At 44.6% G+C, this 144,179-nt stretch overlaps 2 protein-coding genes across 3 annotated transcripts in view; both read left to right on the top strand.

Moving 5' to 3' along the window:
• Positions 1-28,701: 28,701 nt before the first annotated feature.
• rai14 (retinoic acid induced 14) lies at positions 28,702-132,508 on the top strand. Of its 2 annotated transcripts, XM_042335842.1 has the most exons (20): positions 28,702-28,993; positions 29,104-29,187; positions 81,693-81,823; positions 90,193-90,281; positions 93,595-93,659; positions 96,578-96,676; positions 98,197-98,254; positions 99,380-99,450; positions 106,027-106,133; positions 110,400-110,581; positions 116,672-116,700; positions 118,544-118,630; positions 118,744-118,839; positions 120,080-120,190; positions 120,554-120,620; positions 121,224-121,342; positions 123,252-124,847; positions 126,179-126,328; positions 127,712-127,777; positions 129,082-132,508. In XM_042335842.1, exons 2-20 carry the CDS (start codon positions 29,152-29,154, stop codon positions 129,157-129,159), a joined length of 3,237 nt encoding a protein of 1,078 aa, XP_042191776.1. In that variant the 5' UTR covers positions 28,702-28,993; positions 29,104-29,151; the 3' UTR covers positions 129,160-132,508. The 2 variants fall into 2 exon arrangements, with proteins under 2 accessions (XP_042191776.1, XP_007901302.2); XM_007903111.2 differs by lacking the exons at positions 28,702-28,993; positions 29,104-29,187; positions 96,578-96,676 and adding an exon at positions 76,466-76,765.
• A 6,106-nt stretch (positions 132,509-138,614) lies between these two features.
• tmem267 (transmembrane protein 267) overlaps positions 138,615-144,179 on the top strand; it is a 7,114-nt gene continuing 1,549 nt past the window's right edge. Inside the window, exons 1-3 of the mRNA XM_007903118.2 lie at positions 138,615-138,936; positions 139,892-140,016; positions 142,678-143,069. Of these exons, the coding sequence (XP_007901309.1) occupies positions 142,728-143,069 (342 nt within the window). The 5' untranslated portion in view covers positions 138,615-138,936; positions 139,892-140,016; positions 142,678-142,727. The remainder of the gene's footprint in view (positions 138,937-139,891; positions 140,017-142,677; positions 143,070-144,179) is intronic.

Raw genomic sequence — 144,179 nt, 5'->3', positions numbered from 1 at the left:
CCATGGCCTTGACATTTCCGACCTCAGCATAGTGGACAAGGCATCTCGGACCACTTCCTCATCTTCTTCTCCTCTCACATCCCTCTCTCCCCCACCAAGCCCTCAACCATCCTCTACGGCCCTTGGAAAAGGCTACCCCCTGAGACCCTCACATCATCAAACATCCTATCCCTCTGGCCTTCCACCCACGGAGATCCTGAAGCAGCCATCCAGCTGCTCCATGATCGCCTCTCCTCCACCTTCAACTTCCCCGTCCCCCTAAAATCCAGGACCATCTCCAAACCCACCCATTCCCCCGGTACAACAACCAACTCTGCCGCCAAAAAACCCAAACCTGTCTACTCGAACACAAATGGCGGAAAACTGGCCTGACAGTTCACCGCCAACTGTGGCTCGAGCATCTCCACAACTACCTTCATTCTTTGACATGCGCAAAAGTGGCCTTTTACTTCAACATCATCTTGGAGGCTAAACACAACCCTAAAATCCTTTTTTCCACCACCCACTACCTCCTCCGTGCGCCCCTCAGGCCTCCTCAATCTTCATATCAAATGTCAAGTACAAGGAGGTCATGGACTTCTTCTCTTCTAAAATACATAACATCCGCCAGGCAGCCTCATCCACCTGCCCCTTGTCACCCACCACCACTCCCTCTCTGTCCCCCTCACCCTCTCCATCATCTGCTCCTACCACCACCCCCGTCCTACATTCTTTCCTTCCCATCTCTCCCTCCTCCCTCTCATCCACCATCACCTCCATGAAACCCACCACCTGCTGCCTTTACCTCCTCCCCACCAACTTGCTGCTCACCCAGCTCCCCCTCCTCTGCCCACTACTGGCTGATATGATCAACCAGTCCCTCTCCTCCGGATCAGTCCCTGTCCCCCTCAAAACTGTTGTAATCACACCCCTCCTTAAAAACCTTCCCTAGATCCCGCAAAACCCAAGCCACGATTGCCCTATTTCTAACCTGCCCTTCCTCGCAGACGTCCTAGGACACATTGTTGCCAATCAACTTTGCGCACACCTCTCCTCCCATTTCCTCTTCGATCCCCTCCAGTCTGGTTTCCGCCCTGCCCACAGCACAGAGACTGCTTGTGAAAGTCACAAACAAAATCCTCTCTATCTGTGACCAGGGCTCCCTCTGCCTCCTCTCCTCCTGGACCTCTCCGCCGCGTTCAACACTGTCATTCACGCCATCCTCCTCTACCGCCTTTCCTCCGTCATCCACCTCAGTGGGACCGCACTCGCCTGGTTCGAGTCCTACCTCACAAACCGCCAGCAGTACATCTGCACAAACGGCTTCTCCTCCCGCTCTCAACCGGTTACCTGCGGGGTACCCCAAGGATCCATCCTTGGCCCACTCCTCTTTCTGATCTACATGCTCCCTCTTGGGGATGTCAACCCCAGACATGGGGTACATTTCCACATGTATGCGGACGACATTCAACTCTATTTTTCCACCTCTCTTTGCGATCCCCAGTCCCCTGATGTTCTGTCAGTATGCCTGTCAGACCTCAAGGGCTGGATGAGCGCAAATTTCCTTCAGCTGAACGTTGACAAGACGGAAGCCATACTCTTCGGCTCTCGTCAATGTCTAAAATCTCAAGATTCTCACCTCCTTCACCTACCCGACCTCCCCCTAAAACTCTCCAAACCTATATGTAACCTAAGGTTCAACCCCCAATTATCCTTCCTCCCTCACATCTGCTCCCTCACCAGCACCGCTTTCTTCCACCTCCGACGCATCGCCTGTCTCTGCCAATACCTCACTCCAAAAGCCGCTGAAACCCTGCTCCATGCCTTTGTCACCTCTCGGCTGGCTACTCTAATGCCCTCCTTGCCAGCCTCCCCTCCACTACCAACCATAAGATCCAGATTCAAAACTCTGCCGCCCACAATCTCACCCGCACCAAACTCCGCTCCCCGATTACCCCAGTCCTTGCCAGACTGCACTGACTGCCTGTCCCAGAGAGGATCCTCATCCTTGTATTCAAGTCCCTACACTCCTCTGCAACCCCCACTTCTCTGACCACCTCTCTCCTCAAAATAGTACCCTTTGCCTTTGTTCCACCGGGTCTGGCCTCCTCCTTGTCCCCCGAGTCCTCCGCTCCACCCTCGGTGGCCGTGCTTTCAGCCACTATGCCCTGAGGCTCTGGAACTGCCTTCCTCACTCCCTTTGCCTCGTCCTCTCTCTTCCTATTTTCAGGTCTCTGCTGAAGACCTTTCTTTTTGACCGTGCCTTTGGTCATCTTCCTCCCCCTCCCCCTGGCTCAGCCCCAGGATCCATCACTGCGAAGCGCTCTGAGACGCCGTCCAGCGTGGAGGGCGCAACATAAATCCAAGTTGTTGTTGTTGTGGTTGTTGAAAGTGCAAAACAAACAACCATGAAGTGAGTGACTAATTCAATTTAGGGGATTTATTGGCCAGGATACCGGGAGAAACTCCTTTTTCGAATATTACCATGGGATTTTCAACCTTCCACATGAACAGGCAGATTGGACCTCGATTTAACATTCATCTGAAGGATGGCACCTTTCATAATGCAACACTACCCCAGCACTGCATTGGAGGGTCACCTTAGACTATGTGAGTTCAATTCCCGATGTGGGACCAGACAGAAGTTTGCATAGCCTGCATATAAATGAAGCAGTTGCTCATCAGCGTATAGCCATTTCTTGCATTTGATTGGTGTTTTACAAGTTTCAGATCAAGTAAGCAAAGATTTGATGCAGCAGGTTAAAAACATCCACAAAATGGTACACGAGTGACTAACAATAGGCACTTGGACAACAACAACAAGATTTTATTTATAGAGTGCCTTTCAGATCGGGAGGGCGTCCCAAGGCGCTGGATAGTTGGGTCAGGACCCGAGCAGGGGAGAAATGATCAGGGTGAGGAGAGGAAAGGGAGGGAGTGATGAGGGGGTAGAGAGTCGAAAGAGGAGCTGAAGGCACGGTTGAAGAGAAAGATCTTGAGACCGGACTTGAAGGAGGAAAGGGAGGAGGCAAGGTGAAGGCACTGGGGGATGGAGTTCCAGAGCCTAGGGGCTGAGAGGCTGAAGGCCCGGCCACCGATGGTAGGGCGGTTGGGGCGGGGGATGTGGAGCAGATCGGAGCCAGAAGAACGGAGGGTACGGGCAGGTAGGTAGGGGCAATGGTAGGTCAGAGAGGTAGGAGGGAGAAAGGCCGTGAATGGCCTTGTAGGTGAGGATGAGGATCTTGAATTCGATCCTCTGGGGGATGGGGAGCCAGTGGAGGCGAGCGAGGGTGGGAGTGATGTGGGCGCGAAGCCTGGTGCGGGACAGTACACGAGCTGCAGAGTTCTGAATGACCTGCAGCTTGTGGAGGGAGGTGCCGGGAAGGCCGGTGAGATACCAGAGGTTAATAATAACCCTAATAATAATATTCCTTGCATTTGATAGAGTGCCTTATGCCGTCTTCATGCGTGGCAGGCTTGAGGGGCCAAATGGCCTACTCCTGCTCCTAATTCTTATGTTCTAATTCATAAGCCATCCCAAAGAGCTTCACATAATATACTGTAAAGTGAATTGACTATATATTTTGCGTCCACAATGCAGTAATCAATTGCATACAGTAGTTCCCACTAACAGTTGTGGATTGAATGACCAAATTATTATTATTTATTTAATTCGTTTTTGAAGGGATTATTACCCCCCGGAAAAGTGATCCACCAATCAACTAACAACCGGGTTCCTACTTACTGTTAGGTAAACAGAGGAATGTGTAGTGAGGAAACTTGTCTAACGTTTCGCCCTGCCGGTGAATCAAACACAGGTCCTCTCGAGTGCTGTAACCACTGAACTACAGGACTCCAAATTGAACAATACCACAGAACCTAGGTTAGCAACATAAAGGATAAAGAGGAGTCAAATGCCTGCGGGAGAGGAAGGGAAGAAAGTTGGCAAGGGATGTGAATGTTGGAATGTACAACAGATCAGAATTGGAACAATTGAGCTGAAGAAGCCCATTTATAGGATTAAAGAGAGCGAGGGAGGCCAGAGTATGAAAACAAAGGCATCAGGAATGTCAAAAATGTAAAACCACTAACTATGTACACAAGGGAGCAAATGGCTCATGTGATAATTGTTTCGAACAATGCCTTGGATCATTCCTGCTGGCCGGTGGATCGATAACAATAAAAGTTGGGAGAATGGAGAGTCAAAAGAAGCTTTCAGCCACAGAATTATAAGAACCCTCGACCCCACTCTTCACCTCACAGAGCCAATCTGAAACCTCAGTGTCCTTTTCGACCCTCAGCTATCCTTCAAACCCCACATGTGCACCGTGACCCGTTCCATCTTTCCACAACTCCGCAACATTGCCCGCCTCCTCTACTGCCTCTCACCACAGGCCTGATCCATGTTTTCATTATGTCCCGGCTTGACTTCACCAACTGCCTGCTCACTGGACTTTCCAACTCTTCCCTCCACAAACTGCAGATTATTCGAAACTCAACAGCCCGTGTCCTCTCCCGCACCAGGCTCCAGGAACCTATCACCTTTTTTCTTGCTGGGCTTCACTAGCTCCCTATTCCTCAAAGAATCAAGTACAAAACCCTTGTCAGTTCTGACGAAGGGTCGTGAACCCGAAACGTTGACTCACTTTCCTTCCTCCATAGATGCTGCCTGACCTGCTGAGTGTTCCCAGCGACTTCTGTCTTTGTTATAAAATCCTTGCTGTTACCTTCAAGCCTCTCCACAGTCTTGCTCCCCCCTAACTCTCCGACCTCATAACCCAATATCAGCCTGTCTGCTCCCTCCATTCAGTGGACACCGGCCTGCTTCAGGTACCCCAAAATTCCCGCCCCACCAGTCGGGCATTTAGCATCTCTGCCCCCACACTCTGGAAGACCTTCCTCTTCGCCTTCAGCCACCCTCCCACCCCCACCCACCCATGCCTTCTTCCCCTTCTGACCCCAGTTCCCAGCTCGGGTTCAAAATGCCTGATTGTCTAGCACCCTGGGACGTCTTTCCGATGTGAAGGGCGCTATACAAATGTAACTTGTTGTTGATCGCCTCCGAGACTGTGAGGGGCCAACATACACCTCCCCCCCTCCCCACCCTCCTTTTCCACCCCTTCTGATGGCATAATGCAGCATTGTCCAACTGTCCAAGTGGATGAAAAGCTTAGATAATCATTTTACACAGGAACTGTGGCCTGTGGCATGGTCAAGTGCTCTGGGACACTACCCTGCATGAGGGGCATTATATAAAGGCAAGGAAGGACCATGCTGAAAGCAGATTGTGTCAGCAAACTCCAGAGGGAACTTTAGATTCATAGTTGTTGGACAAGAAATCTGCGGAATATGTAAGATGGCGGGGGGAAGGGATAAAAGGCAAAGAAATGCACCAAATCCTGCAGGTATCCAGCTGTTTCACAGTTACATAGTATGTAACTCACTTTGGAGTCCTGTAGCTTATTGGTTAGAGAACTCGCCACGTAAGCGAGAGGACCCGAGTTTGATTCCCGGGCGGGGTGAAAAGTGAGACAGTGTTTCCTTACTCCACATACCTCTATGAGGAGTCCTGTAGCTCAGTGGTTAGAGCACTCGCTTTGCAAGCGAGAGACCTGAGTTCAATTCCAGGCAGGTCAGGGCGAAACCTTGGGCAAGTTTCCTTACTCCACACAGAGTCTAATAATAATCCCTCCAAAACCAAAAACAATAATAAATTGGTCATTTTCAATCTACGACTGTTTGTGGGACATTGCTGTGCGCAATTGGCTGCTGCGTTCGCCCACAAATATACAGTCAATTCACTTTACAGTGTGTTCTGTGAAGCGCTTTGGGACGTCCTCCCGACGTGAAAAGCGCTATATCAAATGCAAGGATTATTATTATTATTATTTACCGAGCAGTAAGTAGGAACCCGGTTGTTAGTCAATTGGCAGATCACTTTCTGGGATAATAATCCCTTCAAAAAAGTGAATAATGATAATTTGGTCACTGTTTGTGGGACACTGCTGTGCGCAATTGGCTATCAAGTTTCGCCCACAAAATATACAGTCAATTCACTTTACAGTATATTCTGTGAAGCACTTTGAGATGTCTCAACAACCCGATAAGGCACTATTCAAATACAAAGCTTACTATTATTACATAGAATAATATGGCATAGAAACAGGCTGAACTAATCCACGTCAGAAATGTCTAGAGCTGACCTGCGGGTGTAGAATAGCTGAAAGCTCACACATTGATGGTGGGTTGAACACGGCAGAGGATATGAAGCAGGCCGGCATTCACTGAGCAGTGGGAGCGGTCCGTGATGAAAAGCAACAGAGGTTGGGGTGTGGGCGAGGCTGAGGAAGGGTTTGAACACAAGAACCAGGATCTTGAATTGAAGCCACTGGGGGAAAAGTGGAGCCAGTGGAGCCGAATGAGGATTAAGAGGTGATAATAAAATTTTAATAATTCTTGCTTTTGGTATAGCGATTTATCACGTCGCTGAGACGTTCCCAAGTGCTTCACAGAATATACTGTTAAGTGAATTGACTGTGTATTTTATGGGCAAAACGTGGCAGTCAATTGCGACTATCAGCGCTTTACAAACAGTCGTGGATTGAGTGACCAAATTATTATTATTATTTTATTTTTTTGGATGGATTATTACCCGGGAAAGCATCGGCAATCGACTGACAACTGGGTTCCTACTTACTGCTAGATAAACAGAGAGGTAAGCTCAGTGATTGGCAAAATGAATGAAACCACTATTAATCTGTGCATCTGCAGTACTTTGTACTCAGGTTGCTGGGGAAATTGGAACCAGATTGTGTTTCAGTTTTCTATGGACTTGTTATGTGATACTTCTGGCGAAATGTACCAGCTTGCCTTAGGCAACTCTCTTGAGGCGGAGGAAAGTCTTGTAGATACAGAACAGTCCAAGGGTCTAATGTACCTTTGCTGATGTTTATACTTAATGAACTTTAGCAGATTTTACAATATAATTCTCGGGGGTGGGTGGTTGAAAATTGATTGATTCTTACATAAAGCTCTTTCTCCTCTCCTCCTTGCAGCCCCCTCTCATTTCTATTCTCTCATTTCTAAATGTCTGTCGAGTCTCCTTGGTAAAGGAAAACTTCCCCGCTGAGCAAAACAGGATCTCTTAAAAAGCACACTTGCAATGCATTAAACATTCTTGTGTGAGTGTTGTTTATAAAGCTACAGTAGTATATGCTTGCTCATCCATTTAACTGCTTCAACGCTGTATTGCTTTTACCAGGCTCTGCAAGACTTTAACCCGCTCCAACCAGCCTCGCTTAGCTCCATTAGCTCTTCCATTCCTCTAGTGGTTTTGAATTCAAAATCCTTGTCCGTGCATTCAAGAACCTGCACCCCCTCCAACCCAACAATAAAATTGGTCATTCACTTCACGACGGTATGTGGGACATTGCTGTGCGCAAATTGGCTGTCGTATTTACCCACAAATATGCAGTCACTACCCTTCACAGTAAAATCCTGTGATGCGCTTTGAGATCTCAATGACATAAGGCGCTATATTTAATGCAAGGTTTATTATAATAAAGGGTTGAAGAGCAGCTCCTGCTCTGTCTCCACAGGAGCGGCCATCAAATAGATCTCAGTGCATTTTCACCAAGGTTTGAGCAGATGGTTAGATGTCACGTGTGATCATCACACCCCAGGAGGTTGCAAGCTTTGTGTGTCAGCCTGGTGCAGTGGCAGAACTCTCACCTCTAGATCAGAAGGTTGCAGGTTCAAGCTCCACGTTCAGACTTGAATCACATGTCAAAGCTGACCCTCCAATGCAGTGCTGGAGAGGTGTTACACTCTAGCAGGTGCCATCCTTCAGATGAGAAGTTAACCCAAGGTCTCAACTGCCTGTTCAGGTGGATGTTAAAGATCCCATGGCACTATTCAAAAAGAGAAAGGAGTTTCTCCCGGTGTCCTGGCCAACAATTCCCCAAATAAAATTGGTCACCCACTCCATGGCTGTTTGTGGGACACTTCTGTGCGCAACTGGCTGCCACATTTGCCTGCAAAATACACAGTCAATCCACACTACACTATCCTGTGAAGCGCTTTGAGACGTCTCAACGATGTGATAAGGCTCCATATCAAATGCAAGGATTATGATTATTAAGATAAGTCTTGCTTGAACCAAGTGCCTATCAGGATGTGACTCAGTGAATCCAATACTCGGGATTTCTCCTGATCGCAGCCAGTGAGTCTGTTGTGCTTCAAGATTTAAGATGGTGCAGAATTTTGGAAAATACTTAAATCTGGTCTTAATTTGGTCACGACTTCACTAAAATAATTTCACCACCCTGAGGCAGAGGAGAAACAAATGGAAACAGCCTGTCTGTGTCCACCTTAGCGAATCCTTGAACACTTCTAAAAGGTCCCTCTCTCAATCATCTTGCCTCCTTTGGAGGAAAGCTACAAGCTTTCTAATCTTTCTTGGAGAGCTCACTCCACTGTTACAGCTGGTAATGTGTGCAATTTGGCTGCTGCATTTGCCTACAAAATGCACAGTCAACTCACTTCACAGTAAATCGTGTGAAGCGGTTTGGGACATCGTAGATGTATCAATGTAAATTCGTATTGTTCTGGTTTGTGAATCTAAATATTCTTGTAAATTTATGTTTCATCTTTATTCTTGAACGCATTCTGTTGCAAGCTGACTCCCAATATAATAATAATATTAATAATAATCCTTGCATTTGATATAGTTCCTTATCACATCTTCGAGACGTCTCAAAGTGCTTCACGGGATATACTGTGAAGTGAATTGACTAAATAATATGCTGGGGACGCAGTTAAATTGCACTCATCTCAATCCATCTTGAAAGGGCTGTAACAATGACACAAGACTGGTGTCTGGGAATCCCTTGGGTAAAATATCACTTTACTGCATATGTTGCCAACATGTGTTTTTCAGGCGAAAGGAAAGCTTTTATCCTTCCCAGTGAGGGCATTAGTCTCTGCGAGCCAGACAGTCCCTCAGGTGAGACATTAAGATAATAGAACCAACGACACATAAGGCAAACCTGATTAGTGCTTCCTCAATCTTTTTGTGGAAAATCTCACCAACAGTAAAGAGGAGAGCTAACCAAACCTCAGGCAACAAAACACAAAATACGGCAGATGCTGGAAATCTGAAACAAAAACAGAGAGAGCTGGGAAAACTCAGCAGGTCAGGCAGCATCTATGGAGAAAGGAAAGTGCAGGTGCAACTGACGAAGGGTCGTGGATCCAAAATGTTGACTCACTTTCCTTTCTTCATAGATGCTGCCTGACCTTCTGAGTTTTCCCAGCTCTCTCTGTTTTTGTTTCAAACCTCAGGCAAGTTTCCTTACTCCACTCGCCTCTGTTTACCTAGCAGTAAGTAGGAACCCTGTTGTTAGTTGATTAGCAGATCACTTTCTGGGCGTAATAATCCCCTAAAGCAAATAAATAATAGTAATTCGATCACTCTATCCACAACTGTTTATGGGACACTGCTGTGTCAATTGGTTGCCACATTTCGCCGACCAAGTATACTTTATAGTATATTCTGTGAAATGCTTGAGACGTCTCATCGACATGATAAGGTGCTATATCAAATGCAAGGATTATTATTAAGTCTATTAATTGTGAAGCATGTGGGTGTTTCAGGGGACTCTGATCTGCATTGAACACCGACGATTTACATGGTTTTGGTTTGTTGAGGCTTGGTGGTGGGCAGGGGGAGAGTTTGGGAGGAGACAACAGTGACAAAGTAAAAACTCATCTTAGTTTCATCCTTTCAAGAGCATTTTTGCAAATGGTTTAATTATATCTGAGTATGGCATAGATGATTTAATTAATACCTGTAATAGTAGCAAATAATAATAATTACATTACATATGAAGGTAGGACATCTCAAAGCACTTCACAGGTCATACTGTAAAGTATAGTTGATGTGTATTTTGTAAGTTGAAGTAGCAGGCAACTTGTGCACAGCAACGTCCCACAGACAGCCATGAAGTGAATGATCGATTTTATCTGGGGGATTGTTGGCCATGACACCTGGAGAAACTGCCTTCCCTTTGCAAACAGTGCCATGGACCTTTAACATCCATCCACCTAAAGAGGAACCTTATAATAATAATAATCCTTGCATTTCACATAGCACCTTATTACGTCGTCGAAACATCTCAAAGTGCTTCACAAAATATATTGTAAAGCGGATTGACTGTGTGTTTGTGGACGAAACCTTATCTCATTCGAAAGATACACCTCCAACAACGCAGCACCACCCCAGTACTGCACTGGAGTGTCAATCTACACTATACGAGTTCCAATTCCCAATGTGGGACTTGAACCCGCAACCAATCTTATTCCTAGGTAAGAGTGCTACAAACTGAGCCAGGCTGACACCAAAAAACAGCAAGTGCACCATTTAACGTGGTATTGAAGTGCCATTGAACTTAAAATCCTTTGAACAGTTTACATTCCAATTAAAATACGGAACACCCAAGCACTTTGTGTAGAGGTTTTTGGAAGCTAGTTGAGAGAACCAACTGAAGATATGTGCTGTTTAACAGCCCAATCAGAGGAAAATAATGGACTGAACTCCTGGAAATATGCCTTTATTGCTTCCAGACATTTCACTTCACACCACTGAAGTCTTGTGATCCGAATTCCAACTTCATTATTTTGGGCAGCCAGGTTCTGGCACATCATTATGCTTAAGTGGACCCAAACCCAGATGGAGAATTCCACACACGTAACGAAAATCTCCCTGTGACTTCTCTCCCTGAAGGAACGCACATGCTCACCTAATTCCAGAGAGTTTTAAGCAAGAGCTAAGGCTTGGGGACCCCAGAATCTGCTTGGGGTAACTGCTGGAGTCTAACCAGTTAAAACCGCATAGCGTGTAATGACTGTGTACTTTGCAGAAAATGTGCACACAGCCATGTCCGACAAACAGCAATGAAGTGAATGACAAATTTTATTTTGGGGGATTGTTGGCCAGGACACCAGGAGAAACTTGCTTCTCTTTTCTGGTACCTTCAATGTCCACCTGAATGGGCAGATGGCACCTCGGTTTAACTTCTCATTCGAAGGGCGGCACCTCCAACAATACAGCTCACTCTAGCACTGCACTGGAGTGTCAGCCTAGTCTGTGAATCCAAAGTCCCAACACGGCTACTTGAACCCACAACTTTCTGACTCCGAGGTGAGAGAGCTATTGATTGAGCCAGGCTGATAAGTAAGTAATAAGTGAGCTGCATTGGAGGTGCTGTCCTTACGATGAGAAGTTAGACCAAGGTGCCCTCTGCCTGTTCAGGTGGACGTTGAGGGTACCAGGAGAGAGAAGGGAGTTTCTCCTGATGTCCTGGCCAAGAAACCCCACCACCCCAAAATAAGATTTCTCATTCGCTTCATTGCTGTTTGTCGGACATTGATGTGTGCACATTGGCTGCCGTGTTTGCCTACAAAGTACATAGTCGCTAAGCATTACAATAAATCTTGTGAACTGGCTGAACACAAGTACCCGATAGGAGAATAGGCTGATAACATTGAGTTAATTGATCCATCGCTCCGTGCACAACCACAGACAAGCACACAATGCATTTAAACGCATGAGTATAGTTCTGCTCACTGGCATCTGAATGCATGCAGTGACAACTTAGTCAAATGACAAATGGACAACATTTGTCCATGCCTATAACAATAAGAACATAAGGGCAGCTTTGGGAGCATCTGACGCAACCTAGACTTTACCAGCAGTAAAATGCGCAAAACCATGTCAAATTGACACAAGATATACCAATGATAATGAGCCCTTTGAGCTGAATGATGGTTTTCTGAGGCGAGTTTAATCTATTTGAAACTTTTTTTATTGGTGTAATGTTCTATGTGTTATTTTTTCCTCTGAGTTGATGGCCCGTGTCAACGCTCGCCTCCTTGGTCAGCACAGCATGGCCCAGGTCACTAACATCTCTGGGACTCCTGCCAACGGCACCCTCTTTAAGTGGCTGAGCAGGCAAGAGGAAACACTGTGGGAATAACATAATAAAAATAATAATCCTTACATTTGATATAGTGCCTTATCATGTCGTTGAGACACCTCAAAGCACTTCACAGAATATATTGTAAATTGATCTGCCAATCGACTAACGACCGGGCTCCCACTTACTGCAAGTTAAACCGAGACATGTGGAGTAAGGAAACTTGCCTAAGGTTTTGCGACGCCTGCTAATCTAATCAACCTGCGCCTAATACTTTCGGGAATTAGGTAAACAGGATGTGTCCCTCCAGGGAGAGAGTGCGCATTCCATTCCAACAATCTATCTCTGGGAATTTCATGTGTAGGTGGGATGCCTGGAATTCTCAGCTTGGTTTGGAGACTTTTAAACAAGGTAACGGGTTTCTGCAAGTGTCAGATACTCAGCTGACCAAAAAAAAAGTTCCTCATAAACTTCCTATCAGGTCTAGCATTGACTATCTTAGACTTTTACACCCTCTAGTTTTGGATGCACCAATAAATGGAAACAGCCAGTCAACATCCATCTTATCGAATCCTTTCATAATCTTAGACAACTCTGTCAGGTCCGCTCCTCTCAATCATCTCAACGCCATTCACAGGATTAACCCAAAGCGAGTTAGGACAATATCCCTGATTTAGCTCAGTCCAGAACAAACACAATGTTCCAAATTGCCTCTGAACTGTGCTGTAACCTTTCTATCAATCTAAGGAGAGTGTTTAGTCAAAGAACCACACAAGCTTTTTGGAAGTAAATAAAAAAGGCTTGTATTTCAAATTGGATAACAGTCATATGTAGTTAACTTCACTTTAAAATAAATATTAAGTACAAGACATAAATAACATGGATTTCTATAAGTTCTGTGAAATATAGCAGCACTTATCTTCAGTACTATATAAACAAACAGAAAGTGGAAGCAAAAATAAAAGTACCTTTGAAATTGAGAAACCTTTGCGAATGGTAACATTAAGACAGACACCGGGAACACTTTGCATTGATTATAGTGCTTTGTCCTGAGTCAGGACTCTGATCTCACATAGTTAACTACGTAAAGCTAACACTCAAGCGCAATGCTGGGGGAGTCCTACATTGTTGGAGATGCCATCCTTTGGATAAGATGATAAACCGAGATCCCGTCTGCTTGTTCAAGTGGACAAATCCACAAATCTTCTAAACTCAACCAATTGGAGCCAAGCTGACACCAAAGGAACAGCTGCAAACTAACTTCCAAATCAAGACTTTTGCATAATTTTTGCATAGGTCTCAGCCTGACTCAGTAGCACTCTTGCCTTTGAGTCATAACACCAACAACAACAACAAGATTCCATTTATAGAGCGCCTTTCACGTCGGGAGGACGTCCCAAGGCGCTGGACAGTTGGGTCGGGACCTGAGCAGGGGAAATGGTCAGGGTGAGGGGAGGGAAGGGAGGGAGCGAGGAGGGGGTAGAGAGTCGAAAGGGGAGCTGAAGGCACAGTCAAAGAGAAAGGTCTTGAGACCGGCCTTGAAAGAGGAAAGGGAGGAAGCAAGGCGAAGGCACTGGGGGATGGAGTTCCAGAGACTAGGGGCTGAGAGGCTGAAGGCCCGGCCACCGATGGTAGGGCGGTTGGGGCGGGGTATGTGGAGCAGACCGGAGCCAGAGGAACGGAGGGTATGGGAAGGTAAGTAGGGGGATAGTAGGTCAGAGAGGTAGGAGGGAGCAAGGCCGTGAATGGCCTTGTAGGTGAGGATGAGGATCTTGAATTTGATCCTCTGGGGGATGGGGAGCCGGTGGAGATGAGCGAGGGTGGGAGTGATGTGGTCCCGAAGTCTGGTGCGGGACAGTACACCAGCTGCAGAGTTCTGAATGTTCTGCAGTGTGGAGGGAGGTGCCGGGAAGGCCGGCGAGGAGAGAGTTCCCATAGTCCAGCCTTGAGGTGAAAAAGGTGTGGACCAGTGTTTCAGCAGCGTGAGGGGTGAGGTAGTGCCGTAGTCTGGCGATGTTCCGGAGGCGATGGAAGGCGCTGCCAGTTGTGGCGCTGATATGAGGGAGAAAGGACAGCTCAGGGTCGAACAGAACCCCGAGGTTCCTGACGGCTTTGAGAGGTGGAGAGTGCAGCCTTGGATGCTGATGCTGTCAGCGCCTGAGGTGCGGAGGCGCTGACGTGAGCTAATTAGGTGGGCCTCAGTTTTACGCACGTTGAGCTGAAGAAAGTTGTCTCTCGTCCAGAAGGTCTACGACTGTTTGTGGGACATTGCTGTGCGCAATTGGCTGCCGCGTTCGCCCACAAATATACAGTCAATTCACTTTACAGTGTGTTCTGTGAAGCGCTTTGGGACGTCCTCCCGACGTGAAAAGCGCTATATCAAATGCAAGGATTATTATTATTATTATTATTATTGTGGGATCAAGTCCCATGTCAGGACTTTGAACATATATAATCCAGACTGACACACCAGTACAGTACTGAAGGAGGGCTACATTATTGAAGGTACCATCCTTTGGATTCACTTCATGGCTGTCTTTGGGAAACTGTTGTGTGCAGATTGCTTACCAAATACAGTCACTACTCTTTCTAGTCAATTCTATGATGAGCTTTGAGATATCCTCCTGACGCCTATATCAAATCCAACGATTACAAAATTAATTTTGTGCGGTCTTAAATTTAAAGACAAAATGGGCTTACAGCCTAAGACAAGGTGGAATTTTGTGCTGTAAGCAGCAATGTGATGTGCCCTGGTCTATTCTGTGCTCTTCTGCTTAGCACAGTGATGGTACAGTGAATAATATTACCAATAGTTATCTGCATTTAATATGAAGCCTTGGCATGTTGTTGAGACGTCTCAAATGCTTTATAGAGTATATTATAAAATGGATTGACTGTGGATTTTGTGCAGCAGCCAATTGTGCACAGCAGTGTCCCACAAACAGTTGCACATTGAGTGACCAATATCTTTTTGAGGAATTATTACCCCAGGCAAAGAGATCTGACAATCACCTACCAACCGTGTTCCTACTTACCACTGGGTAAACAGAGGCACGTGGATTAAGGAATAAGATTTTGCCCATCCGGGAATTGAACCTAGGTCTCTCGCTTACGAGATGAGCACGCTAAACACTGCACTATGGGACTCTACAATGGTACAGTAATAGCACAGTGATGGTACATTGAATGGTCCAGTGCTTTGGAGGATTCACCCTTTAATTGGGCAGGAGCTCCCTTTCACTGAGAGCTTTTGCAGTGGTCTGTGTGAGCTGGAGTTCATTCATGGTCACAGCAGTGCCTGCCTTTCAGGAACGGAACTCAGGGCTGTGTGCAGTTCAGAGACACAATCGTTCAGAAGCCGTCCAACCCGAAACATAAACAACTGCAAAGAAACCACTTTCAGCCTTCCAGACATGTGGCCTCAATATAAATTGTAAAACATAACATATAAAAGCAAGACTTATGGGGTTCATTGAATGCAGGTCTCAATTACATTCTTCCTCACTCTGCCTTCCTTTCTCTCTGTGTCTCACTGCCTAATCTCTCATTGTCATTTGTCCTTAGTATCTCTTTGCTGATCTCTCTCTCACTCTTTCTAATTCTTTGTCTATTATTGTGCTTCACTCTGACTTCGGATTTCTATCCTTCCTGCTTTTCATTTTACCTCTGTTCGCTCACCCTCTCAACCCTGTTTCTTACCCTCTCACTGATCTTCAACACAGTCCTTTTCCATTTTTTCTGATTCTATGCTTTTACAGCTCAGAAGTAGGCCATTCAGCCCATCATGTTAGCTCTCTGAAAGTTATTTTCACTCCCCCTCCTTACCCTGTTACGTTTTTCCTTTTCCAATAATAACAATAATAATGATCATAACCTTGCATTTGATATAATGCCTTATCAAGTCATCGAGACATCTCAAAGTGCTTTACAGGATATACTGTAAATTGGTTTGACTGTATATTCTATGGGTGAAAAGCGGTAGCCAGTTGTGCACAGCAGAGTCCCCCAAACATCATGGAGTAAATGATCATTTTTTTTATTTGGAGGAATGTGGCCAGGATACCGGGAGAAACCCCCTTCTCTTTTCGAATTGTGTCATGGGATCTTTAACATCCACCTGAACAGGCAGATGGGACATCGGTTTAATGTCTCATTGCCGAAGGATGGCACCTCTGGCATTGCAATAATCCCCCAGCACTGCAATTGGAGCATCAGCCGAGACTGCGTGATTCCAAATCCTGACATGGGGCTTGAACTCACAACCACCTGAGTCAGAGACGAGAATGTTTGCCTAATACCTTTTTAAAATCAGTGTCTCTTATGCTCGTAGGTGTCAACCTGGCTAAATCTGTAGCACTCTTGACTTTGAGTCAGCTGTGCTGCTCAGCATTGGAGTGCTGACGCTTGGTACCTGCTAGCCACTGAGTGAGGTAAGGAGGGTCTTTGGTTCGACCTGGTTCCAAGGTGCAATTCCAGGAATGTTGAATCGAATACTATTCTTCAAAAATAAAATCCTGTGAAGCACTTTGAGACGTCTCTACAACATGATGAGGCACGATATAAAATACACAGATTTATCAAATAATAATAAATGTACATCATTTAACAGGAGGGAGTTTTCAGCAGGAATTATATGATGGTTAGAAATATCCTAGAGGGGGCACTGTTTGAATTTTAACAAATGAGTGCTTCCACATGCTTTGAAAAGACTTTAGTATTTTGAGCATGTTTCTTTCTTACATTTGACTTATTTGCCAGCTGTTTTATATATATATATATATTCATGCCTAATGGCATTCACTGCCTGGTGTGAGCTTGACAATAATAATAAATGATAATAATAATATGTGCATTTGATATAGCACCTTATCACGTCTTCGAGATGTCTTAAAGTGCTTCACACAATATACTGTGAAGTGAATTGATTGTATATTTTGTGGGCGAAACGGCAACCAATTGTACACAGCAGTGTCCCACAAACAGTCGTGGATCGATGGTAGCACTCTTGCCTCAGCTCAGACATTGTAGGTTTAAGACACCTATTGGGACTTGATCTCACAATCTAGGCTGACACCTCTGTCAAGCACTTTGTGTTTTGGTGTGTTTGATACCTGTGGAAGCCCATCGCCATGCTTATGAATATCCAAACCAGACTGAGAGTTCCACGCATGCTACCTATGCATGGAAATGTCCATGTCCGGAATGGAATATGCACTCTCTCCCAAAGGGATGCACTCTGCTTATCCAATCCCAGAGAGTACCAGGAGCAGGTTGGTGAGAGACAAGGCTTGGCAACCCTAGAGTGTGAGTTGGGGTAACTGCTGGAGTTAACCGCTAAAACCATATAGTGCTTTGTCAGATGAGATATTAAACCAAGCCCTGTTGTACGAGTGAGTCCCATGATACTATAATAATAATAATCCTTACATTTCATACAGGGGCCTTTCATGTTGGGAGGACATCTCAGAATATCCTGTAAAGTGCAGCGATTATTTTATAGATGAAACATGACAATCAATTTGCACAGCAATGTCCCATAAACCATGAAGTGAAAGGTCATTTTTATTTGGGGGATTCCTGCAGAGGAACTTTTGGATGAAGTTATATAATAATATAGGAATAAGTAGAGGTGTTGTCGAGAGTCTCAAAGTGCTTCACAGAATATATTGTAAAGAGAATTGACTATATTTCATGTACAAAATGTGACAGCCAATTGAACATTGGTTCAGGAATATTGGGATCGATTTTTTGATTGTTTAAATTCACTGACCTTGATCAGCAAACATGGCTCATTCTCCATTCCCTGGAAAATATCTTGACCTTGAGAATGCAATACTTATAAATGGGAAGGTTGTTTTGTAAGCAACCAGCACCCAAGGTCAGTAAACGTAACCACAATTGAAGAATCACTCTGGTTTTTCTATTTCACGTTATCGGTCTGGGCTCAAAAAGAGTGCCAACAAGTGAAATTAAACAGACAACATAATCCAAATAACAACAATGATAATTCTTTCACTTGATATGGTGCCTTTCACATCGGGTGGATGTTTTGAAGTGCTTCAGCGCTTACTGTAAAGTGTAGTGACTGTGTGTATTCTAGTGTCAGCCTGGCTCAGTTGGTACCACTCTCGCATCTGAGTGAGAAGGTTGGGTTGAGTGTGGGTTCAATGCCAGGCTCCCCAGCAGTGCAGTGTCAGCTGAGACTATATGGATTCAAGTCCCATGTCAGTACTTGGAACCCATATAGTCTAGGCTGATACTCCACTGTTGGGGAGTCCAGCATTGTAGGAGGTGCATTCCTTCAGATCAGACATTAAACTGAGGTCCTGTTTCCTTGTCTTGGTGGATATTAACGATCCCATGACACTATTGGACAAGAGAAGGGAGTTTCTCCCAGTGTGCTGGCCAACAATTCTCCAAATAAAATCAGTCACTCACTCCATGGGACATTGCTGTCTGCAAATTGGCTGCTGCATTCACTCACAAAATACACACGGTTACTACGCTTTACAATATATCGTGTGAAGCACTTTGAGATATCTTGATAATGTGATAAGACACTATATCAAATGCAACAATTATTATTATATTTTGTGGGTGAACTCTATAGCCAATCTGCTCAGAGCAATATCTCATCAATGAAGTAAAGTGAAGTGATCAATTCTGTCTGGGGAAATGTTGTCCAGGATTCCAGGAGAAACGCCCTTTTCGAATTGTGCCATGGGATCTTTAATGTCCACCTGAACAGACACATTCAAGACCTTGGTTTTAATATCTCATCAGAAGGTTGGCATCTCCAACCATGCAGTGCTCTCCCAACACTGCACTGGAAAGCAGACTACAAGCTCAACGTCCTGATGTGGGGCTTGAACTCACAACTTTTAGAGGCGAGAGTCTTACCAACTGAGCAAAGCTGATGCCTCTTACGAGAATGTGTTCTTGTACGGTCACAAAATATGAACACTCAGGAAGTATCTAAGCCAGAGACTCGAAGTGGAGTCAGTTGAAACCTCATCAATTTGTCATAAACATCCCACCATTTCTTTGCCAGTATTCTTCCCTCCGTTCCTGAAGGTGATGACTCACGACGGAGTGTAATTACGTTCATAACCAAACAAGAACATACAGGAAAGATTAAGAGAATTTTGCACATGTGCACATACAGAGGACACGGAATGCCCTGCCAAAAAATAATGGTTCAAAGCAGAATCTACGATAGATTCTAAAAGGGAATTTGCGTGCGGATGTTTGAAAAGGAAAATGTAAAAGGTCGTGGGGAACAGGGGAAAAGACAGGACAGGGCAGTGGGACTAAACGGAAAGCTCTTTCGGAGAGCCTGTGTGGGCCCAATGTGCCGAATGGCCTCCTTATGTGCTGAACAATTCTGTAATCTGATGAATTTCTCAAGTGACAACCTTTCATGTATCTCGCCAAAGATAGATTGTTCTTCATGAAGCAAATCTGGTAAAATCAAATCAATTTGAGAAAATAGAATGAAAATCAATTTTCTCCTGTTTTTAATTCCAGTTTGTTTTCCTCCTGAAAGTGAGTGTTGGTGAGTCTTTGAACCATTTGGAATATTGTACATGAATTTCACTTGGTATCACAAAATATCCTTTGAATCAGAAGGCCCTTCGAATCAACTGATCTCATCCTACCAGAATACCCGCTCTATCGTTTTCTCCCATCGCAGCGTCAAACTGCTTTTTAAATGAGTCACATCATAAATTACTCGTGTCTTTTTTAAATTTGCCCTTTGCAATTCTAAACCTGTATCCTCTTGCTCTAGTGTCTTGGTGCAGCCAAGATTATTTCTGTGGGTTTTCCTTTGCAATTTCTTTTAAAGTTTTATACACACCTATAAAATCCTCTCTGAGACATCTTATTTCAAGATTGAAGAGCCCTAGCTTGTCTAATCATTGCTCGCAGCTCTAACACTGGGGATCATCTTCATTAATTATGGAATTATATGAACCATTCTATTAATCATAGAAAAGTTACAGAACACAGGAGACCAGTCAGCCCATCGTGTCTGAGCTTGTGCAAATCTGTTCCTGTTTCCTCTGCTCTTCCAGCTTTAACATTGTTTTCCTCCAATTTTTTTTGTGTAAACATTCTTACCCACTGCTGAGTCTGTGACCGCAAAGTTGCAATGAGCCCCAAGTTGACAGTACACAACAACAACAAGAAGAGTTTTGCACTCATACAGAGCCTTTCACATAGTTAAAGATCTTGTTGTATTTTAGAGATGGAATAAGAGCTCAACAGGGTGAGAGATACAGGGTAGGAGGGAGATGACCGAAGGTGCAGTCAAAGAGATGGGTTCTTAGGTGTGTTTTAAAAAATACTGCAATAATAATCTTTGCATTTGTTGCAATACCTTTCATATCGGGAGGAGGTCACTTCACAGAATTTACTGTAAAGTGTAGCGACTATATATCTTGTTGATAAACAATAATAATAATCCTTCCATTTGATATAGCACCTTATAATTTCATTGAGACATCCCAAAGTGCTTCACAGAATATGAGTAAACAGAGTAAAGTGGATTAACCTGTATTTTGTGGGCAAAACACAGCGGCTACTTTTTGGGGAGAGGAATTATTACCCCTGGAAAGCGATCGGCCAATCGACTATCAACTGGGTTCCTACTTACTGCTTGGTAAACAGAGGTGTGTGGAGTAAGGAAACTTGTCTATGGTTTTTGTCCTGTCCGGAAATAGCTTGCGAGGCAAACGCACTAATCACTACTCACGATAGAGTGAATGGTTGCCTTCTTCCCGAGTCAAAATCTTTGAACATTCCTGAAATGTGAACATTGGGTGAAATACAACAGTTACCCCCAACGCACAAGTGGTTCCACAGTCTTGGCACTCGCCTACCTATACCTAGTCCTCTCCGGAATTAGGTAAGCAGGGTGCGTCGTTCCGGGGAGAGAGAGTGCACATTCCATTCTAGACATGAGGAAATTACCATGAGTAGGTGGCATGCATCTGGTTTGGATTGAGGGCTACATTATTGGGGTACCATCCTTTGGATTCACTTCATGGCTGTCTTTGGGACATTGGCGTGTGCAGGTTTGCCAACAAAATACAGTCACCACACTTTCTAGTCAACCCTGTGAAGAGCTTTGAGACGTCCTCCCGATGTGAAAGGCGCTATACAAATGTAATTTTGTTGTTGTTGGATACTCTGAAGCACGGTGACAGGTTTCTGCAGGTTTGTGTGTCATACATCCAGTTGACCAAAGAGAACAAAAAACACGAAAAGCCAATAAAAAGAAACATTGCAGATGGTAAGATTTTTGGAAGACGTTTAATTTGCAGGAGATTCCGGTCTTGGTGAGACGCCTCAGTCTCAGCAGATCAGCTCAGCTCCAAACTAAACAGGCTCCACCTCGGGTAATTGACCAAAATTAGCAGATTTTGTGATTGTGCAAAAATATGCACTGTATATCCACGACTCCAACCAAATGTTTACTGAATCCAGATTTCCGCCCGGCGTACACTTCAAGAATTCGCTGGTGGTCATTTTTTTTTTAGAGTGGGGGTTTGGGAGAAGAGTTAAACAAAAATAATAAATGTACAACGTGGTACATTGCCCAGCTAGGAACACTCTAACTTATAGGGCTTTGGGCTAGGGGATATGTCTATACCTCCAGGTTAGACTGGCCTTGAATTAGGACAAGTGGTGCTGCTTTGTTAAATAATCTAATATTGTATCACAGCAATATTCTTAGATATAATATAACATCTTATCATGACAACGCAGGTCACTCCTGAGTAGTTATGGCACTATAAGAGGTGGTATACAGCACTACAGCATACTGACAGCATATATATTTGCCGACAGGGGTGTTACACAGGGGATTTGCAGGCAACAGCGATATTGCATTGATATAGCTCCCATCACGCAGAGTGCCAGAGACAGTGGCGGAGCACCACAGTGAGCCTGGGGGAGGCGGGAGGTGAATGTAGGTGCGGTCGTGGAGGAAGGTCTCCAGGCGCGAGCCGAAGATGGGGAAGGAGGGGTGCAAGACGGAAAAGGATTGAGGGAGAATGTTCCAGAATTTTGGGACGCACAGGGGTATTTGAGATGGGTATTTGCAGGCAAGGGTTAATTGCAGGCAGAGGTATTTACAGACAGGGATATTTGGATACAGAGGTGTTAAACAGGGCTGTTGCCCAGGATATTAGAGACAGGGCTGTTACACAGGGTATTAAACACAGGGCACTGTTACACAGGGCACTGTTACACAGGGCACTGTTACACAGGGCACTGTTACATAAGGCACTGTTACACAGGGCTGTTACACAGGGTATTAGACAGGGATGTTACACATGGCACTATTACACAGGGCTGTTACACAGGGTATTACACAGGGCTGTTACACGGGGTATTAGTCAGGGCTGTTACACAGAGTATTAGACAGGTCTATTACACATGGTACTGTTACACAGGGTATTAGACACAGGGCTGTTACACAGAGTATTACACAGGGCTGTTACACGGGGCATTAGACAGGGCTGTTACACAGAGTATTAGACAGGGCTGTTACACAGGGTGTTAGACAGGGCTGTTACACAGGGTATTACACAGGGCTGTTACACGGGGTATTAGTCAGGGCTGTTACACAGAGTATTACACAGGGCTGTTACACAGGGCATTACACATGGGTGTTACACATGGCACTATTACACAGGAGTGTTACACAGAGTATTACACAGGGTACCAGACAGAGCTGTTAAACATGGCACTGTTACACAGGGCTGTCACACAGAGTATTAGACGGGCTGTTACACAGGGCAATACACAGGGCTGTTACACGGGGCATTACACAGAGCTGTTACACGGGGCATTACACAGGGGCTGTTACACGGGGCATTACACAGGGCTGTTACACGGGGCATTACACGGGGCTGTTACCCGGGGCATTACACGGGGCTGTTACACAGGGCATTACACGGGGCTGTTACACGGGGCATTACACAGGGCTGTTACACGGGGCATTACACAGGGCTGTTACACGGGGCATTACACAGGGCTGTTACACAGAGCATTACACAGGGCTGTTACATAGATCATTGCACAGGGCTGTTACACAGAGCATTACACAGAGCATTACACAGGGCTGTTACACAGAGCATTTCACAGAGCATTACACAGGGCTGTTACACAGATCATTACACAGGGCATTACACAGGGCTGTTACACAGGGCATTACACAGGGTTGTTACACAGAGCATTACACAGAGCATTACACAGGGCTGTTACACAGATCATTACACAAGGCTGTTACACAGGGCTGTTACACAGGGCTGTTACACAGGGCATTACACAGGGCTCTTACACGGGGCTTTACACAGGGCTGTTACATGGGGCATTACACAGGGCTGTTACATGGGGTATTACACAGGGCTGTTACACGAGGCATTACACAGGGCTGTTACACAGGGCTGTTACACAGGGCATTACACAGGGCTGTTACACAGAGTATTACACAGGGTACCAGACAGAGCTGTTAAACATGGCACTGTTACACAGGGCTGTTACACAGAGTATTAGACGGGCTATTACACAGGGCTGTTACACAGGGTATTACACAGGGCTGTTACACAGAGTATTACACAGAGCTGTTACATGGGGTATTAGACAGGGCTGTTACACAGGGCATTACACAGGACTGTTACACAGGGCATTACACAGGGCTGTTACACAGGCTTTTGCACAGGGCATTACACAGAGCTGTTACACGGGGCATTACACAGGGCTGTTACACGGGGCATTACACGGGGCTGTTACACGGGGCATTACACGGGGCTGTTACACGGGGCATTACACAGGGCTGTTACACGGGGCATTACACAGGGCTGTTACACGGGGCATTACACAGGGCTGTTACATAGATCATTGCACAGGGCTGTTACACAGAGCATTACACAGAGCATTACACAGGGCTGTTACACAGGGCATTACACAGGGCTGTACACGGGGCATTACACAGGGCTGTTACACAGAGTATTACACAGGGTACCAGACAGAGCTGTTAAACATGGCACTGTTACACAGGGCTGTTACACAGAGTATTAGACGGGCTGTTACACAGGGCAATACACAGTGTATTACACAGGGCATTACACAGAGCTGTTACATGGGGTATTAGACGGGGCTGTTACACAGGGCATTACACAGGGCTGTTACATGGGGCATTACACAGGGCTGTTACACGGGGCATTACACAGGGCTGTTACACGGGGCATTACACAGGGCTGTTACACAGGGCTGTTACACAGGGCATTACACAGGGCTGTTACACAGGGCATTACACAGGGCTGTTACACAGGCTGTTGCACAGGGCATTACACAGGGCTGTTACACGGGGCATTACACAGGGCTGTTACCCGGGACATTACACAGGGCTGTTACACGGGGCATTACACAGGGCTGTTACACGGGGCATTACACAGGGGCTGTTACACGGGGCATTACACGGGGCTGTTACACGGGGCATTACACGGGGGTGTTACACGGGGCATTACACAGGGGCTGTTACACAGGGCATTACACAGGGCTGTTACACAGGACATTACACAGGGCTGTTACACAGAGCATGACACAGGGCTGTTACACAGGACATTACACCGGGCTGTTACACAGAGCATTACACAGGGCTGTTACACAGGGCATTACACAGGGCTGTTACACAGAGCATTACACGGGGCTGTTACACAGAGCATTACACAGGGCTGTTACACAGGGCATTACACAGGGCTGTTACACAGAGCATTACACAGAGCATTACACAGGGCTGTTACACAGAGCATTTCACGGGGCATTACACAGGGCTGTTACACGGGGCATTACACAGGGCTGTTACACGGGGCATTACACAGGGCTGTTACACAGGGCTGTTACATGGGGCATTACACAGGGCATTACACAGGGCTGTTACACAGGGCATTACACAGGGCTTTTACACAGGGCTGTTACACAGGGCATTACACAGGGCTGTTACACGGGGCATTACACAGGGCTGTTACACAGAGCATTTCACAGAGCATTACACAGGGCTGTTATACAGATCATTACACAGGGCTGTTACACAGGGCATTACACAGGGCTGTTACACAGGGCATTACACAGGGCTGTACACGGGGCATTACACAGGGCTGTTACACGGGGCATTACACACGGCTGTTACACAGGGCATTACACAGGGCTGTTACACAGGACATTACACCGGGCTGTTACACAGAGCATTACACGGGGCTGTTACACAGGGCATTACACAGGGCTGTTACACAGAGCATTACACGGGGCTGTTACACAGAGCATTACACAGGGCTGTTACACAGGGCATTACACAGGGCTGTTACACAGGGCATTACACAGGGCTGTTACACGGGGCATTACACAGGGCTGTTACACAGGGCTGTTACACAGGGCTGTTACACAGGGCTGTTACACAGGGCTGTTACACAGAGCATTACACAGGGCAGTACACAGGGGCTGTTACACGGGGTATTACACGGGGCTGTTACACGGGGCATTACACAGGGCTGTTACACGGGGCATTACACGGGGCTGTTACACGGGGCATTACACGGGGCTGTTACACGGGGCATTACACAGGGCTGTTACACAGGGGCTGTTACACAGAGCATTACACAGTGCATTACACGGGGCTGTTACACAGGGCATTACACGGGGCTGTTACACAGGGCATTACACGGGGCTGTTACACAGGGCATTACACGGGGCTGTTACACAGGGCATTACACGGGGCTGTTACACAGGGCATTACACGGGGCTGTTACACAGAGCATTACACAGGGCTGTTACACAGGGCTGTTACACAGGGGCTGTTACACAGGGCTGTTACACAGGGCATTACACAGGGCAGTACACAGGGGCTGTTACACAGGGCTGTTACACGGGGCATTACACAGGGCAGTACACAGGGGCTGTTACACGGGCATTACACAGGGCTGTTACACGGGGCATTACACAGGGCAGTACACAGGGCAGTACACAGGGGCTGTTACACAGATCAGGGACTGGGGGTGTGCGCGGTTTGCGGATGACGAGAGTGCGCTCCAGTGACAATAGCGGTGTGAGAGGTGCGGACTCCGCTCTCAGTCACTCACTCCACTCACTCACGCACTCACTCAGCAAAACGCACACACACTCTCGGCTCTGCTCTGCTCTGCGGGTGAGTCCCCACTGCCTCGAACGAAACTTTCTGTGCAATCATTTTGCGATGTGTAGACAACGAAAGAGAGCCGGAAAGAGAGAGAGAGAGAGAGAGAGAGATGAGAGAGTCGGGGAAGGAGTTTAATTGGTTTTTTTTTAACGTGAGACACTTTTTTTTCAAAGAAAAAGGGGGAGAGAGAGAGAGAGAAAAAAAAAGGACCAAAGTTTTGTTTCTCTCTTTTTTTTTTGGCATCGAAACCAATGGAGTTTGCGGTTTGGGATGAACGTGGGGACTGGAAGTGTCTGAGAGAGTGAATGAATGGGTTTATTGTTTGTCACAGAGGGGAAACTTACCCGATCTGTTGGTGCTGAGTGAGGGGTATCACGTTGGAAGAGGGGGGGAGAAAAGAGAGGTAGAGAGAGAGAGAGAGAGAGAGGGGGTTGGGGGGGAAGGAGAGGTAGTGGAGGGATAGAGAGAAAGAGGAAGAAAGAGAGGTAGAGGAGAAAGGGGGGGAAAGAGAGGTAGAGGAGGAAGAGGGGGAAAGAGAGGTAGAGGAGGAAGGGGGGGAAAGAGAGGTAGAGGAGAAAGAGGGGGAAAGAGAGGTAGAGGAGGAAGGGGGGGAAAGAGAGGTAGAGGAGGAAGAGGGGGAAAGAGGTAGAGGAGGAAGTGGGGGAAAGAGAGGTAGAGGAGGAAGTGGGGAGAGGTAGAGAGGGGAGAGGTAGAGGAGAAAGAGGGGGAAAGAGAGGTAGAGGAGAAAGAGGGGGAAAGAGAGGTAGAGGAGGAAGGGGGGAGAGGTAGAGGGGGGAGAGGTAGAGGAGAAAGAGGGGGAAAGAGAGGTAGATGAGGAAGGGGGTAGAGGTAGTGGAGAGAGAGAAAGAAGGAAGAAAGAGGTAGAGGAGAAAGAGGGGGAAGGAGAGGTAGTGGAGAGAGAGAAAGAAGGAAGAAAGAGGTAGAGGAGAAAGGGGGGGAGAGGTAGAGGAGAAAGAGGGGGAAAGAGAGGTAGATGAGGAAGGGGGGAGAGGTAGAGGAGAAAGAGGGGGAAAGAGGTAGAGGAGGAAGTGGGGGGTGAAGGTAGGGGAAGAGAGAGAGGTAGAGAAAGAGGGGAAAGAGGTAAAGGAAGAGAGTAGAAGAGAGAGGGGGGAAAGAGAGGGGGAGAGAGGTAAGGTAGTGGGGGGAGAGAAAGGGAAAGAGGTGGGGGGAAGAGGTAGGGAGGGGGAGAGAGGTGGGGGGGAAAGAGAGAGAGGTGGGGGGGGGAAGAGAGGGAGAGGTGAGGGGGGAAGAGAGAGAGAGGTTGGGGGGGGGGCAAGAGAGAGAGGTGGGGAGGAAGAGAGAGAGAGGTGGGGGGAAAGAGAGAGAGAGGTGGGGGGGAAAGAGAGGAGAGGTGGGGGGGGGGGGGGAAGAGAGAGAGAGAGGTGAGGGGGGAAGAGAGGAGAGGTGGGGGGGGGAAAGAGAGAGAGGTGGGGAGGAAAGAAAGAGAGAGGTGGGGGAAAGAGAGAGAGAGAGGTGGGGGGAAAGAGAGGGTGGGGAGAGAGAGAGGGGTGGGGGGAGAGAGGGGTGGGGGGAGAGAGAGGGGTGGGGGGAGAGAGAGAGGGGTGGGGGGAGAGAGAGAGGGGTGGGGGGAGAGAGAGAGGGGTGGGGGAGAGAGGGGGTGGGGGGGAGAGAGAGAGGGGTGAGGAGAGAGAGGGGTGGGGGGAGAGAGAGAGGGTGGGGGGAGAGAGAGAGGGGTGGGGGGGAGAGAGAGAGGGGTGGGGGGAGAGGTGGGAAGAAAGGGAAAGATAGAGCGAAAGAGACGTAGAGAAAGAGAGAGTGAGAGTGAGGGAAGGAAAGAAAGCGAAGGAGAGAGAGAGAGAGAGAGAATTGCGGGAGAGAGGGAGAGAAAGAACGAAATAGTAAGAGGGAAGACAGAGAGGAGGGGGGAAGGAAAAAAAAAGGGGGGACAATGGGGAGAGAGAAAAGGGGGGAGAGAGAAAAGGGGAATGGGATGGAGGAGGGGGGGATGGGAAGGGGGGGTGAGAGAAAGGGGGGATGGGGAGGGGGGGTGAGAGAAAGGGGGATGGGGAGGAGGAAGGGATGGTGAGAGAGAAAGGGGAATGGGGAGGAGGAGGGGGATGGGAAGGGGGGGCAGGGAACGAATGGGGGGTGGGAGGGGGGGGGAAAGGTTAGGACAAGAAGCCAAGAAGGAAAAGGGGGAGAGAGAGAGAGAGAAAGGGGGGAAAAGGTTAGGACAAGAAGCCAAGAAGGAGGGAGAGAGCCTCAGGTTACTGTCCCACCCCCTGAGGGATCCCTGTGACAGATACTCAGACAGAGAGCCTTGTCCTTGTGTGTTGTGTTTGTTATTATACTGTACCAACTTTTGTCTTGTAGAAAGTTATACTTTTCTTCACTATTAATTGTGTGTGTGTGTGTGTGTGTGTGTGCAATATATATATGTATATATATTTTAAAAGAAACTTAAACACAGATTTTCGGTTGTCGAAAAGCCATCTATTTAAACGAAAAAAGTTTTGAAAGTTTCAAATAAAAGTTTTGCATTTTTGGTTTCGTTGAAAAAAAAACTCCTTTAGGAAAAGAAAACCCCTTTGAACGTACTCGATTCTTTGAATAAAAATCGACGTTAACCCCCAAAAAGCTTTAAAACAACCATTTTTAAGAAAGATATTGAGGTTCCTGAGGTTGAAATGCAGTTGCAGTTTAACTTGCTGCCTGGATCGAAGTTCAATCATTGAACTGGTGTCTGAAGAGAGGGAGAGAGGGGAAAAAGCACTTTACACCCATAATTTCAGTGCGTTGTTCTCTCGGAAGCATTAATGTAAATTGTTTGTGGGTCAAGTCACTGATGATTGAAGTAATATCTTTTTTTTCATGTACCAAATATCTTTTCACCATCAAATATCGAGCAAGTTTTTTTTTTTTGGAGGGGATTAAGATTTAGTAATTTCTTTTGCCTGTTTGTAGGTGTTTATTCTTGATGTCTGCCGCTCTGTCGTAAGGAATTGAGTGAAAATGAAGAGCCTGAAAGCAAAGTTCAGGAAGAGTGATGTAAGTACGAGACGCCGGTTGGCATGACTCTGGCTGGTTGATTAAACCTTGTTGACTCTTGACTCTTATCGCTGTAGACTTTTGACGAAGTGACAGGTTAATGAGCAGCGTCAGAATTTCGGAAGATTATGGCAGAAGAGAGTTTCAGGTTACCTGGCATTTTCTCTCTGTGGTTTTAACGCCCAGTTGTTTTTGCTGGAGTTTCATTGCCTTGTTCTGCAACTTTTAGGTTTTTTAAGTGCGTCTCTGCCTTCCTCAATTATCTTCGTGCAGGAATTACAATTTCACCTTAACGTCACAGTAAAACAACTTGAGTTTATATAGCGCCATTCGTGTAGGGCTGCGTCTTGGAGAGCTTGACAATGGCGGAGCTGACGTCGAGCCGGCGGGAGGGAGGAGGTGACTGTAAGCACGGTCGAAAAAGAAGTTCTTTGGTCATGATCTAAAAGAGGGGAAGGAGGGGGAAAGGCGGAGGGATTGGGGGGCAGAGAGGTAGTGGAGTAGGGAGAAAAGAGGTCAGAAAGGTAGGAGGGTGGCAGGGCATGAAGTAATTGGAAAGCAAGAGAGTGCAGTCTTTTGTAGCACCTTATCGCAAAACATCTTGTAGGGTGGTAGGGATTAAGCGTCTGGATTGCCTCTGTTTGCACAGACGAGTTCTTGTTCTGCTCTCTTTGGAATCTCCAGGAGTTGCCTGTGCCTTCCCTCTAACCATCCCTCCTTCTTTCACCTTGCTCGGCATCCCATGCCATTCGCATGGAGCACTTCGAAGTGCCTTCGGCCACATTCCCACTTCCCTCCAATCCTTTCGACATGGCGCTATATAATTGTAGTTTGCTTGTTGTTATTGGAAGGTGCAATTTTGTGTTTTGGAAGTTTACAGGTGTAAATGTAATTTGATAATTATCGCATGTTGCATTTACACCCCTGTCCTTGGCCACCAAATTAAATCGTCATTGACTCCGTGACTGTTTTTGGGGGGAGAGAGAGGGGTGGGGGGAGAGGTGGTTACCGTGAGCAAACTGTGCCATGTTTTGCCCACGAAAAACACCATGAATCCACTTTACAGTATATCCTGTGAAGCTCTTTGAGACTCCTCAACGATGTGATCAAGCTCTAAATCAAGTGCAAGGATTATTATTATTATTATGAATATTATAATAATATGCTCTGTGTGTTATGCATAACGCAGCAGTTGTACTGGACCAAGATACAAGTTGCTGAACAATTGCAAGTCTGATGACTCCAAAAAAAAGCGCTTTGTGGTTTGTGACTTCCTCAGAACATATGTTACAGCTATTTGTAGAGTTAATATTGCTGCTTTTGAGCAATTGCCTATGAATGCACAGCTGTGGTTTCATCATAAACTCTGTTTTACCCCATCCTTGTCTCATTTCGTGGTTTTTTTTTAAAACATCGTCTGTCTGCTGGGGTGGTCAGGTCATTGTCTGAATCACCATCGGGAGTGTGCTGACGATACAAGACCTTTATACTGGGGGAGTAATGCAGAAAGCAGCTTCACTTTGTGCTTCAAAGAGTCACAAGAGGTTACAACCGGGAATGATTTTAATGGTATCGTATCAAGGGAGCGTTTAACCCACGGGAGTGGTGGATATTGAGCAAGGAAAGGGAGGAGGTTAAAGGTAGCTATTGGAGAGGTCAAAGAGAGAGTCTTTTCAGAATTGGAAGTGAAATATGTTTTTTGGAAGGGTTCTGTTTGATTCCCGGACGGGGCCAAACCTTAGGCAAGTTCCCTTACTCCACACACCTCTGTTTAACTAGCAGTAAGTAGGAACCCAGTTGTTAGCCGATTGGCGGATCACTTTTCCAAGGGTAATCATCACTTCAAAAAATAATAATAATTTGGTCAATCAATCCATGACTGTTTGTGGGACACTGCTGTGCGCAATTGGCTGCTGTGTTTTGTCCACAAAATATACTGTCCCTACAATATCCAGCGCCTTGGGACGTCCTCCCGATGTGAAAGGTGCTATACAAATATAATTTTGTATTGTATATTCTGTGAAGCCTTTTCAGACATCTCGAAGGTGTGATAAAGAGCCACATGAAATGCAAGGATTATTATTATTATTATAGGGACACAATAGGGAGAGGGAGTATGTGAGTTGGACTGAAACAAACTGTAAACAAACACAAGGATTGTTATTACAAATACAGTACATTCATATATGTTGTGCGGAGGATGTCTCAAGGCAGTTGTTATTATTATTATCATCTTATTTACTTAAATGTTAACAAGAGTCAGAAAAGTGTGGATTGGGCAGGGCTTTAGAGCTGGAGAAGATTACACCATGGCAGAGGAATCGAGAGCAAGGATCTTGAAATCGATTTGCTCAGAGATGAGGAAGTTTAGCAATGTATAGATTGTGGAAGCGTGAAAAGCGAGAAGGGCATTGGAAAAATATACTGTTAGACGTGATGAAGATCTGGGACAGGCTTTGGTGGTAATGGTGTGGCAATGCCCCCAGAGGTGAGGATAGATGATCCTGGCAATTGTTTAACTTGCACAATGTGTCCAGATGCCAGGGATTTAGTGAGACCGGAAACAGTGATCAGACTCACTTTTATTGCAATGAGAGATGCTTGGTGAAGTGTATAAAGTTGGTTTGGACCATGTCAAACTGTAGACTTCCCACAAGTATGGTGTCTTGACTTGTGACTAATTTCTTTGCAGTTCAAAGTAATCCCTGAATGTGATGTTTTTCTATTTATTCAGCCTGACTCAGGCAGTAGCAGAGACCAGCTTTGGGGGTCTGGTGGGAAAAGAAAAGAAAAGAGACTTAACTGCCCTTAAGAGATGGGAGTGACATTATAGCGACACTAATTCGCCTTCCACCTTCCTGGCGGTTGCATGCACATATGTCCCAAACTATCTATGTGCTATATCCCATAATGTTATTTCCTAAAAGAAAACTATCTAATCTGTGTTTGAAAGATTAGATCAACCCTTATGCACTCTTAGAGTTAGATCAATTCTTAGAGCACTTTTATGCAGTGCTGGGGTGTGTAACGTTGTCAGATGTGCTCTCCTTAAGATGAGACATTAAACCGAGGTCTCGCTTATCTGTTTAGGTGGATGTTAGAGATCCCATAGCACTATTGGAAAAGAGAAGGGAGTTTCCCTTTCTGATGCCTGACTAACAATCCCCCAAATAAAATTGTCACTTACTTCATGGCTGTTTATGTGACACTGCCGGGTACAAATTGGCTGCCGCTTTTCGCCCACAAAATGCACAGTCACTTCACAGTATATCCTGTGAAGCACTTTCTGAGACGCCTCGACGACGTGATGAGGCGCTATATCAAATGCAAAGATTTTTTGTTTATTTATTCTTATCCTTGTTTGGATTGTCTTAAGTTCTTGCCTCTATCTTTCCCTCCACACTCCACATGAGCTCTTTCCATTTACTGTACGCTGATATTGTTTGGGTTTTTGCAATGCATGTTTATTGTTTCAGTTTCAATTAATGTAAAAATGCTAGTCTCTTTTTTTGGTTCAAAAAATCTCCTTGAAACAAGATGCTGAAAACCAGCATTGATGACCTCGCCTGCCTCCCCCACGCCCCCACCCCTGTCTCGGCTGGCGTCTCAGCTATTACTCATCGCTGTTCTTTTAGTGGATGTTTCCCTCCAGAGACTGGCTGGAATCTCGCAGCGTTACATGAAACCTCAATAAAAAAAATGACAAAGATAAATGCACGGACATAGGTATTAGAGTAGCATTAGTGGAGTCCTGTAGCTCAGTGGTTAGAGCACTCGCCTCGCAAGCGAGAGACCTGGGTTTGATTCCTGGGCAGGGCGAAATGTTAGGCACATTTCCTTACTCCACACACTTCTGCTTACCTAGCAGAAAGTAGGAATCCGGTTGTTAGTCGATTGGCAGATCGCTTTTCCGGGAGTAATAAATCCTTCAAAAAAATTTGGTCACTCAATCCACGACTGTTTGTGGGGACGCTGCCGTGTGCAATTGGTTGCTGCGTTTCGCCCACAAGATATAGAGTCAATTCAATTTACAGTATATTTAATGAAGCGCTTTGATACGCTCGAAGACATGATAAGGCGCTATATCAAATGCAAGGATTATTATTATTGTATTAGCATTGCTTTATTCTGGCATGTTATCCAGGAAATAGCTACTTTTTTAAAAAAGAGACAAAAATACCAGGTTGGTATTCATGTTACAGCAAACTTTTTTGGATCAGCTTTAAATGCAGCTCATCTGTTATTGAGAGCTCCCTTGTTCTTGTGTCAGTCTTTGATGTAATACAAAAGAACATTTAAGCCTTTTTTTAAAAAAAATCCTCTCTCTCTTCCTTTCCTCCCCTCCTTCCCCGGTACACATTTCATCTGTGCTTTGGCCAGATCACTTTGACATTGATATAGCGCCTTTGTGTCTTTCTTAAGCAGCGCGCCAGACTTGTAAATCATAGAGGAGGGGAGAGTAGATGGTGGTGGAGGAACAGATGAATGAGAAATAAGGAAGGGTCACAGTGCCTTAGCAGTTTGCATAATTAATTGCTTGTTGGGGTAATGTCAGAGCACCAGCAGATTAGCGTACAACGTAAAGTTTACAAAATGACAGTCACCTTACAGTATATCCTGTTGAAGCGCTTTGAGACATCATCCTGATGTTAGTGTCATGGCATCAAATGCAAGGGGTGACGGTGGTTGTCATTGTTAGGATAATAATCCTTGCATTTTATATTGGACCTTATCTTTTCGTTGAGACGTCTCAAAGCACTTCACAAGATATATTGTAAAGTGGATTGACTATTTTCTGGGCAAAACATGGCAGCCAATTGCGCACAGCAGTGTCCCACAAACAATTGTGGATTAAGTAACCAAATTATTAATTTTTAAAAAAATTTGGAAGGATTATTATCTCCAGAAAGCGATCTGCCAATTGACTAACAACTGGGCTCCTACTTACTTGCTCGGTAAACAGAGGAGTGTAGGGTAAGGAAATTTGCGTAAGGTTTTGCCCCAGTCAAACTCGGGTCCTCTCGCTTGCGAGGCGAGTGCACTAACCAATGTGCTACAGGCCTCCATGTTGTCAAAGGGATAGATTATCGAAGCGGTTGAGACCTTGAGCAGGTTCATTTATTTTCTGTGGACCTCAGCTTGCTTGACTCATCCGTTGCTACAGCTGCTGCCTGGTGTGAAAGCTGAGCCGTGTAGACTGGGAAAGTCCAGGATCAGGCTCCAATGTGACTGTGTCGGCTTTCGTCAATCACCACCAAACTACAGAGGGGGGATAAGTGGCATGTGGGATGGGGCATACAGGTTGTGCCTGTGGGTACGTGAGTAATCAGATCCATCAGTAGGATAGGAACGGTGACATTGGGTATAGTATTGGGTGTATCTGCGCAGTTGGCTGCTGCGTTTCGCCCACAAAATGTACAATCAATTCACTTTACAGTATATTCTGTGAAGCGCTTTAAGACGTCTCAATGACATGATAAGGCGCCATATCAAATGCAAGGATTATTATCATCAAACACTCTGGGACACTACTACCCTGCAAGAGGGGTGCTATATAAATGCAAGTTGTTGTTGGTGGTGGTTTGTGTGGGTTGTGGTGGTCCAGGGGTTCAGGAGGTCACCAACGACTGTCTTCACTCAATGTAATCTGGTGTTTGGCACCTTCCTTTGATAGCCTCCGCACCTCGGTGTGGACATTTCTCACAGAGGGTCTGGTTGAAGTGTCCGCTGGCTTTCAGCGGCGAGCCAGGTCCCGACTTCCTGTTCAGTCGGTCGATACTGTGAGACTACACGAAAAACAGAAGGGAGTGTCTCCCAGTGTCTAGGTCAACAGGTCTCCGGATAAAAATATATGTCAGTTACTCACTTCATGGCTATTTGTGGGACATTTCTGTGTACAAACTGGCTGCTGTGTTCGCCTATAAATACACAGACTGAAGTGCTGAGAAGTTTGGATCTGCCAATTCGCTATATTAAATGGTAAGAATATTATTTAGTTTGCTTCAGCTTCTCTCTTGGGAACTTCCATCCTAATTCTCCCACTGGGCACCCTGCACTCCACTACACAAAACCCAACTTGTGTTTTTGGAGCGTTTAAAACCTGTGGAGCTTGATGCCGAGCCGGGGGAGGTGGGAATGACGATAGCCATGGTCGAAGAGGAAGGTCTGCAGGTGCAATCTGTAATGGGCAAGGATGATGCAATGCGGTGGGATTGAGGCAAAGTGATCCATAGTTTTGGGGTGTGGCGACTAAAAAGCACAGCTGCTATTTGTGGAAATACCGATAAAATAGCACCTCTGCTTTTGTCTAACTCATCAGATTTTGTGATCAACCTGACTTCTTGCAGGTGGGTGAATAATTCACCCTTTGTAAATATTTCCTACTTGTGCTCTGAAACTACACTTCTGTGTTCACCAGCAGAAGCTTATTAAATAGACCTTCAATCTGTCGCTCTGGCAAAAGATGGGAGGAGGAGGAGAGAGATACTTGGCTGCTGCTCAGATAAGGTGTTGATACAGATGCTACATGTGTTGTACAACCATTAACACCTACTTGGTGCAATGTCCTATGGTAAGAGTTGGCAATGTGTCAGCCTGGCTCAGTTGGTAGCATTTCCAACTGTGGGTCAGAGGGTTAACGGATCAAGTCAAGAGCTCACAGTCTAGGCTGATACTCCAATACAGTGCTGCAGTGAGTATCTTTCACGTGGGCTATTAAACTGAGGTCCTGTCTGCCTGTTCAGCTGGATGTTAAAGATCCTGTGGCACAATTTGAAAAGAGAAGGGAGTTTCTCCCAGGGTCCTGGCCAATAAATCCCCCCTCAGATACAATTGTCCTTCACATTAGGCTGTTTGTGAGACGGTGCTGCGCACAAATTGGCGGCCACGATAGCCAACAAATAAACAGTAACTGCACTTTGCAGGAACTCTGAAGCACTTTATCGGATATGAAAGGTATTAAGGGATCTGTGGGGCAGGGGGGGAAAAAGACAATGATATGGGTTTTAAAAGATCTGCTGTGATAAATAAAAATCTTTGTATTCCTCAAAGTGCTTTACAGGATATACTGTGAGGTGTAGTGATTGTGTAATTTTTAAAGGTTTAAGTCAGAGACGGTTGCTTTTTCAACGTTATTGGCAGGCATTATCATTAGTATTTGTTATTAAGAACAAGGAACATCCATTTAGTCGTTTTAGATGGTTATAACATTCATTTAGTGGTTGTAGCTGATTAGACTCCCAGCAGTTACCCCAACACACACTCTGGGGTCCTCAAGCTTTGGCCCCTGCGGACTTGCGCCTAATACTTTCTGGAATTATGTAAGCGGGATACATCCCTCTAGAGAGAGAGTGTGCATTCCGTTCCAACAATCTATCTCTGGGGTTTCCATGTGTTGGTGGGATTACCTTGAATACGCAGTTTGGTTTGGAGACTCTTATTAAGCATGTAGATGGGTTTCCGCATGTGGCTAACACCTGGCTAAGCAGGNAAAAAATCCATTCAACTGATAGAGGGGCAGATCTCTTAAGACTCATATCTAGCAGATCCCTTAATACTCTGACTTCCCAAGTATCCGTCTGACTATCTCCCTTTTAAGCATCCCAGTCGACCTTCTGTATCTGGGGCAGTTCTTTTCACATTCTCACATTTTCTCTCAGCTTGAAAAAAACACGTTAAGTTTTTGATCTCTCATTCTAAACTTTTCTTTTATGACTATGCTGTGACCTTCTGAGCTCAGTAATCCTGTGCTGATACAGTACAGGCAGATTGCTTTTTCTNAAAAAAAAGTTACCATATGTTACTTGGCAGAATTCCAGATATTGGTATTTGAATTTCATGAGAAAGTCCAGCTATTCCCTCAAAAAAGGTAGTTCTTGTTACAGTTCTGTTTGAACACGAGAGATTACGGGTAAGCATTGGAGCCTCTATAATGTTCAGGCTTTTAAATGCATTTTGAGTACTTTTTGGATAACTTGGACATGGATGTATCAGCTTGGCTGAGTTGATTGCACTCTCTCTCCTCTCTTGAATTTGTCGGTTGGGAGTTCAAGCCCCACTAAGGGACTCTGAACTCACAGTCTAGGCTGACACTCCCATATATTGTTGTTTGTGGCTGTGTTTAAATGACCGGTACTAGGATGTCCTTACAAATCAGTGTTGTGGCTTTAATGCAGAACAAAATGTTCATATTTTTGCAATAATAATATAATCCTGCGCTTCACAGGATTTACTCTCAATACTGTAGTGATCGTACTTGTAGGCAAACAGTATTAGTAAAAGGCAAGTTTCGAAGTGCTGTGCTTGTGTGGTCACAATGTCCCTACCAAGTCATGTCTTTGGCTTTTGGGTTGAGGACCGTCGACATCTCCAGGTCTCCTTTGATGAGAGTTGGCATTGATTGTGAAAGGATTCGATAAGCTGGAAGTTGACAGGCTGTGTCGACTTGGTGCTGAGTTCAAAACCAAAGGGCATCAATATAGGACAGCCAATCATAGATCTAATGGGGAGTTTAGGAGGAACTTCTTCTCACGGTGAGTACAGGCAACTCATTGCCAAGAAACTTTGGATGAAGCATGAATGTATTTGAGGAAACTTGGTGCGTACATGAGGGAGGTGAAATAGAGAGGTGAAATAGGAGGGGTGGCAGCCATGTGGAGTACAAACACTGGCATAGAATACTTGGGCCAAATGGCCTGTGACTGTGCCATATTGGCCCTCTTTGTAACTCTGTGTAATTTGGAGACCCTCAAGATGTAGGTTGGTGAGCCAATCTACAGTGGGTCTGCCTTACTGCTCATAGGCAGTTCAATCTGAGGTAGACCCGTGGACTTAACTCCCCTTTAACTCGAGCAGGATACTGTGTTCTTAAGTCTCGAATGCTGCCAAGAAGATAAAGTGTTCAGAAAGCTTAAATTTTCTTGGCTGGGTTGACGTTGTAGCATTTCATGGTCGCATCCAAGCTCTTGCCTCGAGTCTTTTATGACTTTATTCATCTGGCGTGCTTTGCAAGGGGTAAGCTATTGTGAAAGAGACCTAGGAATGCAAATGCATTTCAAGCTTTTTAAAAATTGTTTCTTTGTTTGGAAAATCACGAGTTTACGGGAGAGGAAAGACTCAAGTTCGGCCGATGTTGTGTCGGACTGTCATGCAGACTGAAACAAAAGCGCAGAGCATTTCTGTAACGTGAGACATTAGTGCTTATTTAAGACCTAGTTCGTGTTCTCTCTAGAGAGTCTGCTTGCAGTTGCTTGCGCTAGCGACACAGCGCAGACGGGATGTGGCCCAGTCTCTGACCTCTTCCCTTGAGGAATCAAACGGGCCCCCCATATAAAAGAAATGGAATTATCACTGAGTCAAAGAGGAAACCAAGGCATGCGTGGGCCCTTCAGTCCGTAGTAATTTATGATGTTTAATTATCATCACAATGCCATTCCATTCACTGAGTTATAATACAAGGAAGATGCATGTGTGTTTGTGTGTGTGTGTGTGTGTTTGTGTGTCTGTGCTTTGATACTTGTATTTAATATGGCCCCCAAACCGTCTCAAAGCGCTAACTGTGAAGCGTAACGATTGTGTGATTTGTAGGTGAACACGATTTGCGCGCAGCAATGGCCCACAAACAGCTGCGAAGCGAATGATTAATATTTTATCTGAGGGATTGTTGGCCAGGACACCGAGGAAAAAATCCCTTCCCTTTTCGAATAGTGCCGTGGGATCTTTGACGTCAACTTTAACAAGCAGATGGGACCTGGATTCCAACGACTCATCCGAAGGACGGCACTGCTAGTGACGCAGTGCTCCCACCAGCACTCCACTATCGTGTCAGCCTTAGATCATGAGCTCAAAGCTCCGACTTTGAGGCTTTAGTCCACAACCTTGTTTTTCCTGCGGTGAGAATGCTATCAACTCAACCAGGCTGTCGCAAAATTACACAAGCCTCCATTCCTCTTAATCCTTGTCCATTACCTCTTTATTCCCTTCTCCCTCATGTATCCAGGACTGTCGCTCTCTCTCTTTTAGCCATCCCTTTTGTCATGCATGTATGAGACAGAAAAGGGAATAGAGGGCTTGGGGAGAGGCGAGAGAGGTGAGTTATTTGACTTGGTGGAGGTTCATGTGGAGTTTAAACACTGGTGTGGACTATTTGGATTGTGCACTGTTACCTGAAGCTGTTTAGTTTAGGGGGTTTAGTTAGGAACAGACTGAATCCTTGGCAAAAGACGGTATCTGAATTTATTTCCCTTGTGTTATTCGTTGCCAGCTTTAGATTGTAACCATGCACCAGGCTTACTCATGTAATATCGCATGGATTCTTTGGCAGGCTGGTGCGTTTGCAACGTCATATGAGATTTCGACTAACTTTGATCAAGAAAATGTCTCCGCTGCTATTCAAGGTTCTTGTTTGCCAGTGAAGGTCAGAGATGACGTGAAGGGCCAAGTATGCCAGCAGCAAATACTAGGAGGGTGAAGTAACCGACTGGGTGTTCAAAGGGTTGGTATTGACATTTGTGGCGAGGGAGAAGAGTTCGCTTTGTGGAATGATTTCAATCAAAGTATTTAAAACAATGAATGGGACTGACAGGTTAGATAATTAACGACTCTTCCCTTTATTTAGAAAGGCCCATGACTTGGGTTCGATTCCCAGGTGGGGCGAACTTTTAGGCAAGTCTCCTCACTCAACACACCTCTGTTTACCTAGGAGTAAGTAGGAACCTGGTTGTTAGTTGATTGGCAAACCGCTTTCCAAAGGTAATAATCACCTCAAAAATGTTTTTAAAATTTGGTCACTCAATCCATGACTGTTTGTGGGACACTGCTGTGCGCAATTGGCTGCTGTGTTTCGCCCTCAAAATACACAGTATATTCTGTGAAGCGCTTTGAGGCATCTCAATGTTGTGATAAGGCGCTGTATCAAATAATAATAACAATAATCCTTGTATTTGATATAGTGCTTTTCACGTCGGGAGGACATCCCAAAACGCTTCACAGAACACACTGAAAAGTGAATTGACTGTATATTTGTGGGCGAACGCGGCAGCCAATTGCGCACAGCAACGTCCTACAAACAGTCGTAGATTGAAAATGACCAATTTATTATTATTTTTTTTGGTTTTGGAGGGATTATTATTAGGCGTGTGGAGTAAGGAAACTTGCCCAAGGTTTCGCCCTGTCTGGAATTGAACTCAGGTCTCTCGCTTCAAAGCGAGTGCTCTAACCACTGAGCTACAGGACAACACAAATGAGTGTTAGTACAAGCCATAGCCTAAAAGTCAGAACTAAGACTGATAGAACTGAGGTCAGGAGACTTATTATAATAATTATTAATAATAATTAATAATGCTTGCATTTGATAAAGTGCCTTATCGCGTCTGTCTCAAAGCATTTTGCAGGTTTATCCTTTAAAGTGTATTGGCTCTGTTTGTAGGGTAATTTGCACACAGTGACGTCCCACAAACGAATAAGTGAACTATCAATGTTTTAATCTGGGAGATTATTGGTCAGGACACTGGAAGGAACTCCCTTTTCCTTTCAAATAGTGCTACAGGATTTTTTGTCGACCAGAGAAGGGAAACAGGACTTCGGTTTAATGCCTCATTCAAAGGACAGCACTGTCTCCCCCAGTATTGTACTGAATTATCAGCCTGAACCAGCGGTGAATGACCTTTGTTGTTGGCCAACAAAATAAATGTTCTTGATTTATGCCACTGCATTACACTTTAAGTCTACGGAGCGATTTGAGGTGTCCTCCCAATGTGAAATGCATTGGATCAAATGTAATTGATTAATTTATTAGATCTGCATTGTTCCATCAAAAGATCATACCAAAAATATTGCAAACCATTTATACTCCTTCCATGTATTGTTATTAATAATGCTAATCATCCTAAATTTGATTGTTTAGCTGCTTATATTGTTGTAACGGCTCAAAGCATTCCACAGGATTTATTGTAAACTCTGGCGACTATTTGCAGACGAAAGCTAATTTCTGCTTATATCAGGTGCCTTTATTTGGTCGCTGAGTCTCCAATGTATCATTGTATTAAATTCCCTTCCAAAATCCATATAGCCAACATCCACTGCATTTCCATAATCGATGCTCTCGATCAGCCAGGATTATTATTTTTATTAATTATTTGCATCTCTTCTTCTCTTCTCCCTCCCCCTCCCCCCTGCTCTCTTTCTCTCTCCCCATCTCTCTATCTCTCTCTGCTCCCCCCCCAACCCTTTTCCCAACCAAGTCCGATCCCAGATGTTCTCAATTTGAGGCAACCACGCTGAGAATATTAGTAGTAGCTCAGCTCAGAGGAATCAGATTTTTTAAAATAAAAAACACACAAGAAAAATTCTTGTTGGTGATAATGTGTTTGGGAGAGACTCAGCGGGGGGAATGCTTCCTATGTAAAGTTTCCTAAAAACTTCTGCACATGGTGGTTCAGTACGGGATTACAGTATATCTAGAACTGTCTTGCTTTTTCTCTATCTCTCTCTTACCTTCCCTGTCTTGCCTTTTTCTCCCCATTAAGCACCAACTTCCACAAGGCAGAAAGTACACTGTGGGGGACTAACTGTGTGAAATTAGACACTCCCGTGCCTTAGTCATGTTCTGATCAACGGAGGCTCTCTTCCCCGGGAGGGGGTGTGGGGAGGGAGACTGCCCTGAGTGCTGATAAGATGACACTTTTTCTCCCCCGCAAGATGTTTTGATGTGCTTCACTGACCTTTTCAGTCACAACGACCGAATTTACATTTCGCATCCCAGCCAATATCTCTATTGCAGTCACTGCTCTCTAGACTGCATCTTGTAAGAATCGCTTTGCAACTTATAATAATAATATTCCCTGCACTTGATAGAGCGCCTTATCACATGTTTGAGACGTCTAAAAGTGCTTCACAGAACTTCCTCCTGACGTGAAAGGTTCTGTACCAAATTGCAAGGATTATTATTATGTATTAAAAATGCGACAAGCATTGGCGCACAGGGATGGCAGCGGAAGAGTGTGTCAAGAAATCGCTGCAAGTTCTCACAGACAGAAAGTGAGTGAATGAGAAACTCCTCATCTGAAGCACGGCCCCTCCAACAGCGCAACACACTCCAGCGCTGCATTGGAGCGTCAGCTTAGACAATGTGATTCCCCTCACATAACCTTCTTTCTGTCTTAGAGGCAAGAGGGCTACCACTGCGCCAGGCAGACACACATGAATGTGCACACTACATCCAGTATTGTTCTTGATGCACTGCTGAAGGGAGTAGTGAGTGGGTCACAGACGGGCTCTTTGTTCCGATCTGGGGGGCTGCTGTTTCAATCCTCCCCCACACTAACCCCTTCTCCTCCCCCACCCTTTCTCTCCCACCCGCTCTCCCACAAACCTTCAGCTGGAAGGTTTGGCCGTTGCTGGATATTTCCATGGTTACAGACTGTCCTGTCCTAATTTGGCTGACAAATGTCCTGCGTCTGTTTCCCTTCCTCCCCCTCCTCCCCTCCCCCTCCACACCCTGGAGATAGAGCATTGCCTCTGTGACAGGTTTAATGTAGCGTGGTGGCTGAGATACACTGGGTTTTTTCCTGCTTTGTGATGAGCGTTCATACATCAGCAGATACTTGGCTTGAGTGTTTAGATTACGTGTTTTGGGAGTTCAGATCTACTCTGTTAAAGTGTCGTTCATATAATAATAATAAAATACTCCTTGCATTTGATATGGCGCCTTAACACATCGTTGAGACATCTCAAAATGCTGGGCAGAATATACTGCAAATAATAATAATAATGCTTGCATTTCACATAGCGCCCTATTACGTCTTCTAGATGTCTCAAAGTGCTTCACTGAATATACTGTAAAGTGAATTGACTGTATGTTATGTGGGCAAAACGTGGCAGCCAATTGTGCACAGCAATGTCCCACAAACAGTCGTGGATTGAGTGACCAAATTATTATTTGTAAAAAATTTTAAGGGTTTATTATTACCTCTCCCCTCCCCCCCCCCCCCCCCCCAAGAAAAGCAATCTGCCAATCGAATAACAACCGGGTTTCTATGTTCTGATAGGTAAACAGGCATGTGGAGTAAGGAAACTTGCCTAAGGTTTCATCCTGCTCAGGATCCTACCATAACCTGCATGTCTGGAGTTTCTGTAGCTCAGTGGTTAGAGCACTCGCTTTGCAAGCGAGAGACCTGAGTTCAATCCAGACAGAGGGCGAAACCTTGGGCAAGTTTCCTTACTCCACACAGAGCCTAATAATAATCCCTCCAAAACCCAAAACAATAATAAATTGGTCATTTTCAATCTACGACTGTTTGTGGGACATTGCTGTGCGCAATTGGCTGCCGTGTTCGCCCACAAATATACAGTCAATTCACTTTACAGTGTGTTTTGTGAAGCGCTTTGGGACGTCCTCCCGACGTGAAAAGCGCTATATCAAATGCAAGGATTATTATTATTATTATTTCTTTTCCTCCTTTTCGTCGCCTCCCTCCAGGGTACAAAGTGCATTCTGGTTAAGTTCGCACTTGGAAGACTTTCCACTTTCACAGTGCATATGGTCACTTCTCTTTTTTCCCTGACTCGGCATCCAACTACGCCACTGTTAAACACTCCGAGATATTGTGTGAATGCTATATATGCATGTAAATTGTTATTGTTGTTTGCCCCTTCTCTCACCTCTTTCAAGGTCTATTTCAAGCCATTTCCTCTTTGACAGCGCCTTCCGTCGCCTTTCCCCTCCTCACCCCCAGCTCGAGTGCTCGTTGAGCACCTTGGAACAGCCTCCTGACATGGAAGGTGCTATATAAATGCAAATTTATATTGTATTGTTTAACTACCACAACCACAACCCGCACTTACAATAGAACCTTGACTTCGGCGCGTGATGGATGAACCTCAAGCCGATGAAGCGTTTCACAAGGCAAAAGGAATTCCCTGACCAGGGCACGACAGGATGGAGAGGGAGGCGTAAACGTGTTGACAAAAAGATGCGGTCAAAAAGGCAGGCAGGGAGATGAGGGTGCAGGGCAAAGAGATTTGGGGAGAGAATTACATATCCACAGTTGCTGGCAAGACTGTCAGACACTGATGGTGAAATTGAGGGAATGAGGAACGAGCAGAAATGTGGTTACCTGAATTACACACTTAGCCTTGCTCAAGATAGTTTGTTGACACAGTATGCAGCTTTGATTTCTTCTTCTTGATGATCCTTTGATTTAAATCAGTGCTTTGTCATGTTCAAATGTCTCCAAGCACTTCACATAGTCTTCGGTAAACTGCAATGATGTGAAGGAGGCGATATAAATGCAGTTGTTGTGTATTTGTAATCAAATGCACCAGCCAATTTGCGCAATGCAATGTCCCCACAAATAGCCATGAAGTGAACAACCTTTTTTTCCTGGGGGATTGACAGACAGGGCATTGGGAGAAATCTCCCTTCTCTTTTTGAATAGTTCCACGGTTTAAAGTTCCCCAGACAACAAATAATTAGTTATTCACCAGTTCACCTCATGTCTGTTTGTAGGACATGGCTATGTGCGCATTCACCGACAAATTTCACAGTTGCTCCACTTTACGGTAAATCCTATGAAAAATTATGAGACGTCCTCCTGACATGAACTGGACTGTATCTATAAGGATTATTTATTTTGTATCCAAAGGACGGTACCTCCGACAATACAGTGCTACCTCCCCACAAACCAACAATGTATTGGAATATCTGCCTAAGACATTGAGCACAAAATCCCGACGTGGGGCTTGAACCCGCGGCCTTCTGACTCGGGGGCAAGAGTACTACCAGCTGATTCAGGCGGATGTGAATCGATTGCCGACATGCCTTTCCCTGTAGCATAGTAAAGAGGGCAATTTGTCTGTCGGTCTGTAGAGTCCTCTAAGGATTTGCGTATCCCATTTCCACATTCAAGCTGCTAACTCCAGATCAATGTTGGCTTTTTTGTTGCTTTCTGTGACCGGATGCCATTTGTGTTTCCTCTAGGGGTAAGGGCGATCGATAGCAAGGCATTTTTTGTTTAAGCAAAGAAAAGTTTATTTATATAAATATGTATATATAAGGAAATCGTGAAGTTCAGTTTATTGGTTATTTTGTTTTGCCGATAAATTCCAATCCCAGGCCGTGTGACCCTGGAATGAGCTGATGTAAAACAAGTTTGGTTACGTTTCATTTTAAGAACAACAATAACTTGGGGGTGGGGGTGGTTGAAAAGAAGACCCTTCATTCTAAATACCCCCTACCCCCTTCACAAGGCAAGCATAACTGCAATGAAATGCTGATGGTCTGCACCCTAATTATCCTAGACTCATTTTTGGACACATTTTGGCTGCAAGCTGCCAGCGAGAAATAATATTTTTGCGTGCACAAAGTTGCAGTTTCTGTTGTCTCTAGCTCCATCTCACTGGGAATTCCTTCCCTACTCCTCCTCCTCCCTCCTCCTCCAAGGAATTCCTTCTCCCAGCACTGCCCTGGAAAGCATTGTGATCTCAAGGCTCCCGTATGGGGCTTGAATCCAGATTCTGCAGGTCCAAAGATGAGAATGCTACCGACTGAGCCAGGCTGACATCAATGCATTAAAGGAACTTCAAGCGTTACAGCATGGAAAGAAGTTGAAGGGTTAAAGGTGGACTTCCAACAAAACACCCAAAAAATATTGTATATAATAATCCTTAAATTTGATTTAGCACCTTATCATGGCAAATCAAAGCCCTTTGCAGAATATGTATTGGCGGTAACCAATTGTGCGCAGCAGTGTCCCACAAATAATCATGCATTCAGTGACCAAGTTATCATTTATCTTTTGAAGGGATTATTACCCCTGCAAAGTAATCTGCCAACTGACTACCAAAGCTTTCCTACTTTCTATTGAGAGTAAGGTAACTTGCCAAACATGCCTAATGTTTCGCCCTGCCCAGGAAATGAATCAGGGTTCTTTTGCTTGAAAGGCGAGACTGCTAACCACTATGCTACAGGACTCCACTCCAAACTGTATGGAGAAGGTGAGCTAACCCCCATGATTTGAAGTGGAGAGAGAAGGATCAGAAAGTACACGTAAAAGGAAATTAGTGGCAAGTCTATTTAGAACCAATGGGTTTATTATGAAGCATGTGTAAGCTATGTGCACAGAGGAAACAGCAGGTGACCTTAATTAGGTCATTAACAACCAATCTATTACCTTGGTTAATTGCATCATTAAGAGTACCTATGACTTCCTCTGCACACATGGTGCATGGTACACATCTGTTTACACATAATACACAATTTATTCCACTATCAGGAAGAGATACTTTGCTCAGAAAACTCTTCTTGCTCCGTATTTCATGCAGCAAACGTCAACATTGACCCCTCTATGTGGACTTGGCACATTTTGAAATCGATAGTGTTACTGTTTAGTTCAGCAAATGTGTAGGAGATTCTCCAATGCTTCCTAAGTGTCCTCGGCAGTAATTGATCTACAATAAGGTGGGGTCTGGCAGCAGAATTCAGAAAACTGCTGTAATGTATTTGCACAAGTCTGTGTGCTATATTGTTGTCGCCTTGCCAGTATCAGCACGGTATAGTAATCCCTAAACATCTGTTCCGTTTTAATTCACAGCCACAGTGTCTTTTGACTTACATTGAACATTTAACATGCGCCAATTTGATGTACCTCCAATCTACTTGCAAATCGAGGAACGGTTTGGTTTCTTCTTGCTTAGTTGTCGGATCGGTGCAATGGGCTGCCACCTAGTGTAGTAAACGTGGACCCCGCTGATGCATTCAAGAGTGAACGGGATTGATTCCTGATTCCGCAAGGAGTGGAAAAAAATAAGCTCAGGCCAAAAACAACATCAGATCTAGTTTAAGTCCTTTCAATTGCCTTCAGATGTCAGCCTGGCCCAGTTGATAGCACTTTCGGCTACAGGTTAGAAGGTTGTTGTTTCCAAGCCCCCCCGCATATCGGGATTTTGAGCTCATGCTGTAGGCTGACACTCCATTACAGTGCTGGAAGGAGTGTTGCAATGTCAGAGGTGCTAACAACACCATCACCAACAAAATTACATTGGTATAGCGCCTTTCATGTCGGGAGGTTGTCTCAAGGCGCATGACAGTCAGTGTTTCGAACCCAAGCTGGCAGTCGGGATCAGGGTGGGTGGATGGCAGGGGTTGGCAAGGAGGGTGATCAAAGGCACGGTCAAAGAGGAGGGTCTTGAGATGGGTCTCAAGGGAGGCAAGGGAGGGAGCGAAGCGGAGAGATTAAATGGATTGGTTGTTAATTACATAATTATATAATGGCATAATTAATGTCACCTGCTGTTTCCTCTGTACACATGGTTTGCACGTGCTTCATAATGGTTAGTTGTTAACCTGATCACTTCACAATTTTTTTTGACTTGGCTTGGGGAGCCTGGGTTATGAACCCTGACTCTGTGTTCAAGGTAGTTTTGTACATTGAATGAGTCAGAATGGGAATGATTTTTTAAAAAAAGACTGAGGTCCCATCTGTTCAGATGGACGATAAGGATCCCAAGGCACTATTCGAAAAGAGAAGGGAGTTTCTTTCAGTGTCCCGGCCAAAAATTCTCCAGAAAGATCATTCAATTCCAGCAGTATCCCCAATACACACTCTGGTATCCCCAAGCCTTGACTCTTACCTGTGCTTTATTCATTACATATTACTTAAGTGGGGTGCAGTCCTCCAGGGAGAGAGCGTGTATTTCATTTCCAGACGCACAGAAATGTTCATGTAAAGGTGGCATACCTGTGTGGAAGTCTGTCTGGTTGGAAACTCTTAAGCAAGGTGAAGGGTTTTCGCGTGTGTTTGCTGACCGTAAAAAAAATTCTCCAGATGAAATTGGTCATTTGCTTAATTGTTGGGACATTGCTCTGGGGAAATTGGTGCTGCATTCTGCCAAAAGAAAGTGGTCACTACAATCCATAGTAAAATCCTGTGAAGCAATCTGAGATATTTCAGCATTCTAAGTTTTATATCAAATTGCAAGAATCATTTTTTCCCCTGGATTCTTGCCCAAGAACTCAAGATACAATTGGTCATTCACCTCATAGCTATTTGTGGGACATTGCTGGACACAAATTGTCTGCTGCATTTGCTTATAAAAAAGTCACTCACTTCATATTAAATCTTGTGAAGCAATGTGAGACGTTCTGGATTCCATATTAAAAGCAAGGATAATTATTATTGTTTCTCTTGGAGTCTTGCCCAACAATAACCCAGATAATTCACCCAACAATAACCCAGATAAAACAGTCATTCGCCTCATGGATGTTTAGGAAGTGGCCGCTGTGTTTGCCTGCAAAGATGGTCGCAAAGGATGACGCTAATTACTTGGCTATGTGTTTGTCCCAGCAGCTTTTTTTAAAAAAAATGCAGCTTTCTTCCTCGAGTTCAGCAAAGTTCTGCTCAAACCACATGCAAAACGCTAAACCATGTCTCTTGGTCAGACAATCTTACATTACAATTTACATTTACACAGTGGCTTTCACGTCGGGAGGATGTCTCAAAAGCACTGGATGCTGCTGGCTGGGCACACGAGTTGGGGGTTGGGAGCCAAAGAGAATGGGAGGGAGGGGTAAGATGACTGATAGGAAACTCATCCTTGAGTCCCTTTATCTCGCCACTTCCTCGCCTCTTCAATGTCTGTCTCAAATGTTCCTCTTTGACCTTGCTTTCGGCTGTCATTCCTAGCCCTAACTTCGATGCAAGCTCTAGAGTGTTCAGCACCTTGGGACATCCCAGACAGACACATTGACCTGCAGTCGATGGCTGGCAATTTGGAATTTGTTTTGATGGTGGGTTTACTGTGCAATCAAATACCTTGTGAATGCATCATACCATTTCCTTCACCACATGGACTTATTCGGGCAAAATATTGCCTGGTATCAACCTTAAACTATATAACTGAAGGGAGTTATGTGTGAGCTGCTTGAGAAATGAGTGCTTAATCCCTGCGATGAGAGATCACTGGTTCTGTACTGCTGACTATTAAGGGAAGCATCTGCAACCTATTACCTTATGAATGGTGGAAGCATGACAACTGTCATAATAATAATCCCAACATTTGTTACAGCGCCTTTCACATTGGGAGGACGTCTCAAAGAGCTTCACATAATTCTCTGTAAAGTGCAGTGACTGATAGAGTAGATAGTGGGAGATTGTTTCCCCTGGTTGGAGAAACTAAAACCAGGGGTCACAACCTTAAAATCAGAGGCCAGGTTTTTCGCACTGAGTTGAGGAAGAACTTCTTCACTCAAAGGGTGGTGGATGTGTGGAACTCGCTACCCCAAAGAGCTGTTGATGCTCAGTCCTTGAACATATTCAAGACTGAGATAGATATATTTCTTATTAGAAAAGGGATTATGGGATATGGGAATAAGGCAGGGTTATGGTATTAGCTGGAGTTAGATTAGAAGATCAGCCATGATTGAATGGCGGGGTGAGCTCCAAAGGCCGAATGGCCTACTTCTGCTCCTACATGTTATGTTATGTTACTTTGTATGCGAACGTGGTACAGCCATAAAATGAATGAGCCATTTTACTTGGGGGATTGTTGACCAAGACACCGGGAGAAACTTCCTTTCCAATGTGATTCTTTAACATCCACCTGAAAAAGCACAGACTAGGTCTCCGTTTGAGTCATCTGACAATCAGCGAATCCGACAATACAGCACACATTGCACTGCATTGGAGTGTCAACCTCGTCTGTGAGTTCAAAATCTTGACGTGGATGTATTGGTGGGGGAGGGGACAGATTTTGCTTCTGTCTTGTAAGCGGCTGAAGATAAACGAGCCAGAACTTGAGGGACATCTTGTGCCAAGCTGGATTTATTTTTGGTCAGCCAGGTGTCTTGATACCCAACACCATGATTAAGAGTATTCAAACCAGAGAGAGTTCTACATATGGAATCCTGTAGCATATTAGTTAGAGACTCACCTCACAAGCAAGAGGACCCGGGTTCAATTACCGGGTGGGGCAAAACCTTAGGCAAGTTTCCTTACTTCACATGTCTCTATTTAGCCAGCGGTAAGTAGGAATCTGGTTGTTAGTTGATTGATGCATTGCTTTCTAGGGATAATAATCCCTCAAAAAAAACAAAATAATAATTTGGTAATTTGGTCACTCATTCCACAACTGTTTGTGGGACACTGCTGTGTGCAATTGACTACCATGTTTCGCCCACAAAGTGTACAATCAATTCACTTTACGGTATATTCTGTGAAGCGCTTTGAGACGTCTCAACAACGTAATCAGGCACTATATCAAAATCAAGGATTATTATGATTATTTTTCTTTCTATGCCACCTACAATTTATTTCAATGTATCTGGAATGAAACGTGCACTCTCTCGTACGCTGCTTGCCTAATTCCAGAAAGTGTTGGGCGAGAGGCAGGGCTTTGGGGACCCTGGAATGTGGGTCAGAACTGCTGAAGTTTAACTGTCTAGAATTGGAAGAGACAACTGATGCCTTCAGGGACTCTGAATGGGGAGGGAACAATTCTCCTCTGAATCTCCTCTGACCACTGTAAAATGGGATATTGATTCAATAGCACTCAGCCTCCAGGGAATTTGCTGTGTAACAGCCTGTGATCCAATCACATAAGCCATTAATAACTAATTATTCCTTGGTGTAAACCAAAATCTAAACTCTAGCCCACAGCTGATGTCTTACAGATGAGTGCACTTTTTTTTAATATGTGTTTATGTGCATGTGAGTGTGACTGTGTTTGAGAACAATAATTATACCACTTGAGATGCGATTTACCACATCGGCATTACCACATCTCAAAACGCTTGACGGGATTTACTGTTGAGTAAGTTGAATACATTTTGTATGTTGGCAAGCCAATTTGAGCACAGGAACGTCCCATGAACAGCTACAAGGTGAATGAACATTTTTTTTAGCCTGGGGGATTACTGGCCAGAACAACTCCTTTTTTCTTTCTGCACCGTACACATGTCCTGGCACCTCACAGCATCCCATCAATCATGGGAGAACACAGCAACCAATTTGAGCACAGGAAGTGACTTGAAATTATGTCGCTGGAAGCACTGACCGACATCTCTTTATCACTTGTCCTATTGTAATGCAGGTTCTGAACTCATCAACTGCAAATCGTCCTTTTATAATGTGGCTGACCTGTATTTTATCATTTGAAAACTTTAAATTAGGGTACATCATGGTCAGTAGCGATCAGAATCATCTCCATCCAATTTAGCTACAATGGAGTTGTTTTTGTACAATTCAAAATAACATTTGTATAGTGCCTTTCATGTCCAGGCACTGGACAGTCAGGGACTGTATTGCTGTAATAATACTTGCATTTTGACGCAGTGCCTTTCACGTCAGGAGAATGTCTCAAAGCACTTCGTGAGATTTTACTGTGAAGTGTAGCGATTGTGCCTACAAAATTTGTAGGCTGCAAACCCTTGCAAGTGTATTGATGAGCTTTCCTGCGACTGAGAATATAATAATAAGCCTTACATTTGATACAGCACTTTTCACGTTGGGAGGATTTACTATACAGAGGAGTGACTGTGTTTTGTAGAACAAGGCAGCAAATTTGCGCATAGAGAAGGAAGCTTTAACATGAGAAGATATTGTTTTCAAATGCTTTTCTTGAAGCTCATAAGCTTTTCAAAGGTGGTGACTTTATAAAGTGGAATAAACCTCTTGTCCTTGGTTTTCTCTGGAAGGAATGAGAGAGGGAGGGAATGCTTGCATCTGTTTCGAATGATTACTTTTTAAACTCCACGAAGGAGTTGGATTTGCCACTAATTTCCTGAACATCTTAACCTCTCGCTCGGTTTTACCTCTGTCTCATTTCCTTTGCCGAGAGCGCTCTATGAAGGAGGGAGTTTTTTACATTCTTTTGCCAAATTTCCTGCTAACCTGCAGGAAACAGATAAACAAAATGTAATTTCCACCCCACCCCCCTCTCAAATAAGCAAAAATAACAGGCTTGTATTTTTTGCAACATAGACCCAAGATAGAAAGAGAGGGAGTGCGAGAGAGAGAAAGTAATATCGGGTCACTCGTTGCACTAAATGGCACAAGTGTTAAAAGTACATTTTCTTTCCATGTTCGATCCCTGGCTCTATTTCCACTGGAACAGAGAAGGATAACGGAAAATTCAATTCAAGTCTTCCAAAGGACAGGCTAGTGACTTGCCCCTCTGGCCTGCATTGCTTATCGCCCCTTCTCGACCACACTGATCCCTTCTCTGCCTCTCTGCCCCCACACTCTGGAACTCCATCCCACAATCCCTTTGCCTCGCTTCCTCCATTGCCTCCTTCAAGGCCGGTCTCAAGACCCTCCTCTTCGACTGTGCCTTTGGTCTCCCTCCCACCTCTCTGCCTTCCCTTACCCCTACACCACCTCTCCCCCATGCTCGGGCCCCAACATCTGACTGTTCAGCGCGTTGGTACGTTCTCCCGACATGAAAGGCGCTCTATAAATATAATTTTGTTATTGTTGATATTACAAAAAACACAAGCCTGTTATTTTCACTTATTTGAGAGGGGGGAAAAAAAAGATCGAATTTTACTACATGCACAGAAACAAAACTGATGTTCATAGGAAGTGACATTGGTGGCGACCTGATGACCTGGAAATCGGGCATTTTGAGCCGAAGTGAATGGTGTCTACAAGCTTATGTGGATCACATTAAATGGGGAGGGGTTGGGAAAGAGAGCTACACTGCAGTAAGGTTTCAAGCAGGGATCGCTGTAAAAACACGAGAAAAATGAAGAACAGCACTGAGCAGGGAATCAATGTCAGCAGGCGTTTGGATCATGTGGCCAAGTTTGGGTTGGGATTTATTCTCATTTATATGATTTGGCAGATACGCTTGATGCAGATTTCGCGAGTGTGTGTGAGTGCGCGTGCGAGAGATTTGATGAGTACAATTTTCATTTCTGGGTGAAACATTCTGGACTCAATTACAGTTCGATGTAACATTTACAGCTAACAAAATGGGAAGGATGAAGGCTGCAGTGCTTTTTGTCATGTGCTGGCTGCTTTGCCGATGAAAGGTTAAGAAGTCTGTCATTACATGTAGCTCAATGAGGTTCAATTCCATTTTTGCACATTCCCAGAAACTCGGAAGATTTGTGTGAATTTTTTGGGAACTGCTGGAATGAAATGGCATTGAACGTAATGTGGTGTTGGTGATTAATAATGTCTGCTTGTGTGTCAGCTTGGCTCCGTTGTGTCAGCCTGGCACACTGTTTCTGAGTCAGAAGGTTGTAGCTTGAACTCCCACCTCCCCTTCTCCCAAACATACACATACTTTGGAACTTCCAAGATAAGGCTTACACTCCTCAGTACAGTGTTGGGGGAACAGTTTATTTCAGAGGTGCGGGGGGAGGGGGGCGACAGAAAGATCCATAGTTGCGTTCAAAGAGGTAGGATTTGAGGTGCGATTTAAAGATAGATGGGGAAGGGGTGGGAGTTTAAGCAGAGAGTGTAGGAGCTGAGCAGCAACAACAATGAAAGTAACAAACAAAATTTATATGGAGTCTTTCATGTCGGGAGGAAGTCCCAATGCGCTGGACAGTCAGGGATTTGGGCCCGAGCTGGTGGTTGGGATCAGGGGTAGGAGGGCCTTGAGACAGGCCTCAAAGGAGGCAGGGGAGGTGAATAAAGCAAGCCTGAGTTAGCTGAGCAAAGGGGGTAAGCAGAGAGATGGGAGAGATTGGAGAGATAAGAAGGAGACGGGAATGAATGGGAAACAGAGGCCTGATGAGTGGACAAAGGAAATTGGGATGGGGGCATGGGCAGGTTGTTGGGAAAGGAGAAATTGCGCTAAGGATATGATTGTATTAAGTGCATTGTGATGTCCCACATACCCCAAACTCACCAAACTGCAAGGTCTGTTTCAACTTCTGCCGACTTGAATGTATTAAGAAAAATGCGAGTTATGGTGCCAGTTTCCGTTCAGAACATGGGAATTTTTTGAAGGGATAATAAATCTCTGGGAATGATTTGTGAGAATGATTTTCTCTGTTGGTTTTGAACTCTCGTTGTAGAATCTTTGGCTATCTCGCAGATGTAGCTATGCCATGTTTTATTTTTGATGTAAGTGATGGGAGGGAAAGAGAGTGGGGAATAAACTTTGTCATTTATTAGTGAATTAACTACACAATGTAAATTCGGAGATAACTTTTATAAATGTGTGCGTGTGTTCATTTTGTTGCACTGTTTATAATGTATAATAAAGTTAAATAGGAAAGAAATATGATTTGTTAATCAACGGGCATTCCTTAGTTCGGTTATTCTAAGAATGTGAAACCTTTGAACTCCTCCATTTCAGTCTAAATTAGGGACGTGCCTGTGTATACCAATGCATTGGCATTCTCTAGCTTTTAAATCGGAAATGTTTGCGTGCTGCTTCAATTTTTTTTAAATGTGGGTTTAATTTTGGGGAAACAGCCAGCCTGGCACATCGGCAGGACTTAGAAGAGCAAATCAGTCACTGGGGTCAGGGAGTCATCCCACTCTGCTCCTGTTAACCCCACAAGCCCAAAGCCCTATTGGGCAGGATGCTTCTTGCTGGCCAAGCAGCGGGAAAGCTTGCCAGACAGCAATATCAATGGCAAATTATGCAGTTTTAGTTGGCTAGACACATTCTGAGGACCCCAAGCCCTGACTCTTACCAAACTGTGCCTAATACTTTTCGGAATTAGGTAAGCAGGATAACGTCCCTCCAGGGAGAGAGTGCGTATTCCATTCCAACAATCTATCTGTAGAATTTCCACCTAGTCGGAATAAATACTGTAAGACGTTAAGATGCTTTGACAACGTGGTAAGACTCTATATCGATGGTGAGAATTATTATTAAACATTGTCCATCGACCCTGCCATCGGCCACCCCCCTTCCCCTCCTTTCTTCCCCCGACCCCAACTCAGGTCTGAAATGCTGGACTCCGACCAGCGCCTTGGGACGTCCTCCCGACGTGAAAGGCACGAGACAAATGTAATCTTGTTGTTGTTGTCCCTAAGGTCGCGTCTGTTTTCTCTCTGCAGCGTTAACTGCAAGTAAAGTGATGAGGATTGTCTGGCACAGCAGAAGTGACCATGCTTTTTTTAAACAGTCTTGTTGCTTTTTTGGTACCGGATGTTAAAACATTATAGACGGAAAGCTTATTCATAAGATCCCTTCAACCACAAGGTCACTTGTTTTGGGTGTACCTATAAGACCAGTAACACCTGTTCTCATCACCTGGTTCAGCTGTAGATCCGTGCAGGTGCTTTGTAAAACTTCTGCACCAGTTTAACCCCTTTGAGGACAGCACCTCTGAAACACATGAATTTAAACATGTATTTTCCTTCACGTGTCCTGACTTCAAAGCACTTTTCCACAAAGCGTTTTGAGTCGTTTTGACGTTACAGGCGTTATTTGACGTTATCATAGTGTTATATAACCTGTCCAAGGCTTGATCACTCTTCTATGCTAAGTGGACGTCCTCCCACTGTGAAAGACACTTTATAAATCCAATTTGTTGTTGTCATTTTAGCAATGTGTCTCACAATGTCAGTTTAGTTCCAATTGTAGTTCCCCATTCTGGCTTTTCGACTGTAGAGGTTGTCACAGCCGCTCCTGACATCTTCTCCGCTCCAAACATGTGCACAACCAGCTGAGGGTGCTGTAGAGGGACCAGGAGCAGGAACCCTGGCTATATTTTACCTTCCTTAGCCCTGGATTGGTAGGAGCTAATTGATCTTAGTGCTGAGACCAGCCAACCTGGTAGGCGCTGTGCTAGTAAGCTCCGAGTCCAGAAGCTGCAGATCAATTAAAGTGTCAGCCTGGCTCAGTTGGTAACACCCTCGCCTCAGGAGGTTATGGGTTCAAGCCCCACATCAGAACTTTTAAACTCACCATCTAAGCTGACACTCTCGTGTATTGTCCTTCGGATGAAAGTTAAACTGAGGTCTCACCTGCCTGCTCAGGCAGGTGCTAAAGAACCCACAACACTGTTGAAAAAGATAAGTAAGTTTAACCTGGTGTCCTGACCAACAATCCTCCCTTTAAATTCATCAATCCACCTCCTGGCTGTTTGCGGGGACATTACTGTGCACATGCTCGCCTACAAAACACCCAGTCAATACATTTAACCTTAATTACCCTGAAGTCCTTTGAGAAGTTTTGCCGTGACAAAACCCTTATCAAATGCAAGGGTTATCATTACTGTGATAAACGGTCGGGGCTGGAACAACTCCAAAGCTGTTATCAAAACATGAGCCTGTAATTTCCCTGTAATTACGGAGCGGTTGTGAAGCTTGTTGATTTGTGATGTACCATTTGAGTCGTCACTCTGCAGCCTGAGGGGGTGATTGGAACCACACCGCAGTCTGACAGCAGCTTGTGTGTTCCAGTCATGGACAAGACCCTTCTAGGTAAACACACAAAAGCACTTTTGTTCTTAAACTCTTTTGTGTGCGGAGAAGCTCTCCAGACGTGAGGTGCTTCTGAAATGCAGTACTTAAAGGAACTGGAACCCAGAGTAAATTCCATGTAATTTGCTGCTCCTTTATAATTATAATAATAATCCCTGCTTATGATAGGAGGATTGGGAGGATATCGCGCTTCACAGGATTTACTTTAGAGCCTGTATTTTGTCGGTGAACACAGCAGCCAATTTGTGCACAGCAATGCCCCACAACCACCCATGAAATGAATGACCAATTTATCGGGGGGAATCTTGGCAATTTTATCTGCCAGTAGCTCCCTTTTTCTTTTCAAATAGTACCATGGGATCTTCGACATCCACCTGAACGGACAAGTAGGCTCTTGGTTTAATATATCATGCGAAGGAAAACCACTTCTGATAATGCAGCACTTCCCCTCAGCTCTGCATCGCAGTGTTAATCTAGACCGTAAGTTCAAAGGGCTAACGTGGATCTTGATCCCACAATGTTCTGATTCAGAAGTGAATGCTCTACTGACTGTGTCAGAGTGACACCTGCCCAACTAACCAGTTGGTAACATTTTGTTTCATATGCAAATTTAAGTTCTGCTGAGGTAAGCCAGATAAACTCAATTTCTGGCCTACATAGAAATTCACAAAATACACAGTCACGACACTTTACAGTGTATTCTGTGAAGCAAAGTTAAAAGGTGCTACATCAAATGCAATGATACATCCTTGGTCTTTGTCATTCCAATACTTTGGTTCCAAAACCCGTGTGGAAAAAAATATTTTATATTTTTGGATGGAAATCTAGAATTCTCATAGCATTGTTGAAGCAGAGTGCATGCATGCGCTCTTCAAAAAGAGAAGTTTGATAAATGTTTGAAGAGGAAAAATATAATAATAATCCTTGCATTTGATAGCGCCCTATCACGCTGTTTAGACGTCTCAAGGTGCTTCACAGAATATACTGTAAAATGAATTGACTGTTTATTTGTGAGCCAATATGGCACGAGGGGAGGGAGGTTGAGTTTCAGAATGGGATTAGAGTGTATTTGGGGTGGTTCACCAGGAGAAAATCCCCTGCGTAGGCCTAATAGCCTGATTGGTCATTAATGGTCATTAAAAAGCAGCAGAAAAATGATAGCCCTTTGCCTCTTCTCAGTGGGTCTGGTCCTGAAGAACACCGTCCAAACAAAAAATTGCATTATCAAGTTAAATGTGTTGGAAATGTTGAATTCTTTCCCTTGTCAACTGATCGATTACTGACTATCCTTCTTGGTGGGGAGGCAAGTAGGAGCTTTTTGTTGCTGAACTGGTTCCAATGTGACTTGTTTGGCAACAGAATGCCATTGTGGAGCCAACCCTCTGTGGCAGTCTTGGTAATCCGGTTCCTGAACAGTTGGGTCTACTGTACTGCAGGGCACTGATGACGCTGCTGATGTTAACCCTACAAGCCAAAGCCGTAACGGATGGTGCTCCTAGCTGGACAAACAGCAGGAAAGCTTGCCAGACAATGTGCTAATAATGGCAAGCTATGCTGTTTTAGCTGGTTGGACTCCAGTAGTACCCCAATCCACTCTCTGGGGTCCAAAAGCCTTGGCTCTTGCCAACCTGCAACTACTACTACTAATAATAATACTTTCCAGAATGAAGTAAGCAGGGAGAGTGACATTCTGGAATTTCCATATATAGGTGAGTTGCATGGAGCTCTATTTGGTTTGGACACTCTTAAGCATGGTGATAGATTTCCACATCCTCAGACACCCAGCTGATCTCCTCCCTCTTCTACTCCTCCACCCCCCCCTCCCAACACACACTCCTCTCCCCCGCACCCTCTCTCCTTCCCTCCTGTCCCCCCTCCTCTCCCTTCCTCTCCCTCCTCTTGTCCTCCTCCCCCTCTCCCCACATTCCTCTCTGCACCTCCTCCCCCTTCGACTCCCCACCCCTCTCCCCCCTCCCCCCTCCTCTTCCCCCCAACTCCTGCCCCAACTGTACAGATTTTTGAAAACACACAGCAATCTTAACATTTGATTTCTAACACATGTGCGTGATTCTTTTCCCTAAAGAAAATAGAGGTGCTTATTTGGATTAGATTCATGGTTACCGACCTCTTAAGTGGCAAGCAAGGCATGTAGATGATTAATAAGGTTCTGCATGCATGGAGTCGACCCAAGATTTTTCCTGTTTGGGTTTTGTACAGTGCTTTCAGCTGTGATGTGTTGTACTGTGTGCTGGTTGTGTTATTTTAGTTGAAGATTGATGATGGCAACAGCGGTTAACACCTTCCAGGGAAAACTGACCTTTAGCTGTCGCTGAGCTTAACTTGAATTTGGGTCTCCACCAGCTACAGGGTGAAAGAGCAGGATTCCAGCGCTTGTTATTCTATTATCATCAAATGTGAGAATGCCAGGCGTCAGCTTGGCTCGGTTAGTAGCATAGCACTCTCACCTTTGATTCAGAAGGTTGTGGCTTCAAGCCCACATGTCTGAGCTGGCACTCCAGTGCAAAGCTGGGGGGAGCACAGCATTGTTGGAGGTGACACCTTTTCATGTAATAGCCAACTGTGTACTATAAAGAGACAAGTTATAATGGAGGAGTAGGGCAGAAAGAGTGGGAGGGGTGGAGGGGCTGCTTCACTGCACTAACTAGTGGGATGTCTGTGCCTATTGTAAACCCTTCATAAAGCACCAGAATTATCCATGTGTTACGTGTTTGTGTTTGGCAGGTGATAGGCTATTGCCTCAAAGTACAGCTGATTCTTGTTCTGCTTGATACGTACAGTCGTATGCTCCTTGATAGTTTGAGGTTAAATATGCAGATAAAGTTCATGAAGACTCTACACTGACAAAGACATCAGGGGGCAGTGTAAAACCGCAATGCTTACAGTCTTGAGAGTGCCACAGGATGACAGTGCAGAGCTTTGCTGCACGTTAACAAGATGCTATGCATGGTTAGACCTGAGCAAGGAATAACGACAAGGGGAGGGAGATATGGGGAGGGAGGTGGTGATAAGTGTGTTCACAATCCATTATGCTAGATAAGTTATAATGTAGGATAAGTTGGACGAGTTGGACGTTATAGGCAGAACATCAAATGCAAGGAGCATTATTGTGAAATAATCATGGGAGATGTTCAGATGAGAGGAATTCCTTCGACTCAATTGATCTCAGTCTTCCAGGTTAGCTCCCCTCCTTCCATTACAGCATCGAGCTGTTTCTTGAATGTCCTTAGTACCCTGGTCAATTCGGTATTTATTCTCTTGTGAAGAAATGTACCGTTTCCACTCGTAGGGGAGTCAGTGACTAGGGGCCGTAAATAAGAAAGTCACAAGTAGAGCGAAAGGAGAGCTTAGGTGATTTTTTTTCACTCAGAGTTATTGGGATGTGGAATGCCTAGTCAAGTAAGGTGGTAGAGACAAAATCCATTGTGTTTCAAGTGGGAAGTTGATAGGTAGATGAGGTTTGAAAGGGTGATGGGATAAGGCAGGGAGTGAGATTGAACAAACACCTTGCTGTGAGAATCAGTGCAGACTCGATGGGCCGAATGACCTCCTTCCATGCTGTAATTTCTGTTATTCTTTGGTGTCTGCCCTGAAATTGGCCTTTGCAACCCTGAGAGGCAAGAGTGCAACCAACTGAGCTCCAGAGTCAGTCTCACCTCTGTAGTGCTATCAGACAGAAAGTGAATGATAGATCCCATTTATCTCGACGCTGGACTGTAGCCAACAGTAGCAACGTTGATTTCAATAGGGGGCTGAGGGACGGGGGTGGGGAGGGAGGGGTGGAGACTATTGAAAGGACGGAAAAAGCAATGAAATCCTAGTTCCTCTGCCAACATTGTTATTTAAAATTGGCCATTCACTTCAGGGTTGTTTCTGGGATATTGCTGTGTGTCATATTGGTTGCCGTGTTCATTTACAAAATACTGTGTCACTCTGCTTTAAGAGTAAATCCTTGGATGCGCCTTGAGATGTCTTCCCGACGTGATAAGGTGCTATACCAAATGCAAGGTAATTATTTCACACAATTGCACTCAAATTCACAATTATCTGTATAGACACTGCACTGTTTGCAATACATTTCTTGCAGGGTAATCATTGTGTGTATTATGATGAAGTATGTTGGCGGAATGACTGATATTTAACAGAATGCGGTGTCAATTTGTTACATGGGTTTGTACAGAAGGGTCCAACTATCGTCTTAACAGATCAGTATGTTACATTGTAAAAGATAATCATTTACAAAGCATTCAAATACAATTATAATAATAGACCTTGCATTTGAGTCTCAAAAAGTTTTACAGGCTTTTATTGTAGAGTGGAGTGACTGTGCATTACAGGATTTGAAAGCGGGGAGAGGAAGGGACAAGGCAGGGGGATTGGGGGAGAGAGTTCCAGAGCCGTATTGTAGGTCACTATACCGGGTTTCACCTGTACTCTGAAGCACTTAGAGATGTTTGGACATGAATTGCTCTGTGCAAAGTTCTCTCTTCCGATATCTGTAAAACATTGACTTACAGGGTGGAGATTGGCGACTAAAAGATGGTACTGATGCCTGGCTGCCAACCAGGAAGCATCTGTTTCCCATTTCCATTATTCACCTGGTTACCGAGATTGGTGAAACGTGCGTCCGACACAGAAATCATCTTCCATTCTGTCAAATGACTCACATGAACTATAACACAATACAAATATACATTTATCCAGTGCCTTTCACATCGGGAGGATATCCTAAGGCGCTTGACTGTCCTGAATTGGCACTCTAGCTAGAGGTGTGAGGTGAATTAGTTTGAGGTTAAAAAAAATCAAAGTTGAAATTCAACATTTCTTACAAGTTTCCCTTCTAAATTCAGCCCATAAAGCCAATACTGTACCCTTTTCTGATTAACCTTTTGAACTGGATCTTATTTTCTTTTCTTGAGTGACAATTTTGTGGGTTCTGGCACTGTCAGCGTTGCTAGACTTTGGCTGAGATGTTCAACCGACGTCCTGTCTGTCTATTCAGATAGACATTAAGGATCTGAAAGGACCAGGGTGTTTCTCTTGGTGTCCGAGCCAACAATTCTCCAGACAAAATTAGTCATTCACTTCCTAGTTATTTGCGGCACATTGCTGAATGCAAATTGGCTGCCTGTAAAATACAGTCACTCCACTTTACAGTAAATCTTGTGAAAAGCTTTGTGATGCCTTATGACAATAGTAATGAGATGCTATATCAAATGCAAGGATTATTATACATATCAAAAAGCACCCAAACGGGAGTGTATTCCACGTTTCGCTTCTACACTTTGAGAGATCTTGTTTATATAGTGCAGGCACTCAGTTGAAGGGGATGTTTGCTTATGCACTGGTTTCAGTTCATGTACACTGCACAGCACTGGATGAGTGGAGTCTGATTGACTTGAAGGAAGATCTTGTTTGCCCCAAGGCTGTTTCCCATTAAACCTTCAACCAGACTGTGGAAATTGAAGTTGCTTTTTTCCTAGATCATTTGATCAAACTGCAGTGTAATTGTGCCCCTAATAGGGCTTTGATGCGCCTTGGGTCAAAATTCCTTTGCAGCTGACTGGAAAGGAGACAAGTGCACAAATCACAGTACTGTTTTCAGAGCAACCTGTATCCCCAATTGTTCATGAGATCACAAGTTTGGTTTGAATGAAGAAATCCCTTTGGTCCATCTGATTAAATCCTTCCAGGAAATCCCCATCACAGCATCAAGCTGCTTTTTAAATGAGTCCCAGTGTCCTGGCCTTAATCACCCTTCTTGGAAACTTGTTCCAATTGTTAATTACCATCTGCGTAAAGAAAAACATCCTGGTTTCTGTCCTGAAATTGCCTTGTACAACTCTAAACCTGTGTCCTCTTTTTCAACTTACTTGGTGCACCCTAAAGAATTATTCTGGGTTTATTTTTTTTAATCCCATCTAAAATATTACATGCCTGTTATATATATAAAAATATTATATATCACAGGTCCCCTCTGAGTTGACTTCTCTCAAGACTGAAAAGCCTTAGTTTGTCCACTGGGATCATCCTCTTTGCTTTCCCTGGCACTGCCTCCCCTTTTGGTCCAGTAACCAGAACTGGATGTCTCAAAGCACTTTTCAATAATTTTTAAGTGTATTTAAATTTAAAATTTAAGCGACTGTGATGGTCCTCGGTTTCACATCTCATCCAAAGGCTGGCACTCCAACAATGCAGTGCTTGAACCCACAACTTGTTTGAGAGGTGAGAGTAGTACTTACTGACTGGGCCCATTCAATTCCAATTTTGCATTGCCAGGCATGTCACCTTATAGCCAGGTCATCTCCAAAGAGACCCACTACCCCTTTCTCCCCCTGCCCCTGTTCCACTTCCCACTCTAAGGAGGATAGTGTTTGCCAAGGGAACCTCTGGTACTCCCTACTTCAGCCCCACCCCCTTGCCAACTCTGTTTCCCATCTTTAGGTCGCACATGAATACTTTCCTCTTTGGCCGTGCCCATGGTCACCTCCTTTCTCTCCGGCTTGGTGTCAAACTATGGCATTGTTAAGTGATCCGACATGCTATCCTGGATGAGAAGGCTGCTATGTATATGTTGACGTTGACGTTGTTGGCCACACTTTCTCTATGTGTCCTGTTCACATTTCCTGATTCCAGCCTGAAGCTGGTATTGAGAAATGGGCTCCCACTAACTTAGCGCACAACGTGGATTCTCTTTCCAGTAAGTGGGGCTGCATGCCTGGCAAGTCGTGAAGCTTCCCACCTTGGATATCTCCTCATCGGTGTCGTGTTTCACCCACACTGCTCCTCGTAACTTGCACTTATTGGCAGCCGATGTAACTCACACCAGCAGACCAGGTCCCAGCCGAGTGCAGAGACACAAGATTGGGATCTCTGCAATGTGAGAGAATACCACTGAATCTAAACACAGTATTGTAAAAATAGGGAGGGTATATCTTAAAAAAAACTCTTTACATTACTCAGATTATATATAATTTTATGCATGTGAAGAAAATATGCATTTGTGCGGTGCCTTATTATGTAGAAAAGTTTCCAAGTACTTAATGTAATTACAGTCTTGCAATTTTGAGACTATTTTGTGTGCTATTTTTACTCATAAGAATGTTCCACATTGGTGAACAATCAATTTCATCTGGCGGATCCTTCACCAGGTCAGCAGGAGAAACTTATTAAATCCTTCTATTTGATACAATGTCGAGAGGACATCTCAAAACTCTTCATAGGATTTACTATAAAGTACAGTAACTGTGTATTTTGTAGGTGAACGTGGTAGCCAATTTGCACAAACCAATATCCCACAAACAACCATGAAGTTTATGACCAATTTATAATTGTTGGCCAGGACATGGTTAGAAACTCCATTCTTTTCTCCAATAGTCCCACGGGATTGTTAATGTTCACCTCAACAGGCAGGCGGGACTCTGCTTTAACATCTCACCTGGAGGAAGGCACCTCTAACAATATTTCTTGATTGATAATAATATTTAATAATCCTTGCATTTGATATAGCACTGTTCACGTCTTCTAGATGTCTCAAAGTGCTTCACATAATATACTGTAAAGTGAATTGACTGTATATTTGTGGGCGAAACACGGCAACCAATTACGCACAGCAGTGTCCCACAAACAGTCGTGGATTGAAAATGACCAATTTATTATCGTTTTGGAGGGATTATTAGGCGTGTGGAGTAAGGAAACTTGCCCAAGGTTTCGCCCTACCTTGTGTGGTGCACATCCACAGATATGAAGAGACATCAAGGGACCATGTTGTAAGGAGGCACGTGGTCAAGATGCCTGCCTTGACGTTACTTTCTGCCCAGAAAATGAAGTTAAGAACAACCATCTTTACTATGCTCCTACCTTACAATGATGCCACAAGCCAAGAAATGTTCAATCAAGAAAAAAATGGAAAGACACTATTGACTGAACTAGACTAGTGTGAATGCTTGTTGGGCCACTTTTTGATGGCTCCGTGGGCCATGGGTTGGCTACTGTTATGCTAGAATGTCAACCTAGACAGTGAGCTCAGAGCCCAAAATCCCAACATGGGATTTGAACCCACAACTTTTGTGTGAGTGTGTGACTTACTCTTTAAAATAATAATCCTTGCGTTTAACATAACGCCCGATCAAATTGATGAGACATCTCAAAGTGATGTCACCTTTGATAATGCAACACATCCCCCAGTACTGTATTGGAGCATCATCTTAGATTATATGATTCCAAGCCCCAATGTGGGGCTTGAACCCACGATCTTCTGACTCGGAGGCGAGAGTGATACGACTGCGCCAGGCTGTTCTCTTTCTCTATATCTTTCTCATGCATGTATGCACACATACAAGGACAAGTATTGACCCAATGCTGCTTCCCATTTGCTACCTGACAGGAAAGACATTGTTTTCTAACAGAAAAGTTACGAGCAAGCATTTGATATCATGCTTTTCAGGATGTCTTAAATTGCTTCACAGAATTTTAGTGATTGTAGTTTGTCGTGACTATTTTGTCTGTGATTGCCACAGCCAATTTGCACACAGCAAAGTCAACACAAGAAGGCGTGAACTGAATGACCGGGGGCTATCTGGGCGCTATTGTTGTCCAGGACAGCAGGAGAAACTCCCTTCTCTTTTTGTGTTGTGGGATGGAGTCCACATGAGGTTGGGATTCCAAGTTCCGATGTGGGGTTTGAACCCACAACCTTCTGACTCTGAGATAAGAGTGCTACCAACTGAGCCAGGCTGACACCTAAATACAAGCAGGGCATCTGGCTGTATTTCTAGTACACTGCTTTCTTACTGTGCCTTTGAGAGACAGCAATCAACCCTTCACAGCCGCGGCACGCAATATGGAGCCCGGCTCTGTTCCCAGTCCTCTTTGGAAGGCTTGAGTTATCGCTGGTTGACACGACCTTGTTTGAATTAATCCAAGATAAGTTTATTTACAGGACGGAACAATGAGCACAGTTAGATACCGCACCCAGAGCACAAAGAACCACAGACTAGGAAAACGAAAGTTTCCTGAAAGACCTTACAATGGAAAGTGTCACTGGGTTCAAAGGCAATGATTGAAAGAAAGTCTTGAAGGTGATGGATTGGTTCCTGACTCCCCCTCATCCCCACGCCAAGCATTTTGTGATTTATCTTATCTTTCTCAAGACATTGCTTTGTTTCAAAAGTTTCACGCTGGCTAAATAATGCTAGACCTTGACGAAAATAATATAATAATAATCCTTGCATTTGATATATTGCCTTATCATGTTTCAAAATGCTTCACAGGATTTTACAGTAAAATGCAGTGATTGTGAATTTGATAAGCAAATGCAGCAACCAATTTGCACCCAGCAATGTCCTTCAAATGGCCATAAAGTGAGTGACCAATTTTATTTGTGGGTTTGTTGGCCAGGACATCGAGAAAGAGTAACTCCCTTCTCTTTTTGAATAGTTTCATGGGATCTGAACAGGCAGATGAGACCTTGTCTAACATCTCCTCTGAAGGCCTCTACTACAGACAATGAAGCACATCCACATTGCAGTTCATGCAGCATAGACCTTGAAATACTTTTTAACAAGATTTTTGGAAGCGAGGAGAACGGGCAAATAGATTTTGAGAGAGTTCCAGAGAAAGGAATAGTGGTGTGGGGGAGGCAGGCGCTGGGGTGGGGATATTGGCTGAAGGCTCGGCTGCTGTTGGAGCGAATTGGTATATAAATGTCAAAGTAGAGCCAGGTTAGAGCCACGAGCGTATAAATATAATAACGAAATAAACACCTTGCTGAGAATTACAGTGACAGATAGCATAAGTCTGCTTGCTGAGCATTTTATGAGCGGTAGCATGTCTTAGCTGGAGGAGGTTGAGAAATGTTACAGACACCACATTTATCTTTGCGAGTTGACACCTAAACACTTGCTACTCAGCATTGAGAGTAACTTTATCCCTGTCTGGTTCTTTGAAGCCAGATGTGCTTCATGATCACTTTACCCTAAGGGCAATGTATGACAGCACTCCTCACCAGCTCCCGTAGATATAACTCTTTATGTTGACTTTTTGATTATGCCACATCAGAGATCTGAAATCCCACCTGGTTTTCACCTGTGAGACCATTTTGTCTCCAATAATAGAGTAGTATTAATTCTTGCTTTCGGTATAGCACCTTTCGTGTCAGGAGGATGCTCCAAAGTGCTCCAAGGGTGTAAGGCAAAAGTGTAGTGACTGTGCTTTGTGTGTGGATAATCGTTGCATTTGATATACATATGACGCACTTTGTGCACAATAGCATCTCGGAGCAGGGTTGGACAGCAAGCGAGGGAGAAGGAGGAGGTGACCAAAGGTGAAGTCGAAGAGATAATCTTAAAGAGAAATTTAAAGCTAGATAAAGAGGGGGCGAGGCAGAGCGATTGAGGCTGGGAGTTCCAGAGGTTAGGGGCCTAATGACTGAAGGCACGACCCCTGACAGTGCCATAGAGGAGTCAGATGAGGTGTATAGGACTTGTATCCCTTGTGAAGGGATTTGTAGGTGAGGGTGAGAATCTTGGAATTGATCCTTTCGGAAAAGGGGAGCCAATGGAGCCTGGCGGGATTGGGGTGGCAGAGTTTGATATGGGCGAAAATAACGTCAACACAGATTTGGGCAAGGCGGACCTTATGGATGGTGGAACTAGGAAGACGAGTGAGAAATGCTTTTGAGAAGTCAAGGCGGGAGGTACAAAGGCCTGGATGAAGGTTTCAGCTTCCTTTATTGACACCTCATTGAGATGTCTTGAAGCTCTTCACAGGATTCACTGTGAAGTACAGTCACCCATGAATTTGTAAACCAAACACAATAACCAATTTACGCACAGCAGTCTCGCACAAACAGACACTATTTGGAGGATTTTTGACCAGGATACTTGGTGGTACTTAATGTCCACCTGAACAGGCAAATGGTGCCTCAGTTTAATGTCTCATCTGAAGCACGGCACCTCCAACGTTCATCATACCCACAGCATTGCCTTTCTATCATGCTACACTACAATGCCGTTTTGACTGCTCTCAATTATATTTTCCTCTCTTAAGGCATTAAGGTGGGTGTTAGCCTGGTTCTATTAGTAGTTTCTACTAGTGTCCAGCCAACAATCCTCCAAATAAAATCGGTCATTCGTTTAATGGCTGTTTGTGGAACATTTCTGTGCACAAATTGGCTGCCGCATTTGCCTACAAGATACACAGTAAAATCCTGTGAGGCACTTTAAGTCCTCTCAACGTCTCAATCAATTTTGAGGATTTGTAATATTATCATCATATTCCATGTATGACTTTCTGGAGCTACGCATTCCAAAAAATTGAACATTCTGCATTTTTGTGTGTTGACATCTGGCCGTGTCTGTGTGTTGCCTGACATACGCTGGAGCACATTGTCCTCGAAGGGAGAAATGAATGATGACTTTGGGTGCTGAAGATGGGAGTTTGCTATAAGACAAAATAAAAAGTTCCACACTCAGTATGGTTTTAACAATTAGCCGGAGGGCAGTTGAAGTACTGATCAATTGAGTCAGTTTAAGTTATGGACATATTTGGTCTTTTGCAATAATTTGGCCAGAACAAGGAAAAAAGATAAATCCCCAGTATAAAGAAATACTTGGCAATATTATCTGCATGCAATGCTTGATATCTTGTGGTGTGTGACCACTTCCTCTGGTGATCTCCCTTCCAGAGACTGCACTCTGGTGTCAGTTTGGCTCCATTGGTGGCACTATCACTTCACAGACAGAAAAGCTGCGGTCAAGTCGTTGGTCTTGGGTTTATTGTCCAGGATGATACCCTAATACAGGATGGTTCAACTGGCGGCCCGTGGGCCACATCCGGCCCGCTGGCTGATTTTATTCGCTTTTCTCCCCGTCCATCCCCCTGTCCCCGCATTTCATCTGGCCCATCCACTCCCTCCATAACCCATAAATGTTGTGTTTCTGGAAGGGAAACACAAAATATTGCTAATGCAACCCACAGATGTTTCTCAAATAGGGTACTCGTCCCCTCAGAAACCAAATGGTTGGACCACCGTGCAATGTAGTACCGGGGGAAGGCACTGCATCTTTGGAGATATCATCCTTCGGATGAGATGTAAGACCAAGGTTGACATCAAAGACGCTTTTTGTAGATAGAAGCGAGTATTTATTGGTAACCTGGTCAATGATCCTCCAGGTAGAAATGGTCATTGGGTTCATTGCTGTTTACGGGACATTGCCGTGTGCAAATAGATTGCTGTCTATGCCTACAAATTCAGAGTAATTGCGCGTGACAACAAATCCCTGTGGAAACACTTTGAGAAATTTGATGTTGATATCAAATGTAAGAATGACTAAAATTGGCAGTGCACGTTTGATGTCTGTGATAGGTTCATTCAGGCTCAAAAGACTCCGCTGTACCAACACTGAACGGGCAACATGACATGAGGATAAAAGAGATCTGCATTGTACAGAGTTGATTGCAACTTCAGAAGTGCAGCCAGAAAGTTTTGCAATCCAGACCCATGACTGAGCTATGGGGCAATAGCTATTTCAACTATGGACTTCTCTTCAGTTCTAAGGCATAAAATTGAATGAATAGCTTTGTGTTCCGCCAAATTCTTAGCTTTATTTTTCTCCCGCACAAGGATTATTTAGACATACACTAATTTTAATTCTTGGCGCCTTTGCGCTTTTCTTGTTCCTTCAATAAATCTGGATTTGAATCCATTTAATATGGATGTTAATGCCTTTCCTGGATTGGTGTGCGCATTCCACCTCAATCATTGTTCCAGATAAGTCCACATCATAACAACCCTGTGTTTTTAAAAAAAAATACAGTCTCCTCTGTTTTGATTTTGGTAATTATTTAAAATTATGCCCTCAGGTTACTGACTCAGTAACTCAAGTAACTTGGGTTTAAGCATATACGTGGGGCAAACAATTGATGTAATTCATCAGTGAAAGAAAGAGGAACATCAACCATGACGTTCTAATGAAGTTGACTTGTTCGGATTCAGATGGCAGAACAGATTTCTGCAACTTTTGCAAAAAAGCTGGCTTCCAATTAAGACTAAATTTATAAAGAATAATAATCCTTGCATTCGATATAGCGCCTCATCACATCACTGAGACATTTCAAAGCACTTGTCAGGAAATACTGTTTAGCGGATTGACTGTATTTTGTGTGTGAAATGTGGCAGCCAGTTGCACGCAGCGAAAGAAAGTTTCCGTCACTCTGTAACTTCTTAAATTCACATTCACTTCACGGCTATTTGTGGGACATTGTTGTGCGTAGATTGGCTGCTCTATTTGCCTCCAAAATATACAGTCGTTAGACTTCTCAGAAAACTCTGAAGCGACATTTAGACATCTCAAAGTGATGAGGAAAGTGTTGAGTACAAGGAATATTATACTGGGCCAAAAATATCATTTTATTATTCTATGTGGGTTCGGATTTTGGGAAGCTGCAATTTGTTTTCAATAGGAGCTGGTTTGAGGCCCAGAAACGTTTGAAGAATTTTTGTCTGATTAGAAGATAAGTATTTTCTTCCCTACCGTTGCTTGCCTGTTTAAAAGGTCGCGTGTCTAGGCTTCTGGGTTGAAGCCTGATGTTGACAGACACTGTCAGATTCACCAGCTGTATTCATATCCAATTAATTCTCCCCTCCCACCCACATCCCAAGCTTGTCAGCGGTTTGCATGGCAGATCTGCATTGTCAAACAGTAGGGTTGGGTGAGTTGTCAATACATCCCAGTGAGCACTGTTACTCTTTATGCATCCAATACTGAAGACAGCATAGATGTCCAGTTGATATTAGAAGGTTCTTGGGTTTAACCTTTGTCCATTTTCTACATGACAACTTGCATTTAAGCTTCGCCGAGAAGCTGGCCCACGTGAAAGGCGCTCTATAAATGCAAGTCATTTTTGCTTTTATACAGAGCCCTTCGTTTAGGATAACACCTGCAAGAGCTTGACAGTAGGGTCAGAAACAGAGCAAACAAGAAGCAGCATTTTTGCTTACAAAATACACAGTCACGACACTCCTAACCTCCTACCAATCTGCTCACTCCCTCCCCTCAGTGGGCTCTGGCCTGCTTCACGTTCCCCCGCCTTGCCCGCCCCACCATTGGCTGGTGGGCCTGAGCCTTCAGCCACTCTGCCCCCACCCTATGGAACTCCATCCCACAGTCCCTCCACTTCACCCCTTCGTTTGCCTTCTTCAAGACCCATCTCAGACTCTCCTCTTCGACCGTGCCTTTGGTCGTCTGTTTCCGCCCTGACCTCCACGTTTCCCGATCCCAACCCCCACCTTGAGTCCAAAATACTGACTGTCCAGCGCCTTGGGACATCCTCACAATGTGAAAGGCACTATACAAATGTAAGTTTGTTGTTGTTTCGTACAGTATATCCTATAAAGCAGTTTAAAACGGCTGCTTGACTTGAAATGCATCAAATGGAAGGATTATTATTGATATTATAATTTACCAGAGTAAAACTTCAAAACATTTTGAGGACATGTCCTCTAAACTACTGAAATTTAAAGGAAACTCAAAGGTGAGTTGTGGGAGAGGAGGGTGATCAGCAACATTACCTCATATTACATTCAGTTAACATCCATTGTAAAAGATTCAGACATTATTACAAGTCATATGTATAGCACCCTTCACAGAGTAAGTCTCTTAAACAGTTTGACAATGCTGGATAGGCACCCAAGCTGTGGGTGTGAGGCAAAGGTGGGGAGGGGAAAGATAATAATAATTCTTGCAATTGATATAGCGCCTCATCACGTCTTTGAGACATCTCATCGTGCTTCACAGAATATACTGTAAAGTGAATTGACTGAATTTTTTGTGGGTGAAAAACGTCAGCGAATTGCACACAGTAGAGTCCCACAAACAGTCGTGAGATGATTAAAAGGGCAGTGAAAAGTATGTTTTGAGATGTGCCTTGGTGAGTGACTAAGAGTGCGGTAAATGAGGCACGTAACTTGAACAAGGTGAGGGAGCAACTGAGTTGGTGGGACTCCAACCAAGATGGAGTTCATGATATTTGGGAATTTCAACATAAGGGCATTAAATAAGTGTGAGTTATCCTTCCAGCAGTGATTTTTTTCATATGCATTTCAAAACCGAGAAGAAATTCAGTTCTTGGAATACGTGGGAATTTCTCAACATTGTCAAGTGTGTGTAAACAGAGTGAATGGGGAGCGGAGGGAGGCGGCAGTAATGTTTAGATAGTTTTGGCATTTCTTGGCACTCACTGAGGGAGTTTAGTTGTTGCTAAAGAGGGGAGGGCTAAGAAGTGGATTCATTTTCTGTAGAGAGCTGGAGGAATGGCCAGTCCTTGCTTTCTTTAATTTGATGCTTTGCTGAATGCAATGTCCTTCTGCGCGGAGAAAAAAGCCTTGGTCATCCGAATGTATTTCACCCTGTGCCCTGAAATATAATAATAATCCTTGCATTTGATATAGCGCCTTATCATGTCATCGAGACGTCAAAGAATATATGTTAAAATGGATTGACTGTGTATTTTGTGGGGCAAACACGGCAACGCACAGCAGTGTCCCACAAACAATCGTGGATTGCGAGACCAAATTATTATTATTTTGGGAGGAATTATTAACCCTGGAAAGCAATCCACCGATCGACTAACAACCTAGGTTCCTACTTACTGCTAGGTAAACAGTGGCGTGTGGAGTAAGGAAACTTGCCTAAGGTTCATCCCGCCCGGGAATCAAATCTGGGTCCTGTAGCTTGTGAGATGAGTGCACAAACCACTACTCTGCAGGAATAACTGTACTGGACTGTATTGGCTGTGGACCACGAAAACTGTCAATGCTGTGGATAGCGTCTGTGTTTGGAGGTGCGTTTGAGTTAGTTCGGTGGGGGTAAGGCGACAAATCAGTCTGGTTCATTGTGGGTGGTGGGGGTCGGGGGAGGGGAGAGACAGTAGTCGGGCGGGAAGAGAAGTAGGCGTATAGTTATGGGCACAGGTCTAGTCTGTCTGCTGTTGAACTCCCGTCCTTCTATAAATAACGACAAAAAAAACTGCAAACATCCAGAGCAACTTTGGAAAGCAGCCGTGAAAGCTTGACGTTTGAATGTTAGGGAAGCCAAGAGGAGCCTAACATTCTCCGGACAAACTAAATTGTTTATAGTTACTGAGGCACATAGACAATGTTCTGTGAACTCAACCCGCTTTCACCTACATGATGCAAAATACAATTTTGCTGTGAAGTGCAGTGATTATATTTGTAGGTGAAATTGGCAGACGATTTTCGCACAACCACAAACAGCCATGAAGCGAATGAACAACTTTATCCAGGGAATCGTTGGCCGGGACACCACAGGAAAAGCGCCCTTCTCTTTTCAAATGGCACTTTGCAGTGCATCTTGCTGTACCAAATGAAAGTATTGATGAATTGACGACACAAAGTATGGTTGGATTTTGTTCCTGTTGTGGCATCAAAGGTTACACTTGTTTTACGTCCTTTATATTCTTCTTTTGTGTCAAAGGATTTGAAATAACCTCACAGCTGGAGCTTCTTTTAGTTTTTTTGGACAATTATTTTAAATGTCCTTGAACAAAGTTGGCGCTTGCTTCACTTCCCAGTGCCAGGACATCTTCCTCTTGGAGGTTGTTGCTGAGTTCATTTTCCAACCATCCCCTATGATGCCTATTGCAATTATCTTAAATGTGGGCCTCGCCAATTGCTTTGATCGACATCTCAGCAAAGAACCACTGAGGAATATCACTGATTTCAGTAGTGTTTTGGATAGCCGTGACATTGCATGCAACGAAAATTTGCAGATTAAAAAATTCCCAGCTGCTTTACTGTTTCTGGATGGAAGAGAAAAAGAAATAGAGAAAAAAAAGGGCGTCCTTTTTTTTTTATCCGTCTGTCCTCGTTTTGTGTAGGAAAGTTCTGTCCCCAAAACAATTTCATAGAACAAGTGAGGAGGGGAGGGAGAAAATAATAAAAAAAAAGCAGATCATTTTTCCTCTTGTGATAATTTCAAACTAGGTGCCAATATTTTCCCAACTTAGGGAAGCATTTTAGTTAATTATGTCTCAAAGTTAATCCACAAGGTACAGACCAATAAAAAAGGTTCTGTGCACAATTGGCTGCTGTGTATCGCCCGCAAAATGTACAGTTAATTCACTTCACAGTATATTTTGGGGGGGAGTGGGGTGAGGGGAACAAACCAAGAGTAAGCCACGTCTGCATGTGTTGTGTGAAAGAACAGTTCTATACCGCTATATTTGCGGTTAGAGTGCATGGACCAAAGTCCGTTTTCCTGTGTCCGTTTTCCCCAGTCGTGTCGCTTTCTCTTTTGCCTTGTTTGGGTTTTGCAGGCCCCATGTCCTTGACCTCGGGTGTGCGTGTTTACAGGGCCTGCCTGCCGCATGCATGTGCGAGCTGCTGACAAGCCGCAGCAGCAGAATACTGATTTATAGTGAATAAGGGAAGGGGACTCGCTTTGGCCGTGGTCTGGAGTTAAACATGCTGGTAAGCGAGGACGAAGAGATGTGTACGCCAGTTTTGCTGGCTTCTGTTTTCATCACGACGGTGGCCAGACTCTTCCTCTAAGAATAACAGCTGGAGCTCTGCACTGCGTGTCCCGATGAGACAGTTCTGAGTACAGGGTTTGTTTCACCAGAGTAACTGGGCGCAATGATCCAGAGTTCCTGTGCTCCCCCACCCCACCACTGCCAATTGGTACACTGTCCCCTCACCGTCTATTACTATCGCACTTAACGGCTGCATTGAATCACGCGGAAATGATGTTGTGAGGCATTGACATGTGCATACTTACCAATCGGCCTCATCGAAGCCCAGGAAACATAGTCTTGACCCATCACCGAGTGATCACGTATTGAATGACGCATGTGCAGCGTAGATTATCGATTCAGATTTTACACAACGTAAGCAGTTTGCCCGCAACGCGGAATTTGCGTAAGTCTTAGCGTCCCGACTGATATGATTCATGTGAGACTTACTGTACAGCAGCGCCTTTCGCATCTGGAGGACGTCCCAGGGTGTAGAAAGGACAGAAGATGGAGGTACCATATTGTAGGCGCTATATCAGATACAAGCGTTGTATCATTACTTATTATTTAGAATAGTAGTCGAATGCAGTTAAATAAGCGCCTGCTTGACATACGCAAGAGAGAGAGAGAGAGAAAGAGTCAGACGCTCTGGGAGCTCTATTATAAATTAAGAAAAAATTGGCTCAAGACTTTAGAAATCTATTTTCGGGATCAGGCAGCAGCTTGGAGCAGCATTCTGGTGTCTTTCATAACGGTCTTAAGCGCCTCCCTTCACCATGGGTTGATAAATGAAAATAGCGCAGTAGAGTGTTTGACTTACGATTGATAAATTATCCTTGACTCAGAAACCCCCAGAGAGAGTCGAGCTGAAGGTTTTCTCTTTGGATCCGGGGCGCCGGGTAACACTTTTGATAATCACTCCATGTCTTACCCATCCCACCTCTGCAAACCCCTTCACCCTTACAACCCGGCTGTTCCCTTTGTTTGGCCGACATCCCTTAACCCATGTTCCCCCTCTCCATCTGCTCCCACTATCGATGGACTGGCTTTCAGCTACTTGGTGCCGACTCTTTAGATTTCCATTCCAGGTCCCTACGATTCAATTCATCCCTCCCCACTCTTAAAGTACCCCTCAAAACATACCTCTTTGACTGTGCTTTCGGTCATCCCTTTTCCCTCCTCCCTCCTCTCAGCTCACCCAGTGCCCCTCCAGAATTGTCAACGCTTTGAGACGTCCTCCCGATGTGAAAGGTGCTATACAATTGTAAATTGTAATTTATTATAATAATCCTTGCATTTGATATGGCGCCTTAACACGTTGTTGAGATGTCTCGAAGCGCTTCACAGAATATACTGTAAAGTGAATTGACTGTATATTTTATGGGCGAAACGCAACAGCCAATTGTGCACAGCAGTGTCCCACAAACAGTCGTGAATTGATTGACCAAGTTATTATTATTTTATTTATTTATTTTGAAGGGATTATTACCCCAGAAGGCGATCCAACTAACAACCAGGTTCCTACTTACTGCTAGGTAAACAGCGGCATGCGGAGTAAGGTAACTTGCCTAAGGTTTCACCGTGCCGGGGAATCGAACCCGGGTCCTCTCGCTTACGAGGCGAGGGCTCTAACCAATAGGCTACAGGAGGACTCCAAATTATTCTCTCACGAATGCACAGAATAGCAGTTAGTCTACAGTGACGTCTTGGGCAACAAGTAGGTTTGTGCTGGTGCCTTGCCACAGACGGTCCAAATTGCCTTCCTTGTCACTTCCAGTTTGCTCGAGGGATGAGTGAATACAGCGACCAAGAAAGACTGGACGGGCTGCTGCTGACAGCGAATTCTTACAGTGAACTCACGGCCCCTCAGACTGAGCTGGCTGGGCTGTGGGACCCCCTTAGACTGGCTGGCTGAGCCCTGAGCCTTATTATAGCCACTGTTTCAGCAGCTGTTTGGACTTGGTTCAAAAGTAATACTTTAATACTCATGTTTTTGCTTATTTACCCTGCCCTGCATCGCTCCCCCTCCTACCCCCACACACGCACACCGCCCTATCTTTAAAGCTTTGATTAGTGTTTACACTGCACCCTCTAAATAATAAAATAGCGAGGTAACACAGGGATACATACTGTTAAAAGTTACTAAAAGTTAACTTCAGTGCCTTGTGGTCAAAATAACATTGCAACATTTTGGCTGCAAATCATGTATGCTCTTCCTCCCTCCCTCGTTCCCTCTCTCGCTCTCTCTCTCTCTCTCTCTCTGACCATGCCAATACCACGGCTTCCTTGAAGCCTTGTTAAATATGAATAATTTGCTGTCGCGGACTGGTATCTGAGTAACGCGCAAAGCAGCTGATTCCTAGAACCCTTCTGTGGGGCCAAACAATAGGAATTCAGCATTGTATGCTCTGCGGATCTCTGAACGCTAGCGAGCAGGGCAGCAAATCTCTGAAAGGGGTCCAATGTGTGTGCAATTTTGACAGCCGGGCCTTGGTACATAGATGGTACACGGAGGGCCAGAGTCTCCTGTGGAAATCCTCTTGCGTGTTTTTTTCATAAAAACATCTTCTAGACGCAAGTCGTCAGAGAGGGGAAGAGAAACCGTTCGAGAGATGAAACGAATGTTTTGTTTTCTGGCTGTAAGTTCTCCCGTCAACTTACTCTGGAAGTTGACGTTTTCGGCGCTGTATTGCTGTGTTGTTGTGTTTTTCTTTCTTACTTCAGGGTGCATGTTATTTTGTTTGTATTGATTAGCTCTGCTCTTGTGTCTGAGAGTTGCATCCTTGTTGTGGTCACAGCACTTTATGTGGTCTGCATTCCTGCATAGTTTTCTTAACTTTTTTTTTGTACGATGAAGAGAGAGTTGCTTGATGCAGTTTTGTGGAATATAGTTAGTTGTTTTACAATTTAATACAGTTTTGAAACGGACGCTTCGCCACATAAAAGGCAATATAAAAGTACAAGTTGTTTGTATGTGCGGGAGGGGTAACTGTGTGCGTGTGTAGTGTGTGCAACATGTGTGTTTGTTTTGTTGCTGTTTTCCCCCCAAAAATCGTTATACTTTGCTGTGCAAAGATTAGCTGCCGTGTTTGCCTGCAGAATATACAGTCACTGCCCTTCACAGTAAAATCTTGTGAAGCACTTTAAGACGTCCTCCCAAAGTGAGAGACGCTATAATCAGATGCAAATACGATTGTTATACTTTTGTATCTCAAATAATATATAAGATATTATAATAATTCTGACATTTGACATAGCGCCTCTCACATCACCGAGACATCTTAAAGTACTTCATAGATATACTGTGCTGTGACTGTGTATATTTTGTGAGGAAACTCAGCAGCCAAATTGCGCACAGCAACGTTCCACAAGCAGATGTGGAGTGAGTTTTATTTTGAGGGATTGTTGGCCAGGAAACTAGGGTAAACTCCTTTCTCTTTTCGAATAGTGCCGTGGTATATTCAATGTCCACCTGAACAGGCAGAAGGGACCTTGGTTTAATATTAATAATAATCCTTGCATTTGATGTGGCGCTTTATTACATCTTTGACGTCTCAAAGCGATTCTCAGAATTTACTAGAAAGTGAATCGACTGTATATTTTGTGAGAGAAACGCGGCAGCCAACTGTGCGCAGCAGTGTCCCACGAACAGTCGTGGATTGAGTGACCAAATTATTCTTTTATTTATCTTGAAGGAATTATTACCCTTGGAAACGTGATCCACCAGTCGACTGACAACAATTTGTAAAGCGCCTTTCACGTCAGGAGGATGTCCTTAGGTGCTGGACAGCCAGTGTTTTAGACCGGAGCTGGAGGTCGGGATTTTGGAGGGCAGGGGGGGAAGCAGGGAGATCGAAAGCACAGTCGAAGGGAAGGTTCTTGATGTGGGTCTTGAAGAAGGCGAGGGGACGAGGCAGAGGAACTGCGGGTTGGAGTTCCAGAGGATAGGGGCAGAGTGGCCTAAGGCCCGCCCGCCAACAGTGGGGCAGGTGAGGTGGGGGACGTGAAGCAGGCTGGAGTCCGCTGAGCGGAGGGAGCGAGCAGGTTGGTAGGGGTTAGAAGGTTGCAGAGGTAGGGCGGAGCATGGCCAGAATCTTGAACTGTATCCTCTGTGTGATGGGAAGCCAGTGGTGTCAGGCAAGGATGGGGGTGATAGGGTCACGGAGCCTGGTGCGGAGGAGGACAAGGGCGGCAGAGTTATGGATGATCTACAGCCTGTGGAGGGAGGAGTTGGAGGCTGACAAGCAAGGGGTTTGCATAATCAAGCCTCAGTCCAATGAAAGAATGTATGAGGGTTTTGGCGGCCTGCAGTGTGAGACAGTGGCGGAGCCGGGCGATGTTGCTGAGGTGGGGGAAGGCAGAGCAGGGCATGGCATGAATGTGGGTTAGAAAGGATAGTTGAGGGTTAAACAAGACCCCAGGGTTCCGGACTGGCTTAGTAAGGTGAAATGTGCAACCATGGATGGTGATACTGTCAGCGCCTGAGGTGTGGAGGCACTGACGGGAGCCAATCAGGAGAGCCTTGAGCTTGTTGACGTTCAACTGAAGAAAGTTAGCTCTCATCCAGCACTAACAATCTACTTATTGCTAGGTAAACAGAGACGTGTGGAGTAAGGAAACTTGTCCAATGTTTCGCACTGCCTGGGAATCAAACCCAGGCGAGTCTCTAACCACTAAACTATAGGACTCCATGTAACATCTCATCCAAAGGGAACCCCCTTCGACAATGCAGTACACCCCCAGCACTGCACTGGAGTGTCAGCATAAGCTAAATGGGTTCAAGTGGCGGAGCTAATGGTGTCAGGGGGTCTCATGAACCCACTCCCCTTGCCCCATTCACTTTGAGGTCAGCCAAAACTAACTCACTTACCTATATTTTTCCATGATTGGGTTGCTGTTTGCAACTGCCCACAGCCTGCCCACTGACCGACTAGCAGCCCAGTCTGCCAACCACAGCCCCTCACCCCATCCGCTGACCCTGACTGACAACAATCAAGGTCAGGTATTGCCCACATTACACTCGCTGACTGACTGGCAGTCTGCAGTCTGCCAATCAGTGCTATGTTGGGATTGGGAGGTGGCAGAGGGGTGGAGCCAAGTTAGCCCAGTCCTTTGACCCTATATCTCCCCCTGATGGGTTCAAAGACCCGACGTAGCGCTTGAACCCACAATCTCTGACCACAATCTCTGACTCGGAGGCGAGAGTACTACCAACTGAGCCAGATTGACACACAGATTTCTGTTCAACTCATTGGATTGAAGGCCTCAGGGCATGGGGCAAGACTGTGTTGCTTAATGATTTTGAAAGGGTGCACTCCCTCCTCCCCGCGGCCACCCCCAACAACTTTGCTGACCCAGTTTCCCTAATTGGGGAGTGGTCAGTGTCAAACCCAATGGGCCCCGCTGTTGAGTTTGACACTTTCTGTTTCAGGGCAACCCTGGAGCGTGGGAATCCAGCCTATAGCATCCCAATTGCACCATAGTGTAGTCTCTGGAGCATGGGAATTGAGGGGAGGCTTCCTTAATGATCTTTCTGTGCGGAATTGTCTATATGTAGAGTACATGAGGCAGGTTTTGAAGTGACGTCTTCTGAAAGATGTAGTGAATTTCACTGCTTATAGCAACTGGTAAAAATCAACCCTTCATTCTGTTAATCTAGCAGAGCACAAGAAGATAATGAGATACAGAATATGATGATGAAGAATAAAGTCCTTCAGATGAGACGTTAAGTCCAGAGAGGTCCCATCTGTTTGTCACAGATTCTTGCTTGAAAGGAGAGGAGTTTTTCCTGACGTCTTGTCTAACAATGTCCCGGATCCAAAAATATTTGTTTGCTTCATGGCTGTTTGCAAATTGGCTGCTGCGTTTGCCTACAAATACACAGTCATCACACTTCACAATAAGTCTGTGAAGCACTTTTTAGAAACTTGACATGTGTGCGTGTGTGTTCAGGAGGCTAGCCGGCTCGGTTGCAAGTAAACCGCGAATCCAGGAGGACTTCTGTACCAACACATATAATAATCCTTGGGCATTTGATAGAGCACCTTTAACATCTTTGGGACATCTCAAAGTGTTTCACATGATTTATCGTATCGTGTATTGACTGAGTATTTTGTAGGCAAATGTGGCAGCCACAGCAATGTCTCGAGTGACTGACAATTTTATCTTGGGGAGTGTTGGCCAAGAAACTCCCTTCTCTTTTCAAATAGTGCCACTATTATCTTTTTATCTTTAGAATCTTTAACATTTACCTGAACAGCCAGCCCGAACCTTGGTTTAACATCTGACCCAAAGGATGGCACCTGTAACAATGCGGTACTCTTTTCCTCCCCATCCCATCTCCCCAAGCTCTGCATTGGTATGTCTCCCTGGACTGTCAGCTCAAAGCCTCGACGAGGGGCTTGAACCCACAACTTTTTGTGTCCGAGGCGAGAGAGTGCTATCAATTGAACCAGGGTGACACCTCTGGTCAGGTAAGAAGGTTATTCAGAACCGGAAGCCCAGCGCTTCTGGTGTAACTGCACGGAGTATCCGTGTGCAGAAAATTCACTGGGGCATAAGAATAGGAACAGGTCGAGTAGGTTGTTTAGTTCCTCGGCCTGTTCCGCCATTCTATTAGATCATGGCGGATCTGTAGCTCAGCTTCATTTACCTGCCCTTGCTCCATATCCCTTGACACCCTGACCTAACAAGAATCTATCCACCTCAGTCTTGAAAATATGAATGCATCTCAGCAGTCACAGCCTTTTGGGGGAGAGAGATCCAGATTTCCACCATCCTTTGTGTGGAAATAGTGCTTCCCGATTTCATTCCTAAATGGCCCAGTTCTAATTTTAAGATTATGCCCAACCCCCCCACCCCCCCACCTTGTTCTGGATCCCAGCTCAGTGAGGTTCGACTGTGATTGCGATGCCAAACCCTCGCAACCCGCGTTCGATTAGAATACGGGTTCCACATCAATCGGAAATTTTCCCGAGCGTGGCAGACGCTGAGCCGAGCAAATTTAATATGCTGAAAAATGCAAGCGTCGACGATAAAAAATAAAAAATAGACCAGCGCCGGAGATGCTGGGGCGAGTGCGGTGATAGGTTTTATTTACATCAGGTGTTTCAGGAGTCGGGCTAGGACAATGATGCATAATGCTATTCCCGCAGGATGTGTTTGGGCAGGGAGCCAGTCGATATCTTTAAGAGGCTGCTTTTCAGCAGTTTCCAGTGGCTTCTTCGGCAGCACTGACAGCACACGCATAAACCGATGGGTCTGTGGCTGCTGCAGTTAAAACGTTACTATGGAGTATGCCTTGCAAGATCTGAAATTCCTCTTTTGTCTAGATATGTGTGTCAACTGTAAGGTCTTTTCATTCAACTTCCCTTTCAGATTTTTGGGGATGGGAGAGAGAGAGCGAGCGAGCGGGAGATGTAATCTGATAACCTCAGCAGTCGTGCTTTTAATTTCTTGAGTTTCTGCTGCCGTTCGATGGTCGTGTCAACCCACAAACCGTCTTAATTTCCCGATCCCTCCCTTCTCCTTTCCGAACTCACCCTGTTCTCCTTTGTGCATCTGCAGACTCACGAGTGGAGCAAGAACGATGACCGGTTACTGCAAGCCGTGGAGCATGGCGACACGGATAAAGTGTCCTCCCTCCTGGGCAAGAAGGGGATCAGCCCCACCAAGCTGGACAACGAGGGCAAATCTGCGTAAGTAACTGCCTGACAAGAGAAACATTGCAACCGCAAAGAATGGGGTCTTGGAAATGCGAAATGCACATCTAAATTTTATGGTGACGGGTTTCTAATCTTTGACCCGAATTTTTAAGTGCTTCCAGACGATGCGAATAATGATATCCCAAGATACTATATTGCTAATGTATCGTATTCACATTACCATATCACTAGGTTTTATTATTCATTGTTTTGATCAGCGCTGATCGGGGGGAACCCAGTATTTTTAGAAAGCCGACTAATGGCAGTGAAACAAGCAGCTCTGATGTTAACCAGTTTAATATGCAGCATTCGAGGCCTTCTGAATTGCTGGAATCATAGATGTGGTGTTGCTGTGTCTGCCAGAAACCTCTCCCCTCCTTTTCTCTCTCCCCTCCCTCGCATCGCAGTCTTACATTTGGTGGATAAGACTGTATTCTCCAATGTGAAATTGCTTTGCTGTTTTGCCTGAGCTGGCTGTATTCAACGGGGATTCCAATTCAAGTGCATTGATATCCCTGCTTGTTAGATGTTCATTGCGGTAACCTGCTTGAATTTGGTGCATCAGATTCCCATGTTATCTTGATACAAGACTGCCCCGCTTTTCACTCACGCTGGTTTGCAATTTAAGGACAAGTTCCCGTTTTAAATGCAGCCTTCTATACCGTAATAACATTACCGCATCCCTGGGTTTTATTATTCATTGCTTAGTTAAGGCTTTGATCTGTGCTGATCGGGAGGAACCCCGAAGGGCAGCCAATGATATCCCAAGACACTACATTGCTAATGTATCGTGTGGAAATGATGCAAAGGAATTAATTGATTTTTCTTCACAGAGAAACTATACTCTAGCTCAGTGCAGTACATGTCCCATCTCGTCCCGTCGCACTCTGATAAATGGTGTGGGATGCTGCTTTTAAAAGGGTTGGGGTGGGGGGAAGCAAAGCATTCATACAACTAATGCTCTGTACCCTCTGCTCTTCAAAAAGGAGAAATGCGACAGTTGTGTTTCAGATGATTGAGTTACTAGAAATCGTCATTGAATGTTTAGGGATGAAAGTTGGAATCCAACTCTGATGCATTAAAGAGTCGTGTTACATTTTCATTGACACAAGGGTGGCGGATGGCCTTTTGTAGAGCAGCGGGTGCATTAATTTAACAAGGAGCACGGCCAATGTTAATCTGTGCAATTAATTACCGCTGATCATTTCCGCTGGGAACAGGAACATTTTTAATCTGTTTAGCATGGTTAGTGGGCAATTTGTTGAACTCGTGAGCCAACACTGTTAATGGAGCAGTTGGATATTACTTACGTTGAAGAATCCTGTGTTGTGTCCTTGTGACCAGTGCTGCATAAGACACCACCTGGGACTATGTCAAATCCTTTGGGACTTCTACTGGTCTCCTTAACCGCCTTACCTTTTTATCACAATGCAGCGGAAATGCCTTTTTTTAATATATGGTAAATTTTCTGTGGTACGAGCAAACATCTAGGTAGGTGATTGCATTTTATGAGAGGCTGATACTCACACATCGTTCAGATTCTCAAAAGTCTGAATGCAGTACAATTTCAATACAATTTACATTTACACAGCGCCTTTCACATCAGGAGGATGTCTCATGTCCCCCGACCCGACCTGCCTGCCCCATCATCAGTGGCTGGGCCTTCAGCCTTTCTGCCCCCACCCTTTAGAACCCCATCCCAGAGACCCTTTGCCTCGCCTCCTCCCTTGCCTCCTTCAAGCTCATCCTCCTCCCACACCCTTCCTGCTCTCCAAACCTGCTGATCCCAGCGCTCAGCTCGGATGCAAACCCTTGAGTGTTCAGCCAGGGAATGGGATGTAATTTGTTGTTGTTGCTGTCTGAAAACATTTAATCCCCCTGGCTGGGCACCCGAGCTGAAGATGAGTGCGTAAAAGGCCGACCAATAATACCAACTTGCATTTTTACGTTAATAATAATAATAATAATAATAATCCTTGCATTTGATATAGCGCTTTTCACGTCGGGAGGACGTCCCAAAGCGCTTCACAGAACACACTGTAAAGTGGATTGACTGTATATTTGTGGGCGAACGCGGCAGCCAATTTGCACACAGCAATGTCCCACAAACAGTCGTAGATTGAAAATGACCAATTTATTGTTGGGAGGAGGATGACCTTGAAGGAGGCAAGGGAGGGGGCGAGGCAAAGGGTCTCTGGGATGGGGTTCTAAAGGGTGGGGGCAGAAAGGCTGAAGGCCTAGCCACCGATGGTGGGGCAGGCAGGTCGGGTCGGGAGACATGAGACATCCTCCCGATGTGAAATGCGCTGTGTAAATGCAAATTGTTATTATGAATGCAAGTAATAATACTTGCATTCATAATAACAATTTGCATCATCAACATCGAAGCTCCTCAAAGCACTAATTTACTTTATTTTTAAATAGGAAACAATGGAAGCGATTTTACACGAAGCAAAGTCCCATCAAGTGTCACTTGGTGAATCACCAATTTAATTTTAAAAAATCCTTGCATTTGATATCGCGCTTTATCATGTCATTGAGAAATCTCAAAGCGCTTCACAGGATACACTGTAAAGTGGATTGACTGTGTATTTTGTGGGCAAAACGTGGCTGCCGATTGCGCACAGCAATATCCCACAAACAGCCATGGAGTGAGTGGCCAATTTTGGGGGGAGGATTGTTGGCCAGGACACCAGATGAGAGAAACTCCCTTCTCTTTTTGAACAGTCCCATGGGATCTTTAATGTCCACCTGAACAGGCAGACAGGATCTCAGTTTAACATCTCATTTGAAGGACGGCACCTCTGAAGGCTTGCAGGCAGTAAACGTGAGGACTTCAAATGCTTAAATCCTACCACTTATTGGCCTCTGGTGCTGATTGATACTGCAGCATGACTGTCCCACAGCGAGGCTTGCTTTCATGTAACTTGTAGCATTGACATTCCAAATGGCAATTTGTCGAATGAATATAAGTGGCCATAATCTCCACCCTTTGCTAGAGAGAGGAACCCTCTGCCTCTATCCCTGCACCTTGCCCCTTCTCTCTATCTTTAAATCCCACCTACCCCTCTTTTACCATGCCTATGGTCGATTCCTCCTCCCCTTTCTGTTCCTGCTTGGCATCTGAGCCCTACCGCTATGAAGCCACAACATAATTTGCATTTATATAGCACCCTTCATGTGGGGTAGCGTCCCAGAGCACTTCAGGTTGGCGGAGTCTGACAACCAGCCAGGCGGGAGAGGGAGGGGGTAGGTGGCCATAAGCACGATCAAATAAAAAGGTCTTTAGGCAGGATTTGAAGGTGGGGAGGGAGGGAGCAAGGAGAAAGGATTGAGGGAGAGAGTTCCAGAGTTTCAGGGTGTAGTGGCGGGGAACAGAGGGAATGAGAGACAAAGAAGAAGCTGGATCCAGCCGAGCAGAGGCAGTGGGTGGTAGAGTCGGGAGTAAGCAGATCGGATAGGTAGGGAGGTGCGAGGGCACGAAGGGATTTGGAAATGAGTGAGGGATATTGAAATCAATCCGTTTGGTGATTGGGAGCCAGTGGAGGCTGGCTAGGATTGGTGTGATAAGGGTACAGAGTTTGAAACACTCAAATTTTATCCCATGGGAAGAGGCTGTATAAATGCAAGTTGTAAACGAGTGGCGTGTTTCAGCCTTAGCGTGTCACTGTAGATGTTAAATGGTTAGTTAACCAGTAACGTAGACAGCAATAGACAATTAGATCTAACAGGGCAATAGTGCAATTGTAAAGCAAAATTTCAGAGCAAAAGAATCCAAAACTCAGCAGTTGGTGTCCTTAACCCACTTACCTCTGTGATCTCTCCAACGTCGCCCATCCACTAGCCAGACTTGGACCTCTGTACGTTCCTCCACCACACTGTTGGTGGCCGAGCTGTCAGTCACTGTGCCCCCATTCTCTGGAACCCCAACGAGATCCCTCTAATCTTGGCCGTGCCTTTAGTCACTAAGCCCCGAAACTCTGGAACTCCCTCCCTCAATCCCTTTGCCTTGCCCCCTCCCTCCCCACTTTCAAATCCCTTCCTTTTTGACTGCTTACGGTGACCTCCCCACTCCCTTTCCCCCTGCCACTATGAAGCATTCCGGGACGTTACCCTGTGTGAAGGGCGCTATATAAATGCAAGTTGTTGTCCATCTCTAAAAAGTCTCCTGAAAAACAGACCTCTTCGACCGTGCCTATAACCTCCAACACCCCACCCACCGTGGCTTGGTGATGGGCACCGCCTCTGTAACACCTCATATAAATGCAAATTGTAGTACCATGGCCCTCAGTGATGAAATCAACCTTTTCTGCAGTGTTGTGCCGCATTTTCTGCAAGTAATAAATGATTACTTTTTCTCTCGCTTGCTTTCTCTCACGAGGAAATCCTGTTTGTCATCCAACTGCTGTGCTGTTAGTTCCTGCAAATTAATCTATTGACAAACCGCTTAGTTGGACTTCATATTCACTGACAGATTTGTCAATGAAATGCCAGGAACTGCACTTAGGCTCTACCAGTCACAATCTGCTCATAGCAACACCACCATCAACAAAATTACATTTTCTTTCGTGTTCTGTGCCTTTTCTTTCCTCCCCCCACACCCACCCTTACTTTCTCTCTCACTCACTTTGTTGTTGAATTTGCTAGAAAGCCTTATCACATGAATGTCGCTTCCCAGTAATCATTGCCAAGCGTAGTGACCGTATTTTGTAGGCGAGTAGCCATATTTGCACCCAGCAATGTCCCACAAACAGCTGTGAAGTGAGAGACCAATTTTATTTGGGGGATTGTTGGCCAGGACACCAGAAGAAACTTCCTTGTCTTAGAATACTGTCATGGGATCTTTATTATCCACCTGAACAGGCAGACAAGACCTCAGTTAAATGTATCATACCAAAGATGAGGCTTTGCTCAATGTCATCAACCGGGGGTAATAATTCCTTCAAAAAAAAATTGGTCACTTCAATCCTCGACTGTTTGTGGGACTGTGCGCAATTGTCTGCCATGTTTCGCCCACAAAATATAGTCAATTCACTTTAAAATATGTTCTTGACGTCTCAACGATGTGGTAAGGTACTATATTAAATGCAAGGATTATTATTGTTATCATTACACATAGAAATCCCAGAGATAAATTGTTGGAATGGAATGCGCACACTATCCCTGGTGTGCATCCTACTTACCTTTATTCCGGGAATTATTAGGCGCTAGTTGGCAAGAGCCAAGGCTTGGGGGCCCCAGATTGTGGGTTGAGGTACTGCTGGAGTCTAACCACAACAACAACAAAATTACATTTATAGAGTGCCTTTCACGTCGAGAGGACGTTCCAAAGCGCTGAACAGTCAGGTGTTGGGGCCCGAGCATGGGGGAGGGGTGGTGTAGGGGTGAGGGAAGGCAGAGAGGTGGGAGGGAGACAAAGGCACGGTCGAAGAGAAGGGTCTTGCGACCGGCCTTGAAGGAAGCAAGGGAGGAAGCGAGGCAAAGGGACTGTGGGGTGGAGTTCCAAAATGTGTGGGTAGAGAGGCTGAAAGCCCGGCCACCGATGGTAGGGCGGGTCGGGCGGGAGACATGAGCAGGCTGGAGTCCGCTGAACGGAGGGAGCGGGCAGATTGGTAGGGAGTCAGCAGGTCAGAGAGGTAGGAGGGGATAAGGGCATGGATGGTCTTAAAGGTGAGGTGAGGACGAGGATCAGCTAATATTGCATAACTTGCCATTGATCGCACTGTCTGGCAAGCTTTCCCATTGCTTCTACAGCTAGGATCACCCTACTCATTGGCGCTTTAGCTTGCAGGGTTAACAGGAGCTGAGTGTTTCCAGTCCCCATTGACTGGTCTGCCCTTCCAGGTCCAGCCGATGAGCCAGACTGGCTGTGTTGTCATCAGGAGAAGGATGAACAAATGCTCCGTCAAAGAGATGAATCTTAATCCAGGCTTTGAAAATGGTGAAGGAGGGAGTGGGGGTGAGTCGCAGAGTCTGCAGGGACGGAGTTCCGTGGAGTGGAGAGGGTGGGGTTTGAGAGAAGAAGAGAGTTAATAATAATAATAATAATAATAATCCTTGCATTTGATATAGCGCTTTTCACGTCGGGAGGACGTCCCAAAGCGCTTCACAGAATATACTGTAAAGTGAATTGACTGTATATTTGTGGGCGAACGCGGCAGCCAATTGCGCACAGCAATGTCCCACAAACAGTCGTAGATTGAAAATGACCAATTTATTATTGTTTTGGGTTTTTGGAGGGATTATTATTAGGCGTGTGGAGTAAGGAAACTTGCCCAAGGTTTCGCCCTGCCTGGAAGTTAAAGAGCCTTGAAGCGTTGAAGGATAAAGTTGTACTTGGAATACAGAAGAAAAAGGTTACATTGAATCCTGAGCGATACCCCGGTCGGTGCAAGAGATTTATCTAAAACATTCCTGGTTCACAATGGGGCGTGTGAGCCAACAAAACGGACACTGTTGCCTTTAACAGGGTATGCGATAAACTAGCTGCAAAGTATTTAACCGCAAGTTCTTTCCAGCCAGATTCGCTTGTGGTCTGTGTAGCTTTTGCACTGCACGTGGGGGTTGTGGGAAGCAGCAGTGAGTAGCTTTAGGAAGTGAAACGTCTTGAGCGTTATTTATGAGTGGTCGTCAGAAATATTGATCGCGTTCCCATTAGCTCAGACTCTAAAAGCCGACCTGGACGATGAATGAATAAAGCCCTGAGCAGATTGACTGGAGGCTCCGTGACTAGCTGGGCAGTGACTAGGCTTTGACCCCCTTCCCTTCTCCTCTGGACAAGCTTTCTCTGCAATTTGGACCTTTCAAAATGCAGCTGCAATCTGAAGTTTATCACAGGTTAGTTGCTGTTTTCCTCGCAATGTTATTTTGTGGAGTCCTGTAGCACAGTGGTTAGTCCTCTTCGCAAGCGAGAGGACCCGGGTTCAATTACCGGTTCCCGGGCAGGACAAAACCTTAGGCAATTTTCCTTACTCCACATACCTATGTTTACCTAGCAGTATATAGGAACCCGGTTGTTAGACTATTGGTGGATCGCTTTCTGGAGGTAATAATCCCTCAAAAAAAAATGTGCTTACTCAATCCACATCTGTTTGTGGGACACTGCTGTGCGCAATTGGCTGCTGCTTTTCGCCCACAAAATACACAGTCAATCCACTTTATGTGTATTCTGTGAAGCGCTTTGAGATGTCTCAATGAAGTAATGAGGCACTATGTCAAATGGAAGTATTATTATAAAATCATTGAAGAAGGAGAGAGAGGAGACGGATGGCCGGGAGGGAGTGAAGGAAAGGTAAAAAGGTTTATCATCAATCTCCCACAGGTTTATTCCAAAAAACATGAATGTGAATTCTGTAGATCATGGCGTCCTCTTTACGAATTGAGATTTCAGTAATTGGCTAAACTCGTATCCGCAGATATCATCGTTAGGTTGTGTACTGCGTAATGTGTATTCAATTCTCAGCACCCAGAAACATTACAATGATGAATACTCGTCTAGCATTATATACCCATGTCCCCCGCCCTACGTGCCCCATCATTGGCGAGGCTTTCAGCTTTTTTGCCCCACCCTCTGGAACTCCATCCCGGAATCCCTCTGCCTTGCCCGCTCCCTTGCTTGCCTCAAAACCATCCTCTTAACCGTACCTTCGGCCACACTCCAACCCCTCCTACCCTCCACCTCTCTTGATTCCAACCCCCAGCTCAGGTCCAAACCCTTAACTGTCCAGCGCCTTGGGACGTCCTTCCGACGTGAAAGGCACTATATAAATGTAATTTTTTGTATCCCAATCTTTGTTGCCTGACTTAAACTTGCCTGTAACAGCAAGGAAGAAGAACCTGGATTGTCTTTTGGGGATGTGGAATAAATCCAGTTAGGATTATCATCTTGCTGGAAAATACAAGGAGCGGAGGGGGAAGTAGGGGTGGGAGGTGGAAGAAACTAAAACAACAGTGGATAATTTGGATCCGACCAGTCTGAGAGGGTTGGCTGTAGAGGGCTGATGTTTAATGATGCCCATCATCTTTAACCTTCAGAAATTGGTGCAGAGTTGATGCCATCTGCAGAACAGTAACTACGCAGTCTGCCCAACAAAATAGCTTAACCGCACAGACTATTTTTTATTTCTTTTTCCGTAACATTTTGACTTGGACAGCTGATCGTTTACAGCACTAATTCTGAAGGAGTTTGTGAGCTCCAGTACTGGATACAGCCCAGGCTGAGTTGGTAAGGTAAAGATGACCGAAAGCATGGTCAAAGAGGTAGGTCTTGAGCCAGACCTTGAACGAGGTGAGGGAGTGAGTGAGCGAGCAATACACGTTTTGGGGATTGATTCATGTGTTTCAATCTTATTTTGTTTTCACAGTCTACATCTGGCTGCCACAAAGGGCCAGCTGGAGTGTCTGGGAGCAATGCTCGCTCACGGTGTGGATGTGATGGTCCCTGATGTCTCAGGTAGGTGACGAGCAGCACAGTTACAGTTGTGTTATTGTCGCTCACTAGGATTAGGCACAACCATTTCTGGAAGGAGTTTTTTTTTAAAAAAACTGAAGGAGATAATATTGCTTGTATTGTATGCATTGCCTTTCACGTCGGAAAAGATGACTTGGAACACTTTGCCGGATTTACTGTGGCGTAGTGGCTATTTTGTGGGCGAAACGCAGCAGCCAGTTTGTGCACAGCAATGTCTCACCAACAGCCATGAAATGAATGACCAATTTTATCTGGGGGATTTGTGGCCCGGGCACCAGGTGAAACTCCTTCTCTTGATAGCGCCAAGGAATCGTCATCATCTGACCTGAACGGACACAGACGGGAACAAAGACAATAAATTTCGCTTGCAAAGTGCCCTTCATGTCGGAAAAACGTCCCAGAGGGATGGACAGTCATTCAATACTAAACATGGACCTTAGTTAAACATTTTATCTCTGACAATGCAGTGTTCACCCACTAACCTACCCCCACCCTCTGCAGTTACACTGGAGTGTCAGTCAAAACTATGAGCCTGATATTTGGGGCTTGAGCTAGTGACCCGCTGACTCAGAGGCGTGATTGCTACTGACTGAGCCAAGCTCAGCTGAATCATCATTCCTGCCAATCAGCAGTTGCAGAATTCCCGATTTCTTCATGAAGACATTCCACAGACATTGGCTGCAGTAACTTGTGCAATTCTTGTGTCGGCCTGGTTCTCGGTAGCACTCTCACCTCCAAGTCAGAAGGTTATCCATGATTGCACACTCCACCTTGCTAAGCCAGTCCGGAACCTTGGGGTCTTGTTTGACCCTCAGCTATTCCTTTCTACCCCACATCTGCGCCATGACCCGCTCTGCCTTCCCCCACCTCTGCAACATCGCCCGGCTCCGCCATTGACTCACACCACAGGCCGCCGAAACCTCATACACGCCTTCATTACATCGAGGATTGACACCACGCGCCTAATAATCCCTCCGAAAAACAATAATAAATTGGTCATTTTCTATCCACGACTGATTGTGGGACACTGCTGTGCGCAATTGGCTGCCGCGATTTGCCCACAAATATTCAATCAATTCACTTTACAGTCTATTCTGTGAAGCGCTTTGAGACGTCGATAAGACATGAAAAGCGCTATATCAAATGCAAGGATTATTATTATTATGCAAACTCCTTGCTCGTCGGCCTCCTCAACTCCTCCATCATTTGCAGCCTGTGTCCTCTCCCGCACTAGGCTCCCAACCCTATTACTCCCATCCTTGCCCAACTCCACTGGCTTCCTATCACACAGAGGACACATACAGTTCAAGATCCTGGTCCTCACCTTCAAAGCCCTTCACGGACTTGCACCCCCTTACCTCTGCGACCTCCTAAACCCCTACCATCCTGCTCGCTCCCTCTGCTCAGCGGGCTCCGGCCTGCTTCATGTCCCCTGTCTCGCTCACCCCACTATTGGCGGGCGGGCCTTCCGCCACTCTGCCCCCACCCTCTGGAACTCCATCCCGCAGTCCCTCCGCCTCGCCCCCCCCTTGCCTCATTCAAGACCCAACTCAAGAGCCTCCTCTTTGACCATGCTTTCGATCTCCATGCTTCCCTCCCCGATCCCGACCCCCAGCTCGGGTCCGTAACTATGTCTGTCCAGTGCCTTGGGACATCCTCCCAATGTGAAAGGCGCTTTACAAATGTAAGTTTGTTGTTGTTGTTGTTGTTGTTATGGGTTCAAGCTCCCACCAATGGGACTTGGAACTCACAGTCTAACTGTTTGTCAGAGCTAAATCGTCAGAGGTGCCATCCTTCAGACGAGATTCTAACCCGGGGTCTAATTTGCCTGTGCGGTGGCACTATTCAAAAAGAGAAGGGAGTTTCTCCCAGTGTCCTGGATAACCATCCCCAGATAAAAACCAGCACTCTCTTCATGGCTGTTTGTGGATGTTGCTATGGACAAATTAGCTGCCGCATTCACCTAAAAAATACACAGTCACTGCAACTTACAGTATATGATATGAAGCACTTTAGTACGTCCTCCCGACATGAAAGGCACTGTACTAAATGTATGGATTATTATTAACTCAGCCTCTGTGTGAGTCCAATCACTTCCAGCAGATGCTCTTTCTCCTGAAACTGCCTTTGGGATTCCATTCATTCTGTTAACTTTCCAGCTGGACGGTGCTGAAGGCAAAAACAAAAATCCTGTAATGTTTTTTATGTTCTGAATAATGTTCCTCGCCTGCCACTGCACATATATTCTTAGTTACAAATGTTTGAGGCTGAAATGTTCCATGCAAAGAACCATATATTAAAAAAAAGTCTTAATATATATATATATGCACACACATACAGATGCATACACTTGCACGCTTGTATATACACAGGGTGACCAAAAAGTTATGATACAATTACGATGTCTAATAAGTCTTAAAGCAATTATGATTTTTTAAAAATAATAGGGTAGTTATCACAACTTTTTGTTCACCCTGTATTTGTGTATATACTATATATATATATTGCACACATTCTTTCTTTCTCTCTCTCCCTCACACACACACTTTCAAATATGTACCCTCGCATACACATACATTATTGCTCTCACTGTACTTGCACACAGATACGCAGTCACACATACATACACATGCACACACACAGGCTCACACACACAGACTCACATTCATACACAGGCACAAACTCAAACGCATGTACATCATCACTCACACTCAGAATAGATGGTTGAATTAAATGGAATGGATGACCAGAGGAGATGGTGCAAGCTGATCGTGCCAGCAAATTTAAGAGGGATGAGATAGGTGCTTGGCAAAGGAATTAACTGAGATCTATGAGAGAGATAGTGTTGGATGTTTATTATTTTGGGACTTGTCAAAATATTTTTTTTTGGCCCTGTACGTGCATTCCTAGTTGAAACTATTTTAAAAAAAGTTAAAAGTTAAAAATGTTTTAACTTCCTAGTTAAAATTAGATTCCTGTAAAAACTGAGGTGCCTTTCTTCGAACAAGATGTTATGAAGTCCCATCTGTGCCTGGGTGGACGATAAAGATCAAATGGATTACTCAAAAAGAGATGGAAGTATCTCATCAACAGCCTTCGTTCACTTCATGGCTGGTTGTGGGACATTATTAGTGTGTGCAAATTGGCTCCTGCATTTGCCTGTAAAATACAGTATTATCTGTGAAGCACTTTGAACGTCCTGCTAACTATGCCAAAACGTAAGGATTATTATTATTATTAAGTGCTGGTAATATTTTAATGTAAGATAATATTTTATGTTTTTGTTTTATTTCAGGTCTTAATGTTTTACACCTTGCATCAAAGAATAGCCATCAAGAATGTGTGAAGAAGATTCTTCAGGTAGGAATGAGCTTAATGAACTTTTATGGCTGCCCAATGTTTGAAAATTGACATTGTTTTCAACGGGCCCAACTCACATGTACAGTCTAACTCTTGTTGGGATCCATAAAATAAGAGAGATCTTCTCGCTCTTTCTTCCCCCCCCACCCCCCCCCACCCAGCCTGGTGTTGTTATAGAACGTGGTGTAGTGTGCCACCACTCGCCCTAGTCATCAACATCGTAGCTGACCTCGCCAGTGGGCAGGACGTCAGATAATCATTACCTACTACTCTACCTCTCCCCCTCTCTCTCCAGCTCTCGCTCGCATCGCTCTCTGTCTATAGTCTGCAGTCTGTTGCTGGTGCTGTCTACACCTCTTTAAGGACCTTTGAAGCTGGCACGCAGCCAGCGCAGTGAGGAGGAGGGAGGGATGGCCATCATTGATGCTGCCCCAAGTTTGTTTTAAATGGGACTGACAACCCCCCACAAGGATATTTTCACCTGCAGCCTATGTGCTGCTGACATCCGTAGACCCTCTGGACCTGTGCACCAATGAAGCCAGCCAATCAATATCTGAAAGTGAAGAGTACCTTAACTCAGTATACAGGGCCACTACAATATACCTGGGATGTATCTGAGCCCTCAGTATACAGTGGCTCCACAGACTAATCCTTAGCTGAGAAAGCCGTGGCTCCACCTAAAATGGGGACTTAATTAGGAGGTTCCCAAAGAGATTAATAAACAGCAAATCCCGGACGTGTCGCATGGCAATGCGTGGGAGCCTCTCGTACTGGAGTGAGGCCGGGGTCTGAGCGATGTTCCAGAGAAACAGTCGCCTTACAGTCCGAGCTTCTCTGGTTCACTGACCCTCACAGTCACATCACGGTGCAGTCAGTTCACAACTGCTGAGTGCAGTTACTTTGTTAGCTTCTCTGTGAATTTTAATGAGTTTGGGAAACAAATACATGTAACACCCTCCGGAGCTTAGCAATTATTGTGGCTACGGATTACATATTTAGGGATGGGAATCTGAACATTTAATTCGCAGGGAATTTCTCTTCCCAACCCTTCCCCATCTTTCACCTCCATTCTTAATTGACTATTAAATCAATATTGTTTTTCTTTTCCAAAAAAAATACAAATGTCCCATTTGTCTGTGAAACAAATGGAACTGTTTGGCTATCTTCAAAAGTCAACATTGACATAACTCCTGTATCTGGTTTGATATATTGGCAACCACCAGATGCTACTGTGTAACTTTCCAATCCTACTTGCACATATCCGTGAACGCCTTGGTGTGTCGCCCTTCTTTGCCATATCGCAAGTTCTACCTTCTTAAGACGCCATAGAAATTTACAGCGCAGAAGGAGGCCATTCAGCCCATCAAGTCTGCACCAGCTCTCAAAGCAAGCTGCTCTTTCAGTCCCCCTGCCTTGCCGTATCTCCAAATCCCTTCAAGTCTCTTATCTTTCACATACCTGTCTACTTCCCTCTTGAAACCCACATGGACACTCAACAACAACAAGATTACATTTGTATAGCGCCTTTCACATCGGGAGGATGTCCCAAGGCACTGCATTCCACCTTACTTGACAGGGCGTTCTACATCGCAACAACTCAGCATAAAAAAAAGCTCTCCTTTCACTTGTGGTGATCTTGAATCTATAACCCCGGTCACCAGCCCTAATGATGGAAATAGCTTCTCCCTGTTCAACCTTTCAGAAGACCATTCAATCCATTGTGCCTGTGCTGTTCTTTGAAAGAGCAATCAATTCACCTGCCTTTTCCCCTGTGAATTACTCCTCTATAGATCTTTATCTAGTTCCCTGTTGAAAGTTTCTGATAATTTGGTCACTCAATCCACGACTGTTTGTGGGACACTGCTGTGCGCAATTGGCAGCCGCATTTCATCCACAAAATATACAGTCAATTCCCTTTAGAGTATATTCTCGAAGATGTGATAAGGTACTATATCAAATGCAAGGAGTATTATTGCTGTTATAATGTGGATTCTCGATTACTCTACCCAGCAGGCCATTCCGCATCTTAACAAAATGTGAGAGGCACTATATAAATGCAAGTGTTATTATCTTAAATGGATACCCTCCATATAACACATTTTAACCGTATTACCAGCAGTCACTGCACAACTTGTAAATTTAATACACGACTACAACAACTTGCTTTTATATAGCAGCCTTCACTTGGAGAAGCATCTCAGAGAGTTTAACAATAAAATCAACAACAATTTCCATTTATATTGGACCCCTCATCAGTGCACTTGACAGTGGCAGAGTTTAACACTGAGCCACGGGGAGAGGGGAGGTGATCGTAGGAACAACAACAATTTGCATTTATATAGCGCCCTTTACACGGGGTAGCGTCCTGGAGAGCTTGTCCTGGGCAGTGCGAGTTTGTAACCTTATTACAAGTTTCACTGTGTAAGGTTGGTGAATGGGAATACTCTCGGGCAATGCGAGCTGGTAATCTTGTTACGAGTCTCACTGCAGAAGGTCGGCAAATGTAAATAGGTTACCCCTGGACGGTGTGAGCTTGTCCTAAGGTTTCCGGTTATAAGTTCACACCCCCCCAGAGCCGGCATTTATCATCGTGCAGTGGTGAAGAGTGTGCGTTGGTTTAGTGAGGTCCATCTAATCAAAACTCCTCCCCTTCTTGGTCACTCCTCATTTTAATTTTGGAGTCTCCACTTTACTGCATATTTTTATTCTCTCTCATTTTATGTTCCCTTTATTTCTACTTCACTATGGTCACAGTTTCTTTATATTTTCTGTGTGTCTGGATTCTTCCTTACTTCGTTTTGATTTTTTTCTTCTTATACCTCCTTTCTATCCCTTTCACCCCTGCCATCCCATGTCTTTATTCCCCTCCCTCCCTTTCTCCCTCCCTCTCTCCTTCCTGAACTACGCTTCCCATTAAGATAATCTTACCTGACTCACCAGGATCTAGTCTGACACGTAATGAAGGCAGGCGAGGATGGAGGCAGTGCTTGGATCCTGCTATTTTAAGCCGAAAAAACGTAATTAAAATTATTTTAAAACTGCGCTGCAAGTTAATGCCTTTTAGAGTACCTTAAGTCTAAACTGTGTTCTGTGTGGTTTTGTGCCCCCACCTCTCTGTGACCCCCACACATGCACAGACACACACACACACCCCTGCACCACATACACAGTCTTCAACTAAATGTCAGCATTAAACTCACCAAACATTCTAGATTGCAACCGTCCTAAAATGTGTTATTTGATACTAAGAAAACACAAAATAAAATGTTTTTTTTTACATTAGTGTGATATGATAGAGAGTGTTTGTCTAAAACAGTTAGATTAACATCGGCATCCAGTGCCATTGCCTTTTTTTTGTACTGGAGCAGCCTAATGAGAACCACGCTCAGGTATGCTGACTGCTCGTGTAAGTGTGGAAAAGTGTCACCAGAGAGCTGCATGGACAGGGTGTATGTGACTTGCACCATCTCCCTTATTACCAGCACACGTTCTTCTGACTGACTAAGAGACTGACTTGTAAATGCCGATTGCAGTATTGTGCGTTAATGATTTACACCAAAGTAAATGAAAGACATAACTGCCCAAGGTCAAGGCAGGAAGGAAAACGGTTGTTTGGCATCAGCCTTAAACAGTTGAATTAAGATGAGAGGAGGGGGAAGGGGGTGACAAACTAGAGGACTGGAGTTGCACCTCGTCTTAGACTTTTAGACCGTGTGGAACTGCTCATCCAGCACTGCTGTGAAAACCCCACTCACTCCAATGGTGTACTGGAATTTGTTTTGTCTTTTTATCTAAGTAAAAGTTCAGCTGCTGGTCTAGTATAACTTTTTGCTCGAATGTAATGAAAACTTGCAATTGGAAGATGGATGGATACCTGCAATAGGGGAGACTACACCGACAAGCACCCAAAACACAGGCCTATACATCACACACGGCACATATACCCAAATACAAGCACACACCCGCACATGGGTGCAAACGCGCACACAGATACACACATATACACAAACAAACAGACATTAACACACATTCACGCAAACATTCACACAATGTTTTTTGCTGTAGCCTTTCCGTGATTGTACAGTTTGTGTGGGGTGAGAGGAGGTTAGGATTTTGTGGATCACACACTGCATTGAGTTTCCAAAGAGCAAAATGATCTCAAGCTCTTTCAGTACTTGGCCAGCCAGAACCCGGTCAGTCGGTAATAAATTTTAACTTGAGCAGTTGGTTCAGCTGCTAGTGTAAAGCACAATGACCTTGGGAGGTTAAACATTTCAGACTGGATTAAGCATTACATTGTTTGACTGTTAGTAAGACTAAAGGTCAATCTCACTCTCATTTTCTCTCTCTGCCATGTCATATCTGTCAGAATGTTTATATTTTTAATCTCGTCGGCGAGCTCAGTGTTGCAGGATGTAACGTCCGACTAATTTGAGGAATGTGACTCGTCTGTTCACTAACCTTGTGTGCGAAATGTATACAAACTCTTTGATACACGACTGAGCTAAAAATCTTTGTCACTGTTCCCTTTTCACAGTCCAAATGCCCAGTGGAATGTGCTGACACCAATGGAAGAACAGCTGTACATCATGCAGGTAATGGATGCCACCACTACTCTCTCCCTCGTGCGCTCTCGCTCTTCTTTTAAGAACATTAATCTTTGAGCAACTAAATTCAGAGAAACAGAGGAGTATATCAAAAATAGTACACAGGATCACATGGAGATTGACTCTAGGAGAAATTTGGAAGAAATTCCAATGCGACCTAGGGAGCCATTTGAGCCTGACACGAATGGGGGTGATGGGGTCATGAAGACGATAAAGAAAGGGACAGGGGCTATGGATTTGAAGCTTGTGAAGGATTGAGACTAGGAGGGCTGGCGAGGAGAACATTAGAGCAATCAAGTCTGAAAGTGACAAGGCGTGGATGAGGGTTTCATGTAATTCTTTTACGAAAAATCGTTCATTCACTTTACGGCTGCCTTTGCGACATTGCTGTGCAAGTTGACAGACGCATTTGTCTATAATTACACAGTCACTAACACTTCATGGTAAAATTCTGCGTCCTTGAGTTATCTCGACGATGTGATAAGGCGCTATATCAAACACAAGTATTATTGTATTAATAATCCTTACATTTGGTACAGCGCCTTTCATGTCGGGAGGACGTCCCAAAGTGCTTCACGGGATCTACTGTAAAGTGCATCGACTCTGTGTGCTTGTAGCCAATTTGTGCATAGTCATGTCCCAAGAACAGACGTGAAGTGAATGATTGATTGATTTTATTATACAATGGCATGTCTGGATTTGAGCTTTGATTTGTTGTTACCGAGATTAGTGAAGATTTCCAAAGTAAGCCACCATCTGTTTCTTGGATGCAGAAACACAAGGTTGGCGAATCAGATCTAACACATGGTAAAGATTATTTCAGGAGACAAGGCTGTAAAGCAACTATTTCCCCACAGATTACAATCACCTTAGTTGCTTTATTGAATGATCACAGTTAATGACGGCAACATGAATTTTAAGTCAAAGGAACTTTTAACTGTTTGAGTGATTTGTGGGGGAAAAGTCCTTAACCTTGCTGATCAGAATAGAGCTGTGATTTGAACCTGGTTATTGTGCTGAAACATTTCATTTTTGAGATGGGAATGTAAATGATGCTTGATTTGCTGAAAAGATACTTAACACTAAGCTGAATTTCAATCTTGTTATTTCCAGCTTCAGGTGGCTCCGTTTCCATTGTACAACTCCTGTGTGAGCAGAAATGTCCCATCAACACCAAGGATGTGGTATGTACTCACCTAGATCTTTCAAATTGGAGACTTCTGGTGTATAGTGCTCAGGAAGTGACATCAGTGGCAAAATAGCCAGTCACTACACTTTACAGTAAAATTCAGCGAAGCGTTTGAGATGTTTCAGCATTATGGAGTCCTGTAGTGTAGTGGTTAGAGCACTCGCCTCGCAAGCGAGAGGTCCTGGGTTTGATTCCCGGCCAGGCAGGGCGAAATGTTGGGCAAGTTTCCGTACTCTACACCCCTCTGTTTACCGAGTAGTAAGTAGGAACCCGGTTGTCAGTCGATTGGCAGATTGCTTTTCCAGGGGTAATAATCCCTCAAAAAAAAAGCATCAGTTGGTCACTCAATCCACGACTGTTTGTGGGATACTGCTGTGCGCAATTGGCTGCCGTGTTTCGCTCACAAATTGTACAGTCAATTCACTTTACACTATATTCTGTGAAGCGCTCTAGATGTTTTGAAGATGTGTAAAGGTGCTATATCAAATGCTCACTCTCTCTCCCTGGAAGGTTTGCACCCAATTTATCTAATTCCTCAGTAGCATTAGGCACAGTTTGGCAAGAGCCAAGTCTTGGGGGACCCTAGAGTGTGCATTGGAGGAATTCCTGGCATTTAACAGGTTATGTACGATTGGTCTGTATTCCCTTAAGTTTAGGAGGTTGAGGGATGATCTAATTGAGGTGTTTAAAATAATAAAGGGATTCAATAGGGTAGATTCAGAGAAACTATTTCCTCTGTGGGGGAATCCAGAACAAGGAGGGCATAATCTTAAAATTAGAGCTTGGCCGTTTAGGAGTGAAGTAAGGAAGCATTTTTTCAGGCAAGGGGTAGTGGAAATCTGGAACTCTCTCCCAAAAAAGGACTGTGGCTGCTGGATCCATTCACATTTTCAAGACTGAAGTGGATAGACTTTTGTTAGGTCAGGATATCAAGGAATATGGGGCAAAGACGGGTTATTGGAGTTGAGGTACAGATCAGCCATGATCTAGTAGAATGGCGGAAAAGGCTCCAGGGGCTGAAGGGTCCACTCCTGTTCCTTGTTGATATAACCGGCTAAAACCTGCACACCTTCCATTGAGAGTGTAGTCATGGAAGCTTGTGAAGGGCAGAGTGGAAATGCGTTTGACCTGTGGTTTCCCGTTAATCTTCAGGGATCGGCCAATATAGCAATTACAGTAAAGTATTGATTACCTGGTGAGGATTTACTGTAAGGTCTCCCCTTTAATGAACCCTTATTCTGCTGCAAAAAAAGCATCCTAATGCTAACTAACATCTGATGGTGCTGGAGAATTGTAATCAATGATCAGCAGTATGTTTTTAGCATAACTGTTTATAATTAAACTTATCCTTGTATTTTCTAAAGCATCATTCTCATCCTAATTTCACTCCTAAACGGCCTCTAATTTTAAGATTATGCCCTCCTTCAAAGCACTGCAATTTTACTGTAAAATGCAGTGACTTTGTATTTTGTAGGCAAACATGGTGGCCAGTTTGCACACGGCAATGTCCCACAAACAGTCATGGAGTGGGTGACCAATTTTATGTGGGGGATTTGTTGGCCAGGATACTGGGACAGATTCCCTTCTCTTTTCAAGTTGTGCCTGGATTCTTTGATGTCCCCTGAACAGGCACAGTTTGTCATTTCATCCGAAGGATGGCAGCTCAAATAATGCTGTGTTACCCCAGCACTGCATTGGAGTGCTAGCCTAGACTATGAGGTTTACACCCCATTTGTGGGGCTTTGAAATCACAGTCTAGGCTGGGAACCCACAACTTTTTGACTCCGAGATGAGAGTGCTACCAAATGAGCAGGTCTGACACCCTGTAACTATGCACTGACATTTAAATATCTAGCGCTTTCAAATAGTTAGCGGATTTCTGTAAGTCACATTTTGTCTCGAGTCAGAAGTTTGTGGGTTCAAGCTCCAGGTTAGAACTTTGAGCTCAGTGCAGTGCTAAGGGAGTGCTACATTATCAGAGGCGCTGTCCTTCACACTGTCTCAGAAGGTCTGTAGAAGCAGATTCGATGGGGACATTTAAAACCGGAAGATAGGACACTCGAGAAGTCAGAATGTTGTAGAGTGTGGGAAGCAGGAGTAAACTATCCCCAGTAAAGTGGCGGAACAAGGCTGGATTAAGATGCGTGGGCATTGGGGAAGAAATATGTGTGTATGTTGGGGGTGAATCCACGTTGTGTGTATTTACTCGTGCAGTGTATTTACTCGTGCAGTGTGTTTCCTTGACCATGTTGTGTTTGTGACCAAATTCAGTCAAACCGCAGGACTTTAAACTTGTGTAGAGAAAAAAAACATTCCTATCGCAATAAGCTATAAGAACTGATGCAAAATGGATTTCGTTCTTCCTGCTCTGTTGAGGATTGGAGTTAGTGTGTGTGCGCGGATCTAAATGTTTCCTCTTGGAAATTGTTTTTCAGCCAAATCACTTTGGAGCTTCTATTTTAGTCCGGTTTGAGACCACACATGAGCATCGTAACAGCTGCACATTTATGCTCAATAGAAACTTGTACTTTAATTGAAACTAACCCATTCATATCTTGGAAACCCTTATTAGAACCACAAAATCTTTCTGCCAACATTGAGAGTGAATGTTCTGCTTTCAAATAGTTAGCGGATTTCTGTAAGTCACATTTTGTTCTCAAGTCAGAAGTTTGTGGGTTCAATCTCCAGGTTAGGACTTTGAGCTCAGAGCTAAGGGAGTGCTACATTATCAGAGGCGCTGTCCTTTGGATGAAAAGTTAAATTGAGGTCCCATCTGTTTGTCCAGTTGGACGTTAAAGATCTCGCAATACTATTCGAAAAGCAAACAGAGTTTTTCCTGTTGTCCTGGACAACAATTCCCCGGATAAAGAAAATAGTTAGTTCCAAACAGCATTCACTTTGTGGCTGTTAGCAGGACATTGCTGTGCGCGAATTAGCTGCTGAGTTAGCCCTCAAAATAGTCATTAGATTTTCTAGTAAAATCCTGTGAATCACTTTGAAACACTTCCCAACATGAAAGGCGTGACATCAAATTTAAGGATTATTATAGTTTTGTTATAATAATAATAAGAGTATTGAGACAAGACCTATTCCAGCTACACATGGAAAATTTCCCTGTGTCTGGAATGGAATGTGCACTCTCCTTAATCTAATCTTCATCTAATTTCAGAGAGTATTAGGCACAGGTTTCTGAGAAACAAGAGTTGGGATGCCAGAGTTTGCATTAGGTGTACTGTTGGAATTTAACCAACGAAAACCACACAGGTTGCCTTTGCACATTGTCTGGGCAAGCTTCCAACTGTTTGTCCAACTTCTACCATCCTCCTCATTAGGGCTTTACTTGCAGGGTTAACAGGGGTAGAGTGGGAAGAATCCTAGTCCAGTTCCTCACTGACAGTTCCCACTCACCACTCCAGTCCTGCTAATGGCCCAGGCTGGTTGGTCTGTCATCAACAGTGTCCTATAGTACTGCGGACTGACCGGCCTGACTCGGGAACCAGACTGCTGGATTCTAATGGAATGGGAGAGGGGTATAAGGGAATAATTGGTTTATCTTGGTTGGACTGTGACTGCAGAGAGGACAGAATTGATGGTCTTGTACAAACTAGTAAGTAAGTCAATGATTCGAAGGTATCAATTTAAGGTAGTTAGCAAATGAGTAAATGAGGAATTGAGGATAAAAATGTTGACCCACAGTGTAGTTAGGATATGGAATGCCCGACCGGGAATGGTAGTTGAGGCAGAATCCATATTAGCTTTCAAAAGCGAAGATATCTAAAACGGAATAAACTATAGCGGTATGGGGGGGGAGGAAAGGCAGGTAAATCAGAACAAGGATTGCTCTTAAAAGAGTTAGCACAGTCACAGTGGCTGGTCTGTCAACAACAGTGCCTTGAAGTATTGCAGACTGGTCTGGCTCGGGAACTGGACTATGGATCCAATGGATTGGAAGAGAGATATAGGAAAAGATTAGTTTATCCCAGTGAGTCCCTGACTGTTGAGAGGAGAGGCCCCTCATGCAAGTTGTGATTGTTGATTGATGGGCTGAATAGCTTTTCTGTGCTGTAAATCTCTACGGTTCTATGATGCTGTGAGGCTGAAGTGAAAGTCTTATCGGATTGTTTTGGCTCACCTCTTTGCTATAGAGCAGAAACCCTTCCAAATGGAACAAAAATACATGTTTTGACATTTGCGATTTTTGCCTTTGGCAGCACAGCCCATTAGAAAAATAAAATCTATATTTAGATAGACTGGATTCCTGGCCTGCATTTACTCTCATTCCTCATAGTTAATTGCCCAGCGATTGCCTGGTCAGAAGGACAATTGGAAATAATGGTATGATTTGAAAATGTTTAAAAATAATGAAAGGAATTGAGACACTGGGGAGTGAATGGGTTTGGTAGAGGAACCCTAAATCGGAGGTTTGACCAAAGGTGATGATAATCATTGCATTTGATATAGTGCCTTACCACATTGTAGAGACGTCTCAAAGTGCTTCATAGGATCGGCCTGTAAAGTGCAGTAACTATGTGTTTTGTGGGCAAATGTGGTAGCCAATTCAAGCAAGTAGGATGTCCTACAAACAATCATGGAGTCAATGACCAACTTTATTTGGAGGATTGTTGGCCAGGACACTGGGAGAAATTCCCTTCTCTTTTCAGATGCCACGGGATCTTTAACTTGCACATAGAGAAAGGCAGATGGGACCTCAGTTTAACATGTCATTAAAAGTGTCCATGATAAAAAAAAGGCTGCAAGCCTCACTTCTGGGTCATTAGGTCGCCTGATAGCACCTCCAGGAAGCCAAAGGGTCAGCTGTGACCTCACTCGCAAGCATTGCTAGCGTGAAACTTATACTGTACGTTAGGTACCCATACATCCACAGGACCCAACAACAGCAGCAACTTGCATTTATATAGCATTCTTCATGCAGGTTAGCATCTCAGAGCGCTTAACAATGAAGGAGTGGGGAGCTGCGTGGATCAAGGGAGGGGAAGGAGACCATTTGTGTGGTCGAAGAGATAAATTCTAAGGTGGGATTTAAAGACAGATATAGCGGGTTGGAAAAATAGATAGAGGAAGGGAGTTCCAGAGGATTGGAGCTTAGTAGCTGAATACCTGAGTTATAAGTGAATCTTGCACTATCTAGTTAACAGGGTCACCCTGCAGATAGACACTTGGGATATAATGGTATTAAGAGGTATGAAAAAAAGATGGGGACATTTCAAAAAAAATAAAAATCTGGCCTGATCTAATAAACTGTTGGAATAGGTTCAATGGGCTGAATGACCTTCTCGTCTTCCTGCATTGCACATAATTGCCGAGTGTTGCTCAGTGGTAGAAGCGATAAACTGGCCGATAATCCAAAACCTAAACTCAATCCATCGCCAATGGCAAATGCTCTTAAGTTGGGTGAACTGTGAGATGGTCAAGTTCAACATGACAGCAAATAATGGCCTTCCCTTTGTGACCACTTGGGGTGGGGGAGCCAATCATTTTGTTCCCTAAATCAGTTGGTAATTCACCTGCAGCTGTGCTTGTTTTCATTAAAGTCAAATCAAGTTTGGGTTGGTACATCTGATTGCTTTATGTTAACATTTGTCCAGTACCGAGGCTTATATACCATTTGGCTTATCCCTGGGCAATATCCTCCAGCCCATACTCTCTGCTCACTTCTTGGGACCTCCTCGCAATGTGAAGGGCGCTATACAAATGTAATTTTATAGTTGTTGTTGTTCTCACCCCCTCCTTCTCAACATCGGTGAATGAGCCTTTGGTCACCGTGTCCCCAGCCCCCTCTAGAACTCTCTTCCCCCAAATCCTTTTGTCAAAACCTTCTTGAAAACCAACCTTTTTATTCACCGCGGCTTTTTTGAACATGGGTGGATTCCCCCTCCTCTCCTCCCCGTGCATCACTCCCTCCTTTGGGCACCTTCCCTGTCCCTCTCCCCTTCACCCTGCTTGTTGTCCATCCCCGTAGACATTATTTTATGTCAGGGTGGACCAACTGGTGATTTCTCCACCCCCCCACCCTCCCGCCATTTCACCTGGCCCATCTGTTTCCTCCATAACCCGTATATATTATGTTTGTTTCTGGAAGAGAAGCACAAAATTATTACTTATGAGACCTGCAGACGTTTCTCAAATAGGGAATCCGACCCTCAACAGCCAGAAGTTTGGATCACCCTGTAAAGGAGGAACTGCTTCACACAGAGATTGTGGAACTCGCTTCAAGCCCAAAGTGGTGATTAAAATAGACAGCATAGATGCATTCAGGAAGAAGCTAGATTTTCACATGAGGGAGAGAGGAATAGAAGGGTATGGGTCAGAGAAAGGAGAGGGTGGAGACTCGTTTCAAGTATAAACACCGGTACAGACTGGGTGGACCAAATGGCCTGTTTCCGTGTTGTACATTTCCTGTAAAGTTCTTGTTGTTTTGTAACGTTCATGTGAATCTCTTTGAGACATTCACTCAAAGCAAAGTGGTTATGTAAAGTGAAGTAGTAAATTCCACTGGGACAGACATTTTTTTGCTGCTTCTTTGAAACTATACATTTATGTTGCATTGCAGGAAGGTTTTACGCCATTGATCCAGGCTGCCCAGAGCAACCATGCCGAGGTGTGTCGTTACCTGATTGATCAGGGAGCTGACATTGATGCCAGAGACAAGAATGGCAGGTGAGTAATGGGCATTCCTTCATGGCTTTACAATTGGCTGAAGTCGGTAGTACTCTTACCTCCAAGTCAGAAGGTTGTGAGTTCAAGCTCCACTTTGGGTGGTTAAACTCAGTCTATGCAGTGCTAGGGAAAGACACTGGGTTGTCCTTCAGATGAGACGTTAATCGAGGCCTGTTCTGGTCGACTTTCACGATCGCACGGCACTATTCGATACGAGAAGGAAGTTTCTACCGGTGTCCTGGCCAACAAACCCGACAGATATAACATTTCATTCGCTTAATGGCTGTTGTAGGACATGTCCAAATTGGCTGCCAGAAAGTGTGGTCCACAAGGTAGGTCTAGAGGCAGATCTGGAACAAGCTGAGGAAGAGTCTTCAGGATGGACTTCCAGAGACTGAGGGGGCAGAATGTGTAAGAACCATTCAGTTGATGGTGGGGTGGATAGGGAGGGATTATTTAGCAATCTGAAGCAGTGTGTGTTTATCCAGCTCTCTGTTGCACCAAATGGATGAGGTTTTAAGAACTGACACCAGATGCGTTCTTGTCCAGTTATAACAGGATAACCTGTTATTGTGGAAAGAAAACCTGATCCTAGATTAAAGAAATTGTTTTGCAAAATTTGCACAATATTAAATATCAATATTGTGTTCTTAAGCCTAAGATTTTAAGGTTTTAACCATAAGGGTTTCTATGGTTCTATAGATAGATATCTAAAAAGAAGTAAATGATCGGGTTGTGTCTGGGAGTGGGGGGAAAGCAGGTAAATCGGACTGAAACGATTGCTCTTTTAAAGATCCGGCTCAGACACAATGGGCTGAACAGCCTTCTCCTGTGCTGTACGTTTTCTATGTGAGATTTTGAGACTTCTTTTGCCCGTTTCTACATCTGTATGCCATTTAGGTGAATTACCTTCTTCAAATCCCAACAAAATCCAGCAGTTATTAAAGTGGGAGAAGGCACGAGTGTGGGAGTCTTGTGTTAAATAGCACTGGGGCCTCGGGACTGTGCTGAGAACATTTAAGGATTTCTAGTTGGCCTCTGATCAACGTTCCTTGCCTTGATCCCTGTGCTATCCTGACAAAGAGCAGCTGAGTGTTTACGAAGCTGGTTGTATCAGAAGGCAATTTGCATGTCTTGGACACTTGTTTGGCAAGTGCTGGATAGACCTCAGTGATTGCTTCCCAATCTGTGCCGGACGTTTCTGTATTCCTACATTTTTCAGTAGTGCCATTGACCACTAACGTGCGAGATCACAGAAGAGCTCTGGATGACTTAATGCCCTTCTATTCCTTTCCGATTTTCCCACTCTACTGTCCTCCATTCTCACTGTCGAGTTGTTTCTTGAAAACTGTACCAACATTCTGGCCTCAACCACCCTTACTGCTAAGCCTGTTCCAGATGTTAATGGTTCTCTGTGTACACAAATCCCTACTGGTACCCCTTTTGAAGTTGCTCTTAACAACGCTAAACTTATTATTATAATAATAATAATAATCCTTGCATTTGATATAGCACCTTATCATCTCATTGAGGTGTCTCAAAGTGCTTCACACAATGTATTTTGTGCAACAGTTCCCAATTTTTTAGAGGGATTATTACCCTCAGAAAGAGATCTACCAATCAACTAACAACTGGGTTCCTTCTTACTGCTAGGCATGTGGAATAAGGAAATTTGCTTAAGGTTTCACCCCACCCAGGAATCAATGCCACAGTCCTCTTGCTTGTGAGGCGATCGTGCTAACCACTACACTACAAGACTCCACTTGTCCTTTCATGTTCTGTCAACTTGGCATATTTGAAAACACAGTCACTATAATTTACAGCGAAGTACTGTCCTGTGAATTGCTTTGAAATTTCTGGACGAGATGATAAGGGGATTTATCAACTGAAAGGATTTTGTTTCTCTCTCACTGTGTATTTTGCTGCTGTCGTGCACCTCCCTGTTGAAGCCAGCAGCTCAGATAACCTGTTGCTATTTCAGTACAGTCCTGTTTGTACTGCAGTGAATTGCATCTTCACGATTTCGAAGAATTTTTATATTAAACTCAGCAAAATACAAAAAGAATTAAAATCTGTCCCGTTTCCAAATCAATCCTGTTCCGCCCACACAGAGAGAATTTTTTCCAACTATTCCCTCCCACTCGCCAACAAATCCAGGGATATCCTAAGAATGGAAGTTTCCTTAACAAAGAAGCCTCTGTGGATGTCAAGCTCTGGAGTTTGAACGGACTATTGTACAGTGATAGTGACAAATGCCGATTGTCTTATCGATTGAATAGTTTTTATCTTGTGAATACATTTACTGTAGGTGCTTCTCTTTTTCGTGCAACACACACCATCCCCATCTCCCAACCCCACCTTCACTTCTATATGAGAGCGATAAGGGCGGAAAGAGTGCGTGAGAGAGAGAGAGTGAGGTGAGGGGAAGAGAGAGAGAGGATAGAAGGGAAGAAAAGTGAGAAGATAATAAATAATCCTCGCATTTGCTATGGGGCATTATTGCACCGTTGAGACGTCTCGTCTCAAAGCTCTACAGAATATATTGTAAAGTGGATTGACTGTATTTTGTGGGCGAAAGATGGCAGCCAATTGCACACAGCAAAGTCCCCCAAACAGTCCAATTTAGTGTCTAAATTTTTTTTCTCTCTCGAGGAATATTAATGAGAGGATTAGGAGGGTATGGACCAGCCTGACCAAAGGCCTGCTTTTGTGCTGCAGATTCTGTGCAGTTCTGCGTAAAAGTATCCACCAATGCAAAACAAAAATTCCTCTTATTAAATACCGCAGTGGTAATTGTTCTGTTGGAGAGCATCCAGAGCTGAGGGAAGGGGCCACATTCGTGCAAACAATTTCAACTGCTGGTCCACCTGTCGCTCAGAGTAACGATCAGGAAATGTATGTTGTGCAGAAGTCTAAATGGACTGGATTCCTGAGCTTTACTTATCGGTTCACTGCAAGGTTACAATCCAAATTCATTTAACTGTTCCTTCCCGAGGTTGTCAAGTTGCCCATGTCTTAAAATTGTTCAAGGTTTAATTTCTCTCTCAGGCCCATCCCCTGGATGGCCTCATCTGTGCAGAAAATCTCTATTGGTCGGCTTTGTGAGGGCAATGAATAGCGCAGATAAAGAGCCACACAGTAAGCAGTTACTGTGTTTGTGTAAACAGAGCTTCTCAACTCTGACCTTACTTGGTACATGTTTTCTAGATTGGAGGCGGAGTGAACTACTCCATTCAGTTACATTTGGTATCAAGAGAAGGGGAGTTGGGACAGCATGGCATACACTCACTATAGAGTGGGAGTCTGTGAATGTGGAACACAATAATAATAATAATAACCCTTGCATTTGATAAGGCGCCTTATCACATCTTCGAGAAGTCTCAAAGAGCTTCACAGAATATACTGTAAAGTGAATTAACTGTGTATTTTGTGGGGGCAGCTAATTGCACGCAGAAGTGTCCCAAAAGCAGTCGGGATTGAGTGACCAAATTTTTTTTAAAAATGTTAAGGGATTATTATCCCTAGAAAACGATCCACCAATTGACTAACAACCGTATTCCCACATACTGCTAGGTAGACAGAGGCGTGTGGAGTAAGAAAACTTGCCTAATGTTTCGCCCTGTCTGGGAATCGAACCCAGGTCCTCTTGCTTGTGAGGCGAATTCCCTAACCACTGAGCTACAGTACTCCACAGTGCCGAAAGCTGTGGGCTCAATGGCCTGTCTCTGTGCCTTACCACTCTATGTATGGTCACGTCCCTCTCTCTCTCCTGCTTAGCGGCTGTCCTCCCCACAGTAAAGTGCTCTGCGACATTATTCGATGTGAAGCAGCGCTATATAAATGCAAACTGAGGTATGGGAGCCGAGGGTGGGAGGAGGAGACAGATGACTAGTTGCATGGTCAAAGAGGTTGGATGCGCAAGCTCTCTGGGACGTTGTCCTGTGTGAAGAGCATCCATAAATACAAGTTGTTGTTGTTAATAATACTAATCCTTGAATTTTGTAAAGTGCCTTTCACATCGAGAGGATGTCCCAAAGTGCTTCACAGGATATTACTGTAAAGTGGAGTGACATGTAGGCAAACACGGCAGCCCAGGTGTGTGCAGCAATGTCCCACAAACAGCCATGAAATGAATGACCAATTTTTACTTTGAGGAACGCTGACTCCACACGACTCTTGTTGGCTTGAGATGGACTTCGAACAAGGTGAGGGAGGGACAGAGAGAGTTGCTGTTGTAATCACTGACTTCCTTTGCCCTGACCTTAGGACGGCTCTGATGTTGGCCTGTGAGCACGGCAGTGGGAACGCTGTTGAAATTTTAGTCAAGAGAGGTGCCGACCTGAAGGTGGTGGATGCGCTGGGTCACGATGCTCTTCACTACTACAAGCTATCGGGAAATGCGGACATTCTGAGCTTCCTTCAGGCTGTGCCCAAAGGCCACTCCGAGGGTAGGTGCTCTATCTTGCCACTGAGTCTGTGCATTTTCAAGGTACCGTAACAACAACAACAACAACAACAAGATTCCATTTATAAAGCGCCTTTCGCGTCAGGAGGACGTCCCAAGGCGCTGCACAGTTGGGTCATGACCCGAGCAAGGGGGAAATGGTCAGGGTGAGGGGAGGGGAGGGAGCGAGGAGGGGGAAATGGTCAGGGTGAGGGGAGGGAAGGGAGGGAGCGAGGTGGGGGGAAATGGTCAGGGTGAGGGGAGGGAATGGAGGGAGCGAGGAGGGGGAAGAGAGTCGAGAGGGGAGCTGAAGGCTCGGTCAAAGAGTAACTTCTTACAGAATAAGGTGGTCTGAGACAGACAAACAGGGGCACACTTGCTAGATGGGGCTCTCAGAGGCTTTAACCCGTTACCCCTAGGGTACACTCTGGAGTCCCCAAACCTTGGGTCTTCCAACCTCTGTGACTCATACTCTCCAGAATTAGGTACGCAGATCATGCCGTTACTTGGACAGAGAGAGGCTTTCCATTCCAGAGACAACAACAACATACTTATAGAGCGCCTTTTACGTCGGGAGGATGTCCCAAAGCGCTGAACAGTCAGGTGTCAGGGCCTGAGCATGGGGGAGGGGTGGTGTAAGGGTGAGGGAGGCAGAGAGGTGGGAGGACGACCAAAGGCATGAACGAGGAGAAGGGTCTTGAGACCGGTCTTGAAGGAGGCAAGGGGGGAAGCGAGGCGAAGGTACTGTGAGATGGAGTTCCAGAGTGTGGGGGCAGAGAGGCTGAAAGCCCGGTCACCGATGGTAGACATAATAATATATAATAATCCTTGCATTTGATATAGCGCCTTTCACGTCTTCTCAACGTCTCAAAGCGCTTCACAGAATAGACTGTAAAGTGAATTGATCGTATATTTATGGGCGAAATGTGGCAGCCAATTGCACACAGCAGTGTCCCACAAACAGTTGTGGATTGAAAATGACCAATTTTTTTTTGGAGGGATTATTATTAGGCGTGTGGAGTAAGGAAACTTGCCCAAGGTGTCTCGCTTGCAAGGCGAGTGCTCTAACCACTGAGCTACATGTCTCCACGTGGAGCAGACAGGGACATTTCTGTGTGTACGTGGTGTACATATGTGGAACTCTGGGTCCAGTTTGGATACTCTTTAGCACGGTGATCGGTTTTCGCATGTGGCTGACTCCCAAAATAGTTTTAGGTTCGATTGCCTCAGAATTCTCTGTTATTCTTTTAATACGGCACTTCCTGCATTTAAACTAATTTTCTGCTACAAAAGATTTCAACATTCCCAATTCTAGCCAATGGCTTTCAAGCTCGGCCTTTGTTTGTTAAATTGTGATGGAAGACTGGATTTTAATAATAATCCTTACATTTAATATCACTCCGTATCACGTCTTCGGGAAGTTTCAAAACGCTTCACAGAATGTACTGTAAAGTGAATTGACTGTATATTGTCAGGGCGAAACGCCCACAAAATATAGTTACACAAAATATACAGATTCATATTATAGTAATTCACACAAAACATACAGATTTTGTGACGATTACTGTTATTATTGTCATTTAAAAAAAAATGAACTGTATTTAGTCTTGCGTTAAACGCACAAATCAACCATTATCTTCTTCAAAGAAACTTTTGTGGTTATAAAGTTTTTTTGAAACACGTTCCTTCTTCCTCATTTGGCAGCTTCCACCTGATGTTGGGGGAAGTGTCAGCCCGGCTAAGTTGGTATCGCTCTCGCCTGTGGGTGAGAGGGTTGTGGGTTCAAACCTCACATCAGGACTTTTTGCTCACCATCCAGGCTCGCGATCCAGTGCTGTGTTGGGGGGGCAGGCTGCATTGCAGAGGTGTCATCCTTCAGACGAGACGTTAAACTACTTGAAACAGAAGGAAATTTCTCCTTGTGTCTTGGCCAACAATCACCAGATAAAATTGGTCACTCATTTCATTACTGAGGGTTACAAAATACCCAGTCACTCCAGCTTACAGTGATTCCCGCGAAGTACTTTGAAATGTCGTCATGTGAAAGGTGCTGTAATATTGCTATAAAAGCTACAGTGAATGATAATCAAGAAGCAACTGGACTGTGCTCCACCATTGTCGAGTGCTCTGCGTGAGGAGCGCTATATCAATGCATTCTGTTGTTGTAAAACAGTCAAGCTAAATGGATCAGAAATCTTAACAAACTGAGTTTTCTGGACATGTTTTTTGCACATGTTTTGCTTCGAATTCCCCACCCTCTCTGCTGTTGCTGCTTTGAAAATGGAAATGCTTTGATTTATCGAATTGATTTGGATCTGTGTCCTGCTGCCTTCTAGTGGCCACACTGTTGAACAGTGGACAACCTCGCTTCTCAATGTCAAAGAGACTTCTGAGTCTAACTGGCTACCTTGAAGGTTTTCACACTTTGCCAAATGTATCTAGGAAACCAGAAGTGTTGGTTCATAGCTTATGTTAACAGGCTCATTGTACCTTGGCCTGATTTGGGTATTCCATTTAGGTTACATTGCTACTACTTTCAAAATAATTTTTTGGAAGTAAATTCGAGATAAAATTACAATTCCAAACAACCCAATTTAGAAAATGGATTGTTTGGCAGTGTTTCAAGAGTTTCAATTCCCCTTTCCTCCTGATTCCAGAAATCTGTGCCAAACATTTGCATACTTTGACTGTTTATGTGATTTCTCTGTAAAGCAGATTTTACAGATTTTCTGAACTGCCCGATCCTTTTCCTTGTGACCAGAATAAAGATAGTAATCATTGCATTTGATATAACACCTTATCATATCATTGAGACGTTTCAAAGCTCTTTACAGGATGTCCTGTAAAGTTGTGATTGAGTAGTGTTTTGAAGACGAACTGAATTTTTTTTTGAGGTAGTCAATTTGCACACAGCAAAGGAGTGAATGGCCAATTTTCTCTGGGAGATTGTTGTCAGGACACAGGGAGAAACTCCCTTATCTTTTCGAATAGCGCCATGGGACCTTTACTGTCCACCTGAACAGGCAGACGGAACTTTAGTTGTATGTCTGATCCAAGGAAGACACCTCTGACAATACAGCGCTCCCTCCAGCAATGTAGGGTTTCAGCCTAGACAGCAAGGTCAGAGTCCTTATGTGAACCCACAACTTTCTGATTTGAAGTCAAACGTTGGCTATTTGGCTATTTATTGCCCTCCTCAGTCATCCTGCTTTGTGGTTCTGCTTCTTTTTGGATTGAATATGTTAAATAAGGACATTTCCTTGTGTCAACCTGGCTCAGCTGTTAAACTCTGACTCAGTATTGTCAGAGGTGTCTTCCTTGGGTCAGACATACAACTAAAGTTCCGTCTGCCTGTTCAGGTGGACATCAAAGGTTTCTCCCTGTTTCCCACGACTTGGAACCCACGTGGTTTCTCCTGGCACTCCAGTAGGGTTATGGGGGGTGTTCTGCATTGTTGGAAGTTCCGTTCTTCAGATGAGACATTAAACCTAGGTTTCATCTGCCTTTCCAGGTGGATGTTAAATAATGCTCTTCATAAAGAAAAGGGAGTTTCTCCAGGTTTCATAGCCTACAGTTTCTCCTCTTTCCCCCCCCCACCAAATCGTCATGGCTGTTTGTTGGTCACTGCTGTGTGCAAATTGGCTGCTGCATTTGCGCCCCCTCCTCCCCCAAACACACAGTTGCATCACTTTATAGTATAATCTGTGAAGCACTTTGAGACGTCTCAGTGAATATGATAAGGCGCTATATCAAATTCAAAGATTATCATTAATATTCCTGCCAGGTTGAGTATCTTGACATGTTCATCGGACAAGAAGGGGAGGGAGGGGGTTGTGCCTTGTTTTGGCCTGGATTCTGGGAACTGGATATCCGTTTCCTTACGATGTAATTTCACATTTTAATACAACGTTTCCTTTTGATCTTTCTCCTGTATCCTCCACTTTGACTGCCGCTATGCTTTTAAATGGTTGTGCCAAAATATTTTAAAAAATATAAAAATCTTTCAGTTTTCTTGTATTTGATGTAGCGCCTCATCAAGTCGTCGAAATGACTCAAAAGACCTCACATGATTTTCCTGTAAAGTGCAGTGCTTTCATATATATATTTGTAGGCAAACAGGACACATTGCAATGTCCCACAAATAGCCATGAAATGAATCCCTGTCTATTTTATCTGGGAGATTGTTGTATTTTCGAAAACAACAACAACAAGATTATATTTGCATAGCGCCCTTCATGTCGGGAGGACGTCCCAAGGCGCTGAAAAGTGCCGCGATATCATTAATGTCTAGCTGAACAGGCACAGAACTTTGGTTTAATGTTTCATTCAAAGGACTGGCCCGTACTGCGAACAATGCAGATTTCCCCGACACTGTATCTAGATGGTGAGCTCAAAGTCCCCCACGTGGGGCTTGAACCCAGAGGTGAGATTGCTTTTAACTGAGCCAGGCTGACACCTGACCTCTATGCAATCCACATCCAACCCCACCCACAGCCGCATTGTTTCTTTATCCCAGCGACATGTTCATGGCTTATCTTTGTTTTCCTGCTTAATAATAATAATCCTTGCACTTGAGACATCTCAAAGCACTTCACAGAAATACTGTAAAGTGGATTGACTGTATTTTGTGGGTGAACGTGGCAGCCAATTGCGCACAGCAGTGTCCCACAAACAGTCATGGATTGAGTGATCACATTTTTTTTATTACCCCCTCCAATCGACTAACAACCGGGTTCCTACTTACTGTTCGGTCACCGGAGGCGTGTGGAATAAGGAAACTTGCCTAAGGTTTCACTCTGCCTGGTAATCAAATCCAGGTTCTCTCACTTGTGAGGCAAGCACGCTAACCACTCTGCTATAGGACTCCTTACCTAGCAGGGCATTTAAAACATGCAAATAGCCTCAATAAACCTCAAATATAAATATTAACTCCATCCCAGAGTCCCATCAGCTCACCCCTTTCGTCGCCTCCTTCCAAGATCTGGCTCAAGACCTTCCTCTTTGACTGCGCCTTCAGTCATCTTCACATCCCCACCTCCTTGTCCTTTACTCCTCCCAAATCCAAAACCCAGCTCGGATGAAAACCCTCATCTATCCAGAGCCTTGGATGTGAAACTCACTAAATAAATGCAATTAATTTGTTGTTGCAAATAAAGTCTTTAATAAACCAGATCAATGCTGAGCTGCTACAGTTTCGCTTTTAAATGGAATAAAATACAGGACGTGGAGTCCTGTAGCTCAGTGGTTAGAGCACTCGCTTTGCAAGTGAGAGACCTGAGTTCAATTCCAGGCAGAGGGCGAAACCTTGGGCAAGTTTCCTTACTCCACACAGAGCCTAATAATAATCCCTCCAAAATCAAAAACAATAACAAATTGGTCATTTTCAATCTACGACTGTTTGTGGGACATTGCTGTGCGCAATTGGCTGCCGCATTCGCCCATAAATATACAGTCAATTCACTTTACAGTGTGTTCTGTGAAGCGCTTTGGGACGTCCTCCCGACGTGAAAGGCGCTATATCAAATGCAAGGATTATTATTATTATTATAAGAATGGAACCTTTTGTTCTGATGAATCAAATATTCTTTGTATCCAACAAACTCCATAGAAAGTAGAGGATCAATCACCTGGAGTGATTAAAGTGCTTTGAGATGCTGTCCTGGTGCAGCACGCTATATAAATGCAAGCTGTTGACAAGAGAATTCTCCTGTCTTCTTTCCTCCTATTGTGACCTCGTCACTAAAGGGGGTTTGGGGTGGGTGGGGGGAGGTGTCAGAAGGCATTTCAAGACACAGCTCTGTATCGTTAGCTTAGCAACAAGGTGTGACCAGTTCTAGTATTTGCATGGAATGGTTGAATGACCCTCTGTGACATGATGCCAGTAACAGTGAATGAAGTGATCTCTTTGCTTTAATGGTCCTATAGAGCTGACGATCAATGGGCGGTGAAATCCTGATTGATAAAGTAGTTTCATTACACTGGAGTATGATTTAGAATAAGTGCTTTATGGATGTTATAAGTGAGTTATGTTACCGAGCCATATTGATCAGACTTGAATATCCTTTTTTCTCTCTGTTTTTCTTTCTTAAAATAGATACGAAATCTGCACAGACACCAAAGCAGGTAAAGTAAACAAACAAATGAATATACGGGTTAAAGCTACGACAGTGCTTGGACTCCTTTATAATCTGGTGATTGGGGTCAAAAATATCCCATCCCCTACCCTCCCCCACCACCCGTGCTGCAAATGGAGCATGGATGCACTGACGTCACTTCCTCTGTGCTGTGTGCGGGAATCATTGCTGACATCGCTTCCTATGTATTGCTTGTGGGACCCGCGATATACCAGGGCATGTTACAATGGTGTCCGACTGCAATTGTTACAAAGTTCGGTGTGAGAGAATGTCAACATTAGTCTCTAAAAATGTTTGAAACATTCACCAAACAGTCACAGGACTCCAGGAAGTTGAGTCCAAATAATAGTTGGGGCGGGAGGAGAGAGAGAGAACACGACGCTTGAATATTTTCAAAAACAAAGCTTCACATTAGATTTGTTTGGATGAAGATTGGTTCGATCTATCAAACCTCATCGCTCCAGAACACACTCCCTACCATCCCCCACCACAGCACACAGCATCAAGAGTTTTTCAAAAAATTAGTCCAACGGCCTCCCTGGCATCCTTTTTCCAGTCATTAATTATCCTCTGGGTAAACATAAACTTCCTGGTGTCTGTCCTGAAATTGGCCCTTTCCAACTCCAAACCTGTGCCCTCTTGTTTTCTACTGATTTGTTGCATCCTGAAATAAGGACTCCTGTGAACTGCATCACTGAAAACACGTCTGTGTTGTTGTTTTATTTTGTGGTTTTAATATTCTAGTGAGGCAGCCTGGTACCAGTGTTTGTGAACTTTGGCTTGGCAGCCTCACGCCTGCAGTGGATACCATACTTTTCTCTGCACAGAATAAAATCTTGTTTGTGAGCATGCATCGATTTTATGCCGAGGGCGGTAGATTTCGAAAGCGAATTGGTCAGGGCAGAGCCAGCCCACTGAAGCTAATGGTACCAGCGGCGGTGTTAAGAGGTAGTTGCAGGAGTTTCTTGAGAGATGCAATACAATTGAAACAGCACCTTTCATGTCAGGAGGACATCTCGAAACACTTGACATTGCTAGATGGGCACCTGAGCTGGGGGCGTGGGGTGCTTCTATTCAGTTTGCTGTAGAGTCTGACCAGTTTGCCATAGGGGGAGAAATTGGTTTGCAGTTTAAAAGTGCAGGAATATAAGACCAAAGTACAAGCACGTGGAAACTCATGCTGAATTGGTTCAAGACTTTTACACAAAATATGCTTGCATCAATATATCGATGCAGTTATGTCACCCCCGCTCGTTAAGAGTTCAAATTCTCTTTGCGGTCAGTGCAGTAAAGATGGCTTCTTTATGCCATCCTGTCACCGCAAGCTGCTCGTCCAACCTCCTCCTCCTCCTATTCTGCTACCCACCTCATCCCCTCAGCTAACTCAGCTTTACTGCACCTCTTCGCATCACCGTCTCACACACTCCTTACCTCTGTGATTCCTTTCCTCTGATCATTCTGTCTGACCCCTTCTCTGTCTTTATACATACCACCTCTTTGAATGTGCCTATGGCCACCTCCCTTTCAGTGCCGAATACCATCCTCGTAAAACTCTCCAACACGCTGTATAAATGCAAGTTGCTGTTTTAAGTATTACCTGAGCAAAAGCGTTATTAAAGACGTTGTGTACGTTTGCTTGCTTTTAGTGCTTTTTGTTCGGGTTTATTGTTTTGTGCACAGTGAGAGAGTAAGCATGAGCTCTGAACAAACTGCAAAAAAAGGGAGGTGGCATGCGATTTAACTTGTGCATCTCAATGTAGAGACGTTAACCTATTCCCAACTTTGACTAACAAGACTAACCACTGTACGTTTCTGGTCTGTGAAACCTGCAGCTGGATCCAAGCATTAGATTCTCTGGCGATAGAAGTGAAACTCCCAAAAAGCGCAAAGCTCCTCCGCCACCAGTCAGTTCCATGCAGGTAAAAGAAAACACATCTCACTTGTCATCATTCATCTAAGAGATTAGTGAAGTTAATATTGCTTCATAGTTTTAAACATTTTGCCTATCAATACTTTGTGTTGCCTTGTCTAGAGTCCTTTGCCCACTGATACATCCACGCCCCAAACCTTCAATCCTCTTCCGGCATCAAAGTGCGAGGCATCGGAAGTGGAAAAGGTGTCTGCTCAGGTAGGTGTTTCACTGTATTATTGCATCTTTTTCCTGCGGAGGAGACATTAAACTGAGGTCCCATCTGCCTGCTCAGGTGGCTGTTCAAGATCCCATGGCACTATTCGAAAAGAGAAGGGAGATTCTTCCACTGTCCTGGTCAACAATCCCCCAAAATAAAATTGGTCACTCACTGCCTGCCATGTGTCGCCACAAAATACACAGTCAATCCACTTTACATTATATTCGGTGAAGCGCTTTGAGACGTCTCAATGACATGATAAGGCGCTATATCAAGTGCAAGGCTTATTATTATTATTGTGGAGTCCTGTAGCTCAGTGGTTAGAGCACTTGCCTCTCAGGTGAGAGGACTTGGGTTTGATTCCCAGGCAGGGCAAAATGTTGGGCAAGTTTCCTTGCTCCACACACCTCTGTTTACGTAGCATTAAATAGAAACCCGGTTAGTCAATTGGCGGATCGCTCTTCCGGGGGTAGTAATCCCTTTATAAAATAAAAAGTTTGGTCACTTAATCCATGATTGTTTGTGGTACTCTGCTGTGAGCAGTTGGCTGCAGCGTTTCGCCCATAACATATAGTCAATTCACTTTGCAATATATTCTGTGAAGCGTTTTGAGAAGTCTGGAAGACGTGATAAGGCGCTATTTCAAATGCAAGGATTATTATGATGAACAGACTGATTGACGATTTGATTGACTGAAGGCACCATATGTCTTTATCAGGAATTGATTTCCTTGCTGTAGAGATCACACCTAAAAACAGTAACTGGGTATTCAGGTTGTTTGATTCTTTGTTTGTGTGGGGTTTTTTGGCATGGTGATGCCAAAGAAATCCCATGCTGATACTCTTAATGTGTCGGACATCCGAGTGAGCAAAGAAAATACGATATTAAAGCACTTCATTCAAAGAGTTGCCTTCGGCTCTTCTGAATTGATGGAACCCGGACAAAATTGTGTCCAAAAAATCTAAACAGATTTCAGTGGTCTGGGCAGTCCCTTGACCCATGCATTTTCCCTGCCTTCAGAACCAATGGTGCATTGAAGAAAGGAGACTTGAGATGTTATACAAACAAACCTGTCTTAAGCAACCTCTCAGGAACTGAAGTGGACTTTATATAGGGGTGGCCTCTGTTGGTGTGTGTAGAATTTCTGTCTGGGCTGTTCCAGGGTAATTGTTAATAAAGGTAGTTGCTGAAGGGAGGTGATTGCACGAACCAGGTTTTGACTGTATTTGCGATTAACAGGGAAAGGAGGCAAGCAACGAAGAAATGAGAAAGCTTCAAGAAGAGAAGGTGAAGTTACTAGAGATGATACAAAATCTAAATCAGCAGCTCTTAGACAAAAAACACCTGGAGGTAAGACTCTTCTTGAACTTCTTATGCAATGCTGCATTCTGCCTACAAATCACAGTCACTGCACTCTGCATTACAGTCGTTTGTGGGACACTGCTGTGCGCAATTGGTTGCCGTCATTTGCCCCAAAATATACACAGTTAATCTCCATTTGGGAAGTCCTCCTGACGTGAAAGGCGCTATACAAATGTAAGTTGTTGTTTGCAATATATTCTGTGAAGTGTATTGAGACGTCTCAACGATGTGAAAAGGCGCTCTATCAAAGGCAAAGATTATTATTATTATCATAATAAATGTAAATTGTATTAGAAGTGTACTTGGACAGAAGATGAGCGGTGTTTTTATATGAATGCTCTTTATGCCTAGATGGAAGAAAATGATCTAAAACAGCAAGTTTCTTGGAATAATGGAGAAATACCAATTGACATGAAAGGTACTGTCTAACAAAACTTACCCAAGTTAAGTGTTGGATTTGGTCTATATACTTGGAAATGCAGAACTGGATACATCATGAAGATTGCACATAAATTAGTTGTAGAAATGTACTCAGTATTACTTTTATTTATGAATTGGGGCTGCGTTTTACTGCCCCTGTGGCCTGTTTCCTGAGTGCCAGCTGTTTCCCATGCTTTTTTAAACAAAAGTGCAAAACTGGATCATCGAGGTGCTGGATCATCGGGGTGCATCACTTCCTACTGTCAGGTCAAAAATAGCTGACTTCCTGTTGTCCGTTTATGACACAGAAGCTGGTCATTTTTTAGCTCACGGGATGCTAAAATGGCCTGTACTTGGTTATCATGTCACCACTAATGTTGCTTCCTGTGATCTGCGTATACCGCAATGCAGGAAGTGACTTCAATGGTGACTTAGACATGGACCATTTTCAGTGCAGAGCTGGATTTGAATTGAATTTTTGAATGTGGCTGACCCTGACTTCTTCATAACGCTTCAATAACAAGTGAAGGTATTTTTCTTTTACGTGGAACTGAGGGAGTAAATCATTTGGGCCATTTCTGTTGTGTTCCTTTTGCTACAGGTACTGAAATAGGAACACCTGAGAGAGGCTACGTTGAAGGATTGGACCAAATAAAGGCATTGCAATCCCAAATCGCTTCCCTCACAGTGAAAAATAATGAGCTCCTGGATAAACTGCAGGTATCCCATCCAATGCACACACAATATCCTCACTATATCTTAGAATTTCAAGTCAGGGTTGGAATCAGATGATCCTAGGGTCTGAATCCTGGTTGAGATCTTCCTCCATTTGACGTCAGTGAAACTGTTGGCTAAAAGTGTGTGGATGGGTGGTGTGGGTTTGTGTGTGTGAGGTGGTAGGGTGGGGGGGGAAGGAGAAATTAAAGAGTCTCCTGAACTAGCCTTGGCAAACCCAGATTTATCCTCAGTTAATCCATGATCTAGATCCACCGATAATCCTGCAAGCCAAAATCCGAATGGGTGGTCTATCTGAATTGGGTACGTACCTTGCGCTGAGGTTACTGTTATTTATCAGATGCATGGTTTCCGTACTGTGCATTTCTAAATAGTGCCACTCCTTTAACCCATAACCTTGATATTTGTAACACTTAGAATTATACCCCCACACCCTTTCACAGACTGACCCTTACCTCCATACACACACACAAACCCACACCAGCCTTCCACACACACACACAAACCCACACCACCCATCCACACACACATGTGGATCCATACACAAACATGTCTCCAAGTGATGAAGAGAAATTCATGTTTTTGAAGTAGCAAAAAGTGCGTTGAAAGAGTTTTTTTGACGAGTGTATATAGAATAGAAAGCTCTTATGGAATCATAGAATTATACAGCACAGAAGGAGCCATTCGGCCCATCGTGTCTGTGCTGGCTCTTTGAAAAGAGCTATCCAAATCAATCCCATTCTAAACATTGCAAACTTGTCCTCCCCAAATAATTATCTACTTCTCTCTTAAAAGTTGTTATTGAATTGGCTTCCACCACCCTTTCAGGCCATGCATCCGAACAACTTGCAATGTGAAAACATTTCTCCTCACATCCCAATTAACAATTCTAAATCGATATCCTTGGGTTACCGACCCATCTGCCAGTGGAAATAGTTTCTTCTTATTCATCCTATCAAATCCCCTCATAATTTTGAAAACTTCTATTGAGTCTCCTCTTAACCTTCTCTGCTCCAAGGAGAATAATCCTAGCGTCTCTAGCCTCTCCTGATAACTGAAGTCCATCATTCCTGGTTCCATGCTGGAAATCTGCTTTGCACCCTCTCCAATGCCTTGACATCCTTCCTAAAGTGTGGTGCCCAGAACTGAACACCATCTCTAGCTGAGGTCTAACCAGTGTTTTATAAAGTTTCATCATAACTTCCTGACTTTTGTATTCTATGCCCCTATTTATAAAGCCTAGTATCCCGTATGCTTTTTTAACAGCTTTATTTACCTGTCCTGCCACCTTCAAAGATTTACTTATATGAACCCCACGGTCTCTCTGTTCCTTCACCCCCTTTAAGATTGTACCATCAGCTTATATTGCCCCTCCTCCCAAAGTGTATTACTTTGCATTTCTCCACATTAAACTTCATCTGCCACATGTCTGCCCAGTTTATCTATGGCCCCTTGCAGCGTGCTACCATTCTCTTCACTGTTTACTACTTTTCCTCATATATTTGATAACACCAAAACATTTCACGTAATTTTTATTATAATAATAATCATCTTTGCATTTGATATAGCGCCTTATCACCTTGTTGAGACCTCTCAAAGCGCTTCACAGAATTTACTGTAAAGTAGATTGATTAAACTAAATTGTGTTTCTAGACAAACACAGCAGCCAATTTGCCCTCAGCAAAGTCCCCCCCCAAACAGCCAGGAGTCACCATCCTACCTACCCTGCCCTCCATCCTCCCTGATCCCAAACCCTCTGCTCGGTTCTAATTCCCTGACTGTCCAGCGCCTTGGGACATCCTCCCGATATGAAAGTCGCTATATAGATGTAATTTGTATTGTATTGAGGATCTGCATCTGGTTGATTCTAACTGTAGGTTTGGTTAAAACACAGGGGCTGGAGTTTCATCACAGAGAAGAGAACCTGAGCATATTGCCAGAGCACGAGCAATCCCGGGAGAGCCCAGAGACACTGTCGTACGACCAGAATTTCAACTCCTCCGATTCCCATCGATCGCTCCTAGACAGTTACAAGCAGCTGACGGAAATGTACAAAGAGGCGCAGGCTGAGATCACAAGCCTGAAGACCGCCTTGCCTTCCAGGGTCTGGGATGGCTCGCTGACCCTGGAGGTTTGCGAGAGGCAAAACAGCAGCGAAGGGGAAGCAAAGACTGGGTGTTGTCTGCTGGAAAGTCCACACGAGGCAGTAACCGAGTCCTTGGAGAAGAGCGTGCAGACGACTATCGAAATGGCAGAGAACAGTTACTGCCTCCAGCACAAGCTTGAGGAGCTCCAGGACAAGTACGAGGAAGCCATGACGGAAGTGACCAGGCTCCAGACCCAGATCCAGCAGACCTTCCTGGCCAGGAAGAGGCCCAACTCCTCGACCAATGCTGGAGAAGTGGTGGACATCCGCCAGAAGGAGATGGAAGAGCTGAAGAGGAAACTTGACGAGGTTTTGGAGGACCGCGAACGGGCCGAGTGCATGGTGAGCGACCTGGAGGAGAAGCTGGAGGAAATGGAGAAGGTCCTGGCCAGGAGCATCTCCGAGGATGAGTTTGAGGAGTTCAAGCAAAGCCAGAGCTCGCTGCTTGACGAGGTCAACCAGGAGAAGGTTTTGCTGATCGAGAAGCTCAGGGAGGCGCAGGGAGAGATCAAGAAGCTACAGGAGAGGCTGAGCCACCAGGGGCTCTCTCAGGAGAAGCAGAACTTCCTGGAGATGCAGAAAGCCCTGAACCGGACCATAGACAAGTTGAACCGTCAAGTGGCCGAACTGACTCAGTGGTACAACGAGGCTCAGAGCGAGCTGAAGGAGGTGAAGGGCAAGCAGTTACAAGCGGTGTCCGAGCACATTAACTCCAGTTACGTCCCCAAGGACCAGCACAAGCAGGCGGTGCGACTGCTGAACGACTCAATCGGGGAGCTGAAGGACTACCTGTCCGAGGCCGAAGCCAAGCTGGCGGATGCGGAGAGAGACACGGCCAAACTGCAGAAGGACCTGGAGGTCCAGAGGCAGAGCTCGGTGTGTCTCGCCGAGCACACCCAGATTGTGGCGTCCCTGGAGAACATCATAAAGGCCGCGGAGAGCAAAGCGAGTCAAGCGGTGCAGGAGTTGGAGCGCAAGGAACACGATCTCCAAATCCTGCAGCAGGTGACGGCCGAGAACAGCGCCATCATCCAGGAGGAGATGATCCCCAAGTCGGAGTACGAGAAGCTCAAGGCCTCGTTCAGGGCGGAGCTGAACCGGCTGACGGTGAAGACGGGTGAAGTGCTGAAGGAGCAGGAGAGGGCGTCGGCGGAGATCACACAAGCCCGGAAGGAATGCTCGCTGTCCAAGAGCGAGCGGGAGGTGGCTCAAGCCCAGCTGGTGCTCAGAGAGCAGGAACTCACTGATCTCCGCGCCAAGTGCCGCGAGATGCAGGACAATGTTAGCGAGCTGGAGAAGCGTGTTGGAAGCTCCTTAAAGCAGGAGGAGGATAAGGAGAAAAAGGCAAGTTCTCCCGCGTCCCAATTCAGCCACGTTGCAGTTTTAGCTGGTTAGACTTCATCAGGGGGGTGCCTGATCCTGTTTCCAATGTACCGTGCTTCGCAAGAGAAATGTCGGAATCGAGTCACCCTCTGTGGTGGTCTCAGTAGCCCAGTTTCTGTGCAGATGGGCCACCAATACCCCAGTGCCCTGCTGATGATAGCACAGATAGCCAAGTTCATTGGCAGGTCTTGGAGGAGTAGACCAATTCACTGGGAGCAGAGATTATTCCCACTCAGCTCCTGGTAACCCTGCAAACCAAAGCCCTAATGTATAGGGTTCTGGCTGGGCAAGAATCAGGAATGCTTGACAGATGATGCTTTAAATGGTGAGCTGTACGGTTTTAGCTGATTAAGCTGCAGCAGTCCCAACAGCAGACACACTCTGCAGTACCCAACCTGTATCTAATACTCTCGAGAAAATTAGGTAAGCAAGATCTGTCCCTGTGGGGGGAGAGCGCATTCCATAGGAAAATGTGTGTAGGTGGCATACACGGAATTCTGTCTGATCTGCTTTACATTCTCCCTTTGGAACTCCATCCCACATTCCCTTCACTTTGCTCCCTCGCTTGCCTCCTTCAAGACAAGTCTCAAGATCCTCCTCTTCGACCGCACCTTCGGCCACTCTCCTACCCTCCCTGCCCTCCACCCTCCCTGATCCCAACACGCCCCAGCTCGGATGCAAATCCCTGATGGTCCTTGAGACGTCCTCCCGACGTGAAAGGCACTCAATAAATGGAATCTTGTTGTTGTTGTTGTTGTGAAGGGCGCAATCCAAATGTAATATTGTATTATGCATTTAGTTGAAGCTTGTAAATGTTTGTTGGCTTGTGGTCAAGTGAATGAACAACTCTTTTCCCCTCCCGCACCCCCTTCAGCTCCACTCCAAACTTGGGTGTCAGTCAGAACTGTTGAATGCCTTGGGACATCCTCCTGATGAAAGGTGCTACTGTATATAAATGTCAATTTGTTATAGTTGAGAGAGACACATTCCCCATATGTCACTCCCAGTATTACCTAAAGGGAGTAATATCATGGCTCAAGAAATAGTCACTTTACAGTAAATCCTGTGAAGCGCTTTGAGATGTTTCGGTAACGTGTTGATGCACTACACAAAATGCAAGAATTATTATCTCATTTATTATATTCATATAATTTATTATATTATAACTTATTATTATATTTAGTTTTTATTGATATAATATATTATATTTATTATAATTATACAATTTGAAATGTGATTGTTACGTTGACTGCAGAATTGCTCACTTTTTTTATTAACGCTATTCTTAATAGATTAACGAACTTTACAAGGAAGTAACCAAACTGAAGGAAGCGTTGAACAGCTTGTCCCAACTTTCTTACACCTCAAACATTCCCAAGAGACAAAACCAGCAGCTTGAGACTCTTCAGCAGCAAACAAAGAATTTGCAGCACCAGCTTACTGTGAGTTCCTAAGCAGAACTTATTACACTCTAAAGCCCTGCACTTAACACTTAAACTAATGCTCGTTACTTATTACCATGACTATTTGTGGGACCTTGCCTTGTGTAATTGGTTGCCGCATTTCCCCCACAAAATACACTGTCAATTCACTTAACGGTATACTCTGTGGAGAGCTTTGAGACATCTCGAAAACGTGATAAGGCGCTATACCAAATGCAAGTATTATTATAAATTATGGAAACAACAGTCTCCCAAATAAAACGGGTGGTTTGTTTCACGGCTGTTTTTGGCACATTGCTGTATGCAATTAGCCTGCTGGGTTCGCTAATAAATACAGTCACTTCACTTCACAGGAAATGTGCAAGCAATATATTATTAATATTATGGCTAATTATATTTACTTATAATATATTAATTATAAATAAATAATCATTATACAGAATTGTAATTATTTATCTGAAATTATTTATAAGAATAATTATGTATTATTATTATGAACATAAATTGCCATTGTGCTGCCAGGGCCCAGACAAACCTATGTGAGAAGATCGGTTTTAAATCAATTTTTCTTATAAAAATAATTACATGATGAATAATATTTGGGAACTAAATGGAACAGGGAATACGTCTTGCACTTTTATTGTAGCTTCCATGTGTTTAAACAGAAGCTTTGCAGAGATGGAGTGAAAGCCCAAACTCGTGAGGGGAATGGAGTGAGATAAGGGAAGGTGTAGTCAAAGCAATAGTTTTTTTAGGATTTTGACACCAGGGAGAGAGGCTGCAAGGTGGACGTATTTAGAGAGAGAGTTCCAGAGAGCAGATATGAGGTGTCTGAAGACTTGCCCACGTACACAGTCACTACACTTCACAATAAATCCTGTGAAGCGCTTTGAGACGTCCTCCTGATGCGAAAGGCACTATGTGAAATGCAACGGTTATTGTATTCCTCGCAGCCGCCTTCAACCCTTAAAATATATTTAGCTTCCTTTAACCCTTAAAAAAATTTCACACACAAAATATACAGTCAATTCACTTTACAGTATATTGTGTGAACCACTTTGAGACGTCTCAACGATATGATAAAGAGCTATATCAAATGCAAGGATTATGATTAAGTAAGTGAGTTTGGTCAATCCCAGGCGACTTCTTCCAATCACTGAACACAATAACAACTTGGGTTTATGTAGAACTACTCACACAGGGTAGCGTCCCAGAGCACTCAAGTCTCAGAGCACATAATCACCACAGGTTATGTCTCGCAATGTCTCTTTGACAGGCAGAAGAAAAGGGAACTACAGTAGATCAAATTTGTACGACATTAATGAATTGCTATTGTGTCTAATAGTTACTCGAATTAATTCAATGTAACCATTTTATTCATAGGAAGCAAACCAACGACACCAGGAAGTGGTATCTGTGTATAGAATGCATCTTCTGTATGCTGTGCAGGTAAGTTTCAGCAGTTAACACTAAACATTGTGGGTTGGGCAGGTTACGGCACAGCTGAATCTCTTTCCAGAATGCCCATGCTATCATCATAGCATCAAGCTTAGAACCACAGGAACAGGAGTAGGCCATTCAGTCCATCGAGCCTGTTCTACCATTCTATTAGATTATGGCTCTATCTGAACGTCATTTCCATTTACCTGCCTTTGCCCTATATCCCTTGATACCCTGACCTAACAGATATCTGTCCATCTTGAAAACGTGAATGGATCCAGCACCCACAGCCTTTTGGGAGAGAGAGTTCCAGATTTCCACTACCATGTGTGTGAAAAAATACTTCCTGATTTCACTCCTAAATGGCTTAGCTCTAATTTTAAGACTATGCCCCCTTGTTCTGGATTCCCCCACCAGAGGAAATAGTTTCTCCGTTTCTACCCAATCGAATCATTCTTAGAACCTCAATTAGATCACCTTCTAAACTCAAGGGAATACAGACCAAGTTTGTGCAACGTGTCCTCATAATTGGACCCTTTAAGCCCTGGTATCATTCTGGTGAATCTACACTGCACCCCCTCCAGGGCCAATAGATCTTTCAAGCTCAAATGAATCTCAGTGTCCTGGGGGATACAGAAAATCTGTTTCCAAATTAAGGCTATCTTTAAGACTCTATTCCCAAACTCCTCATATCAAAGACAAAGGTTAATGCCATTTGCAGTCACAGAAGCTGGGCTTTAGTCCAATTGATGGTGCTGAATAGTCTCCTTCAGTGCTGTAAATATCTATGTTCCTAAGTGTGTCGTTCCTTTAGTTCTTTAGTTTCACTGTGGCCACATATTTTCAAAAGCTTCAGTTCCTCTTCAGATTTGATCAGGGAGTTGGTCAGTGACCATCAATTTAAGAGAGTTAGAAAACGAGTAGATGGGTAGGGTAGGAGATATTATTTTCACGCACAGGGCAGTTAGCATATGAAATTCCCTGCTGGGAACGTTGGTTCTGGCAGAATCCATATTAGCTTTCAAAAGGGAACTAGACAGATACCTAAAATTCAGTAAACTACAGAGGTGCTGGGAAAGATCAGGTAATTGGAGATAATCCTGCCCTCTCCTCACCCTAATCCCCTGCTCGTGTCCAAATCCCTGACTGTCCAGTTGGCTATCTTCTGTGCTGTTAATTTACGGTTCCATTTAGCTTTTCTAATGGAGTATACAATGGAGTATTAAAAATGATGAACAGCCTGCAACTCGTATCAGTGGCACTTTGCTCTTGCCTCTAAGTTGACCTCGTCTTTGTCCGTTGTCTTTCTCTAGGGTCAAATGGACGAAGACGTCCAAAAAGCCCTGAAACAGATTTTGACCATGTGCAAGACCCATACATTGAAGAAGTGATGTGCGTAACGGTGCCTCAACAACCGCTGAAAAGTGCCACAGCTGCTGGGACGGATATGGGATAATGGACCTTTTTAGATTTGCGAAAAAAAAAAATTACAGTTTACAAAAGCTCCTTTGTTTTGATAACTCAATGATATTTAACCACCATTATCCTGTACGTTCTTGAAGCAGTATAGAAAATATTAGTAGTTTACCTCTGGCTATTAAACATACAATTCTGTAACCCGTCCATTCTGTTTGCACCAAAATATCCATGATGGGAACAGACTGTGGTTAGTGGAGTTGCCATTATGTTTTTTTTTCATCGACTCGTTTAGTTCGTTGCTTAAACAAGAACATTCAAAGATTTTGTGTGCTACGTACGTTGAGGTTAAGGCAATGGTGTTCATAGCAACCAATAAGTATCATCAGGTATTTAATAGTTATTTTTTACAATAAATTCACCGATTGCATCCATTGCCCTGAGATGAATTGAACGAGGGAATGGCGAATGCAGAAGTGTTAGATTAGCTCGGAGTGTCTTGTGTTGCTTATCGTGATCCAAGGATGTCATTGTCACAAGATGATAATAATGGGGAGCAGGTCGTGAGCAGTGAAAGCAGAGACATAAGGAATGTGCCAGATTTCAGGATTGATGTAGACTCTGAGGTACACATAGAGTAACCTGGAAGTTGGCCTGGAGGAAACGTGCACCAACACTACCTGACGTGCATCCCAGGTTTCCGTTGGTCAACTTGAAGCATCTCGATTACAGGCAAAATACTCTATTACGTGAGTTAGAATTTAAGAAAATCAACTCTATTTGTGATTCAGATACTATGTTAATCTCGTGATGCAAATTAGACCTAATATGAAGATGGATGGAGCAAGTGAGCTGATGGATAGATCGAGTGGGAGTCATGAGCTGATAGACTGAGGGCCAAGGGAGGTGTAAGATGATTGATAGACTGAGAATGTAGTGAGGGAGGTGAGCTGATAGATTGAGGATCAGAGGGGAGAGGAGAGCTGAGTGGGGGAGGTGAGATAAAGTGGAAGAGATGCAAGAAAGTGAATGTTAACAGAGGGACAGAGTGACGTGCTAATCTCTGCCATATTATTTTTATATACAGTATATGCCATCTGCCTTTAATGCCATCCTTCCCTGCTTGTTAATCTTGATCTGTTCTGCTTCCAACTTTGTCTCCAGTGTCAGCATTTCCTGCTTTATCTTTATCTTTCAGTCTCTGCCTTTATTGTGACTTGTTTTTCTATGACTTGGCCCCTCTACACATTGGCCTCTCTTGCTTTGCCCTAGGAATTTTTTTTAAAAACTTGGTTTGTGCCAAGAATATCTCTGTATTTTGCGAGGGGTTTGTCACTGCCATTAGCTGTTTAGATAACTTTCACATTCAGCATCCTTCACTTAATCCTTATGTGCCACACAGGCAAAAGTACATACCACACAATCACTTGCTAGTCATTTTGTGTGCAGTGATATATTTGCTTCACGCAAAACACTGCATGTTATACTATACATCTTCTGGAAAAGGGATATTATAGCCATGTGAAAAGAATAATCACTGTTACCTCTCCATTAGCCAGTGACCACAATTGTTTCCCTTATTTCAGAGAGATGTAAATAACTATTTAGTTAGATTTTTGACAGCACTGCTGTTTTGTCTCGTACCTTAAAACATGTTCTGTTAAATTACCTATTGGAATGCAATTCACTGTAGTAGGGCTAATGTAGCAGTTCTTTTTAAATATAAAAAAATCCAAAGTCAAACTTTACAATTGTGCTGAGGGGTTTCTCAATAAATGTAATGAAGTTCAGAGAAACTCCAGCTCATCTCTGAGCTGTCACCTTGACAGAGAGCGGAGAACTGTTGATGGACCTTCTGAAGTTTACTGTTATCGTATTTGCCTTTTCAGATATAACCACGCATGTATTTTAAAAATTGGAAAAACTTGATATTTTAAGACAACCTATTTGCTTCGTTGAGCGAGAAGCAACCTATTTACTGGCCTTAAACTTTAATATTGCATATATTTATGTGTGCTATGGAAGGTCCTATATCTTATTTATATTGCAGTGTTTCGGGGCTATTTTCCATGGGCGATGACTAGCCAACTGCAAGCTTTCTTGAAGTGAACTATTTATATTGTTAAAAAAACAAGTATTTGCGATTCTGAACTGTGCACAGAGCTAAAACAGTGTTACTTCCCCTGTGTCGCAACAGTGCCAGTCAAGTTTTAAATATTGAAATTGAAGCATGAAATAATGAAGGATTCATAAAGGTCCTTGCTCTTGTACTTTCATTATTATTAATAATAATAATAACCCACTGGGATTGCTTTTTGATGTTTTGGTGTAATCGCATATCACCCGATAATAATGTGTTTCACCCACAGTCTATCCACTTTACAATATATTCTGTGAAGCGCTTTGAGATGGCTCAACTAAGTAATAAGGCGCTATATCAAATGCAAGGATTATTATTATTATAAATTTACCTAGAATCAGTTAACATTTTTCTTAAGAAGGAACAGCCCATCTGCGTTGTCTAAAATGGTTCATAAGTAATATTTTTAAAACAGTAGCCTAACAAAATTGTTCAGTGTCTTGCTTTATTGCGTCAATTTCACTTTAAACCATTGCCAACTGCCGGCCGTGAGACTTTCAATGGGTTGTACACAGCACGATGGGAATGACACAAAACTATTTTGCTCTTTGTTTGCTTTGAGCTTTAGTTGTTTCACAAGCTGTACTGTACAGTGAGTACTTGTGTGATTGAATTTGCTTTCAACTTTCAACTTCGGTGCTGCAGTCAATGCATAAGGCAGATTAATACGAGCCATGGAGGAAGAGTTTGTTCTCTAATTCGATGCAATGGTGGACAGGGTGGGATATGAAATAATGTCTGACTTAGTCCATGAACCACCTCTCAGTCTGGTATCTGAAGGTTCTTTTTCTACCTAAAAAGTAATATGTAGCAGTGGTTTGCGGATGCTTGAATGGCTGATTTTTAGACCACTTTTGTGTACCGTATACTGTATTCGTTACTAGTGAGCAGTGAATTATGTAAAGTGTAAGAGAGTGATACTTTTCTAGGTCAATGGGTCTTGCAGCATAGTAAAGCTGAGCAGGTGTACATATGTGAGTTTGCTACTCTTAAGACTTTTAAAATGCTAGCCGAATCTGTGTAGGGTTCTGTTTGTTAGCATGGTTAACTGGTAATATATTTTGGTATGAGCCCGTATCCAAAGTTGATGAAACATTTCCCTCCTACTGCCAAGAGCATCAATTCGTGAGAGGAACTCAATGGGGTGGGGGGGAGAGAAAGGGAGATAATACAGTGTGTTCACAAAGTCCTGTTACCCCCATGATTTTTTTCTACAGTGCACTGACCAACAACTGAAACAGGTGGAAGAATGCTGATAATTGTATTTGGAAGCGCTTAATTGTATTCAGTACAAGTGTTTAACTGTATTTAGATGTCCAGAGGATCATTGTGAGCTCCATAATTTTTCATGGCAGATAATGATCCCTCGCCATGTTCGATGTAACATCTTCCATAACATGGATGGAGCGAGGAGACAAAATGGATCTCTGACAGCGTGTTTCAACTCCTCTGTAGTCTCATATTGATGTTTTGTAAAAGGGGGTAAGAGAACTTTGTGGATACCTTGTGCATTAATTATTCACGTCCACCTTAACTGAAAGGCCAGTACAAGTCGATCACAAACCTCATGTGCAGTCCCAATGCAGAGCTTTTTGCAGAAACCCTGCATACAATATTGTCTCTGGCACTGTTGCTCATCATCGAAAAACTGGTATTGTAAGAATCTGTGCCAGTGAAGCCTTTTCTTCTCTCCTTCTCCCCCGTTGCTCTCTCCTCCCCCCCCCCCCCCCCCCCCCAGACCCCAATGACTGCTGAGAATAAGGGTGCATTAACTTCAGTTCAGCAATTAGCTTGCCCATCACAGGCGCCTGCATCCAAGTGAAGGGTTACCTGTCTTGCACACTCAGGTCTCTGATCAGAAGACTGTTGCATTTTAGAAATATTACGCAAGTTCAGCTATATTTCAGCAATAAACCACATTTTCAAATACATATTTATTGGAGCTGTCTGTACCACAGCATTTCACACTACTGTATATTAAATGTTGTATTTTGTTGATTTACACTAATGTATTTTCCATATAATAAATCCTTTTTGTTACGAAGAACTTCTGATGTTTTTTTGCTTTCGGCTGCAGTTTACTTCCATTTTAGTGGGGTTGTTGGCGTTACCTGTCCTCACTATTAAGAGGAAACGTGATGCACACATGAGGGAGAAGGGAATAGGAAGGGCGGAGTCTCAAGTGAAGTACAAACACCGTGACAGACTAGTTGGGTCGAATGGCCTTCTATTGCTGTAAAAGGCTATATAGATTCATAGATTCATAGAATGTTACGGCACAGAAGGAGGCCATTCGGCCCATCGAGTCTGTGCCGGCTCTTTGGCAGAGCAAGTCACTTTCACTAACCCCAATCACCAGCTTTCTCCCCATAACCCTGCAAACAATAATAATAAATTGGTCATTCAATCCACGACTGTTTGTGGGACACTGCTGTGTGCAATTGGCTGCTGCATTTCGCCCACAAAATATAAAATCAATCCACTTTACAGTATATCCTGCAAAGCGCTTTGAGACATCTCAATGACATGATAAGGCGCTATATCAAATGCAAGGATTATTATATCTATGTACTGGTAGCCTCTCAAACAAATCTTAGCTTTCTTTTTTCAGGAGTGATTTATGAATGAGAATTCACAACTTTAAGTGGTACAAGACGCTACCCCACCTGAAGGGTGCAGTAAACGCAAGTTGCGGTTGATGCAGAGATTCAATTACCAATTTTTATTGGAATAAAAGGAGTGGTAAGTGGAGCTGTAAGTGTTTGTTCGCACACTTCCCCGAAACGCGAGAGATCCAAATCAGTCATTTCCTGTTGACTAAAAATATTCTTCCTGTTTTACTTTGATTTTCCTGCACACTCTTTCCGTAAATGGACCAATACAAGGACAGAAATAAACCGTCAAGATGTTTTCATTCCAAAGTGTTTATACCGGAATATCACCAAGAAAATCTGCAAAACAATCTTGTAAACAGCAAGTACTCTATTATCTAATTTACTGTTTTTTTTCTCTAATAACACTGGAAATGCACAGAAGATTGATCACTATTTAAACCTAACATTTCATCAGAACTTCTGTATTTGCCATGGGTTCCTTAGTTTTGCCCTGTTCTCAGATGTTGCCAGGTTGGCTCTCTTATCACTTCCTTGGCTTTGATGTACTTGTTTTTGTGCGGAAAGCTGGGATTTTTTTTAAGCATAACGATGGGTTTTGCCGCATGTCTCAAGACACCCGGCTGACCAAAACAATCTTTTTCAAACATTAGCAGCAAGTTTTGAACACACCAAGCTGAAACTGTTTAAGGTTGTCACAGATGGTGATAAGGTACTGTATCAAATGCATGGATTATTATTATTATTATGGTGTCAAATTGTAATCGAGAGTGGTGTAAAGTGCTTCGAGACTTTATCCACGTGAAAGGTGCTATATAAATGCAATTGGTAGTTGTTTTTTGTTGACATGAAAGAGTTTCCAGTAACTTTCCGCCCTCTCCCAGCTCGGTTATATATCTAGCCACTTATGACTTTCAACACCTTTTCCAGCACAATACTTCCAACACAAAATACAATCCAAAATTACATTTGTGTAGCGCCTTTCACATTGTTAGGATGTCCCAAGGTGCTGGGCATCTACCTGGCCAATATGCTGTCAACAAATTCTATTGCTCCTGAACATGGCCAATTTATTTCACATCACAAAGCACTGTTTATTCAATAATTGATTGTCAAAATTATAACGTTAGCTGACTTAATAGTTGCCTAATTCCTGCTACTCTCCCTATTTGTGAATGTACAGTTTTGTGTTGAATGGGGAGGTGGGTGGGATAGAGCGTGAGGGAGCTTGGAGTCTTTTAGCTCAGTGGTTAGAGCACTCGCTTTGCAAGCGAGAGACCTGAGTTCAATTCCAGGCAGAGGGCGAAACCTTGGGCAAGTTTCCTTACTCCACACAGAGCCTCATAATAATCCCTCCAAAACCAAAAACAATAATAAAATTGGTCATTTTCAATCTACGACTGTTTGTGGGACATTGCTGTGCGCAATTGGCTGCAGCGTTCGCCCACAAATATACAGTCAATTCACTTTACAGTGTGTTCTGTGAAGCGCTTTGGGACGTCCTCCCGACGTGAAAAGCGCTATATCAAATGCAAGGATTATTATTATTATTATTATTAATGTGCCCCTAAATGAGATAGTCGGGATCTTGGTTGATTGTCTCATCCAAAGGACAGTCCCTCCAACGAAGCAACGATCCGTTCCCGTTATCCCCAGCCTTTCACATCGGGAGCACATCCCAAGCTGATGATCCCATGGCCCTATTGAAGAGAAGAGTTGGTCTCTCCTGGTGTCCTGGTCAACATTGGTCCCCCAAAATCAAATTAGTCGCTCATTTGTGGAGTCTTGTAGTTCAGTGGTTAAAGCACTCACTTTGCAAGCGAGAGACCTGAGTTCAATTCCAGGCAGAGGGCGAAACCTTGGGCAAGTTTCCTTACTCCACACAGAGCCTAATAATAATCCCTCCAAAACCAAAAACAATAATAAATTGGTCATTTTCAATCTACGACTGTTTGTGGGACATTGCTGTGCGCAATTGGCTGCCGCGTTCTCCCACAAATATACAGTCAATTCACTTGACAGTATACTCTGTGAAGCGCTTTGAGACGTTCTCCCGACGTGAAAAGCGCTATATCAAATGCAAGGATTATTATTATTATTTGGGTGTTGGCTCGTAGGGTCAGCAAGAGCTGAGTGGGATGATACCCTGCCCCCCCCCCACACCCCCAGCCAGTGACCGGTCCGTCCTTCCAGGTGCTGTCAGTGAGCGCCCTGGGACGCTATCCTGCGGGAGCAGCGCTGTACAAATGCAAGTTGTTGCTGTTGTTGCTGTCACTCAGCTGTGCCCTCAAGAAGCCCAAATGGAAGAGGTGGGAGAAGGCGGGACAGTGCTGGGCGACGGCCTTCGGTGATTGGTTGTGGGTGGAAGGCGGATAGCCAATGGGAGATGCAACCGATGGGGGGCGCACACGTCAGCCAATCAGGTGAACGAAAGAGCTGGCGGCTAGATGATTGACGTGCCAATTGACCAATAGGCACTGGGAAGCCCAATGGGATGAATGAGTGCGGTGGGAGCAGGCGGAGGTGATTGACGCGGGATTAAACCAATGGGAGTGGGAGTTTATGAGGCAGGGGCCAATGAGAAGGCGGGAGGCGGTTGATGGGCGTGAACATTGACTAATTGCAGCAAGAGTTTGAAGGGAGGCGGCGGACCAATGGGGTTGAATGAGGGGGCGGGAGAAGAGTGAGTGAGTGACGTACCAGCTGGCCAACGGGCGCTGGCGTTGGAGGCCGAGGTGACCAATGGCCGCGGTCTGGGGGCGGGAGGGGGGCAGGTCCCGGGCAGGTCAGCTCCGGGGCGGCGGCGGCGGCGGTGGATGCGGTGACGGCCCAGAAGCTCCGAGTGATCGTCCGGTGCCGCTGGTCACCGAGGTTTGTCCCTGACTGAGGGGGAGGGGGTGGGGCGCGCCTTGGGCGCTGGGGACGTGGGGGTCGGGCCTAGTGGGTGGAGAGGCCGTTGGGGGGTGAGGGTGGGGCAGGTGGTGGGGCAGGTGGTCTGGGGAAGGGATGGTGGGGGGTGGGCCTGGGGTGGGGAGGTTCCCTGAGGTGAGGAGGGGTCCCTGGGGTGAGGAGGGGTCCTGGGGGTGAGGAGGGGTCCCTGGGGGTGGGGGAGGGTTCCCTGAGGGTGAGGAGGGGTCCCTGCGGGTGAGGAGGGGTCCCTGGGGTGGGGGAGGGTCCCTGCGGGTGGGGGAGGGTTCCTGAGGGTGAGGAGGGTTCCCTGAGGGTGAGGAGGGGTCCTGCAGGTGAGGAGGGGTCCCTGGGGTGAGGAGGGGTCCCTGCGGGTGAGGAGGGGTCCCTGGGGTGGGGGAGGGTCCTGAGGGTGGGGGAGGGTTCCTTGAGGGTGAGGAGGGGTCCCTGCGGGTGGGGGGGTTGCCTGAGGGTGAGGAGGGTTCCTGAGGGTGAGGAGGGGTCCCTGCGGGTGGGGGAGGGTTCCCTGAGGGTGAGGAGGGGTCCCTGAGGGTGAGGAGGGGTCCCTGGGGGTGAGGAGGGGTCCCTGGGGGTGGGGGAGGGTCCTGCGGGTGAGGAGGGTTCCCTGGGGGTGAGGAGGGGTCCTTGAGGGTGAGGAGGGGTCCCTGGGGGTGGGGAGGGTCCCTTGAGGGTGAGGAGGGGTCCCTGGGGGGGTGAGGGTCCCTGCGGGTGGGGGAGGGTCCCTGCGGGTGGGGGAGGGTCCCTGCGGGTGGGGGAGGGTTCCCTGAGGGTGAGGAGGGGTCCCTGCGGGTGAGGAGGGGTCCATGCGGGTGGGGAGGGTTCCTTGAGGGTGAGGAGGGGTCCCTGGGGGTGGGGGAGGGTTCCTTGAGGGTGAGGAGGGGTCCCTGGGGGTGGGTGAGGGTCCCTGCGGGTGGGGGAGGGTCCCTGCGGGTGGGGGAGGGTTCCCTGAGGGTGAGGAGGGGTCCCTGCGGGTGAGGAGGGTCCATGCGGGTGGGGGAGGGTCCTGAGGGTGAGGAGGGGTCCCTGAGGGTGAGGAGGGGTCCCTGGGGGTGAGGAGGGGTCCCTGGGGGTGGGGGAGGGTCCCTGCGGGTGAGGAGGGGTCCCTGGGGGTGGGGGAGGGTCCCTGAGGGTGAGGAGGGGTCCCTGGGGGTGAGGAGGGGTCCCTGGGGGTGAGGAGGGGTCCCTGGGGGTGGGTGGGTGGGGGGGATGTTGGGGTCAGGGGTGCCGGTGATCGGAGCGATCGCGGTCAAGGAGGCACTCGGGAGGGGTAAGGTACCGAGGGGAGGGGGTGAGGGGCCGCTATGTGTGGGTGGGGGGGCAGTTGCGGGGGTGGGGGGGCAGTTGCGGGGGTGGGGGGGCAGTTGCGGGGGAGGGAGGGGTACATCTGGATTGCGGTGAGGCTCGTGGCGACGGGATGGTAAAGTTGCTTTTTATTCAGTGTCATTGGTGAAGCGCCATTAAGTCGCGGTGCAGAGCGGTCTTGTTTGCGTTCAGCGGTGCGGTGCGGGGCAACTATTATATTTATTCTGTGTGTTGTGTTGTAATTGGTGTCGTGGCCCGACCGCTAGTCACCTAAAGGACCAGCGGTAACCTTGTGGAGTATATTTTTAATTATTATTTTCCTGCTTTTGAAATAAAAATGCAGCCACCACACTTTACGGTATATCCCGTGAGGCGCTTTTAGACGTCGTCCTGACAAGAAGGATTATTATAATTATTATTATTATTATTAAGAAAGGCGCTATGTCGAATGCAAGGATCGGGGAATAATTATTATCTTTAAAGTAATCCACTGGGGAATAGGGGATTTAGTAGGTCTAAGAGAGAGAGAGATTTTCAGCGTTGTAGTAATAGCCGTGGCATTTGTTTAGCTCCTTTCACATCAGGAGGACATTTCAAATTGCTTCACGGAGTACAGTGTAAAACGTAATGACTTAAATTGGCTGCCACAAACATTTGCACACAGCAAGCAATGTTTCGGAAACAGTGACTGACCAGTTTTGTTTGGAAGGTTGTTGGCGAGGACCACCCCACTGTGAGAAACCCGACAGCATGAACCGCTACAGTGCAAGGTTATTGGAATTTAAACTTCATTTTAAGCATTTTACACGCGCTCGTTCCAAATAATATGTCCCCCTCCTCCAATTCTAGGGCTGCCTTAGCATTCTTACTTGAAATAATTGTTGCATACCTCTTGATTATCGTTGCTGTTGGTAATTTCCTACGGGTAATACTATCAATGAGAAAGTATAGTTTTAAATTGCAGTGCACTGTTATTTGCCATTGCCGTTTTAAATCTTGCTCCCAATGATCCGCTCCCACCCACCTGACATCTGACCTTGGTTCAAAGGCATTCAAACCAGCAGGTGGGTCAGAGTTTGACCAGAGCAAAAGCAAAAGTACCTTTACAGAGTAAGGTAATCTTGCTCACCCTGTATAATCCTTAGAGCAAACAATTAACGTATTTACTCTCTCGGTCAGGCAAAGGTAGTGATATAATGACAGCACCATTTATGAGCGATGCTCTGGATAGGCATGTAGAAAATGTATGTGAGTAAAACCTTGATTGACACTTAAATAACAGATATCCATGAGAGTGCTTCAGAACAACACCCCAGTTCATTCATCTGTTATTGCTTTCAGAGCTAAAATGTCCTAATATAATAATAATCCTTGCATTTGATATAGCGCCTTATCCTGCTGTCGCAAAGAGTTTCATACAATATACTTAAAATGTGGTGCCTGTGTGTTTTGTGAGAGAAACACAACAGCCAATAATGCACAGCAGTGTCCCACGAACACTCATGGTTTGACTGACCAAATTATTATTTTTGGGGAGGGATTATTACCCCCAGAAAGCGATTTGCAATACACAACTACACAGTGCTCGCACCAAGTGAATGGTATCTTATGTTTAAATTATCACAAATCCATCAGGCTACTATTACTAATAAAACATTTTGCTAAATTGCTCCACCCTCCCTGTATATAAAGAATGACATTTGTGAACCAATTGGTGTTTTTCAGGGTTTTTATTACGGAGCTAAATCTGCAGCTCAAAACCTCTAATCTGACCAGACTGATCATCTGCTACAACTGTGTGGTAATCTCTGAACAAAACACTACTATATGTAGTTAGCCCGATTTACCAGGTAATATACAACCAATATGTGATGAATGTTTTATACAAAAGAAAAAAGGCTCATTAAATTTTCAAAATCCAATACGCCCACAAAATACACACAGTCACACCACTTTATAGTCTGTCCTTTGAGACGTCTCGACGACATAAGGTGCTGAATCAAATGCAGGGGACTGTTTGCATGTTATGAAGCGAAATAAGTCCCGATGGTTTCATGCTCCAGCAAATCCGAACAAGTCACTAATCCAGACAGTGTTTGGTCCCAAGCTGTCTGAATTTGCAGCGGGGGATAAACATTGCCTGAATTAGCGACCTGTTTGGACACGTTCTGATTAGAAGCTGACTGGGACAGATGATATTGATGAAGCTTTAAACGCTAACTTATTGTTCGTGATCTTATGATTTTACATTGCGGGAGCTTGTCACACATCTCTTCTATTGCTATAAACAAAACACAAAATACTGCAGATGCTGGAAATCTGAAAACAAAAACAGAAGTCGCTGGGAACACTCAGCAGGTCAGGCAGCATCTATGGAGAAAGGAAAGCGAGTCAAGGTTTCGGGTCCACAACCCTTCATCCGAACTGGGGCATGTTGGGAGGAAAAACATGCCTGACCTGCTGAGTATTCCCAGCAATTTCTGTTTTTTGTTTTATTTCCATCTTTTACTATAGCTGTTTTGATAGTACAAGAGATGGGGATAATGATTAATATATAAATAAACTTGGACTTGAAACCCATATATCCAAGCTGACATTTCATTGCAGTGCTAGGGATGCACTGTATTGTCGCATGTGCTGTTCTTTGGATGAGATATTAAACTGTGGTCCCATCTGCCTGTTTAATTGGACATCAAAGATCACGTGGCACTATTCGAAAAGAGAAGGGAGTTACTTTCTCACGATGCCTTGACCAAAAATCTCCACAAATAAAACGTGGGTCATTCACTTTACGGGTGTTTGTAGGACATGACTGTGTCCAAATGGGCTGTTTTGTTCTACGAATACACAGTGTGTCCTGTGAAGAGCTTTGAGACGTCCTTCCAAAGTGAAAGTCGCTATATAAGCGAGAGGACCTGGGTTCGATTCTCAGACAGGGTGTAATGTTAGGCAAGTTTCCTTACTCCACACACCTCTGTTTACCTAGCAGTAATTAGGAACCAGGTTGTTAATCGATTGGTGGATCGCTTTTCCGGGGGTATTAAATAGTCAAAAATAATAACAACAATAAAAATTTGGTCACTCAATGCACAGCTGTTCTTGGGACACTGTTGTGTGCAGTTGGCTGCCACTTTTCGTCCACAAAATATGCAGTCAAGTCACTTCACAGTATACTCTGTGAAGCGTTTTGAGACGACCGTATCAAATGAAAGGATTATTATTATGTTTAACTTCACATTGAGGGAGCTCAAAGCATGTCTGTTCCATTACTTTCTTTAATTACTTTTAAAAAAACGTACAAGAGATGGTTCATATAGCGAATGCTATGCCTATCAAGTTGTTCTGCATTCAGCTGGAGTTATTTAAATGCATGAAAACCCTTAGCACGATGGCATTGACAGACGGGGCAAAGGGCAAGGGTGTATTTCTTTGTTTTAAAACGCTCCTTCCACTCATCCAGCAGTAGATATTTTTAAAAGCTGCAGTAACTTTTATTTTAGTTTACCTATCCCTACAATTTTCTTTTTTCCGGAAGGCACTGGTTCCCCAAGACTTTTAGAATGGTGCCTTATCTCATTGTTGTTTGTGGGACGCGGGACTGACGCAGATCAGCTGTTGTCGTGCTCGCAAAGCATTCTGTATTGAATACAGGTTCATTATTTGTTTCCATTTTTCTTGATAATATCTTTAATTTAGGTTCTGTTTCCCTTGTGATTCCAGTGGTTGTTAAGGACGCACACCCCAACCCCTCTTGTTGCCATTTGAAAGAAATATGTAGGTTTTCTCCCCCCAGTTATTCTGGTTATATTCCCTTCTCACTTTGGTTCTCTAAATGTCTGCTTCCCTATCCACTGATCACAGGCAAGTGGATTCATCACTCTTTCCTAAGGGAGGGATTGCACATTGTGTAACTGGTTGACAGATGATGATGATAATTCTTGCGTTTGATATAGCACTTTATCACGTCATCGAGCCGTCTCGAAACGCTTCACAGAATATATTGTAAACTAGATTGACTGTATGTTTTGTGGGTGAAATGCAGCACCCAATTGCGCACAGCAGTCCCACAAACAGTCACGGATTGAGTGACCAATTTTTTTTTTCGGGATTATTACCCCCAAAAAGCAATCCGCCAATCGGCTAACAACCAGGTTCCTACTTACTGCTAGATAAATCAGAAGTGTGTGGAGTAAGGAAACATGCCTAAGGTTTTGCCCCGCTCAGGCATCAAACCCGGGTCCTCTCGCTTGTGAGGGGAGCGTGCTAACCTGTACGGTGTGGGACTCTGATCTGACTCGGCGAGTTCCCAAGAACTAGAATTGAGGACTTAAGTACGGAACAGGTTTCGTCATCAGACGCAAGGCAGACCAAAATTAGCTCAACATCAACTAACCCTTCAGTGCTTTGAATTCTCATCTTGTCAGTCCTCGAAACACATTTTATTATTGTAACTCTTAAAAAAAGTCATGAGAAGTTGTGACAAGTAACAAGCTATTCTTTCCTTGATCCAGAATGAGGGAGTGCTGCAGTGCTGTACAATGGATGATACTCGTGCTGTAGGATGTTTAAGTCTAAACCCTCCACGATTACAATGGCGACAGAGACAGAAAACGCACGTGCGCTGCTCAAGACCTTCAGCACGGCGTCAGTCATCTGGAGCATAGGCCTGGGCGTGTTCTGCTTCCTGTCCGATCAGTGTTTACAACTGCCTCTAATACAGAACAACTACTGGCTCAGGGCTCTTTCGGACAATGCGGTGCACGGGGCCGTTGGCCTGTGGTCCTGGGCCATTGTGGTCGGATTGAAGAAGAGGAGTGATTTGTACGAGGTTGTTCTGGCCGGGCTTCTGTCGTCCGCCGTCGATGCTGATCACTTTCTTGCAGCCGGCTCGCTGTCTCTCAAGGTAATGTGTTCAAAGTGCCTGGTTTAAATAACGCTCTGCACCATAATCATCCTAAAGTATGTTTTTTATTGTACATCTGTAACAAACTTTGAGGTTAATTGGGATGGGTGGGGCAGATGTTTAAGATTAGGAGCTAAAATTACTCTTAAGTACCATGTTGCTCACTTGCTGTGTTTTGGGAATGGCTTCCACATGTAATCACGATAATGTACTGCACTCTTTATCAATGTTTTTTTACACTCTGCTAGTCAGTCATGGTTTGTAATCATCTAGGTTGCAATTAACAGTACTCTCTTAATTGTTTTTCGCTAGTCAGTCAACAATAACTTATGGAAATCAAACCACTCACAGTCGTCCTAGAATCATAGAATATTACAGCAAAGAAACTGAGCTGGGCTATGGTTTTTAGTCCGTACAAACCGATCTAATCTCATATTCCCGGTCTCCCTCAGACTCCTGTATTCACCATATCTTAAAATATTCTTGTTTTTAAGCTTCTGTCTAAAAAAAAGTGTTTACATTTTTAAAAAATATTTGTTATTGTTAATTATTATTATTACCGAGCCAGTTATCCTAGATGCTTTGGGATTATCCTGGCAATGTGAAAAGTACTATAGAAATGTAAATCTTGTTATATTGCTTTGCTTCAACAGTTTGTGGCAGAGATCCTGATCAGTCTCCCCTTAACCTGTCAATGCAGAAAAAATAGCTTTTTTTAATATAATATAAAGGTGAAAGACCCTTTGAATTATTTAGGACTTTTATATATTCCTACCGAGACGATTGTACATTATCAAGACTGGTTATCTAGTCTGGAATAGTTAAGAGTATTCTGTTGTGACCAGTTTGTTTCTTCGGTTTCCTGAAATCTCTAAGTTTTCCACAGTTGCAGCAATTAGGAAGTTAGTGACGGTGAACAAATATTGTATTAGGATACAATTAGGATATTATCTGTTAGGATAGATTGGGAGGTCCTAATTCTTGCATTTTTGGTTCGTCAAAGAACAATCCTTTGGGTCCCATTTACCTGCTCTTTCCCCATACTACTGTCGTTGACTCCTTTTTAGGTATTTATCTAATTCAAAGCATTTATACTTGTTTCTGTGTCCC

The sequence above is a fragment of the Callorhinchus milii genome, unplaced genomic scaffold (genome assembly GCF_018977255.1).
Source record: "Callorhinchus milii isolate IMCB2004 unplaced genomic scaffold, IMCB_Cmil_1.0 Scaffold1, whole genome shotgun sequence".
Lineage (NCBI taxonomy): Eukaryota > Metazoa > Chordata > Chondrichthyes > Chimaeriformes > Callorhinchidae > Callorhinchus > Callorhinchus milii.
Note: the sequence above shows the minus strand (reverse complement) of the source record. Positions and strands in the feature narration are given on the sequence as shown.

Excerpts from the sequence above, each read along its gene's own strand:
- rai14 (XM_007903111.2), top strand. The coding sequence starts at position 76,628 with ATGGTACACGGAGGGCCAGAGTCTCCTGTGGAAATCCTCTTGCGTGTT. Across the intron at positions 93,660-98,196 it reads GTGTGAAGAAGATTCTTCAG|TCCAAATGCCCAGTGGAATG; the intron begins GTAGGAATGAGC and ends CCCTTTTCACAG. Across the intron at positions 120,191-120,553 it reads TAGACAAAAAACACCTGGAG|ATGGAAGAAAATGATCTAAA; the intron begins GTAAGACTCTTC and ends CTTTATGCCTAG.